Here is a 103,116-nt window from a genome sequence, read left to right as displayed (position 1 = left end):
CAAACTCCGATCAAATCCGCTCAGGTTTATTACACTAATTTATTATTACATTTTCCCGAAAAATTTGTTTTGCTGTAAAAATCTGATTTTCACGATTTTTTTCCTTTTTTTTTATGTTAACCCAAAAACTCTGAAAACTTTGGGGTATTGCACGAAATCCAGCGCACATTAAAATATCATGGGGACGTCTCCCATTGACTTATATGCAACCTCGACAGGTCAGAGATGCCGGATTTTCAGATTCTGACTTTTCCTCTGGGTTTAATAAATTCCGAAAAATTAGTGATTTTTTAAAAGTTTTTTGAAAAAAAATCACAAATTTTTTGTGATTTTTGCATTCGGAGTTTAGTTAATAACCCCCTACATGTTGTATTTCAAAACTAAAGGAAAATCAAATTTTCCAGGCAAAATTAACTTTTTACCAATTAAAATATTTTATTTAAACAACTTTTTCTATTTCAACACATCTCACTTCTCTCCAAAACAACCTTTTTATAAAGCATTAAAAATTAATTCTGTAACCAAACGTTTGGTTAACATGAAAAAAACATGATAAAAATCTACAGCAAACTATGAAAAATACATTTCATTGTAGGTTTTGGCCACAGAAAAAAAGGGATTGCTAGAATGGATTTAGGCCTATTGATAACCTCATAATCTATAGTGACCATGAACAGTTTACCAGTTACAGCACTGTCTGGTTACACTGTTTTGTATTTAAAGAAGACTTATATAAGTGGTCAAATACAATACTAGAAGAGCTTAAAAATAAATTTACAAGCCCACAAGACTTGTAATGCAGAGTGAACCCTTGCTACTTTATTTATTCGGAAGTGCAACAATTCGAGAAAACGCTAGACCACTGGGATATATATATATATATATATATATATATATATATATATATATATATATATATATATATATATATATATATATATATAGTAGACAGACCACCAGCACTCATGATAGCGTTGTGTATTTGCCTGGGTGTCATCCTCATTAATATTAGTAGTAGTTGCGGAAAGCAGTAGCACTCACTGAGCAGTCAGCTGAAATGCTAGTTGCGCCTCTGAGAGTGCTGATAATAAATTATTTTAATTTTTTTCATCCTAAGTGCTGTGAGTGTGACTTCCTTCTGTAACTACTGCTACATTTCTGTGTGCTAAGGAGATGGCTGGATGCTCAGGAACAAGCATTAAAGTAATGTTAACAGACTGTGTCATAAATTGATTTGTTGTTCATCAATGAATGCTGTTTTTATTAAAACTTATAGTGCTTTTGCTGAGGGAGTTTCAATGGACCTGCTTAAAATCTCTCCTGAGAACCTGCAAAACATCTTTACATTTATTCTAAAATGTGATTTTTAAATATCAACCGTGCCATGGCTGCTTTGGCAGAATGCGACTACTTTGTCATAAATTATATATTTACGGATGGAGACTCCCTATAAACTTATGTAATCATTTACAAGAGTTAATGAGAGCAATTTGTTTGCATTGACATATGCCCATTAGAAAATTTGGTGGCACTGACAGTGTAGATTTTCTATCAAGATTCATGAGCATGCTGTTAAATCAGCTGGTAGGAGTCTGAAATCAATTTTTTATGGCTCGTTTACACCAACTGAGCTGTGTGTTGTTTGAGTCAGTGAAATGCATGAAGAAGTGGGCATGGTGTCTGTTCTGTACAGATATTTTGGTTTAAGCATTAGAGAGGGTCATTCGTGGAAGAGCAGTACAACATGAAGAACATGTGAAGGCAAACACGTAAGAGCACCATGTGTGGAACTATATCACCTTTTTCACGGCCTGAGCACATTTCTTGTTATTTTCTCTGCATAATTTGCCATCTCATCTTCTCATTTTTCAAGTTTTCCACCCACCACATCTTTTCCACAGGCTAATACCCTAGTTGCTTTTTTCATCCTTAAAGGGGCTGTAAACTCAACTATACCATTTTTCATAATTAATTCAATTCTAGGCAACTTTTGGAGACTATGGTTCACACAAATTGCACAGGTATTTGATTCTCATCTTAACAGGTCTGTTAATTACAGAACATGGAAGACTTTGTGGATAGTGTAGTCTTGGTTGGGGGGTTGGAGGGGAGATGACTACTGCAACATTGTTATAATGGTACAAGTAGTCAGAAACAGCTATTCTGAGAATCACAAAGGGTAGACAGACACATTTAAAGGAAAACAATAGACGTATAGAACTTTAGATGAAGGCTAGAAATATTTAACTTTATGTTTTGGTATTCTGAAACAACCCAATGCAACCACAGCCCTTGAACAGAGAAGATCTGTGCCTCCAAAGATGTCCTCAGTAGCTCCCCATTTTCATTTCTGCTGATTTACTGCACATGCTCTGTGTTGCTGTCACTTACTGAGTTTAGGGACCAATTGTAGTATCAGCTTATATGACATTTTCTGCTTTATGATTTGCAACAACCCCTAAACTTAGCTTCTCAACAGCTGCTCAAAGGACACTGAGCATGTGCTCCTGTGACAAATTTGAAGGCCTGGATCATTTCTACTATAAAGATGTTGAAACTTTAGGCTAGTTATGTAAATTCATTATATAGAATATGTAATTTCTAGCCATACTCATTTCTAAAGTTTAGACCTCCTTTATCATTAAAACTGTTTAATTCACCCATATTGGTGAGTTACTTGTAATTATGTAAAGCTTTTTTGGGCTATTTTAGACCTAAAGTGTTATTGTACAGCTAAACCAGTAGAGCAAGGGTTACACTTGACTCTAACATACAAGGCAGGGCCTTCACTAGGTGGAGATAAGAATGAAAGGCTTAAAAATAAAATGAGTTTCTTGCAGCAAACTATATAACATGTTTTATAGTCCAAGACAATAGATCCACGGGGTTAATACTCACATCGAATGGCAAACAAGATGTTAAAATCTTCTCATTCCTACAGGTAATTCTGCTTATCCATATACTGCTAAATCCATATACTGCTATATATCTATTGCAACTCCTTATTCTGGAAATTCTGCTTATATCCCTACTTGTATCTGTTAACCCCAATAACTTTTGTCTGTTAGGCCTACTCTGCTTTATTGCTTCTGATAAATATCTCAAACACACATCTGTGTCCACTCCTCAGTGAACACGAGATATTTTTATAGCCCCAAACTTGGTTCTGGTGTCTGTAAAACTCTGCCCTTTGATAGCTGGTTAATTGATTAATTAGTCAACTGGGCTCTGGTTTTTTTTGTTTTTTTTTTCTTTCAATCAGCTACATATAAATTTAGGCCCAGTATAGAGAATGGCACTAGTGTCAGGGGCATGGCACTAGTTCTAATATTTCACAAGTGCTTAGAAATTACAGTTATACAAGGCATTGACAAGGCAAAAGGAACCCGATTCCCCTGCAATCAACAGTGGACCATCTGGGATAAGAAGAAAACAGATTTGTTTGTACCTGCTAGTTTGTTACTTCTTACTCCAAAATGCTTTATCCTGCATTTCTCCTCCTTTCACTCTCATGCTTCATAAAACATTTTCACCACCTCCCCCATCAAGTCACAATGCTATACAAATCTCAGCCTCTCTACTTTCCTCTCCTTCCCTCTCCACACATGAGGTTTATAGAGTACTCTGTTTAGCTATTCCACAAAACTCCTCTTTTTCATACAAACTAAGAATTTACAAATCCCGCTCTCACTTAGTCTATCTTTCCTCTCTATTGCTGGCAGCTGGGGACATTTCCCCAAACCCTGGTCCTTACCCCATCCCAGTTATATCACGGCCACGAGCTCCTTCTCTTCGGTACAAATTCCAACAGTACAGAACTCTTACTCCTATACCCAAAAACCCAGTTAATCTTTCCTGTGCTCTCTGGAATGCCAGATCTGTTTGCAACAAACTCACCGCTATACATGACCATTTAATTGCAAATTCCTTTAAGCTACTCGCACTTACTGAAACCTGGCTTTCTCCTACTGACACTGCCTCACCTGCTGCCCTGTCCTATGGGGGCCTACTTACCGTGACTTGCAAGCTGTAGACGTGTCACATCTCTCTTCTTACACTCTCTTCACTCTAATATCTTGGCCAATTCTTGTCCCAATGTGGCTACCTCTGTCTACTCTAGTACTCTCACCACTGCCCTCAATGAGCTTGCTCCTACAAAACTAAACATTCTAGATCCAAAACCACTTCAACCTTGGCATACTGCTCATACAAAAGCACTCCAAAGACACTCACAAGAACTTGATTGTCGTTGGCGCAAATCCTGCTCAGATTTGGCTCCTATAACACCAGCCTCTTCCAAGCCAAACATAATTTACTTCACTCATTAATTACCTTTCTAAAAAACCAGCACAACATTTCTCCACCTTTAACACTCTCCTTTCCCCTTCTCCACCCCCTCCGTGCACATCTGTCTCTGCTCAAGATATTGCTGAGCACTTCAAAAACAAAATTGACACTATGAGAAGGGACATTACACTACTCAATCCCCCTAGACTTCCATCACCTTCCCTCCACATTCCCCAGTCTCTCCTGGGCTCCTTCACCCCTGTCACTGATGAAGTCTCAAAGCTTCTGGCCTCTTCTCACATTACTACCTGCCCTCTTGATCCAATTCCCTCAAAACTTCTCCGCAATACCAATCCTTGTCTAATCAAAGCCTTAACTCACCTATTTAATCTCTCACTCTCAACTGGGGACCAATGTATGCAGAAATCTGATTGGTTGCCATGGGTAGATTTGCCCAGTGTTGATCAATGACAACCAGTACTATCTTACTCTCTTAGAGAGTACTATGCATGATCTGACCTTTCTCTGGCTGGCCTCATTCACTGGGTCCTTGTTCCCAGACTTATCACTAGAGGTACAGGGTCCCTCTAGGGCAGAACAGCTTTACTGGGCCTTGGCGTACCCAGGCTCCCTGGAACACATCCAGTTGGGTCAGACACCAGAAGCCAAATGAGAAAGATCCACCACTAAACAGGCACTATGTTACAGTGTGGCAGAAAGTGGTCATAGGCCCTATAGGCCAATGATGAAAATACAGATAAAGCCACTGGGATTTGTGTGTTAAATGTGTCATGACTCAGGATTAATTGAATAAGTCATCTTAACTCATTTAATGCATGTAACCTTTTTATTAGCATACCAAAGCACCATTGTTCACAATGGTGAATGCTTTAATTAGATGGGATGCGGTGACGCAATTTTCTGTGATAAATGGGATATCTGGGTTTAGTTATTCTGTGTCAAACACACAAACCAAAGTGGCTTCATCTGTATATAAATGAAGTAACTAGATACATGGGCATCTGCCCACCAACTAGGGAGATAAGGAAGTGTAGGGATTTAAAACCATAGGGACATTAGTAAATCTGTGGGTCCCTACAATTACATTAGCTTTCAAAAAAATGTGTAATCATTAGAAGTTGTTTTCTGTCACTCTTTTGTGAACATTGTGCAAATCTGTCAGCCAAATATAATGTTTTTGGGAGTACCTGCATTATCTCACTGTACTTACTGTTTCTATGCTCAACACAGTTCTTATGATACTGTTCAGTATCAATTTAAGTAAATACGTTTTTAAAAAAATAAGTTTTCAATAGGTATAGTGCATTGATAAGTAATTGGGTTCTTCACATTGCTTGAAGTAAAATTTGAAAACAAACCTAAAATACTTTTCACTTTAACAGGAAATGTAAGAATAAGTTATGTTATTGTAAATTGGTGAAGGAATTGGTACTTTAAACCTATGAGTCTCTGAATGGAATAAGGACTGCTTCGTAATTTGTATCTGTAAGCAAATTATACAACAGTTGACCTACTTGGTGCCATTAGGGCATATTGAATAATGTGCTTTTTCATTCCAGTCAATTGGGTGTGACGTTAGCACAGTACTTTTTTCTGGCATCAGTCAGTGACTAAATACAAGGTCCATAGCTCATACAAGCCATTAAAATAAATTACTGTGCATTTCCTCTTGAGAGGTATAAATACCAGGAATGATGTTAAGTAAATTATCAGATTAATAGATAGAGAGAAATGAGACCATATAGCATTTTGTAGTGCAAAGCATGCAGTGTCACTCCGCCTTCCATACATGTAGTCTGTACGCAAACATGGAGAGACAATTCTCCACAAAACTTCTTGATATATTTTAGAATATAGCTATTTGCTTAGAGATTATACATCAATTAACTTAAGCAAATAATTATTTTGGCACATGCAAAATGTGTATAGCACAGTTATTTCAATCTACTTAAAGGGATCCTGTCATCGGAAAACATGTTTTTTTCAAAATGAATCAGTTAATAGTGCTACTCCAGCAGAATTCTGCACTGAAATCCATTTCTCAAAAGAGCAAATAGATTTTTTTATATTCAATTTTGATATCGGACATGGGGCTAGACATTTTGTCAATTTCCCAGCTGCCCCAGGTCATGTGACTTGTGCTCTGATTAACTTAAATCAGTCTTTACTGCTGTACTGCAAGTTGGAGTGATATCACCCCCTCCCTGCCCCCCCCCACCAGCAGCCTAGCAACAGAACAATAGGAAGGTAACGAGATAGCAGCTCCTTAAAACAAGATAACAGCTACCCTGGAAGATCTAAGAACAGCACTCAATAGTAAAAGCCAAGTCCCACTGGGACTGATACAGTTACATTAAGTAGGAGAAATAACAGCCTGCCAGAAAGTAGTTCCATCCTAAAGTGGAGGCACAAGTCACATAACTGGGGCAGCTGGGAAATTGACAATATGTCTAGCCCCATGTCAGATTTCAAAATTGAATATAAAAAAATCTGTTTCCTCTTTTGAGAAATGGATTTCAGTGCAGAATTCTGCTGCAGCAGCACTATTAACTGTTTTGGAAAAAACATGTTTTCCCATGACAGTATCCCTTTAAAGAATAGCTTTACGAAATGGAATAGGTTTTTATAACTAGCTAAATGCGAACTGAAAGAGAACAACACCATTGTATGGTTTAATCTCCATGGGTGCGAGTCTTCAAAACAAATGGAAACATCAAGTTTACCCTAGTGGCTGGCAATGGTTTCCTTTACTAGCTCATTAATGTTTCCTTGGCTCTTTTAGCTCTGTAAGTCATTTGTCTAAAAAAACTGAAATTCTTTTACATAAATCAGTATAAATGTATTTGTGCATAGTGAGTTTAACCCTTACTTTATAGTAAAAAATTCTAGTATCTGGGTACCTGAAATGAAAGAGATTGTGTTATACACAGGAAGAATATCCTATTTTTTAATCAATAAGCAATAGTTGTTTACATCATTTTAGGTTGAGAAAGGTAGCTAGAAACAAGAATATTTATAGCTACCAAGGGGAAATCCATCTGGACTGCCACTGTGTTACACCTAATTGGAAAAAAAATGAATGAAAAATGCATACCGGTGTACGTCTGGATGACTTTCTCCTCTCCATTTGTATCAATAAAGAAGGCACACAAGAAAATTCGATTTATAAACTAGCAGCAGATAAACCAATGTTTGAACGCAAGGAGAATTTGTATTGAAGAACAATCTTTCCTTCCTGTCTAAGCAGAAGTAAACAAAGCTGTATCCTTACACTTAGGAAATTCTCTGCATGCAGAAACAAAGGGTAAAGCAAATATGTAAGCTGACTTTTGGCATAGCTAGGCTGCTGGCAGTGCTGACTGTCACAAAAAAGAACTGCAACAGAGCATTGTGCAGGGTACATTAACAATATAAGGAAAAGAAAAAAGCCACTTGTTATATAAATAAAGCTTCAGGAGCTATAATAAAGGCCATGGCACACTGTTTGTTTCATTTGACCAAGCCATAGCTACCTACAATGGAACACTTTTCACTGATGTGTGGGTTGCTTTCCATTCATGTTAACAGAAAGCAATATGAAGCTGGTATCAAAACACCATAACTCTTACAGCAAAAAAAACAGCTTATATAAATAACGAAAAAAACATAGCTCAGCTGGAGGATGATAAAATAGCAATAGCAAAGTCTATACTAATGGTGACTAAACATGCAGGGGTGGTTCACCTTCAAGTTAACTTTTAGTATGTTATAAAATGGCTAATTCTAAGCAATTTTTCAATTGGCCTTCATTGTTTCTTTTAAAGTTTTTTAATTGTTTGCCTTTTTTTCTCTCTCTTTCCAGCTTTCAAATGGAGGTCACTGACTACATCTAAAACCAAATGCTCTGTAAAGCTACATATTTAATGTTATTGTTACTTTTTATTACTCATGCTTATAAAGGAGGGATAGTAAAGCTAAAAGCATAGGGTGGGTGGGTACAAGTGCACTCATAACATTCAACAATCCTTGATGGAGATTGAACTGACCCAAACGTTTTGAGCTTTTATACATTAGTCTGCCAATGGCTTCAGTCAGCATAGGAGCACTGATCCTAGCAGGATAGCCCATACACAATCAACCTTTTCCTTTAACATGGCTATTTTAAACCAGAGGTTCTTCATTCTTAATGGTAACTCTGAGAAAGCCATAGTAGGAAAACACATGTAATATTGGAGACCTTGTTTTGCATTTAGATGCTCCCTTGAACAAACAAACCTGTAGGAAAAGTACATCATCAATAGAGGAGCATCACTTTGAATGTACTTATAGCATAATAACTGATAATGTAGTATTGTCAAGGATTAGGTAGGGGGTGCTGTGGAGACTGATTAGGGAAGGGCAAGTCCTTGAGGCAAGAGCTGTATGTGACTAGGGAACACGTAAAGAGAAGGCAAGAACAGATTGAAGAGAGCGATGAATCAGACTGGAACAGGTGCAGAACGGAAAAAGATGGAGAGGTCAAAGTTCGGAACTCGACAGGAAGAAGAGGGCGAAGGTCAGGACAGAATAGCGAGAGTACTGGAGCGGATAGCAGGAGAGGACTGGAAAAGGCAGGACAAGATGCAGAGCAAGACAAGGGAAGATATAGACAGGGTACAGGAAGCAGAAACCAGAAAGGCAAGGTCAGGTCAAGGCAGAATATGGTTAAGGCAAGATCAGGTTTGGAGTGAGGAGCAAGATTCAGAATAGCAAGGAAAGCTGAGCAGGGCAAGGTCAAGGTAAGGTTAAAGTAAGGAAAGATCAAGGTTTAAAGCAGGACCAGAGCAGAACTGGAAGGGGGAGATAAGGCAGATCAAGACAAGACAAGGTTCAGAGCTAGGCAGGACAAGACAGGGAAGGGTTCAGACAAGATTAGATAAGACAAGCCAAGGCAAGTCAAGGCAAGGCAGAATAGGAAGGAGGCTAGAACAGGAACCCGTAGCTAGTGACAATGCCACACTGCTAGGATGGGAACCAATGCTCAGGCAAGGAGTGTTTTGAGGACTGGTCTTCTATAGTGCTGAGTCAGCCCTGATTGGCTGACTGCAACAAATCAGGCTACTGCTGGGCTGGGGCTGCAGAGGCCAGGTAATATTTAGTGAGCAGCCCTACAAGCTGCTCACTTGGCCAAATGGTCAAGGTATTGAGCCAGAAACCCAAAGGTCCCTGGCTCAAATCCCAGCAGATCCTGACAAGTATGTACTGTGAATTTAAATATGCAATAAAAACTGTGATAGCTTTTGCTACTATTAATATTTATACTCGCCATGTCTCACAGTTACATGTCACGCTTTAGCAATAGATAAATATTTCTAACAAATTTAATTGAATTGATTTTGGGCTCATAAACCAATGTGTTTTATGAGACTTCATGAGCTTGCAGCCTGATATTGCTGTGTACTGAGCAGATATTGATTTGGAAATAGTTTGCTGTGCAAAAAATGGTTCAAATCAGAAAATGTAACATGATGTACAGGCAAAGCATGTTGTGACCTTTGTAGCCTTTAACACTAAGGGGACAGTAGTTTCACTTTACAGGACCTAAGGTGGTTTGGGAACAGCCAGGAGATTATAAAATGTTTTAAGTGCTTTAGCTTTCCGCTGCTACCCTTCTCTTACTCTCCTGCAGTGAGATTACACAGCCCCTATTCACTGTATCTTGAGTGCTAGATTCAAGGGGAGGAATATTAACATGACAACATAAATATATATAATACATATAATATAGTATATAAAATATGATTTCCTGAAAGGCACTGAATTTTCTATCTCAAGGATGTTGGAAGGAAAATGTTTGGAAAAAACTGTTCCAAACAAAACAAGTTTGTTTTGTTACAGATTTTTACTGTAACAAGTGACATCTAGAGGCCTATTTATCATACTGTATAAAATGAAATTCGCCGAAAAAATGGTGTAAAAATTTGTGTAACATAAATAGGGAATTCATCAATGTATGTTTTAATTTATGCCATGTGAACACCAGATTTGCCACAATTATCTTTCACTGCTTCAAACCCTTGTATGCAAGTTCTGTCAGAAGAAGAAAAATATGTTAAATAATTAAGACATTTTTACACAGCAAATGTCTGGAGATGTGTGCCAAATTATTCAGCTGTACACCACATAATAAATCTGCCCCCCTAGTGCAACAGACAGAACAGGCCTGGGCCTTCTAAGGCCCATCAGAGAACCTTGACTGAGGGTCCACTCTCACAACAATTTGATATAAACAGGTTAAATGCAAGGGTTGTCCAGTGAACAGCCATATTTGTGTAAGGGCTGTCTGGGTCAAAACTGAACCTGATACTAGCTTTGCAGTCCCCACAATATGTGGGATCAATTGGCCCACCAGACATGCACCCAATAATAGGGAGCAAACACCATCACCTATTGTCTTCTTTTTCAGGTTTGTATTAGATCTTCAATTTTTATATTTATTTTTTCTTTTAATATTTTTTTAAAGGAGAAATAAAAAACAAAATCAAAATACATTTTTTTTAATACATTACATGTATTAAATCCAAGTATTCAATTATAAATATTTAATAATATAAGATATGAGTTTTAGCAGCAATTACCTCTGATTCACTGTATTCAAACAAAATAAATCCGATCAGTGACATCAGTCCTAAACCATTAGTTGCTGTAAAGGAGTTTCATTAACTAGCCCATAAAAAGAAGGATAAGTACTTAAAGGAACAGTAATGCCATAAAGTTGAAATATTTATTAATGTCCTAGCTTATTTGAGAAAGGTGTCTATTCTTTAGCTGAATGGCACTTAACCTGTTGCTAAGAATTACAACTATTGGATTCCACACAGCTATTTTTTTTGGGCCCAATAGCCAAATTTCCACTTGAAAAGCTAACTTGCAGCTTATTTATATAAACTGTAGCAGTGTTTCTGAAGCAAACATGTGGTTTTAACCAGTGCAGGGCAACAGTATAACATATGTATATGCTTACAAAACTCTTCAATGTTTTGGTGTTACTTGGCCAGTTAAGAAGTACTGTATACTCTAATGTTCCATCTCTAAGATGAACAATATTATTTACACTGCCTGATTAATGTTAGAGTTGCTCTGTAAATTGCTTGTGTAATTGTATTTGGCATCCTTGACTAACTGAGGATGTAATAAATCAGCTAGGCGTGCCTATACCACATGCTTTTCAGTAGTGTAGGTGCAGATAACTTTAAGATAAGCCATTACTGTATATAATTGTATCCACAAATAGTTTAAGAACTCAGCATTGTTAAACCTAATATTCAGGTTAGTCAATTATACATCATTTAAATGGTTTCTAGGTCATTGTTTGAAGAATTGTGTTTAAGGCCATGATATGATAATACAATGTCATAGCTTAGGTGTCACCTTAGAATGATTTAACATATGGTTTAGGTATTTTATCTGTAGCCTTAGGAAGACATGGCCATGCAGAAAGATAGCACTAAATAGCCGAATATTTTACTTGATGATAGAGAGAACTGAGTCTGCCATTTGTATTTCCCTCTATTGACTGGTTGCTAAGTCTAAATTCACCAGTGCAATTTATCACTTGTGTTAGTTATTAAGTGTTTGTGGGGAGCATACTGGGGGTCATTTATAAAGTGCGCACATCGCATATTTATTTGAAAATGGTTGTATAGCCAATGCTTTTTTCTAAACACTAAAATATTGCACTGCTGTGCCTGTCTTTCAGTTTTTTGCAAATTTGCATTGTAACTTACAATACAGTAACTTAAATTTGCAATTATCAAAACGGTTTTACGAATATTGTATCCACCACCAAAGTCGTGGCATAATTCAGTCTCAGAGTGCAAGCATAAATATTCGCATCAAACATTTGCAGTGCGAAAAAACATTTGCAATTCTGTTTGCACATTAAATACACCACTCTTATCCAGCTTTATAAATATAACTATGCGCAAGATAAAACATATTCACTATGCGTATCAACCTGCCCTGCACAAAATTTATAAATGAGCTCTATAGTCTTTTGAAATCATTTTGATTTAAAGCTTTCATCTTTGTCTTCAGGTTGAACCCACTGGTATTTTGCAGATTTAAGATTCAGACCCAAGGAAAAGTGAAAGCAATAAGTGCACACTATGGGGCAGATTCATTTCGCCAGACTTTTCGCCAGCTTTGCTACCTGCAGGGACATCGCCAATTCACTAATTTGCTAGTGAACAGGACCAACACTAGCGTTCATTCGCACTCTATCGCCAGGCGACTTTTTGCTCTGTGGATTTTACTGAACTTTACCTCTTTCGCCAGAGTTGACTTTGCCACCTCAGCCCAGGCGAAGTGCTAAAAAGAAGCTAGATCTTCCTCTTCTGTCACTTACATCATATCCTGTGAGCTGAAAATGCATTAAATTTCAAAAAACGCTGGCAACTTTTCATTTTTTTTAAGTGGGATTGGCTGCAAAAGTACTAACAGGCTTTTTTTGGGTAACCAGTTTTCTCCACATATTTTATAACATATGGAACATTAATTTTACAGTGGGCTCATGTGTAGGGCATTATATTAACTCTCTTGTCTTTCCCTGGACATGTGTAATAAAAACTTCAAGCATTTGCACCAACATTTATAATAAAGAACTCCATACAACTTTAAATTAACCACCGTATGCAAATTGACTTAATCGCAAGATCACAATCGAATGCTAGTGCATCTTTGCTATGAAATGCTCGCACTGCCGATGTAACGTTAGCAAAAAGTCGCCAGCATTCAGCGCCCAGTTCGCAACTTCACATATTAGTGAATTAGCTTAGTGGGAGCGAATTTGTGCCTGATGAAGTCGCGTGATGTGTGTGAAGAGGTCGTTGGCGACAATTTGCCCTATAGTTAATCTGCCCCTATGTACCAGTTTCCAAAAGTAGACGTTGGAAGGCCAGTAGGCTGGTTGAAGACAATCAGGCATAGACAAAGCAGAATATGTGGAAAAATCACAGGCCAAAATCAGCACACAGCAGACATCATATTGTTTTCTGATATCCACTATACCAGGTCTTTTTTTTGCTTTTGCACATCTGTATGTGCTTTCAATTTGATAGCTCTCACATTATCTTTGAATATTGTGTGTTTTCATAATAAGATTTAAATCAGGGCTGGGGAAAGGGGCAAACGGACATTTGCATAAGCATTGCAGACTATTTATAGTTACTGCCAATGTCTCTGATGGATGTGCACAGGGTCAGTTCTTGTGCTTCTAGTTAAAACCAATTGAGATTGGCTGCTGAGGTCACTCTTCAAAACATAATAAATGTACTGTAGTATTTTGTCAAATACAATTACAGAATCGGCTAATATCTTTTTGTAAAACTGAAGGGCATCCATGTGGAAATACACACATTCAGAACTGCATTTGCTTTGATTTGTTTGAATGTGTCCATTCATAATTTAGTGTACTGTAACCATATTTAGCAATTTAAGGTTAATTGCAATAAAGGTACACATTATTGCCATTCACATTATTTGTGTCACAGATCATCTGTAGAGCCCATAGATACAGCAGACTTACAACTGAAAACCATAGCATCCCAGATAAAAAAAAAATGCACAAAAACGAAACAGTGGTGTAGCTAGATACTACTGGGCCCCACAGCTAATTATTTTTCAGGGCCCCAAAATGCTTAGAGGTTGACGTGTTTTACCAAAAGTTATTACAATTGTATATGAATTAGGGCCTCATAGGGCCCCTATACCTCCTGTCCCCCCTGCAGGGGCAGGGTCTGCTTCCTCTATCATTACACCCCTGAACTGAAATGAAAGACAAAAGTTCTACTCAACCCTCCAGTGCTTTCAACTCTGGAATCTAGACACACTCTTGAGTGGCAGTTGCAAGCGTAGTAATCTAGGCAAAATTGTGTACCTTATTGCTAGTTCACTAGGTAATAGTAAAACGGGCACAGCTTCTTACTTTGCACTCACTAAGCATTTGTGTTCTGGTCATAGCTAAGCACAGTAATGCTGGTTGCAAGGGAGAACTGTACTTATTGTCTACCTAAGCACAGGACACCTACATGCCAACCCCGCAAAATTTTCTGGGCCCCCTGGTCCCTGCCCACCCAGCCCCACCCTAGATTCTGCCCACACCACAGTAAAAAGGCCACAAAGACAGTGCTAAAAATGGTATCCCCACACCACACACACACACAAGTTATAAAAAGCCTTTGGTGTTCATTCTCTCCATGGTGTTCATTGAAGTTAAAAAAACATTGGCAGCCAGGGTCCCACATAAAAGTTTTTTAAAAAAACATTGGTGTTCAGGGCCCCCATTCAAGTTAAAAAAATAACTGGTGATCAGGGCCCCCTAAGAATTACAAAAAAAAATTGGCACCAGGGCCCCCCATAAAAGTTTTCAAAAAAAAAACAGGGCCCAGGGGCCTATATAGTATTAAAGTATCACATTGGTGGACAGGGGTTTAAATAAAAAAAAAAAAAAAGACATTGGTGTTTAGTGGAACTTACCTTAGGCTCCTTTCATGGCTTTGGGTCTTTTCGCAGCTTCAGGGCTTCAACTTTGGCTTCTTTCATGGCTTCGGGTCTTTTCATGGCTTCAGGTCTTCAACTTTGGGGTCTTTTTGTGGCTTCTTGTCTTTTTGTGGCTTCTGGTCTTTTAGTGGCTTCTGGTCTTTTCATGGCTTCGGGTCTTTTCGTGGCTTTAGGACTTCAACTCAGTGTCTTTTCTTGGCTTTGGCTCTTTTCGCATCTACGGCTTCATTTGGGGCTTCGGCTCTTTGGCACTTCGGGTCTTTTCATGGCTTTGGCTCTTTGGGACTTTGGTTCTTTGGGACTTCAGCTTCGAGACTATTTGGCTCTTCAGGACTTCAGCTGTTTGCCACTGTCAAGGGGGGGCAGTTAATTTGAGTGCAGCACAGCCCCCTTTTTGGCCCAGGCCTGGTACAAATGTACCCCCTGTGCCCCCTTAATGGAGGCCCTGTCCCACCACTCATGTATACAGAACTGCTCAATGTAATCAGGGCAGTCATTCATAAAGCAAAACTCCCTGCACTCCAGAAATTGCATCTGTGGTGCTGGAAGTAGCAGGGTGCAAAATGCAAAAAAAACATGCAACCTTGCACCTGTTTTTTGCACTCTGCCCTGCTGTTAAATTACTCCTTTTGTATCATATAATCCACCAGGATCCTTTTCAATCCCATAATTCAACATTGCTGTGTTCAGTCATATGCAAAAGGCCGTGTGAGAGACATCAGGTATATTCTTTCTATCTATTAACTTTGATAAGTGCCAAAGAAGCCAGTAAAACTAAAATTGAGGGCCTCTGGACATAGCTTTGTATTCTTGAAGTTATTATTGTAACTTTTCTTGCTGTTTCCTCTTCAACTTCTTGTTCTTGTCCTCCGTCTGGAGGACCTCTCTGATGAGTGGCTTATCCCTTTTTCTTTAAAGCAAGGCCTCACCACTAGAAGTGCTAGAGTATGATACTTACAGGTCTATATGGATGACCTTCTTGCAACGAACACCTTTATCGTCTGCTTTAGTGTCAGTCTTAAAGGCTCTTTTTTCTTTTGTACAAGTCTGGGACAGTCTAATTCATATAAGTTCAGTGCATGTTCAATCTCAGACTAGGGTTGCCACCTTTTGCCAGCAACAAGACCGAGAAAATAATGTCAGGGGCGAGTCAGTTGACCATCCAGGGGCATGCTTGTGACATGAGGGGAATGGTTTATGACGTGGTGATCGACAATTCGCTCTTCATTCATTTAAAAGGCCTGTTCTGGGGCCCGCTAAATAAAACTAGAAGTTTTATGAGGGCCACTTATGCCTTGTGTGACATGCAAGAGTTTTTCTCACTACCATTAACTGGCCCTTTGCCAAACAACAACATATACATTTACTTTACTAGTGTATCTTCTAAACTGTTACCAGAATGGCTGATTTAGTAAATTTGAAATTTGTGCTGTCAAAGTTCCTTTAAAAGGTGGGGTTGGATGCCAAACACTTGCTAAACACAATGAGAAAACTATGAAATCACATTTTGCTCATTATGCACCTGCCTCTAAACCTAATTGTCCTCCCTCCTCAGCTACGCCCTCAAATCTGGCAGGCCCATCCACCGGACAAATCTGACAACCCTAGATATAGTGTGCATTTAGCATTAAGGCACAAAACAAATTGCAGTGTTTTGTCACCCCAATGATCTTTTGCTCCAGAGGGGTACAAAACTACAAATATCCCCCTATTCTAAGTGAATGAGCAGTGATGATATCCTAGGGAGTTTTCCCTGATATAGCTTTAATAATGATTTATGAGTTATGATTTGCACTTCTCTTACAGTTCTATGCCTATTTGACAATACTTTATGAAGTTATGTAGTTAATAGGAAACTCAAACACATGTATGGTTAGTTTGTGTGCACCGTGAATTGTAGGATTCCAGGGGGGGCGGCCCTTATTTTTTAAAATGGCAGTTTTCTATTTAGGATTACCCAATGGCACATACTACTAAAAAGTATATTATTATGAAAATTGTTTATTTACATGAAGCAGGGTTTTACATACGAGCTGTTTTATGCAATATATTTTTTATAGAGACCTACATTGTTCGGGGTATAGTTTTCCTGTAATGTTTGGGGCTCTGAGCAAATAGTTTTGCCATGTTTCACCAATGATTTCAACTGGATTGGTTTGACTTGAGGCAAAAGAAAATGCAGTGTGCTAAACGCCACCCTTAATTCATTTGTTCCTTTTCCTCTGCATGCCCTCTAAGGGATATTTCTAAAAATAATTTCTTGAATGTAGAATAGAGACTGCAGTAAAAAAAAAACTACTAAATAAGATTAACTGCTATGCTTTTAGTCCTTGTTATGTCGGAACGCTGCCAGATAGCAATCTCAGAGATTAAATCATTAGCCTGAGAGGTCTGCGCAGATAATGCCCCAGTGAGTCATAGTATTTAATTTCTCTAAAAAGAAGCACAAAGACCTCAATGTTAATTATATTACACTGCCAATACAGGAATGTCAAATTCAAAATGACCACTGTATAAATTTGGTGAGAACTCAAAGTTCTGAATTTTGCTAGTCCAAATCTTTAACGGTTTTTTTTTAGCATGCATAGTAAACTATAATGAAATGTCCTTTTTATATATATATATATATATATATATATATATATATATATATATATATATATATATATATATATATATATATATATATATATGTGTGTGTGTGTGAATGTGTCTGTGTGTGGTGTGTGCAGCTCATAGTACAAGGATACAAGGTTTGCTTACTCTGTAGTTACTCCAATGACCTAAAAGTCATTGAGGTACTTACATTTTATTACAGATATGTTAATATACAGCACTAGCACACCGTGGCAGACATATCACAATATACTCTTTACATACAGTACTTTACTTTGTACTTTAAAATGAATGCCTGCTTTATCATTTCCAATGTGTTTCAGTACCAATATCCAGCTGTTACCCAACAGTCCCATCACTACGAAGGAACTACAGAAGACAATAAGATTTGCCAAATTTGACTTGGATCCAGGCCTTCAAGGCTGGCACAGGAGTTTCTAATAATGAGTGTCAGTGACTCACACATGCTCAGTGCGTTTTGGGCAGCTGTTGAGAAGCTAAATTTAGGGATTGTCGCAAATCATCAAGCAGGAAATGAAGTTTACTTGCCATATAAGCTTAAGACACAGAGTTGATTATTAAATTATGATGCTAATTGTGCTGATTTCTAAGCTGCCATGTACCAATAACCTGTATTATTTACTAATCAGCTTTACTGTATATTGTGACATTTATATTCTATGTTTACTGTATATTGTGAGTGGGTCCCTAAGTTCAGTAAGTGACAGCAGCACAGAGCATGTGCAGTGAATCAAAGAAAAGAAGATGGGGAGATATTGGGGCATCTTTGGAGACACAGATGTTCACAGCTTAAGGACTGTGGTAGCCTTGGGCTGGTATAGAACCCCAAAACTTAATGTACAACATTTCTAGCCAACTTTCTTTAAGAAACAAAGCAGAAGTACTAGATTTCCTGCACAGGTTAGGCAAGAAACTACACAAAGCTGTATAAGAATGGCATAACAGTTCATATTTTAAAGAGAGTTGAAAAACACAGTTCTTATTTGTTTAAAAACTTCCAATGAATATTTACTTGAGAAAAAAAAGATAAAGGTGTAGACTATTCTGTCTCATGCTTCCTGCAAATGAACTGAGTACACTGACGTAACTTAGTAGCTTGTACGTTCCAGACTAGTGAAGCAAGGCTTTTTACAAGAAGACATGCTGTCTTCAAGATGATGTTCTTTTTGGCAAATGCAAGTTGTAGTTTTATCAATGGTTAACAATATCTCTGTAATGTAAATTCATGCAAATCTATAGTGAATGACAGAAGCTGCTTTGGCAATTAAAGACTCAAATAATCAATTCTATTGGATTACAAATCAAGAACGATACAGGAAGACATTGCATGGATATAAAGCTACTTTATACAAGACCCAATCTCGTGTCAAATTCACCAACTGAGAAGGTAATATATGAAATTCAAGCTTGGAAAGAATTACTGCAATCAGACAAGATCTGTCAAAATGGCCCCAATGTTGTTATGCATGCCCTTGCAGTATGGCTGATTAAATATGGTCTATCTTACAGTGCACTTACCATCATAGGCGGAGGGTGATTTTTTTGTTTGGGGAGGATAAGGATGGACCAAACACAGACTGACCTCAAGCTTATCTCAGACATGAATTTTCTGCTGTCTTAAAAATGATTCTCTCCCCAAACAACTTTTAGCAATGCCTACTAATTTTCAGGAAAACTGTGCAGAAGTGGAGGTGGGAGTACTTTCACCCTAAAATGCTCAGAATATAAAAGTACTCACACATGCACTCCCATGAGATTCCAACTGAGGTCACATAAGAGGGGTTATCCATCCATCTACTTTCACAGTAATTCCCCTTAATAAGGGGCATTATTTTGTGGAGTATTAAGTGGGAGCTTTAGACTTCATATTTATAATGTGCTATTTCCTATTACTATTTTTTACTGCTAGGTGACAAAAAGCTTAATGCCATCAAGTGAGTATGCATTTAGAAGGTAAACAGTATAGTGCCTTAGAACCTGTGGAAGTGGGATTAAATTTGGGATGAAACTTTGTCAGCATAAAATTAATTCATCCTATAACCCTGTAAAAAGTAAAAGACACCAGCGTTTTTTGTGACTTTTTTGTGACTTTTTTGAGGAACTCTCTACTCTATTGCACTTCGCCTGGTCTGAGGTGGCGAAGACAAGTCTGGCGCAAGAGGTAACGTTCAGTAAAATACGCATCTTATTGAATTTGCGTAGTTACGCCCATTCGCCAGAGCAAAAATTTGCCTGGGGTTAGAGTGTGAAGTAGCACTAGACTCTATCTCCTTCGCTAGCAAATTTACACCAGCACCCGTTAGTAAATCGGCGAAGTTCTGAAATGACGTCACGCTGAAGAATTTTTGCAAGCGTTAGTCACTTCACCCTTTAGTAAATTTGCCCCCATGTATCTAAGCAGTCTGAAGCTCCACCAAGGACCATTTATGAGATTTAGTTCTCGGTGCACTATGCCCAGCAGTAGGGAAACAATTGCACAGACTCAGGGACTAGGAAAGTATCCCTGGGTTCCACTTAGGCCAGATCCTGAAAGCTGGCGGTGCTTATTTGTAGGCTGCTCTCTTCTCACTGATTACCATGCAGTGATATATGCTGACTGATACTGACCCTGTTCTGCTGTCCAGCACTTCTATAATATTTTATTACTCCTTTGTGGATCTTGTTCATTAAATGTGTTTCAAACTAAAATATATAGTTGCACTACACCCTGGCCTCCAACATGCACAAGGGCTCACACCTGAGAAAATATCATCTCAATAGGTGCAATTATCAGTAAAGCCTGTGGTTTTGGGAGCCCTGGGTAGCCGCATTTTACTATAGTGTTTCATATGAATGTTGCTAAGTGGTTATTTTTTTAAGTGCCAGTTCTCAGCAGTATCTTCGGCAGTGACAAAAATACATAGAGGGGTAGGATGAAAAAAGTAATGCATTCAAAGAGGCAAGAAGAGCTTTGTATATTTGTAGCTGCAAGAGTCTTTGCATCAGCAAACCATGTAAAACTGCTGCTAATGTCATAAATATTATTAATATAACAAGTACTTTAAAACACTCAGTATTCTAAAAACTTTAAGAGAATGTACAACTATTACGATGCAAAAAATATTATGCACACAGGCTGAGAGCTCAAAAGCCAAGACCGTTAAAACTAATTTTATTTTATGAGAATAAATGATATAGTAACTAACCAAACAGAATACACTAAGACATTACATGAAAATGCTTTTTCATGTCCTTTTTTTATTAATTTCATTTTTGGTTGTACTCTTTTCCTTGATCCATCATGCACTGTATAACAACATTTGTTGGTTCTATTATCTGGTTCATGCAAAGTTCAATAAATGCACAATTGCTAATTTCTTCTGAGTGCTTTGAATATGTACATGAATATGCATGTGTTTAACATAGAGTAATAAGTGAAATAAATAAGTATATTTGTGCCTTATCTCCCTAGAGAAGGATATATTGATGAGAATAAAAAAAAAACTCTTACAGGAGGCTAATAGACAAGACACACCTCACTGTAGTTCTGTCTTTTAGCAAATTTATATTTCTGAAATCCTGTCCAGTATAAAAGCTCAAAATAGAAATACCGTGACTGCTTCAGGAGACTGTCACTCACAGGCAAAATAAAATCTGGCCCATCTGCATAACACTGGATATCATTTATTATGTTATCAAAAGCTAAAGGTTGATTTACCCCAGGAAGGGGGAAAAAGAAATTCGTTATACTGTATTTTGATCCTGGAATGAAAGTATATTCAAGTGTGCTGTGTAGTTTGCTTGTCCTGCAGTGCCAAAAACAAATTGTGCAGAAAAGACTCAGAATAAATAAACAAAACAGCTCATTTTAATTATTCAGTGCCTCATCCTCAGATAGGTATCATGCTGGGGAATGTTTTATTTATCAGCTCAGTTCTCCTTTTTCATTTGATGCTTCCTTTGGTAAGAGAACAATACGGTGTGCCAATCATCTGTCTTCTCCGCTTGTCACTTAGCTGCAAAATTCCCTTTGTAACTATTTGTACTGCAAACAGTTTAATACACCTGCGGAATTTCCATCTTTTGAATAGAAACAAAAATGGCAATTCTATATTTCATTTAAATTAACCAAGATGCTGATTAACTGACATTGGAATTTCAGTATCTGAAAACATATTTTTAACATGTTTTTTGCCATTCTTTTTGTGATAAACATACATTGGTGTGTATATATATATATATATATATATATATATATATATATATATATATATATATATATATATATATATATATATATTTAGCAGCCTGGGTGAATCAGAGGACCCCTTAGGTGTTCAAATACAGGGGAAACATACCTAAACCTCAAGGTCGCTACATTTGCAAGTGTATATATTTCCACAGTGGTTTTTAGTTACACTTTTATCACCATTAACTTGCCAAGCCAAAATGGACCTCACACATGTTGCAAAAGCGACAATAAGTATTTTTTTAAAGGAGACATATAACAAGTATCATAATGAATATATAATTATATAGTGCTGGTTTCACTCTGGGCTAAAAATGATCATTAAATGGTCGTTAAATTAATTGGAGCTCCCTCTTGTTTTAAATGAGGGGTGGAAGTGTTTTTATGGTCCCCGACAGAAATACAGTAGGCGGGGGGCGGCCAGTGCAGTCACACAAGCAAGGACAGTCTTTAGTTCCTTATCTGATCATCAGCCTAATTGTTTACTATTTCTTATTCTACAGTTCAGCATTTTGAGTGCCACTGGCTCCCCTGCATAGCCTGGGAAAGGAGGCAGCAGAATGTGGAACATATGGGCACTGACACATTCTTGACTTTTATATAATATGTCTCTTGTAAAGAAATCCAAAAACACTGTCTTGCTCAGACTTCGATCACAACCATAATGAAGAACCCTGAGACGCAAGGCTGCACTGGTAAGACAAGATAGCTATATTATATATGGACTGTGGCAAAGATATGAATTTGCAGTGGATATTTTTATGAAGCTTTGTCCTTTTTTCAGGGATTTATTGGTTTCGTTAAACAACTGTTGAACTGCTATCTTTTTAGTTATAAGACAATATTTTTGTCCCTGGAGCTTGAAATCAACTGTTTGGTCCTGAGACAATGAACTATACATAAATTAGCTTATCATAATATTAGAGCACAATATATAAAAAACAAACAAACAAAAACATCTATAGTTACCTGCTTTGCTTTTAGTTTTATTCTGCTGGCATATAAAACACGTTTGGGGTTTTCCTCTTTTTTAAGTGACAATTGATAAAGGGCATGTAATGTCCATTCCTTTCTCCCTGGTGCTGGTCTCTACTATGGAGCTTGGGACACGCACTTCCAGGTTTTACGCACCGGCGTGATGATGTCATCACACATTAGCGCGAAATTCAAAAGGTATTTAAAGGGATTTTGGATATTTACTGGGTTATTCTTTGTGAATCCCTTGTGTATCCTGGTATTGCCTGCCTGCTTGACTACTCTGAACTACTCTGAACTCTGTTAATCTGACCCTTGCCTACCTTACTATTCCAAACTCTCCAAACCTGATCCTAGCCTGTCTGACCTTGCTTGAACTCTGCCTGTACCGACCCGGCCTGTCTGACACACTGTTCTGTTTGGTTCCTCCTGAGTTGTGGCCTTCCTTCTAAAATGCTTGATAAACAATCGTGCCCCTTTGCTCATCCAGAACTCTTGCTAGGCTCCTCTCTTATTAAGACCTGGCGGCATCCAATTAGTGGAGGGCTCCTCCAGAAGTGAAAGGCAGCTGCTACAGACGGAAGCAGAGTCGAGACCAGGGAGTCTAGCACTTGTTCTGGATTTAGGGTGCCAATTGTGACAGGGCGTAGAAGAACCCCCTTAAAGAACATACATGTTAATACATTTATTACATAATTTTGCTCTTTGGGTCAGTGTTTAAACTGCTACCAAGTCATTATTTTTCCTTTTACAGCACATTTATCTATTTCAGTGTTTAATTTCTTTAGTCTAACCACTGAGTTTTAAAAAGCCTGGTATTTTCCAGGAGACATAAATATTATGCAGCTTAATTAGTTGATTAGCAAATGTATTTTCACACTCTCTGTATAAAAGTTAAATATTATGCTGCATCAGGATTAAGTGCATGTCTGCAAATTACATTAACCCATACTTTATATGAATGTGTAATGATTATTAGAAGGCTTAATTAAGCATAATGAGTCATGGTCTATTACATTCTTACACTGGAGAAAAAAGTAAAAAACCCTAAGGAATTTGCATGTAATCATTAAGAGCTAGGTCCCTTCAGAGCTGCAGATAAATACATATAGTGGGTATGATTTCCCAGGCCTTGGGGCCTATATACTGTAAATAGGTGAAATCAGGGCTGTAACTAGGGGTAGGCACAAGAGATACATGCCTAGAGCACAATAGTGTGGGGACGCTGTGCATGTACCATTTCTGCCTGCTAGTTTAGGATCTGCAGGATCGCAAATGCCACCATTTTAATAGATTCCTATGCCCTCCGAGTGTTCCAAGTGATGCACAGGCTCACGCACGGGAGGAGGCAGGGATATGCACTGACTGCCTGGGGCGTCAAGTTAACTTGACCCTGCACTGAGGGAAACAAATGTTATGTTTAAGGAAATGTATTCCATAAGAATACTATACATCTGTGTAATATGTATATTTTAATAGTCCAAAGCAACACTGTGGATGAAAGTGCTACTTGCAGTGCTTTTTGTCCTACTGGTAGTGACCGCCCTCAATGTGCTTGTTGCTGTATGAATCATTTTCAAGAAGCAGTAGAATGATCCAAAGACTAATCAGCATTCACAGAGTAGCTCTTGCAATAAAGTGCCAATGATTTCATATAATGTATGTGTGCTGATACAAGAGATGACATGACATTAAAATTCTTATTGCTAGCAAGGAAACTGCATACATTTGTTGTACTTGTTTTAAGAAAGTTTGCATTAATATTACGGTAATCAATAATTGAAGGTATATTATTCGTCACATTTTAATTTTCATTGCCCCTAGTTGAAGCATTTTGTACCTTAAGCCACTTCCTTGCTTCCTTGTTTGCATCAGGTAACCAAGCAATATCATGAATTCTGCTGAAATGCCCTTTGTTACTATGGGCATGCTTCAAATAAAACATGGCTGACATAAACCTATAAAATGAGTGACAGAGATACATGTTGGGAGCTGGTGGAAGTGACAGCAGGCAAGCACAAGGAAGGTTAAATGTTTAGTTGGGTCAAGGAGCAAATCAATCCTCCCTAACAATATAAAGTGACAAAAAAGACTTCCTTTTAAATACATTTATTCAACTCAATAGAAACATTTCTCATAGGCTCAGGTTATAATTTTATAGGAACATTACATTTCACTGATTTTCTTTGCCTATTGTAGTTACTTAGCTACAGTATTTGTGGTTGTCCATATATGAATAAGAATGTAATGTCAGCATCCAATAAAGTCACTAAGCAAGTGAAGTAGACCAGAGCTCATCCTGTGCCATTACTTATTTACATAATGATTACAAAGTAAAGATGCTGAATAAAAGATCAGCAACAAAACTGAATAGGAATGAGTAGCCCCAAAGAATTTAGCATTTATTCTTGATGCAGACACCTCCGACATAGGAGTGAAATCTTTTTTTTATTTCAAGGTCCTGTTCATCCTTAAGCCTTATTCACACTAAAGTGTTCCTGTGTTGAGAGGAACTTTGACATTGGAGCTGTGGAACTGTGAGCTGGGAAAATTGTATGCATTTAAGTATACTGTACACATCTTTGTTCTGAGGATTACAGCATGTATACTCCCCCATCCTGGGTTGGTAAGTAGTGATGGGCGAATGTATACGTCAGGCGTGAATTTGCTGCGAATACCCGTGATTCACCGCCGGCGAATAAATTTGCGAAACTGCTGCGAAAATTCACAGACGAGGACACTGGCATTTTCACCAGCATAAAAAAACTGACGCCAGTGCCGTTTCACAAATTTTTCGCCATTTCACTAATTTTTCGTGGGAACCAAAATGCGCCAAATTCGCCCATTACTATTGGTAAGCTTTCATATAGCACTGCTTTATAAAACGATATGATACACATGCATACTGTAAATGAAACCACTCAACATCATGATTCTAAACTGCAGAAAAGTTTGCTCTTATTCAGCCCTGGTTACAGAACTATGTGGCAAAACATCAGGCATAAAGCGTTCTGTTTTCTTTTAACCTTATGACAGGAGAATGCATAAACAGAATACATGTTGAATAATCTGCTATTTAGACAATATGGAGATTTCAGCAAACCCTTAAAAAAGCAATCATGGAAAAAAAACATGATGGAGTTTTGTAGGCAAAAAACTTGCCAACTTGAACTTGACAAGATGCTGTGGAAGTTTTTTTATCTGAGATCAGGTTTTTTGTCCTGACAAAGAAGGAATTCATGTTATTCCTGCCTGCAGTCATAACACTGCATTTGGGGCAACTACAATGATCCTCTTTAGTTGGGGCCGGGGGTCCAATTGGCAGCCTTGTTATTATGACTAATATTATGCACAAGAACACATATAAAAATGAAGTTGGGGAGTTTTAAGTTGGCACCAAATACTGACAAAGTTACTACAGCTAAAAGGCATCCAAAATGCACAATCAGCATGTTTTTATACACCACACATTTTTTTTACCCTTAATTCCAGAAAAAGTAAATTTCTGGCTCTTAGCATCAAAATGATTTTTGTAGGCACACACATTTATTCATGAAGGCTTCTTTGGAGGACCTTCGGAGCTGGTGGTGGTAGCTTCAGGGTGTCAAAGGACACACTTGTGCATAATTCGTAATATGGTGAGATGAAAGCAGTGTGCAGAGCACAAATATATGTAAGTGCAAGAAACAGGCTTCCCTATTCATCCTAATGAATGGGATTGTTTTTCTTCAATGACTGTTGCCATTTTGAGACAGTTCATAATATTGATTTACTTTACGCTATAAAATAAGACCATAAAAACTATAAAACCACTGCGCAACATAGACATAGGTCTCTGCGTCTGCTTACCTACATCTCATGTGTGGGATATGCTATGAGACATAAAGAAATCTTTGAATCTTTCTAGTAAGCTATAGAAAACAATAAGCAAGAATAATTTAATTAATTAATTAATATTTGAATGCAAACAACGAATTGATTACAAGACCGTTGAAAACACTAGTCCTTTTGTTAATGGTTACAAATCTCAATATGCAATGTGACTTTCTTTTTTTGGTATTAAACTTCAGACTATACAAACTATACTAATTAAACTTCAGACTATACAAACTATAGTACTTTTTTGTGTTTAATGCCTTGAAACTTAAAAAAGTCAGTTCTGTAACCAGTTAATTGTACTCGTTATGGAGAATATTGGCAGAGCATGATGGGGAAGGTATAAGATTTGTTCTTCAGCTCTGCAATATTTGAAAATTTTGAATCATCTCCACAGAACAGATGCTTCACGTTTTCCACTTAAGTTGTCTGTTCTGATGTACTACCTACATCACATATTCATTTTCGCATCACTGAGCACTTTGAGAAATCTGACTTTCATAAAAGAAAACCACACAAAGGCACAGAAGGGCCATGAATGCCCATAGGGTATGATTTTTGCAAAGGAAGACGTGCAGCTCAAATTTGTCATGCAAGGAAATAATGTAACCCTTTATCTACTTACCTCACAAATTACAGTAATTCCAGTAAAAAAAAACAACAAACCTTTATAAATCAAGACAATGTTGATTGGGAAGCATGCTCTTTGGCAGGATTTTATCCAGTCTAATTGGTTAGCAGAGTCGGCTTCTCTCCTTGCTTCAAGTTGGACAGTTTTATATGTACACATGCTCAAGAGGAGGTAGCCTTAAAAAATTCTGGTTTATTGCGAAGTTTCTGCTCTTACACTTGAGCCTTCATCAGGCTCGAGTGTAAGAGCCGAAATGTCGAAATAAACCAGTTTTTCGTTTTGCACTAAATAAGTGCTCTGTGTGCGGTTCTTTTACAGATCGGTTTATGTAATTATTTAACCAGCACCATGGCGGTTGTTTTTCTATAAGAGTGCCCCAGTTTTACTAAAGCTATGTATATATAAACAGATCCTTGAAAAAGGTAACAATCACATTTACACTACCAACAGAGTGTGCTGATCCTGCTTCTACATATATTCAACATATTGATCGTGCACCTCTGGCTTCATCTATATTGGAGTGCGAGCAATATGGGACATTTTATGTATATATACGTATATTTATTTATATATATATATATATATATATATATATATATATATATATATATGTATATATATATATATATATATATATATATATATATGCTTAAGGAATAAAATAAAAACAAGGAATGGCCTATATTTTGAATTACAAATGGGCAGAACATAAATCACTTAAGAGAGAAACAATTTTCATGGCTCTCCAGAGCCACATAATTAAGCCATCTGTTTGATTAGTGCATTAAGTAAGCCTCTCAATATTGTAAATGTATGAAAACAGAAGCCACATATTTCTAGCTGGTTAACAAATGCATTGTCAACACACAACTGATTACAAGCTTATAATTACAGCATTCAGTCTGCTTTCATTCATTACATTTCATGGCATGAAGAAGCTACTGGGATATAGATAGAGATGGTGTTTCTAAAATATTCAGAGCAGTACCTCCCAAAATGATATGCTTTCATGATTTCCAAAAAGAAGTAAATGTGTGTGAATTTGTATCTCTTAGAATTGCATGGGTAGGTACAGATGTTTCATTACTCATCTAAAGTGAAAAGGACATTATACCCCCTTTTTCAGGGTATACTGTCAATAAATATATTGGTTCAATAAATGGGGCTTGTGCTGAACATACTTCTATGTCATCTGTCTAATCTTTTAATTGGGAGATATCTGTTTTTGTGTTATTTCTTGTTGTAAACAGGGCAAACTATATTCTATTTTCATAAACGATTTCCTGTTCCCAAAGTATAAAGTTAAACTAATTATAAACTCATTATAAGTTCATGTTGGTTTTTTGGCATCACATGATAAAGTGCAAATCTGTGAAACAGCACTTCACAAGGAAGCTCAGGGAAAGACAAAGGAAGACAATGATAGGAATATAGTGTAGCACATTATATCCAATCTGGTCACCTCTTTATGTGGGTGATTAACTTTTTATGAGACCCACTCCAGCATTCACCATAATTTCTAAGGGGCCACCATCAGTTCAAGGTGGGTACTCACAAACTTTAGAGAATCCTGTTAACCTTGGTATACGAAATCCAATCCGGATATGCTATGAGAGATGTGCTTCATATAGTGTAGAAACCTTTTTTAATAAATAATCATAGGTTAAAAGTTACACTCACATAACTTTTAACCTATGATTATTTATTAAAAAAACGTTTTTGTTCCAAGTGTCTTGGAAAAGTAAAGCAAAAAGTGCAGAGTGTAATTTTAACATTAGACAATTCGATTAAAAAATGAAGGTTCAGTACAGAACCTGCTTTATTGTCTTACTACTGTATATTTGAATAATCTGGTGAATGATACTGTACATTCTACTTGTCTGCTTATCCAGGTAACTTTTTCTTAGCATGCTGGGTGATAAAAGAATGCTTTCTACTATGTGTAATCACTGTTATGGCAAAGCTGTGCAAAGTGAATAGGTTACCAATAATTAACTTGTACACTCTTGTGGACCAGTGGGGTAAACAGGGTACAGTGGTGTGAGGGATTTCCGGGTCAGGCGTTTACCTATGATTGGTCATAATTAGAACTGGCTTTAAGGTGAATTGTAATATATGACTATATGGTGATTTGAATGGTTTATTAAGACAATAGTTTGTCAACAACAAACAACTATATATATTGTCTGAAAGTGACATTAAAAGAGTATGGCTAGATGTGCCTATGGTCCCAGTGGTTCTTTAAACAGAAGCAGAATTAATTCTAATACATAGCACTACTGAGGACGATGCATTCAAAATCCATCATTGTAATTCCAGTAGAAATATTAAATAGTTTTCCTAAGAATCCTCCGGAATGATTGTCAAGAGAGTGCCAGGTATCCACGTGTGGAGTTTGTGGCTTTATATCTTGTGAAAGTGATGTATCTCATGGGATGTATTCATTAAAAGATGGCAAAAGGAAACATAGTTATGGTAAAGGAAGGTACCTGAAGATGCAAAGTGAAATCTGTGGACATATTCAGTATAAAAGGGAAAATTGCATTCAGTAGACATCTGCATTTTGACCACTGTTGAACACACCCAAGATTGTGCCCATAAAGTTCCAGTTAATTAAGAAAACCTAAATAAATATGATAACATATTATACTTACTTATCGCCACTGCTTTCATTTGCTTCTGGTATCACACTGTTGTGGTTGTCAACACAAAAGCAGCTATTTTACTGTAGAATCATGGGGAAGGTAAGTCAAATAATGCAGGCATTCTTGAGCCAGTAGGTGCAGGTGGGAGTTCTGTGCAGGGACACATTTTCCCAGGACAAAAGCCGTGAAATGGGGCATGGACCTGGGAAATAGGGACTAGTACGAACCTTGTAGTGGGTTGTTTGTCCATCAGTGCTTTAAACGTACCCTGCTTTCTTGAGGAATCGCCTTTTGCCTTTCATTATTCCATCTGCTCTTTGTAATACACTGGAGTAGTATGTGGATTCACATATCACTGAGTGTAGACCAGCCTTTAACAGTGCCCCCTAAATGTTTCTGGACTATAATAACCATAATAAGTAAGGAGTATTCCTACACAGTTAAAAAATCTCATAAAACACAACACTTCAAATGTTAATGGTGCAGTGTTGTTCCGTCTTTGAACTTTTCTCAAGCCCCTTAATTGCACTATGCACAAAATACCTTCCAGTAAGTAACAGAGCTGACAATGCACAGGAAGCTAGACTTAGTAATCAGAGACAGCTTTGACATTCCAAGAATCAAATTGACTCTCTGGGACAAAAAATGACAATATAAATAGATAATACAATAAAAAGCTATTTTTTAATACAAAGGTAAAAAGGATGTTGCACTGCCAATTTATGAATGCCAGTTTCTGGTGTGTTCCAGGAAACCTCTTAGGTTAAGAAATGTCAGTGAGAAGAGTCAGACCTTTTGTATAATGTTCTCTGAAATGCAGAGAATCACATCACTGTCTGAGAATAGACAAGTAAACCTGAAATGGACTGACAGAACTAGACTTTAGTATAGCACCTCTCTGGACTATTAGGCAATGTATGTCTAAAACGCTGCTTGTAAAGAGCTAATTCTTACACTCTCCTGCTCTGCAAATTTCTTGAAGACTCTTGAATTTTTCCACCTTCTGATGCCTATTAATCAAATCACCTGAATGAACACCCATGGTGTTAAAAAACATTATGTTTTGTAACACAACAACCATTTTAGAAGAATGGCACCACTTGTAAATGTCACCTGGACAATAGATAAGTTATATAAACTGTATTACAATGTGCCACATTTCTCCAATAACATGTAATAACCTAAAGTATAAATGCTAACAGGAGCAGGTTTCGAAAATATATTTTAAGGAATTTATATTCTTTGTACATGATCACCAAGTGTACAATTTTTAATTGAACAAGTAAAGCCATTATTTTATCACATAATAATAAAGGCAGTGTATTTTAAATGAATGTCGCATCCCTGATCAACAACATCTGGTGCATTTGCTGCCATCTACTGTTGTTAGAGAGCTTTGGTTAAACCTAATTAAAGTTAAAGCATCACTTTTGCTTTAGCGTCATCTGCTTTCCCATTTACCAATAAAACTAAAAGTGAGCGTATACCCCCAATTTTCTCCTAGTTTACTGCGGAATAGTGGACTTACTTTGCACCTATGCTGGACTGCTTTAGGCATTTTCTTGGATTTGTTACATATGTATTGGGATAGCATTGTATGCAAATAAAAAATTATATGACTCTACCAAAAACAGCACCTTCTGTATCAGGACTGCTTGGGACCTGGGGTTTCCCAGTTAAGGGATCTTTCTGTAATTTGGATGTCTATATTTTAAAAAGATTAAAAAATTCATTAAATTTGAAATGAACTCAGTAAGATTGTTTCACCTCTGACATGAATCAATTGTATATTAACTGGGATCAGGTACAAAGTACAGGTATGGTATCTGTCCAGAATGCTAGGGACCTAGGTTTTCTGGATAACGGATTTTTCTGTAATTTGGATCTTCATAAATTAAGTCTACTAGAAAATCAATTAAACATTAAATAAGCCAGCTATACTGGATTTGCTTACAGTAAGGATTAATTATATCTTAGTTTGGATCAAGTACAAGGTACTGTTTTATAATTACAGAGAAAAAGGAAATCATTTTTAAAAATTTGGATAATTTAGATAAAATGGAGTCTATGGGATACGGCTTGCTAGATAATGGGTTTCCAGATAACAGATCCTATACCTGTACTACTGTATTATTACAGAGAAAAGGGGAATCATTTTTTAAAAATGCTAATTAATTAAAATGGAATCTGTAGCAGATAACTCCATAATTTGAAGCTTTCTGGATAATGGATCCCATACCTGTATTTTTTTCTACTTACTGCATTGGAGAACTAGGTATATGTATATTTAACCTGCTAAATGCGCAGAAGGTTGATTTAAAAAATTGTGTTACCTTTTATTTATATAGCACCAACATATTCCACAGACTTTTGCAGATACTATACACCATTCACATAATTTTTTTAATACTATGCATTACTATTGTGACCTCACCAAATATCTTCTGCAGCCTTTCCCCAGAGAGAGAGGAAACCAGAAAAAGAAACATTTTGGAAAAGAGTGTCTGCATGAAAGACTGTCTTGACACTAACTAAGCCTCTGATATTCAGAAAGCAGAAGAGGTACGGTGGTACGGTGGTCTAACACAGCAGTTTAGGCTGTAACCAACCACTAAACATGAGCTTGGGTGTCCTTAAAAAACAAATGTGTCTGTGCAATTGGTGCACATGTTTTGTGTGGTTGCTGCACATTACTCATACATCTGATTTTCCTAGTGCACGTGTGCAAAAAAAGCCATATATTTTCCCACTGTCCCTGCAAAATTAAACTAAGCCAAATGAAAAGTCCAGAAAATCAATGTACCTGCACAGGAAAAGCAGTGAATATGCACTTGCAGAGACAAGAAGACAGGTGATAGGAGTCTTAATAGGCAGTTAGTAAATTGATATCCTGTAAATGATTGTGAAAAATAGAGCAATGAACTCTACAAGAAGCTTCATGTTACCTCTCATATTCAGTACCACAGCCTTAGCCAATAATAGTGGCATACCTCCTTTTAGAAGAGACCTAGGGCGAGAGTAGAAGCAGGACGCAGATGGTATAATGTAACTGTTTCTGTTGGGTTTTATATATAAGTACCTAATATATATTTTTACATTTTGTTTCAGTTTCTCAGATGTCATTTGTTTCTTTTCACTTATGAGTGAAAATAAGTGGAGAATAAAGGCAGAATCTGAGCATTGTATAACTACACAACCACATTTGATAAATGTGTGATGTTACTGTCACCATCTGGACTCACATTGTGGAGTTCCTAACAGATATCCATTTGTTTTCTAACTCCCAAAATAAATTCCCTTATGCAAACTGAAAATTCAGGTTATAATGAAAAAGTAACTTACAACTAAAAAATGATACTTGAGCTGGGGCCTGTTAATAGTTAAATCTACTCTCTCCAAAAAAGGACAAATAGTATGGGGTTTACATTCTGTTGCATATTAACATTTTTACTCATTTACTAATAAAGCACAAAACTGCATGAATATCATTTCCACTTAAATATTATTCCAAAAAGTTACTAGCCTGGTGAGGTGTAATGTTCCGGGATACCAAATGAGTTGTATACTATAAAACATTTTAAACTCACATTGATGCAAGAAAAATGCAATTCAATTGTATCAAGACAGACACATACAAAATTGTGGGTAATAAAACAACCCTACAAACACTATCATTTTTAATTCCTATGATGTTTTGAAAACATAGACAGAGAAGTCTGCAACAATTTTGAATATTTTGGTTGCCTGAAAAATTAGAAAAATTCACATTTTAGAAAGCACTGGATATATAAAGAAAGGTAAAAAAAATATTATTGTCATGCTTTCCACACTATAATGTAGACTGAGGGAAACACTCAATATTAAAGCCTGTAAAGGGGTTAAAATAAAGAATTTATTTTTATAATGTAAATCGTTTAGCTATGCTGTATTGCAGTCAGCAGGTGGCGTCAGGTCCACCTGAGAGCCTATATAAGATAGGGCCTCCTTCCTCTTTTGTCCTGGAAGATCTAGCAGCAGCAGCAGACCGAAGTAGCCAGACCCTTAGGAAGGTTGGCACCCTTAGGGCTAGCTAGTGGATAGCAGTGGCAAGTGAGTTCACTTTAGGAGTGAAACTTAGAGATTTCTAGCGAGCACAGACAGCCTGTTGTCCCAACAAGGAGCAATGGTTTGGGCTAGAGCCTTAAAGTGGACCTGTCACCCACAAACAAAAATCTGTATAATAAAAGTCCTTTTCAAATTAAACATGAAATCCAATTTCTATTTATTATTAAAGCATTCATAGCTGTTGTAAGCTCATTTAAACATCTCAGCTGTCAATCAAATATTGTCTGCCCCTCCTGGGCATAGAGGCGGGGCAGACAATTACTTTTACGTTCCATTCAGCACTTCCTAGAAATCGCGGCTCTCCCCACATTCACGCATTATCTTCACAGTTTAATTGTGTAGCCAGGGCATGGGGATGGACATCATGTCCCCCCATTCTAGTGCACAAACAAGATTTTGAGATGATGCAAGGCTTTTCTTAATAACAGTGTCCACAAAATAGCTCCTGCATGTTTCCTATAATTATGAATTCCCAGACTGGAGGAAACAAATAATTTATATAGTGTAATTAAAGTTCATTTTGCTTGACTGGTGTGATAAAATAGGATTATGAATATTTATTTTGGATGACGTGTCCCCTCTAAGTCATTGTGCACCAGAGTTAGGGATTTGAGCATTCAAGTATAGGCTAGTGGAGAGTCTATGGAAGAAGCTTGGGCATTGAATGTGAGGTACACAGCAGAGAATTGGGGGTGAGATTTCCTTAGCAAAAGGAGGTCCCTATACAGATAATGACACTCCTGCCAGAGCATCCTACAGGACAAGTGCCCTGGAGGCTTCAGAAGGGAGACCACAAATTTTTTTTATAAAATATGGAAAAATTAGGGTATGTTAAATGGAGGCGTAGAACTCTAGAGGGAATAACAGTAAACCGCTGGCTAGTAATTGTGCCAAGAAAGTAGTAAAGACCAAGTTCTGTCCTGGCAAACAAGGGGCGTGGATTACTAACAAAATGGCAATGCTATACACTATACAGTTACTACTTTATACATTTATAGAAAAGCTGTTGTCTTATTGACAGCCACGATTGGTCTTGTTACAAGCCTGTATTAGAGGCCTGCTGCTATAATTGGCAAGTATAGATTAGTATGAGCCTAACATTACCACTTTTTGTTTTTTTAACTGATTATTTATACTGTTTAAAGGTGCTGTTATCAAATTACAAATGTTTACTCATAATCTGAAAATATATTAATCAACATAGCCTGTATTCAACAACTAGATGTTGCATGTCAGTTCAAAAACCTGAGAAGAATCAGCATAACTACTGTTAGTAGAATATACAATGTGTAAATAAAGGAACCAAAGTTCCACAGATTTCAGTTCCTATTCTTAGAACAGGGCAGATCTGCTGTCCCTGAATCTGGAGCCTGCAGCACCACCTCAATTTTGTCCAATATGGAACCCTCCTTACTCTTTTGCTTGTCTGCTAATCTGTACCCAAGTGGTGCATGCACACACACAGAGGCATGGGGCTAAACACACACTCTTTTTCATTTTTGTAGTCTTTTTTAGCACTTTTATTGCATTTTCTGTTCTGCAGTTGTTTTTATTTGACTTTAATTTGCATACTGGTTATCAAACTGTTAAGACCCCAGGCATTCATATCCATGATTTTTTACCATTGTATGTAGATACAATATATATCAAGAGACTTCATGCAGTAAAAGTACAATTCCATTGTAACAGCTTTCATCAATCAAAAATGCATAATAGTGTATCAAGATATAGAGCAAATACACCTTGTGCATCTAAATGAAGCAAGTCCAGCAGAGGCAAGTGTCCCAATAATATTAATATTTTGTGTAATCTGTGAATCTGCATTGGATCTCATCTTGAAGCTGCACTAGAAAAAATGTGAAGAAATGTACAGTATATTCTAGATGAAGTTTGCTTAGGGTTTATATTCCACAATCCTTGGTGGTGATTCTAAATATTGATTTGCAGCTTTAGTACTAAAGAAAACAGAAACTGAAAATGTCAAAACAAATACATTGCTGTAGATCATTACAAAGTCCTTTAAACCCACTGTCAAAATTATCTACTGGGATTCTAAAAGTTTGCTAAACATCATAATGCAACAGGAAAAGAAACACAAACTGTTAACTAGCAACTTCTTATTGATCATATTTCTAACAAGCTTAAAACCTTTGGCACACAGGGCATTTTGATCGCAGCGATTGTCGCATCAAGCAAAGCACCCTCTGCTTACCACTGCTCAGTTCCTATTGACATTATCAGGTTGAATTGCACCTACATTTATTCCATAAAACATGCCAGTATAGTTTTTTGGCTTTGATCAGAGGGGCTAGAAATCAGAACACCCTGGGGGGTAATTTAATGACATTCCAGACACAGGTGCAAGAGCACCAATGGTCCTTAGTGGTCTTTTAAAAAGTACTATCCAGGGTCTGGCTGTGCTCTGCTCCTTACACTAGGTAAAAAAAATCCAGTTAAAATTGCAGATGTAGCTACAGAGGGTGCCAAAAAACCCTATCCTTACCATCTACTATAGGGCAAGCCTGTGCACTAGCGCATGTGAATGACACACTGATTAAATGGGTCGGTGACAAGAGGGGGAATACCTTCATGTCTTCCCTGCCCACGTCTGATCCTTTGCATTATTTTTAAAGCTTTCTCTATTCTCATTCTTTTCTTTCTTATTTCTGTTTTGATTTCTGTTTTGGTTTGTTGGCTCTTGACATGTTACGATATCTTTATAACTGTTATCAATCAATGTAGAGTCCTGCAAGTGTCCGTTTTTTTTAAACCCTTAGCTGACCAGTACCCCCAACCTTCAACTTGAACCCCCAACCAGCAATTTGACATGCATGTTCCTGCTACCCATCATTCCGGCGCTGCATCTTCACAAACAAATTAAAAACTGGAAAAACCACAAGGAAGGGTGGGAGGGATCAAGAGTGCACCTTTGTTGGGTACCCATCCGGGTTACCCATGGACTGCTTGCGTGGCCAAGGAATTGGGGACTTTTTGCCGAAACACTTGAGTATTCCTTGGGTACTCTTTCCAATTTCTAATCTAAAAATACAATAAAACAGTTTGATACAAAACTGACATTTAGGAAATTTAAGCTGATCTATGAACAATACACTTTCTTGTAACTACTATGGATATAATAAATGTGCAGTGATGATTAAAAAAAATCTAGACATGTCAAGGTAAGTTTATAAAGCGTTTCCTGAGCGTTAAATTAGTCTGTAGGTGATTAAAGATGAATGAATGATGTGCCTATCAAACTGCCTCGAGAGTAAGAAAAAAATCAACTTTGTCTACCCCATAGAAGTCATTTTTTAAAGCTGGCTGTGGCAATTTAATTGCTAGAACTGGATGGACATGAAACATATTTCAAGTTACAGTAACAATATGCCTGGATTCACAATAATTTATGGATCTGTCCCTGTATTTAGTCTTAAATCTTATAACGGCTATTTATAACCAGTTTCTATCTGTTTTCACAAAACATTTTAATTTACTCCTAAATATTTAATATTGATATCGACCTTTTTTCTTCTTTCTTAAAGGAAAACTATACCCCCAAAATGACCTTTTTTCTTCTTTCTTAAAGGAAAACTATACCCCCAAAATGAATACTTAAGCAACAGATAGTTTACATCATATTAAGTGGCATATGAAAGAATCTTACCAAACTGGTATATATCTTTAAGTGAATATTACGCTCTTACATCTCTTACCTTGAACCACCATTTTGTGATGGTCTGTGTGTTGCCTCCGAGATCACCTGACCAGAAATACTACAAATCTAACTGTAACAGGAAGAAGTGTGGAAGCAAAAGACTCATGTGGCTCATGTGACCTAACAAGTATGGTTTTTTTAGTATGTTTGTGTGCACCTTGGATCGTACGATCCCAAGGGGCGGTACTTATTTTTTAAAACAGCAATTTTCTATTTATGATACCCAATGGTGCATACTACTAAAAAAGTATATTATCATGAAAATGGTTTATTTACATGATGTAGGGTTTTACATATGAGCTGTTTTATGCAAAATATTTTTGCAGACAGCAACATTGTTTGTGGGGTATAGTTTTCCTTTTAGACACAATGAAACCATGACTCACTACCTGAATTCAATGTAATGATTTGTATTTTAGGTTTTAAAACCAGTTTTTAAAATACAATGTGGTGCACTCTAATGAAATACCATAGATGCATTGGTGCTCAATATATAATAAACAGAAAAGAAAAGGTTTGGAAAAATGTAGGACTTCACAGTCAATATCAATGACAAGGACTTCCCCCCTCTCTCTCTAATTGTCAAGGCTACTTAATAGACAGAGCAATTATGTGGAAATGCAAGGAGTGACTTTGGACACAATTCGTGCAACGACTACGTCCATCTTAGAGGAAACACTATGGTAGTCTTCCACAGATATTGTTCTTTCTGGGGATTTTTTTTAAACAAGGCTTCAGTTGTTAGTCTAATATTTTTTCCCTGCCCAGCTGCAAAAAGGACCACCAAACAGTTTCCCATTATATTAGGAAATATAGCAGAATTACTATGCTGCCTTTGCATTTCTGTACTTGTGCATAAAATATCTTCTAGAACATATTTAACCATCAGATAACATTCATCACTCTCCAAAGAATTTATGATGTTTATTGTTATCCTTAATATAATTATGGGACCAATTACGAATGTGAATTATACATGTTTGTATCATCTACTGTGTCTTAATTTAGGCCCATGTGGTTTATGTCATTGAATTAACTGCTTCTGGAAGTATGTAATGTACTTATTATTTGAAACAGACAGAAAACAGACTTAAGTATAAACAATTTTCTTACAATTCATGAGCAGCTCATTTGAAAACAAGCCCTCTACATCATGCAAAACAGCCGGAGTAGGGTCACTGACAGCTGGAAAGAAAATTCTTTGTGTTTTATAGAATTCATTTTAGCATCTCACTATATGGCATGTTTGGTTTTACTGGTCAAATATCTGACTGATTCTGCAACAGTAATTTCTACATGCTATGGTACTTTGTGAATCATATAACACAAAGAAAAATAATAAAATAATTATTTTAACAATGATAGATAAAATGTGTTTTATAATACCTTATATATACATTAGAAATTCCTGTAATTCTGTACTGTAAAATGCTTAGTGCAAAGACTTAATCTGGATGTAGGAGGTTGAAATGTCAGAGCATAGTACAATAGTACAATGTTATATTTGTTTCGGGAACATGTGTTCAACAGCTAAGGCTGAAAAGGGATAGGATCTGCTGACAAGGAATTTAGTGATGAAAAATGGGTCTGTTTTGACAGTGGGAGGAAAGAGATAAAATAGCTTTACTGGAGAGGATTGTATCAGTACTGAATCCAAGTTTATCTGTGATCTGCATGGGCAATAAAATATAGCAGGAATGACCTTCTAAAAGTCTGCTGTTAATGGTTTGTTTCATAGTGATGTGGTGGCAATATCTTAAGGATGGGGAAAAGAAATCACAGTCTCATAACATAAAATCCAGCAATTAGGAACAGTTACTCATGAAATATTATGAAATACTATATTTAATTGGCAGTGCCATTAGATTAATGATTGCAGCTGTCTGATTCTTTGGCATGGGATACAGCACTGCATGTGTGTAAATGCGCTGGCATGCACCTTTGGATAGCGGGGCCTCAAATAGAAGAAGAAAAAGGTATACTTCCTTGCAAACTTATTAACTAGTGGAAAAAACTAAAATTGTCTTTCTTGGCAAAGATTGTTTCCTGACTGAAAAGGAATAAAAAAAAATCTTCCAAGCAACAATGAAATGTATGAAAAAGTGACAATATTATAGTGGATGATTGGAACGAACCCTAAGCATCATGTGATGTGGTGCCCTTTATCTTCTTGGAATGTTTGGCTGAATAGTATCCACACCACAACATAGGATTTGCAGTGTACACTTTATAAGCAAATAAACTGAAGATTCCTGTGGTGTTTATACAAATGGCCTGTAGATGTCACTGTGCTCATACTTATACTGTGCATACTTCCTGGTAGCTTAAAAGTGAAAGCTTACTGTTGTGTAATGGCTGCTTGAGTGCCTGCTAATAAAGCACTGTTATACTCTCCTCATCCTTGCCTACCCAAAATAAAATCATTCCCATGACAACACTTTAGTACAGTCACCAGTACAGCTGACTCCCCAATAACAAATGTGAAACATGGTGAATTTGGTTTCCCAGGCCTACTTTTGCTGCCTCTTGCTTTATGGCAGGAAAGCTGAACTTTCACAGACTGTCAGTCCAGGGTGAGCCTTGCATACAAGAAGCCAGGCCCTATTTATCCTAGCCCCTCTTCCACTCTGTCCCTATCTGGGTGAGGCATCACCAGGACACTGGTCCTTTCCTCACTCCGTGTTGAAGCTTCAAATACTTAACTAAGTAAACCTACTACTAACTATCACCACTTACAATGATCTCCATGAATCTAACATATCATTATCTAGTCCAGCTAATTACTCTGTGGTGGCAGACCTCATGCACTATTACTTCTCATCAGCCAGAAGTGGTACCCTCTCTCTCTCTCTCTCTCTCTCTCTCTCTCTCTCTCTCTCTCATAACTTCTACTGGACTAGAAATTGCAGTATTTACATGACATGGCATATGCTATTCCTTAATATTCCCCCTGTTAACAAAACATTGTTCTCTCTGTTAACTGACTAGACCACTCTCATACCTAACCCCTTTCACACACATGGGTCTACATAAAGCAGCTAGGGATCAAAGGAGCTAAAAGAGTACAGGCATAACTAGGGGTCCACATGCCCTGTTGCAAGACTAGACTTCTGCCACCAATGAGAAGATGTGCAGTTGGCTTTTGCTTAACTTTGGGTGTCAATGCTTGCAGGTGGTGACTCAAAAGGTGTTAATTTTATAAACATGCTATCCTTACTGGGTTTTTCATATTGTCAGAGCAATATATATATATATATATATATATATATATATATATATATATATATATATATATATATATATATATATATTATAAAGGCAGCATGGTGGCTGAGTGAGCAGCACTTCTGCCTTGCAGCACTGGGGTCCTAAGTTAGTTAGTTAATGTTCTCCCTAGGTCTGCATCGGTTTCCTCACACTTCAAAAACATACAGGCATACATACAGGTTGACTTCTGCTAATAATAAAAACAAAAGAAAACTGATGAAAAAAAATTATGTATATTTTTTAAGTAATTGTATGTACAACCTCTGTTTTGTCTAGATTGGGACCTTTCCCAATATAAATTTAAATATATATATAAAAAATACGAACCTGCAACCAAAATAACTGCACCACAAGCCATATTGTAACATGCATTCTTTATATAATATGGGGATGGCAGTAATATGCTATCACTTTAAAAACATTAGGGTTCATTTAAATCCATGAAAGCAGTGAACATAGAGTTGCATTCTGGTTGCATTCACATTTCAATATAAATCAGATGAAATTGTGGTGGAAGTTTCCCAAGTCTGGCTGCCACGATTTTTGGTGTATGAAGTAAGAGTGAAGCTGCACCCAATTTTTTTAGAAACAAGTGTACTGCACCTATTGTCACAGGGTACTGAGGAAATCCTGGAGCTACTGCCTGGTAGTGGGGGCTGCAAGATTTGGAATGAGAGGCAGGAATGCGCAGCGCAGAGACTCGAGAGCAACTATACAAAACTGTGTAGAGAGACATTTGATGTAAGCATTTTTAATGAATAGAAATTTACACACAACTGACTGCAGATAAATTTTGGCGAATGCAACATATGGGACATAAATAAGACTTATTGTCTCTTTTTCTGGTTGACGTATAAATATAATTAAACTTTTTCCCTTTTATTCCACTTTTTTTTTTTTTATAAATGAATGTCACCTTCATGCATAAATCAAAGTGTTTTCTGGAAAGCTTGGGACATTTTCCAAATATAGAAGGTAATCAGTAAGTAAGGACTATGTGTTCCTGTCTATTTGTTGGATGAGAATGACTACGCATGCACTCAAAAAAGACTGCAATTTTCTTCTGAAGGTTAAAGAACATCTTTATTCCTCTGTGGAATGTTAGATTTTCTAGCTGTCTGTAAGTGATCAAGGATTGTTCTTTAACAGTTTATATTCCATCTATTGTAAAGTAACTGAATACGGGTAGGAATGAGGGATTAAAACTCATTAACATAGAGGGAGACTAGATTAAAGATGTAATAATCCTAAAACTAATCTAACTGGCTAAATTGCTGGTGCCATCATCTCAATATGTGTTTCAATTTAATTCCTATAAGCAGGTCAAGACTTCAAAAAGAAATAGTTTGCTTACTAATATATACACATTTACAAATTATATCAGTCCAGTATGTTATAATGTATAAATATATGTGGATAACTTTTTCTTTTAAATTGTAAACTCTTTTAAGCAGGGCCTTCATTATCTCTCATATAAGTTATCCGGTTGTATTTTTGTATGTACTAATGCAAAGCAACAATATTGTCTGCTTCAAAGTATTGTGTCTGTGTCTGCCAATAATTCACATCAGTGCTGATGAATATGTTGGCACTCCATAAATACATGTTAATAATGATGTGGATATGAAAGATGTGGATATGCATGGCCTGTGGGACAAATAGAGGTACAATATGCAGAGTAGAAAAATAGGGGTTGGCAGCTGACCCTCTCGCCACCACTTAATATAACTTTCCCAATTCTCTGGTGGTCAAGAATCAGCACAAAAGCCTATTTGTGGTAATCCCTGATAAAGTGTTGGAAAAAAGGACAGTGAGAAGGCAGAGATGGTGCTAACAACCCTGCTTCATTAGTCTGCATTTTATTAATAGGTTAGACAAACAAGTCAGCATTTCGGGTTATTGTGTGGTGCAGTTAAGGAGGCAGGTAAAGAGAGGTCTCTCCTGAGGGAGGGGGCCTAAAGTGGTAAGGGTCAAAACACAAGAGACTGCAATCTATGTGGTTGGATGACTCACATACAGTACATGTAGCACTATTATGATAGTATAAGGCCTAAAGGGAGTTAACCCTTGATTTTGCAAAAAGATACAAGGAGGGCATTCTGAGAAATGAAAAGGCACTTTTATTCAGTAAGCCATTATGGTCTCCATACCTTACACGTTTCAGTCATTGGCCCTTAGTCATAAGTACCTGAATGCTAGCTGCAGAAGAGCAGCAAAATGCTCAGTGAGTGTGAAAGTGAGAAATCAAGAGGTACGAGGCCTGAGAGGCTTGTTTTAACCCTTTATATGCCATTCTAGTGTACAGCATGGGCCACAAAAGGGATTGTCACTCAGGACTGGGTCTTATGTTTGTAGTAAAATGATTACCAAAAATATTGTTGTGTTAAAAGATGGAAATTGGAAATAATTATTTAGAAGGTATATTATTTATGCAGCAACTGAAGGGTCAAGTCAACTAGGCTGTCTGAGATACAATAATATGAGCAGTCAGGCAAACATATCATAAAACATTAGGAAATCATTCAATACAGCCTTTAACAAAGGATATGAGCAAAGCGCAATAGTCTCACCCAAACAGGTCTGCTTAAAGAATTTGGATCCTTTCTAAGAGTCAGGGCACACAGGCAGATTGGGGGAGATGAGTTGCCCAGCAACAAATCTCCTCTTCTTTGGGGTGACTAATCTCCCCAAACTGCCTCCCCTGCCTTCCCGTCGGCTAAAATGTAACTCGGAGCAATTCGTTTTCCGAAGTCACCTGAAGTTTCCTTGTGAGGCAACTTCTGGTGACTTTGAAAAAACAAATTGCTCCGAGTGCCATCCCACTGGCGATTTATATTTTAGCTGGCGGGAGGCAGTTCAGGGAGATTAGTCGCCCCGAAGAAGAAATTTGTCGCCAGGCGAATAATCTTCCCGAATCTGCCTGTGTGCCCTGACCCTAAAAAGAAGCACCCTACTTATCATTGAGGCTTCTATGCTGGGTTGCCAGCCGTCTAACTGTGTACAACCAGGTCACTAACCCACTAACATCCTGTTGGAGCTTTGGATTGCTCAGCACCTAGACTGGCACTAAGTGGGTGATCACCCACTCCTATAACACAAGATGGTTAATCCTAGCTAAGAACTAAGGAAGTGTCCCTCTGGGGGGTCTTACCCTATATACAGGGCAATGATTGATTCTTTCTCAATAGCTGCCCTATAGATCACAAGAGGATGTACAACCCTCTTCTTATCCTTGGATACCTTGGAAGACATCATTCTTTCCCCAGATACATGGAATGTCAGTCTTTTAAAGGGGTAGTTCACAACTTGTAGACATGTATGATGTAGACATTGATATTCTGAGACAATTTTCAATTTGCCTTCATTTTTTATTTATTGTGATTTTTCAGTTATTTAGTTTTTTTTTGCTCAGCAGCTCTCCAGCAAAGACTGCAATATGAATATGAAATGTATTAAAATGAAAGTTAAGTAATAAAGAGCAACAATAACATTTTAGCCTCACAGTTTTTTTGGCTGCTGGGGTCACTGGCCCCATTTGAAAAGAGTTGCAAGAAATAGGACATTATATAGCATACTAAAACTTTAAGCTGAACTGCACCTTTAAACTGTCCACAGATGTGTATTTTTTATACATGAACTAGTAATACAGCAATACCTACTGATAAGGGTTCAAATAGCTAATTAAACAATCAAGCATTCCAGTTTAGTTGTTTTCAGATTGTTCATTAGAAATGATGACTTTTTGCAATTTCTTTCCATTTTCTATTTGTGATCATTTTTCTAATATTGAAGTATAAAGTTTCATTTTACACCTTTTAAAGCAGCTCTGGGAAGGGGGTCTCCGACTTTTTCACTGTTCTAAATTGATACATTTAGTTGATGGATTTTTTTATCTTTGTCCCTGCTGAGCTTCATTAATGGCCACGGCTGATAAATGTATCAACTCATGTAGCCACTAAATGTATCCAATTGTAACAGTTCAGAATCTGCTCCTGGATCACTGAGTTGCCAGACCGACACCAGAGACGCGAACAATAACCTTTAAACTTAAATTTTGGAAAAACAATAAAAAATGGAAGCAGTTGAAAAACAAAGGCAAAGGCAGTTCGGGGAGATTGTCGCCCAGAAGAAGAGGCGATTAGTAGCCAGGCGACTAAATCTACCGAATCTGCTCATGTGGACTGACCCTAAATGTCTCTATCCAGGCTCACACAAGGCATATGTTCTTTGATCTCTATAGGTTACCTGAAATAAATTTAATCCAATAAGTCAAAGCAGAGGTCTGACCTAGGTCAGTAAAATAATAATTAGAGAAAACAAGGAGAAAGTACCCCTCTTGACCTATTCTACTGTCGCTTCGCAAGTTATACTCCTCTATTCGTGCCTAATAATTGGGAAATAGAAGCTTTCCATTTGGTTTTAAAACGGCATTATACCTTATTGGTTTTTTAACGTGTAATTTCGGTCCTGTGATGGATGTGTAAGGGTGGAGTTTAGGTGCCGCTTGCTCAGTTCCACTTCATTCCTTCTACAACCTTTTCTATTTGTTCCAAGGGACCATTGATTTTTGAGGTTAAGATAGATCTTGACAGCTTAGGGCTAGTTTAAAACTCGAGACCACAGTCACGGTCACCCTGCCTCCATCTTTGTGGTGTCCCAGATCTATAAATTAGCAGGCAGTAGTTTTTCAGACAAATCCACCATTCTTCATTTTATTTTCTCTTCTTTTAATCCGAGCAAGTGGTTGTTTAATTCATTCCGTCAAATCCAGATTTTTAAAACTCCTTTTTAAAATCAATTATTGGAATTAATTTGGGAATCAAATTCATGCAATATTTATTGCACAGCACTTTAGTTTTTGTAGCATTATTTAATTATTTAAATCATGAACCTGTAATAAATGGGTGCTTTATTGGATCTAAGTTATGAATTTTAAATCCTATCTCTGATTAATCACTCTGAAGGAATGAATTGACATACTTGCACTGCACTTTACTTGTTTAAAATTTTCAATAAGCACTTGCACTTTGTACACCCAGGTGGTTGATCAATTTGTGATATTCTGCAACCAATTATTTCCCAATTATTAGGCACGGATAGAGGAGTATCATTTGCAAAGCGCCTGTAGAATATGACAAATGGGGTACTTTCTCCTTCTTGTTTTCTCTTCTTTGATCTCTTTGCTACTCTATGGCCCAGCTATCCAATAGTTTTCCATTCCTGTTGTGCCTCCCCATTTTAATTCTAAACTATTGGAGCCACAGGGGGCTATTTACCGTGCCCTAGACAACGATTTACTCAAGAGAAACAGTGTCAAACAAAGCAAAGATGTGATAGGAACAATAGATATTCCTAGGGGTTGCCACTTCCCCACCACACCCCATAAATCCAGATATATTCTCAACTACGTCCCCATCCCACCATTTACTACCACAACGATTATTTTGTTTCACTTTTAATGAGCTTCGGGGAGGAGCTTTGGTGATGCGGCCTCTACACGGGTAACGTTTCTCCCAATTCGTGATGTCACCAGTGACGAAGACGGAAGTGAAATTGTTCCTGCTGATGCAGAAATGGAGGTAAGAGCTGGGGGTTCTGTGATCAGAGATAGAACAGAAGTACATTGTTGATGTAGAACTCGCTTGTGCGCTCTCTGTTACATCACTAACGCTTTTAATGTGACAAGCCGCTAGTGAGCAGGGGGTGGGATTAGTGTTCATATCAATACGCTCATTCTTACATATGTGACTTGTAGCAGTGAGGTGTTTTTACAATCCGGTCCCTACAATGGAATGCTCCACAACGCTTCCTGTCTTCCCTTTATGAATATTTTTTTTGAGTCCCCTAATCTGGAGTGTACGATGGTTGAATCGGCTGTCCAGTTGTAGGTGTTGGTGCAAGCAGTGACTGTCTCTCAGCAGGTATATCCTGAACATCCGGAACTACCGCTTTGTTTGCTGTATCTAGCTCAGGGGCGATAACTGCCCTTGTGACTGACACTTTACATACATGCATTAAAGGGCACACAAACCTAAATCATACACATTTACCACAGAGAAAGGAAACTCAATTCTGAACAACTTCCCCAATAACTACATATATATTCATTAAAAATGTGTTAACGTTATTCAAAAATGTAATTGCTTTTGAAAAACTATTTTGCTGTCCCTCTCCGCTGGTTCTGTCTCTTGAAATCGGATCTCTTCCAAGTCTTCCGGCTAATGCTATTTTTTTCAGGAGTCAGCACCACAGTGATAGAGAATAGAAAGCAGTGTTGGACTGGGAAGCTAGGGGCCCACCAGAAAACCTTAGACCGTGGGCCAAACTATTATTCCTCCTCACTTAACCTCTTTATTCTCCTAGTCTTTTATATCTACTATATTCTTTCATTATTAAGCATGTTCCCCATAAAGAAATAGGGAATGACCATGAAATAGACCAAATGTTTTGAAGCAAGAGGCCCACTAACACCTGGTCCCACCCGGAGTTTTTCTACTATCCCTGTGTGCCAGTCCGACACTGATATTTTCAACCACAATTAATTTTACAATTATAGTGGTGTTATATCTCCGTAGCGAAATTGTAACTTGATATATAGAAACCCAGTGAATAGTGAGTGCCGTTTGATCCCATATATATATATATATATATATATATATATATATATATATATATATATATATATATATATATAGTGAAATAAAGAAGCTTGCACTCACAGGACTTATCAAAATCAAAAAAGGTGTTTATTTGGATCAAAAACGACTAACGTTTCGGCTCACACTCAAGCCTTTCTCAAAGTGAACTTACAAACACTCACCAACCATTTAAACCCTAGAATGGCGGGAAACAGTACATAGTGACGTCACAGTGACGTGTGTGGGGGATTTTCCATAAGTGAACAAGGTAAACAAATCAAAAATGCAACAAACAAAGAATAAACAGATCAAAGATAACAAAATAAGTTATAGTAACATCATGTCAAAGTTGCAACCAATATGCAACATTGTAAAGCTGCCTGCACAGGAAGAACATAGAATACATTGTGTGTATATCCGAGGGAGCGCTCCGGTAATATTAAACGTTAGCAGCACTAATAAAGATAAAGTAAAGTCTTTTAACCAGCGGTGCTTAATAAAAAGTCTGATAATTACCCGCCGACTGAAGGAACATCTCAATTCGGCTAAAGGCGATTCTGTATTTCTCTGGGTTCGTAGCCGATGTCAGAGGTTTCCGTGGCCTGCGGCGTCATTGATGGACCAGCGTTCGTTGAAGCACTTCGTGTCACATTGCCGACGACAAAGGTGGCATTGCGCGTGATCACTTGAAGAGAGTCAGCCGTATAAAGGGTAGGAGGGATTGCCGGGGAGCTCCACATCTGTCCCAGTGTCCGTGTCTTACGGTCAGTTGCCTGTGGGTGGCGCTATGTTCAGTAGGGGCGGAGTAGCCATGGGGTCCATGCCTAGCAACCCACTTTGTATAGCAATCCCCTGCTTAGGCATCACTTGACAGCTTGCCGGCGGCTCCATATTTCTCACAGTCTGTGTCACAAGACCAACGGCACCATAAGCGTATCAGCACTATCAGTGGTTCTATGTCTGGCTCTATCACCAACTCCAGTGACTATGCTTGCGGCGGCCCACAGGGCAAGCGGAGTTGCTAAGGAGCCCTCTTCTGGTAACCATTGCACGTATGTCGGCGCTGATGGTCCGCGCTGTGGCAAGGCACCTGCTGTGTCTACTTAGAGATCAAGGGGTACACTCAGGGTCATCACTTCCTCCACAGCACAGCTCTGCCGTAATTCAAGATCGCCGTATATGTTGGCCATATTTGTTCAAGAGCCCTTGTCATGCTGTCAAATAGGAGGACATGGTTACCATGGGATATATACATAGCAACCACCTATCGATCTGCGGGTAAAACACAGAGTTAATGTTATCAATATAGAACATGACAGGCACGGCAACAATATAAGGCCAGGGTCTAGGGATGGAAAAGTTGGAATAGCAGCTGGGAGAGATACACTTAGGTTCAAGTGCCAAGTACACACATAGAGGCTATAGCTCAATATATCACTTTGTCCTCAGTCACATGTAAACTAATCCAGCATGGAGCCCCGCCAGTGTGCACAGGTGTGAAGCGTGCCCTGATGGCTTGGGCAAATACAGTGAATGTTCTTTCAGAGCCACTGAGAGGATCTATCATCCGGCCATTGGTGTTCATGGTGTGCTTGATGTGGCGCCACCACGTAGGATATTGGGGCTGGTTTAGCCAGGGAACAGAAGGATTGGCAAAGGGAAACACGACACAACTCAACAGGTTGAGTTGTGTCGTGTTTCCCTTTGCCAATCCTTCTGTTCCCTGGCTAAACCAGCCCCAATATCCTACGTGGTGGCGCCACATCAAGCACACCATGAACACCAATGGCCGGATGATAGATCCTCTCAGTGGCTCTGAAAGAACATTCACTGTATTTGCCCAAGCCATCAGGGCACGCTTCACACCTGTGCACACTGGCGGGGCTCCATGCTGGATTAGTTTACATGTGACTGAGGACAAAGTGATATATTGAGCTATAGCCTCTATATGTGTACTTGGCACTTGAACCTAAGTGTATCTCTCCCAGCTGCTATTCCAACTTTTCCATCCCTAGACCCTGGCCTTATATTGTTGCCGTGCCTGTCATGTTCTATATTGATAACATTAACTCTGTGTTTTTACCCGCAGATCGATAGGTGGTTGCTATGTATATATCCCATGGTAACCATGTCCTCCTATTTGACAGCATGACAAGGGCTCTTGAACAAATATGGCCAACATATACGGCGATCTTGAATTACGGCAGAGCTGTGCTGTGGAGGAAGTGATGACCCTGAGTGTACCCCTTGATCTCTAAGTAGACACAGCAGGTGCCTTGCCACAGCGCGGACCATCAGCGCCGACATACGTGCAATGGTTACCAGAAGAGGGCTCCTTAGCAACTCCGCTTGCCCTGTGGGCCGCCGCAAGCATAGTCACTGGAGTTGGTGATAGAGCCAGACATAGAACCACTGATAGTGCTGATACGCTTATGGTGCCGTTGGTCTTGTGACACAGACTGTGAGAAATATGGAGCCGCCGGCAAGCTGTCAAGTGATGCCTAAGCAGGGGATTGCTATACAAAGTGGGTTGCTAGGCATGGACCCCATGGCTACTCCGCCCCTACTGAACATAGCGCCACCCACAGGCAACTGACCGTAAGACACGGACACTGGGACAGATGTGGAGCTCCCCGGCAATCCCTCCTACCCTTTATACGGCTGACTCTCTTCAAGTGATCACGCGCAATGCCACCTTTGTCGTCGGCAATGTGACACGAAGTGCTTCAACGAACGCTGGTCCATCAATGACGCCGCAGGCCACGGAAACCTCTGACATCGGCTACGAACCCAGAGAAATACAGAATCGCCTTTAGCCGAATTGAGATGTTCCTTCAGTCGGCGGGTAATTATCAGACTTTTTATTAAGCACCGCTGGTTAAAAGACTTTACTTTATCTTTATTAGTGCTGCTAACGGTTAATATTACCGGAGCGCTCCCTCGGATATACACACAATGTATTCTATGTTCTTCCTGTGCAGGCAGCTTTACAATGTTGCATATTGGTTGCAACTTTGACATGATGTTACTATAACTTATTTTGTTATCTTTGATCTGTTTATTCTTTGTTTGTTGCATTTTTGATTTGTTTACCTTGTTCACTTATGGAAAATCCCCCACACACGTCACTGTGACGTCACTATGTACTGTTTCCCGCCATTCTAGGGTTTAAATGGTTGGTGAGTGTTTGTAAGTTCACTTTGAGAAAGGCTTGAGTGTGAGCCGAAACGTTAGTCGTTTTTGATCCAAATAAACACCTTTTTTGATTTTGATAAGTCCTGTGAGTGCAAGCTTCTTTATTTCACTACTTAATTTTTGGGCTTTTTTGCACCCAGGCAAATACGACCTTCAGACGAGTTGTGCTGGCCTCTACACTACTTTATATATATATATATATATATATATATATATATATATATATATATATATATATATATATATATATATATATATATATATAATACACAAAAGCCTTGAATATCCTGTAAATTATATCCTTATAAACGGTGAGTTCTGATGTCATTTCTGTCACATGACTCACTGAAATTTGTGCATTATAATAAAAAAAGTACCCCCAGTTGCAAAATATGAGGATATTAGAAATTACCGTCGGCCTCGTGTTTTTATATAGTCATGAAACTCCTTGGTAACTTATAATATCCTTATATTTTACAAGAGGGGGTACTTTATTTCCAACTTTATTCCACCCACTCCCTCATTGGTTCGGAAGCATTGAGGATTCACAGGATATACGATAGTTTTTAAAATTTCCTGTGTACAAATCCCCAGTAATGTGGACCTGATGCTGAAAATTTGCGCATGTATCCAAAGGAAGGGGAGGGAATGGGGGCGATGAATGGCAGCGGGCCTAGGGGCGCCTGCTATGTAAATCCAGCCCTGATTATCCAGTTAAAAAGTTCATAAAAAGGTACAAAAGGATAATACAACTTCAAATGTACCTGTTGTAAACAAATGCCATTTTGGAAAATTAACGTTAATCGAAATTCATCAATGGCATTTGTAGACGCAGGGTATTTCTTAAAGGGAAAACAATACCTTCAGAATGAATACTTAAAAATGTATATTATAGTACTAGGTGAAGATTTATTACTACAGATAAAAAGGAAATTTTTAGGAAAAAAAAAAAAAAAATTACTTGCTCTCTAGGATTTGGCCTTCAAGTAATTTGGAGGTTTCTAGATAAGGGATCCCATACCTGTACTTTACAACAAATGCCGTTAAAATGTGTTTATATAATGTTAAGTCAACGTTAAAAATTGTCCCAACATGTTTATGGACTAAGTCTTTGCTTTTTACACAACATGGAATCAACTGGGATTTTTTTAAACTTTATTAGTTGCGCAAAGTTATATATTTTTGGGGTATGCATTGGTATTTTGTTTGCTGGCATTCTTTTGCTGGTGGACATTAAGTCCCCCTATTACGGAAGCCTCCAAGCCTTCTGAATAATGGATCCGATATCTGTACGTGGAATTCCAGGGTAAAAAACATTCTGCATACACATATTTAATATAGGGTCGTCACTTATTTGACTTTTATCTCTTTTGTGGATGTTAGAATTTGTCATAGTGCCAGTCTCACTATGTCCTGTAAAGCATAATTCAGAAATATGTAACCTTTCACAATGAGTTAACATAAACATCGTAAATTACACACCGTAAATTATATATTTTTTTTCTTTAATCTGGGCAAATGTTCTTTTATTATTATAAGGACAGCTGTTAATAACTTAATTATTTAGACGTTTCATGCATATTGCAATTATACATACAATGTTTAATTGTCTTTTTTTTTTAATTTTAATTGTGCATAGCTCTTTATCTTGATATCCCTGAAGGAAAAGCCATTGTTGAAAATGTGCAGGGCTAACTTAGTAGACCGATACATTGCTTTCTGTCTTTACATTCCAGCAGCAAAAAATACAGGTATGAAACCCAATATCCTGAAACCCGTTATCCAGAAAGCTCTGGATTATCGGAACAATATCCCCTTTATAGTCCATAAGCAAATAATTCTAATTTTTAAAAATGACTTCCTTTATCTCTGTAAAATTAAAAATGTACCTTGTACTTGATCCGAACTAAGCTGAATGAACCCGTATTGGAGGCAAAAACAATCTTATTGCGTTTATTTAAACTTAAAATTAGTTTTTAGCAGACCTAAGGTGTAGAGATCCGGCTTTCAGAAAGATCCCGTATCCAGAAAACCTTAGTTCCTGTGCATTCTGGATAGCAGTTCCCATACCTCTACCATAAATATTTGTCTGCTTTACAAATGTAACATTCAGCATGCTTTGAGAAGAGGAAGGAACTTGGTCAGGTCAGGCCATATAAACATAAAAGCTTTTTCATAGCTTTCTTGAAATTTGTGTGCATATTTTTCCTTAGCCGTACTACACAATGAATGTACAAATTCAAAACGTTAATGATATAGCTCTTCAAAAATCCTAACTGTGGCAAAACAAAATTCAAAACTTGCTTCTACCTCATTACTGTGAATAATTTTGGTCTTTAAATACTGTGAGGCAAACATACAGTTGGGCAACTGTACAAATGACACTGCTGCATTTAGGTATATATTTATACTATTTCACCTGAAGCTCTGTCCTAAAGACTGGCTGAGTTATCAGTTCGTGTTTGCAAATTAAGAATTAGTAAATTAGGTTGCTTCGGTTTCAGGCCTACTGCACATTGGATGTTTTGACTGCTGCTACCATCTGGCAGAAAACAGTGGTGATCAAAACATTTTTGTCTGCTGGTCACCGATGTAAATCCAACAGAAACATTGTGTAAAGCACGCAGGGGCGTTCCAGCAACTTTTGCCGCCCTGAGGCAGCCTTTTTTATGCCACCCTACCTCGCATTCAGCGCTTATCTAGAATTTCACTCTTGGCGTTACCTGGGGCATTTTATTTTCCCCTGAACTTGCCTCATGGCACAGCACCCCTGAAAGCATGCAGTGGTGTGGTGGGTGAACTTCCGCTCCAAAAAATGCTTAGTTGACCATTTTTGAGTGAAGGTCTGTTTTTCACTGCTCGGTGTTTTATGCACACTACCCCTCATTCGGTATAATTAGCCGAGGCGAAAGGTGGTCAAGATATTCTCTGCCAGAGGGTCAGCAGCAGTCAAAAAAAACTTTAGTGCAAAGAGACTAGTGCAGTGAAATACGTTTCTTACTTTGTCATCATGTATACAGTTCTGACAGCTGCTGAGCTAGAAATTTTAGGCTGGTAGTAGAGAGAGGCATTTTTAGTTTTTGAAAATGGTAACGGACTTAATGGTTTAAACCATTTAGAGATATATGTATATATGTGTGTTTTGCAAACTTGTGTTACTCTACTCTCTTGCATTGCATCTAGTTCCTTAGATGATAGCCTGGGGTTCTTTGAGATCTTGTGAAGTATTGAATGTCTTGTTCTTGGTGTAATCTTACTGAATCAACTATTACCAGGGAAGGTGTTGAATTGCCTGTACATGATGTGCCTGACCATGAAATGGTGGAGTCTACTTTTTAGACATAGTTTAGTAACCTTTTCCAACCTGGTGAGCATATTGTTTCATAGATCGTCAGAAATGCCCTTTGTTCAAGCCAAGATACACTTCCACAAACGTTCTTTGTTTAGATAAGTCCTGAATAGTGAAGAACTAGATTTGTGTTTTTCAAAAGAACTGAGAATCCTGTTAGTGCACATACTTTTCCACACACAAATATATATAATATACTGTATAATGTTCTCCGTATCCAGTTTTAGGACTTTTCTGAAATATATGCGGAAATATTTAAAATCAAAAAGGGTTTACAAACTATTAAACACCGCTGTATATTTTATTCGATCTATGGATGGATTGCTGAAACAACAATGTTTTCATATACAGCTATGGGATCTATTATTGTGAAACCTATGAAATAGTCATATTTATATAAATAGTTCTTATTTGTATTTCCCTTTTCTATGTAATAATAGAACAATAACATTTACTTGATGGTAGCTAATTTAGCATAAATGCATGTTCTTAGCACACAATGGTTTCTATTTTAAGTTTTTTAGTAGCCATAATTTTGCCACAAATACAGTACCTCTCTGAAAAATGGAGATCACAAGCATAATAGATAAATATATAATAAAGATAATAGATCTCATACCTGTATCTATAACATTAAGAACAGGGCTCATACTAGAGGCTTCAAAAAAGTCAGATAACTACTATCCTAGATATATGTCCAGAGTGTTATGTGCAAAAGGCAACCATTATTTTTGGAACAATCTTACCAATGATCATCTTAGTTAACTATTAAAGATACCACTTTTACATTTTTTTTCTTGAATGTTACACTTTGGTTAATTTGGACCTAAAATGACTTGGTTAACTTGCATAGTACTATTTTAAACTTTACATATATCATTTAAAAAGATTGGCAGATTTAATATGGGACAAGTATTAGCTCTCGATTGGAAAACATCTCTGAATGCCTGAAGATGATGGTGACAGTTCCACGTAAATATTTCCATCAAGCCCAGAGTTTCTTCACTGACAAAGCTTAACCAACATATGTTCCTGTTGAGGGATAAGAGTATTGATTTTTAGTTATTCTTCCTGCTTCCTGTAAATAAAACATACATGACATGGGCAAAAGTTTGTGAACTTTCCACTTCACAATAACAAAAGTAAAGTTTGACAAGAGCTAGTGGAGCAAGACAGAATTTTGACAAACTGAAAGGTTTGAAAAGGTGCCATTCTATGAAAGTGCCACTTTAAACTATTCAGTAAGACCCATTCTAGTGCAAATGTTTGTCTAAGGAGAATGCATGTCTGTATGTTCAATTTAAGCATCTGTAATACATGGTTGTGGCTAAAATAGCCAAATCCAATTCTTAGAAAGCACTCACGTCCTTTTGGTCATGTAATGTATTTCAACAGATGTCATACAGATTAATTCTAAGTTTGAAAAATGTTTAAAACATTGCTATAATTTAAATAATATGGAAATCTAAGCAAAAGTTATGCCATTTTTCAGGACATTTTGCTGAGCAGATCACTTTTTACTGAAGTTTATCAATGAGTTTTAAATAATTCACTATATTAAAGGGATACTTTTATGGGAAAACATGTTTTTTTCAAAATGCATTAGTTACTCGGTTTAAAGGAGACTTAACCCCTAAAAACAAATACAGGTAGAAATGCTATATTTTATATACCAAACTTACTGCACCAACCTAAAGTCTCAGACCCTCAATAACAGTAATTATCCAGGACTGCAGGGTTGTGCACAGAGGGTCACCATCTTATGTTTTCTTAAGTGTGTCAGCGACATAAGCATGCTCATTGTGCTCTTAGATGTTGATGAGAAGCTAAGTTTAGGGACCATCACAAATTATCAAGCAGAAAATGATGTTTGCCTGTCATAGAAGCTGATGTTACAGGGCTGATTATGAAATTTAAGTGTAATATAAACTGTGCTGGTGTCAGCTGCAATCTAATGAGAATCGTAATTCTTTACTAATCAGCATGGTATTGTGACTTTTATATTCAATGTGTTCTGTATATTGCAAGGTCCTAAACTTGGGTAACTGACAGCAGCACAGAGTATGTGATGTGAACAGATGGGGAGCTACTGGTGATACATTCAAAGCTACAGATTTTCATAATTATTTAAAGGGTTGTGGTTACCTTCGACTGGTACAGAACTTTAAAACATAATGTGCAGAATTTCTAGCCTCCTTCTTTGTTAAGATATAGTTCTCCTTCAAGTACTTAGATACCTGATATATTTTATTGTGTTGTAATATGTATCTGTAGATAAACAGATATGTTTTTCCTCAGGACACTGGTCAAGATGGAGTTTCATCCCCAGCCACTCCAGGGCAAGCCAAATCAAAGGTATCATTACACTTCTGCATTACTTCACTTTTCTATTATCCTAGATCTTTAGTCCATTAGCAATCCTTTGCTTGGATAGTTAAGTGAAATAACATCTGAATAACCAAGGCTCAGCTCTGTCCTGCTTTAGGATTACAGTCCTACAAACATTTGTGGGGTTTAATTCCTACCTTTTAATGTTAAAGTATTTTAATTTCAGCTACCCTCAAACATCAAGGACCATACCAATATAAAACAGAATATTTTTGCATTAAACTCCAAATATTGTAGTACATTGTATTAATGTTGTTAATAGTACATTGTAATTAATGTATTGTATTAATATCTGTACCTTGTGTTGCCTTCTAGCTGGATACATTGCCGAAAGAAGAACTCATCAAATTTGCAAAAAAACAGATTATGCTGATTCAGAAACTTAAGACAAAATGCTCAGGTAAAAATAAAGCTTGTATTGTTTGCTTTGTCTTTAGGCATGCTTACCTTAAAATTGTCACATTATTTCTTAAACCTTATCTGGAAAGCTCCAAATTGAGGGAAGGCTATTTACCATTGAGTAAATTTTAAGCAAATTATTAAAGTGTGTTTAGCTTATTTCCTTTCCCTGTGATAATAAAACCGTACCCTGCACTGGATGATTATTAAGCTATCATAAATCCATATGGGTAAATATGGTAAATATAATTATCTTTTATTTATTTTACAATAATTTGTAGAAGTATTTAATAACTCTTAATTAGGAAATTAGAGAAAACTCGTTTACCCTTTTCTGCCTCTTTTCAGATTTAGAGAAGGAAATCGAAGGTCACAAATCAAAACCCACTACAGAAGGTGTAGATGATGTTGTGCAGGTAAAATATATTTGCATTGTTTTGAATGTTAATTTCTAAAACAATTTTGTGAATTCTTCTAATTTGATGATTAAAATTACATCTATGGGATCTCTGAGCTGAGCTACCATCTCAATTTTAAGCAGATAATTCACATTTCTGAAAATTATTTTATTTTCTAATAATAAAATAGGTTTGACAAACACATATTAGCGGCTAAACGTTCCTGTTCCCAGTGTATTTGATGTTTGAACTTTTATTTAGTACACTTAGGAGAAGATTTATCAAACTGTAAAATGAAAGCTCACCACAGAATAACTCACTCGCTTTCTATTCATGCCTGTAGAATTTTCTAAGCATATTTATTAATGGGTGAGAGTTCACCATTTGATAATATCAGGGCCGGAACTAGGGGTAGGCAAAGTAGGCACGTGCCTAGGGCGCAAAGCTCGGGGGGGCGCCCAGCACGTACCTTTAGCTGCTGCCTACCCCAGTCCGGTGTGAAGTCCTGCTCCTTGTGCGCATGCGCGCGCCTACGTGAGAGAAGTGTGTCATGCGCGATGACGTGACTGCGCCTATTTAAGGGGAGTGTGGTGTGTGCTGGACGCGGCTCTTAGCGTGCATAAACGCGCTCATGTGCGCGCGTGCTCTGTGGAGGGGGCGACTCGGCCAGCCGAGTTGCCTGGGGCGCCAGGCCAGTATGACCCAGCCCTGGATAATATGCTTCTAAAATCCCATAGGAATGACTAGACAGTTGGTGAGTTATTCTGTGGTGAGCTCTAATTTCATGTTTTACACAAATCTGCCCCTAAATTGCTTTAGTTTAGTATGGACTATGCTCAGTTCTTATGGATTGGGTTGTTTGTCTATTTAGTAAAATAGGTTGTTTTATATCACAAATTTACAGTAGTTGAACTACTATTGAACTACTATTTCTGAACAAATGCAATCTTACCTTCTCCTTGTAGTGGGCTGATTATTCACTAGAGACTGTGTTTGTTCACCAGCAATGGCAGTATTCCCCCCCACCTCTAGCTTTTGAATAAAGGGTTTTAGCGAGCCACAATGTTAGTTTGGGTGTTTTGGCACCATGTTTCGGCTCTTTAAAAAAAAAAAACACGATAGACACAGTAATCATGTTTTTAATTTCCCTGAATGTGCATTACACCATAAATAACATAATACAACCACAATTGTTGACTTCACAATTTTTATATTCCTTTAGTTTGACCCCAATATCTGAGGTATACTGTAGTATACTTCGATGAATAAAAAATGTAGTTGAACATGCAGATCAGGTGGCAAAGTTCTTGGTATTAATATAATTTTTCTTTCACCAGGCTCTCACTGATCGTCTAGATTCTGTCCTGTTAGAAAAAGCAGAAACTCAACAGCAGCTGGTTATGCTTAAGAAAGAATATGCTAAAATTAAAGTGGAAGCTGAGGTATGTGTTTCTTCTTGAATAGCAAGAATTCTGGTTGTTTTTCTTTTTTTCCCAGCTAATTTTTTAACATCAATGTTGAAAGCTTATTATATTATACAGATGAAGCAACTTTGGTTTGTGTGTTTGACACAGAATAACTAAACCCAGATATCCCACTTATCCCATTTAACACAGAAAATTGCGTCACAGCATCCCATCCAATTAAAGCATTCACCACAATGCATTAAATGAGTTAGGATGACTTGATATAAGTCATGACGCATTTAACACACAAATCCAAGTGGCTTCATCTGTATATATAATAATGTTGCAGTATAAAGTTTATTTAAAGTTAAGGCATTTGAATCATATCTTAATATTATTTTGCAGGATTCTGCTAGGAAAGCTTCAGAATTACAAAGTCATTATGAGCAATCAAATGGTTGTTTGTCAGAAAGGATTGAAAAAATGCAGGATGAAATAAATCAAAACCAGACTAAACACAAGGAAGAGGTAGATGCACTGAAAAGGGAGCTGAAAGAGGCATATGACAAACTGGACCACCGATGTAACCAAGAAGGGGAGATTACAAAATTAAAAGTAGATGTTGAGCAAATACATTCATCATACGAGGAGCAGATTTCTAAATTGCAAAAAACATTGGATGCAGTCATTGGAGAAAGGAACCAGGAAATAAGCAAGTTGAAAGATTCTCAATTATTGGTTTATGAGCAGCACCAGCATGAAATTCAAAACCTTAATGAACAGCTTCTTAAAGTAACAAATGCACACCAGAGTGATGTATTAGACCTTAAAAGTCAGCTTGAATCATCAACAGTAGAGTATGTGAAACAAAAAGAGTTGCTAAACCAGTACAGGGAAAAAGAAAATATGTTGTTGGAAGAAATGGAAAGAAATAATAAGAATCATGCCCTTGAAGTAAAACACCTTAAAGAAAAAATTGAGGGAAAGAGCACAGTTCCTGAAGCCCAGACAGTTGTACCTGAAGTTATGGAAGATAAAGTGTTACTCTTAGAAAATCTTCTGACAGACCTAGAGTCACAACAAAGTATTTTACAAGAAGAACTTGCATATACTAATAATGTGAAAGAAAAGTTAGAAACTGAGCTTAAGAACTTAAAGAGTGAATACTTTCATGAACGAGAAGAATTGGAATTTAAGATAAATGAACTGCAGCTTGCTATAGAAGAATACAATGGCTTGATTGAAAAATTAAAATGTGAGCTTCAGGTTGCAAAGAAAGATTTTGAAAAGTCAGAGAAACAGTACAGTGAAGCTATCCAGGCCATGAAACAGCAGCACTTACAGGAAATAAATGATTTGAAACATTCAATAGCATCACAGTCTGACAATGAGAAATCTTCCTTTGCACATGATATGCAGCTTCTCAGGGAACAAAATGACAATCTGCATCAGGAAAAATCTGAAGCTGTAAGAAGTTATGAAAACTTGAGGGAAACACTTGTAAGCCTTCAAGAGGAACTGGGGGAATCTGCTGGAAAGATCAGCAGGGAGTTTGAAGCAATGAAGCAACAACAAGCAATAGATGTCAATGAGTTGCAGCAGAAATTGAGAGCAGCATACAAAGACAAGAATGACCTACTTGAAACTGTGAACCGGCTGCAGGCTGAAGTAGATCTTTTATTGGGCAAGCAAGCTGAATGTGAAGAACTTCAGCTTCAAATTACGAACTTGCATCAGAAGAATGAAGAAGTGGTTGCCACTCTACACAGACAGGATGAGATGTTAAAAGACATGGAAATACAAATGGGTCAAACTACCATACAAAATGAAGAGGTATTTTCTACCATAAAATCATCAACTGAGCAAATCAGTAAATTGCAGGAGATGTGCAAGACTGAACAATCTAAAGCTCTGAGTTTGCAAAAGGAAACAGATGGACAGGCAAATCTTATTTGTGAATTAACACAAAAAAATGATCAGCTGACAGAAAAACTCAGTGAATCTGAAAGCATTTCAACTGACCTTAAATTGCAACTGGAAAAATTACTGTTGGAGAAAAAGAAGGAGCATGAATCAAATACATCTCATGATGAAATGTTAAATCTTAAGGAAGAAAAAGACATGCTGAGTAAAGACTTTGAAAGGCTTATGACTGAACACAGCAGTTGTCTTAGATTACAAGAGGAGCTTCAGGAGAAGTTGACAGATGCTTATAATGAGAAAAACGACCTTCTTGAAACTGTGAAAAAGCTTGAAGAGGAAGCAAAAGTTTTATTATCCAGGCAGACTGAATGTGAAGAGTTACAGCTTCAAATCGAAAACTTACAACAAAAGAATGAAGAAGCAGTGACATTGCTGCACCAAAAAAGTGAGCTGCTTAAAGACCTGGAAGAAAAATTGGGTCAAGCTAAGGTGCACAGTTCAGAAGTATTCTGTGCTGTCCAATCTTCAGGTGAGGAAATAAATAAACTGCATGATATGTGCAAGTCTGAACAAGCCAAAAATTTGAGCTTACAAAAAGAGATTGAGGATCAGGAACAGCTTAAAGCCAGGCTTAAGCAAACTATCGAGGAACTGACAGAAAAACTTCAAGACTCCATAAAATGTAAGGACAACACTGATAATGAAAGAGAAAATCTACAACAACAAGTTCAAAGTTTACATATGTGCAAAAATGACCTTGAAACAGAGTGTCGAAAGTGTCAAGATGAAGTGCTGAATATCCGTAAAGAAAAGGAAATTTTAAGCAACGACTTTGATAGGCTTATGTCTGAACACAATGAATGTTTTACTTTGAAGCAGGAACTAGAAGAATTAAAAATGAAGTTCCAGCTGGTCGCGGAAGACAAAGAACAGGTAACAAAATTTCTTGAAAGTGAACAGCATCAAATCGAAGCAGTAAAATCCCAGCTTATTGTTCTTAGAGAGACATTATCAATTGATGATGCGGAGCAAGATATTATTCATATGCTGCAATCTATTAATGAGGCAATGTCTCTGATAAATGAAGAGAAGCAGAATATGATTTTACAGAGGGATGAGAAATCTGTTGAATTTGAGAGACTTCAGGAAGAAGCGGAGTCTCAGAGTGCAGAGTTAAGAGCAATATTAAATGACTACTCTAAAGAGAAGGTGCTTCTGAAAGAAGAGTTAGATGAAACGCTAAGAGACAAGGAGGCTCTGCTAAATGATTTAGTAGAGATGAAAAATGCACTGGAGAAGTCAAACCTTGAAAACAAGGACCTTATTACAGGTCTTGAAAATTTAACAGCAGACCTGGAGACTTTAAAAAAGGAAAAAGTTGAAATGCTTTTGCAGTTCAACCAGGAAGGTCAAATGAATTTACAATCTTTGATGGAAAGCAAGGAGTCTGATATGAAAGTACTCACACTGGAACTGAACTCTGTAAAGGTAAGCATATATTTCTTTGTATGCATTATAAACTAAGAAAATGCATGCATGTACTGTATGAAGAGATTCTTCTCTTTTGTACATTGTTATGTAAGTGGACCGGGTGTATCCATGCATAATCCAGTGAACTTTTAATTTTATTTTTAAAAAAGATGGATCATAGATTTTTAAAAATTGTTTAGGGAACATAGGCAATTTATCCAAGAAAATTGGATCAATATTAAATAAAATATTTACATCAGGCATGTCCAAAGTATGGCCCGCGGGCCAAATGCGGCCCGTTTTCAAATATACACTGGCCCGATCACTTGTTTCTGGTAGACCACGATTGATGTTTTCCCCTCAACATACCGGAGCTTTTGAGTGTGGCTGCTCCTGCAATAAATCCGTGTAGATTCAGCTTGGAATAGAAAGTTGTCCCACCTGGCCTCCATACATTGGTCCCCATAGCAACTGAATTGCAGCAGAGACCGCGCGCGAAAATAAGAAGTGGCACACTCTCCTAATAAGATAAGCAGCAGCCTGTACACACTGTTTGCTGCTCTCCCACACAGTCAGTGCATCTGGTTTTGTTCTGTTTTATTTCTCATGGAGGCAGTAATTAGCAATAGATCAGTGGGGGCTGTCAGGCGGACTATCTCTGCTCTAAGGCCACTAAATTCCAGTGAACTAAAAACTACTTCCTTAATTACATACATGAGATTGCCTCTTTTAACCCTGATCAGTGGTTAAAATCATCATCTTCTGCAAGGATCTCGTGGGAAATCCTGAGGTGGTAATGTGGAAAGTAGAGTCCTGTGTCCTTATCCATGCTCCCCTGAATTGGGGGTTATGAACACTATGAAAATGTTGTGATCCAACTTGTACAGGACAAATCAATGCAACAAGTTGTACAGAAATCACATCCTTTTAGTCATACTCATGCCCATGCCTAATTGGCAACCAGATCTCAGATTTTTTTGAGCAAATTGGCAAGCTATTGGTCTGTGTACGCCGTCTATAAAATAAAGTTTGCGGTTAACGAAAAAAAGAACTTACTTGTGACAAATGCAATAGCTTAAATATGCGCCTTCAGTCAGTTCCCACTTCTGCCCTCACTTGTCTGATCTGGTCCAGTGCAGTCTGAATGGTCGGCCCCCACACATTTTCACCTCACCAAATCTGGCCCTCGTTGCAAAATGTTTGGACACCCCTGATTTACATAGTTAAATAAGACATACTGCATGTAGAAACTTGAGTGCAAGTTAATCACAAACCAAATAATTTTCGGACCTCAGGCATGCTCACTTGGGGTGCCCTTCGTTATTATAATTGATTACCTAAGACCCTAGGCCAGTGCTCAAATTCACAGAAAACGTCATTGGTTCCTATGATTTGGCACCCCTATTGATTATACATATGTTACCTTTTTGTAGCAGTGATCTCCTATTGTTTTTATATAACAGGGCAAGACATAGCTTTTTATAAAATCGTATGTTCATCAAAAAAGTAGTCTAACTTTAATGTTTTCAGATTTATTGGTGTTAAGTAATGTATCACATTAATATTTTAATGTTCCATGGAACACTAAATATACATCAGTTGCATATTTCTTACTTCTGAGACACAATTCATTTAGTGATACCACTGATGATAATCCAATAGCTCTTGGGCAGAAAAGTCAAAATCAGTTTATTTTTACGATAAAATACAATTCTTTTGTGTTTTTATTTTGCTGTGTTTTCTTATAGGATTCACTTTCAAAATCAAAGGCACTGGAACTTGAGCAACAATCTCATATATCAGAACTTGAAATTAAAATAGGTATTGTATAGAAATTCTCTATGACCTCACCACATTTGCTGCTTTTGGAAAATACTAGGCTTTGATACTTTCTCAGTAAATTAAATGTTTTGTGATCTGTGTGTAGACATTAGACATTGACTCAGGTCTCAACTGTCTAATCTAGGAAGACCCTTGGCTCAATATGAGCATGATAACGAAGGACTTGTGTTGAAAAGTCTGTATTATAACTGATTATAAATGCCTTATCCTCAGGATGCTGGAAAATGAAAGTGGCTTAAATTTCAGTCTTTACTCTGTTTAGTAAAAGAGATAACAAAAAATAGATATTTTTAATTAAACCAACAGGCAAAATATTCAAAATATTTTTTTGATTTGTTTGAAGTTTTTTTTTCCTTGGTGGGAGGGCCATTAGGCTACTAAAGGGCTGTAATTAATGACTGCCACATCACCTGACAAAGGGGCCAGCCCCAAAAACGTTGTGAATTTTTGCTTGACACAATAAACACGTAGTGGTTAACCCTCTGTAGCAAGTGCTACTGCGTGCCAGTAGTTCGTTTGTTCACTCCATTGTATTCTGGGGATGGCCGTCTCCTTTAAGGACTGAGCACCTAGCTACTGCAACAAAGGAGGGCCAGGGTGTGAATGCGAGTTTCACTTTATTCACCAAAAGTGTGCTTGTAAGTGTTGCTGATAGGAGTGGGCCATGTATCAGACAATGGGACAGGGTGCAAAAAAAAAAAAATTAAATGGGGAAAAAAAAATAAGCCCCATGTTTTTCACAGTTTCTGGCAGTCACAAAAGGGACACGCTTTCTAGTTGATGATACACCATAGGCAATGCCTGTATCTGGACAGCTTACGGGCATATATCAATGTCTCGGGTAGTCCACAGCCATCCATTCAATGTCTTTATGCTTGTTGGTAAGCCTGCTGGATGAAAAATTGTCTCACAGTCTTTGCTGTGGCAGTAGGGAACCCTGGAATAGATTCATGATGTCCTTGGCTCAGATCAGTTTGTAGATTGTTTTAAGTTATTAATTTGTCTTGATATATGAGCCGGATTTTTAACATCCAGTGTTCCAGTTGTAATTGTAGGAGTTGTCCCACTACATTCATCCAGCAGAGAGGCAGAAGAAAAAAGTGAGACATGGCACTGCCTTCAAACTCCCAAAACTGTGAAGTTTGATTTGATGGAAAAGGGGACAGCAGCGATAAACACAATATCACTTCTACAATTTCAATGGGGTAGTTCAGGATTTTCTAATCACCATAGGTAGAGACAGCGACATAGATCCAAATAAAAAACATTTCAACAGTGCATATACTTTCATCATTTGTATGCAGTGAGGAAGGATTTGTGGCAAGGATTCTTTCTACGAAGCCAGATAAAGTAGACTTATGCAAATTGCACACAAATATTTTTATTCTTTACTGTGTATTGTATAAAAATATTTACATATTTTATGTAAAACCACCCTTCCATGGAATTTTAACTAATGAGCACATACCTGTACTGCTTAAGAACTTTTTTATTTGTCTAGTTTAATTGTTTTGTTTGTCATTGTATTGTTTAATATTTATACTGTTTCATTAATGTATATTTTTTATTCTGATTTCTGTGTTTTCATGTTCACTTCATCTTTAAGCAAATCTGGAAAAACGTTCTAAAGAAACAGAAGAAAAATGTAATAAAATTAAAGCAGTTGCAGTTAAAGCCAGGAAGGAACTGGACAGCTGTAAAAAAGAGGTAATATTCTGGATCCTGAAATTCATAAAGTGTATTATCTTTGCAGGATATTGCAATAAATCTGCCTTTCTTCTTATCGGAGTGCCGTCTCCTTTTTGGTTTGGTGAAGTATTCTGGATTATATATGCATTTGTCTTTCTAAGGATGTATTTGCTTTATAGTAATGGCGATACTTTGTGTGTGCTTGCAGGCATGATGTTAGATTGTGGTAACACTCTCTCTCTTATGGAAAGATTTTAATTTAGTTACAGGCAGGCAGGTCTGGTCAAATTTGCAGGTAAATTGTCCACTCTGACATTCTGTAATATGGTTTACAAAACCTGTCTGCTCCAATTTGAAATCCTTAAACAGCTGGCCTGCATTACATGGAGGCCCCATAGTTCAATCGTTGAGCCTGACTAGCCAGTAGTGTGGCCCAGGTTTACAGCCATGTATTTTCTATTGCCAGGCAGTTTATCAGGCAGTCTCATATCAGTGTCACAGTTCCAAGCTGAAAATATTGTAATAATTACATTGTGGCATTACAAGGTGTAACTAAGGTTGCTAATTTGATATGTATATGTATCTTGATAACTTAGCACTGTCTGGCCATGTAACATATAGCAGAAAGGCAATGAGATTTGTGCAATATATTTGTAAATATATCAGTCATTTTATTTTCAACTTTATTTCAACTTTATTCTCTTAAGAATCACTCAATAAAAGAAGAACTGCAGAAGACTAGATCAGAAAGAAACCAATTTACATCTTCCATGAAGGATCTTGTTCAAAGTGCTGAAGGATACCAGGTATAGCAAGAAATTACCTTTATAATAGAAATACACAAATGTCATCTTTCATCCCTGGGCAATCACTTACATTCATATCTATGATTATTACAATGTGAGTTTTCAAAGCATCCATGTCCCATTATACTAAAGGCAGGCTGGAGGTATTAACTGCAGTTATCATTAGTGGAAGAACAGCAGTGATTACAACTCCGCTCTCTGCTTTGTGAGTGCTCACCATAGCAATGCTGTGCCGCACTTCCTGTCACCACTTCATGTCCTCAGGTTGAGCATTTCCCATATGTTTAAAACGAAAAGAGACCGCTGCTGTTTTCCACCCAGCCAAAACCCCAGTCTGATGTTGGCCTTTAAGTGGTTGTTTACCTTCCAAACACAATAAACAGGGTGCAGACTTTGTTACAAATTACTGCATTAGTTGATCTTGGCAGCATGAGTGGGATGTTTGCAAGAATTGTGTGAATTATTACAACTGCCTTTAATGAAACTCAGGGATTCTGTTTAGCAGAACCAGAGATAAGAATTGTTTCAACTAATGTATCAAATTTTATATATATTATAGCTACTCCAGGGAGACATTTGAAGGTGAAAACTGAAACTTAAATATTAGAAAAATGGTCAAAAATAGAAAGCCATTTTAAAAAGTTTTTATTTATCTGGTATTATATGAAAGCAACTGAACTGAGAAAAAAAGTGATTGGAAGGTGAACAACTACTTTAAGGTACATTGTATTCCCAAAAATTCCTTAGTGAGCGCTGAAACTCTGGAAGTTTTTCAGAAACCTACTTCTCCTCAGAAGTGATTTTGCAGGGTTCACTAAAGCCTCTTGTAGGTTAGACCTTTTCAATTCTACTTTGTGAGCCCAGTGTAATTCCACAAACATCTTTTTTTTTTTTCCCGTGACAAAAGCCAGAGACAATAGGCAAAACAACCGAAAAGAAAATATTGTCCACTATGCTGTTTGAATGATCTGTGTTAACGATTTGCTTCAGGTACTTATGGGTTGGCATACACAGAATGTAATCCTTATATACAGTACAGCAATATGAAGAAGTATTCTAAAATGATCACTTTAGTTGTGATAACTAAACTGTGGTAAAAACAGTACTACATCAATCAAGAACACTACTTAGCTATCAGCTTTTGCTACAAGCGGAATCAAGGCCTAACAACCTACTCTTTCAAAAGCTTTACGATTTTTATTCAAATACTTTTATACAAAACTTCTGTGGGTTGGGACTTCAAGGGAAAAAACGTAAAGTTTGATGGGGGACTTCATATTGGTATTTTGAATCATTAATGTATTTCTAGAACCTCGTGCGAGAATACGATAGGCAAGTAGAGCTGCTGGAAGTAGAAAAGGAGAGATCGAGAAATTTTGAGAATGAATTGGCAGAGCTTGTAAAACGAGTCCAAGCATCTACGCTGGAGGTGAGTTGTGTCCAGTAAGATTTTTTTTTTATTTTTATTTTTTTTTTTGCATAGTTTTTTTTATTATGGCTAGGTGCAGCAGGAATAGTATTGTAGTTAGTATAAAACTGATGCAGTTCTTTTTATGCCAGATTAAGCATAGTGCCCCAGAACATGCCCATAAAGCTTGAAAAATGGGTAACACTGTAGTTCATTGGTTAGTATTGACTGCTTGCAGAGTCCAAGGTTTTATCCCAGTCAGGACACTATCTTCAAGGTGTAAGTTCTCCCCGTGTCTGCATGGGTTTTCACTTGATAGGACTGGTTTTCTCCAACAATACAAAAGCTTTACCTGATCCTGATAAAATTGACCATAGTATGTGACTGTGAAAGGCACTTGGATAGTGAACACCACTGCAGCAGGGATTAATGTGAATGATGCTTGATATCTCTAAAGGTTTGCAGAATATGTCTGCTCTATATAATTGAATATTAATAATTATTTAGTAATGTATAGACAGAAATGTGCAGTTAGCATTTACTTTTGCAGTAAAACAAAAAGCCTTAACAATAATGCTGCTGATTTTTATTCCAGAAAGAAAAGCTAAGCCTTGCAAATGAAGATTTGGTAGCCCATATGGAGACCATGCAGACCAACAATAAATTGTACGAATCACAGATACTAGAAATGCAGAGAGCTAAGTTTGCGGTGGATAAAGAGCTTGAAGCTGAAAAATTGATAAAGGAGCAAAAGATTAAGGTAAACCTTATGAAAGGTATATTTTACAAATATATATACAGTGGTGTGAAAAACTATTTGCCCCCTTCCTGATTTCTTATTCTTTTGCATGTTTGTCACACTTAAATGTTTCTGCTCATCAAAAAACGTTAACTATTAGTCAAAGATAACATAATTGAACACAAAATGCAGTTTTTAAATGAAGGTTTACGTTATTAAGGGAGAAAAAAAACTCCAAATCTACATGGGCCTGTGTGAAAAAGTGATTGCCCCCCTTGTTAAAAAATAACTTAACTGTGGTTTATCACACCTGAGTTCAATTTCAAAGGTTATAAAGCCATTTCTAAAGCTTTGGGACTCCAGCGAACCACAGTGAGAGCCATTATCCACAAATGGCAAAAACATGGAACAGTGGTGAACCTTCCCAGGAGTGGCCGACCGACCAAAATTACCCCAAGAGCGCAGAGACAACTCATCCGAGGGGCCACAAAAGACCCCAGGACAACATCTAAAGAACTGCAGGCCTCACTTGCCTCAATTAAGGTCAGTGTTCATGACTCCACCATAAGAAAGAGACTGGGCAAAAACGGCCTGCATGGCAGATTTCCAAGGCGCAAACCACTTTTAAGCAAAAAGAACATTAAGACTCGTCTCAATTTTGCTAAAAAACATCTCAATGATTGCCAAGACTTTTGGGAAAATACCTTGTGGACCGACGAGACAAAAGTTGAACTTTTTGGAAGGCGCGCGTCCCGTTACATCTGGCGTAAAAGTAACACAGCATTTCAGAAAAAGAACATCATACCAACAGTAAAATATGGTGGTGGTAGTGTGATGGTCTGGGGTTGTTTTGCTGCTTCAGGACCTGGAAGACTTGCTGTGATAGATGGAACCATGAATTCTACGGTCTAACAAAAAATCCTGAAGGAGAATGTCCGGCCATCTGTTCGTCAACTCAAGCTGAAGCGATCTTGGGTGCTGCAGCAGGACAATGACCCAAAACACACCAGCAAATCCACCTCTGAATGGCTGAAGAAAAACAAAATGAAGACTTTGGAGTGGCCTAGTCAAAGTCCTGACCTGAATCCTATTGAGATGTTGTGGCATGACCTTAAAAAGGCGGTTCATGCTAGAAAACCCTCAAATAAAGCTGAATTACAACAATTCTGCAAAGATGAGTGGGCCAAAATTCCTCCAGAGTGCTGTAAAAGACTCGTTGCAAGTTATCGCAAACGCTTGATTGCAGTTATTGCTGCTAAGGGTGGCCCAACCAGTTACTAGGTTCAGGGGGCAATTACTTTTTCACACAGGTTTGGATTTCTTTTCTCCCTAAATAATAAAAACCCTCATTTAAAAACTGCATTTTGTGTTTACTTGTGTTATCTTTGACTAATAGTTAAATGTGTTTGATGATCAGAAACATTTTGTGTGACAAACATGCAAAAGAATAAGAAATCAGGAAGGGGGCAAATAGTTTTTCACACCACTGTATGAATTTTAAAACATCAGAGAATCTGTGCAAATACATATAATAAAGTTCTTACAACAGCTGGAATATGAAATTAAGTAAAGGGCTATTCATGCCAAACCAAAGTCCTAGTGCTATACATGTACATAACCAAATACCTGTGCTCAGACATAAGGGGTCTACATGGTAGAGGAGGCAAGCTGTGGAAGAAGACCACGCTTCACAAGAGACAAGTAATAGCTGACTTTCCTGGGGGTGCTTTCAGCAGAGTCATTGGGCTGCTTTTCCTTTGAAAATATACGATACATAATTTACAGAAGCTCTAGAATGTTAAGTGTGACTTGGCAGAAACAAGTTTTCGATTATCAATATATTTAATTGCTTGAACAGTGAATGGAAGTAGGTTACAGATCCATATGTACTGGACTCTTAGAGAATGGACACTGATTGTTTAGATACCAAAATACATAAATGGTACTCATGATCAACTATCAATATACAATGCTAACTGTGTTTACACATATTCTTGTTTAGTAAGTACTCAAATCTCCTTGTCTGTATAGGATCACTCTTTGGCAGTGAGCCAAGTTCAGGAGCTTCAGAATCAACTTCAAAAGGAAAAGAAACAGCTTCAAAAGACTGTGCAAGAGCTTGAGCTTGTCAAGAGGGTAATGTATTTTAGAAATTTTTTTTTGATGTGTATGCAAAATATTTCTTTTCCACACATATATTAAGCTGGCCATACATAGAGAGATCCACTCATTTGGTGATGTCATCAAACGAGCTGATCTCTCCCTGATATGCCCACATTAAAGGAGAAGGAAAGTCAAAACATAGATAGCCTTTTAAGTAAAGGCTTTGGCACATAGAACTTACAGAGAGTTCACAATCTGTTCTCCCCGGTCTGGTGTTTAAGCAGTGACGCTCTCCCAAGACGGCAGCGTGTGATCTTGGGTGACGTCACCTTTATCTCAGGCATCTTCTGCTCTGCTGCCAGAGGCAGCCGTGATGCGCTTTAGGCAGAAGTTACTCGTAGTCCGCATGTACTCTGGGCGCACTCCTAATGATGATGGCTATGAGCACGTCATCATTGGCCCTTGTGCCCATGCCCCCACCCAATCAGAACAGGAGCTTTTTTGTGTAGGAGATGCAAGGGAATCACTTTTAGCAGTCTGCATGAAGAGTTTGTGGTGCGCAGTGATGGGCCAGTAACTCCACACAGAGCAGGTTAAGGTGAGGCTTATCGATGATTATTTCACTACTGACACGCTCCGGGTCAACTTTTTTGGCGCATGCGCAATAAGAAAAAAGAGGTGAAGGAAGCCGCCGCTACATAACTAACATGGCGCCTGCCTGAATTTAAAAACGATGCGAACAAGGACATGGATTTTAGGAGATCTGAATGACGTAAGCGCTTTTTAACCTAGTGTTTCAGAAGGTCTTAAGTAGTACAACACAAGGAGATAGGTATTGTTTTGTTCCTTTCCTTCTCCTTTAAGGTGTGCGATATCTGGCTGATCCGATCGTGGGCCCTAGGGCCCAACAATCGGATCATGATGAGCAGAATACGGCGGTCGGACGGGATTTTTAAACTAACTAAATCTTCTCCTAAGTTTGTAAATATGCCTTAACAGCATTTGAGAACATAAGGATAAATCACTGAACCAAGCAAAGGAAGCATTTACAGTACATTATGGAGGTTATAGGAAAAAACATAGGATAAATCTTTAAAGGTGGCTTCCAGGAGACCACATTATGTGGTACCATATATATTGCTATAGAACACTATTTACCTTATAATTTTTGGACATATTCACGTTTCGTATTTTTAACTATGAATGGATTTTAATAAATTAGGCTTTAAAGAAACCGTTCAGTGTAAAAATAAAAACTGGGTAAATAGGTTATCAAAAATAAAAAAATGTTTCTTAAATAGTTAGGCATAAATCTATAAAGGCTGGAGTGAACAGATGTCTAATATAGTATCCAGAACCCAACTTCCTGCTTTGCAACTCTCTAACTCGGAGTTAGTCAGCGACTTGAAGGGGGCCCACATGGAACGTAACTGCTCAGTGAGCTTGCTTTTGATCCTTAGCATATAGGCCAGATTCAGAAGCAAACAGTTATGAAACATAAACACCTCCCTTTAAAGTCACTTATTGGATACTGACTGGTACTGGTAACCAGTGGAAACCAAGAGAGCTGCAAAGCAGGAAGTAGTGTTCTGGCTATTATGGAGACATCCAGTCACTCCAGCCTTTATACATTACATTTTTGGCAAACTAACTATATTGATTTTTATTTTTTTTTCATTTTGCGCATCCTATCTATTTACTCAGTTTATATTTTTACTCTGCACAATTCCTTTAAGTGACAATGTAGTTTTCTAAATCCTTAGACTTTGTCTCTTTCTGCATTAAGAAGGCAGCAACAATTTATAAATAATGAAAATAATCAAATAAGTAACCAATAAAATATCCTTTTTTTTGTATGTAAATCGAATTATATTTAACAGCTTTGTTTATGCATGTCATTAACTGCCATAAAGCTACAGGTAATTATTCTATACTGAAGTTTACGTTGTACGTGTACCACATGTAATCCAATAAAGCAAGCAGTTAAAACATTGACATCATTATCCTGATAAGATAAGCAGCTGGCCTAACAATATTTATATATGTATATTTTTGGAAGCAAATATATCCTTCTCCTTATTTATATTGGGCTAGGTTGTATTAGACCATTACCCATTCTAACACTGCACACTGCTCGGGTAGTAGATTTATTTCACAGTAATCTTGCTTCATTCAGTACATTTCAGTAAAAGATAAATAGCAAAATTTGGGGCATGCAGAAAGCCACCAGAAAGGATGGTTTAAAGAGATACTGACACCAGAAATTTTTACATCTATCCTATCATAACATTGTGTTTGAATGCTATCTCTAATTTTGCCATTAAAGTTATTTGCAGATGCTTTTACATTACCCATCTGATCCCCAGTGATCCTTTATGAGGAGGCTGCCATATTTGAACTTCAGTAGTTTGTTAGCATTAGAAATTCTACCGGACATGTTGAGAAGGGACAGTCAAGTTGGCAAAAGTCAGGTTTAGGAACTTGAAGTAACAATTACTTACAAAAACAGACCTATCGATCAACATGACCTATAGGTAACTTTTAATGTACGTTAATATTTTGAAGAATTATTTTTTAGTGTCGTATCACTTTAAATGTTAGCATTACATCTGTATGTATTCTAAAGTAGGGGGTGACTACCTGCTTTCAAGTAAAAACAAGCATTTTTTTCATCTATCAGGATGTACAAAAGAGCACACTTATGGATATGGAAATGGCTGACTATGAGCGATTGGTGAAAGATCTCAACCAAAAAATTTCAATTAAGAGCAGCCAGCTGGAGGATCTGGAACAAGAGCTTCAGACTCAAAAGCAGAAACAAGAAATGCTAAGAGAAGAAATATGTAAGCAAACATACTTTTTAAAAATTATACAAAACTGTAGAAATGTAGTGGCGATTTAACTCATTCATTGCTTATCTTTTATAAGAATATGTAACCATAGTGCAACCAGCAACCGTGTTTATAATCTTGTATTCTAAAGTTTTATTTTTATGATAGGAATAGAACATTTTTTAAATGTATTTTATGTAACAATAGATTTTATCCTTAAATACCATTTGCATGATTGATTTTATGTTCTTTAATCTATGTAATATTAATCAATTGAGATTACTCTCTCACATGTTTGCACACACACACACACACACACACTGGCATTTGCTGACACTTTCAAATGCAGTTGTGGGAAATGCAATCTTGGCTGGAGAAGAGCAGGCTACTGTTTCATGATACATGTAGTCAGAAACACCAATTCAGAGAATATCAAAGGAGAGACAGATCTGTAGCAATTACATTTTACAAGTACATTAATTTGATTTGTTTGAAAGCCGAGGACCACATGGTTTGTTTTGCTTCTGCAAGAGGTTACATGTGACATGTAGTGGGCTCCTGGTTACTTATCACACAACTGGTATGCTTGGTTGGTGGGTACTAGAACTGAAAGTGTGCCAGGCAGGGTTAACATTACAATTTCTTGGCAGTCTAATTCAAGCTCATTGTTCTCTTTGCCCAGCATCATTGCAGGCAACTGTGCAGCAACAGGAGGAGAGAAGCACAAAAATGAAACAACTGTTAGTGAAAACCAAAAAAGAACTTGCTGATGCAAAGCATGCTGTAAGTACTTGGGTTATTTTGGTTATGTGTCTGTGAATGCTTTTATACATATATTGTATTTTTCTAACTAACAAATGTGTTGAACCCAAATCTAGGAATCTGATTACTTGATTCTCCAGGCCTCTTTGAAGGGTGAGTTAGAAGCAAGTCTGCAGCAAGTGGAGGCATTAAAGGTAAGAGACTTTACAAGAAGGCCAATGGCTTTATAACATTATTGGTTGCTGTCTGATGGTGGGCTATCAGTGCTTTGTGTGCATCAGACAAGGTGCTTTTTGTAACATTACAAGCCCCAGTACCATTATGATGTCTGCTTCTTTATACAAGACGGCAGTGGCCATCAAAATGCTCAATGTACCATTGGCCTTATACTTTACATTGACAAAATAAAAAGTTTGACAACATCTCTTGATGTGCTATGGAGAATTATTTCCTTGCTCCTGTCTGTTGCCTTATCTGTACAGTCTTTGCTGCTTTTTGTTTTTTTAGATTCAAGTGGCTGAACTGACATCAGAGAAACATAGAGTACAAGAGCAGTTAAGGGCACTAGCAGAGCAGCAACAACGTGCAGCCAGCACATACCAGCAGAAGCTTGCTTCTCTGCAAGAAGAATGTGCTGCCGCTAAGGTTGGTCTTCAAACTTTTAAAGGAATGCTTTAGTATTTTTTTCAAGTGTAAAATGTGTGCCATTCCAAACAGCATCAATGTGCTAGGGTTTGGAATGCCCCTTTTCATTCTCTCTATTTTGTGGGTATGTTTGCTATTTTTAGCTTTTAAATAGACCAAAGGTAGAATGTGGTCATTATTTAGTTGTTTAGGAGGCCCAAAGTTTTGCTTTAATAGACGCTACAAATTATATTCCAGGCTGAGCAAGCTTCCGTGACCTCTGAATTTGAAAGTTACAAAGTACGTGTCCATAATGTTTTAAAGCAACAGAAGAATAAATCTACATCCCAAGCGGAACATGAAGTCTACAAGCAGGAAAGGTAATTTTAAGAAAATACATGTGCCACTAAGCTGTAGATGACTTGTATAATGAAGATTTCCCAAGTCACCCATGGCAGACAATTCACCAACATGGGTTAATCCCGCCTATCAGGTCACTGGACAGGAAAGAGTTAACGATTGGTATAAATACCTTGCTCCTCCCAGCAATCCTCGTCTTTTTTCCTGTCCAGGTCACGACAGGCTGCTACAGACTGCTACAGGCTGCTACAGATGGCTAAAAGGCTGCTAAGCTTACCATACCAGAGTGGGTCTCTCTCTCTCTCTCTCTCTCCCCTCTGATGCCTCCAAGTGCACCCTATACGGGTTGTGGTGAGAAGAACCCGTTGGGCAGGGTTGTGTGCTGGAGCTGCTGTAAGAATTCCCTCCTAAAGGTAGAGAGGAGGATGAAGCAGTCCAGAGGATCAGCCGTTTCAGATGGATTCGAGGCTGGGTAAAGTGTTTTGTTCCATGGAAGAGCACACGCGCCAATACTGACGCGGACGCGCGTCGAGTACGGACGCGGAAGCGCGTGTAAGACGCGCGCCTGAGTTGACGCGAACGGAGTGACGCGTGCCGGAAGTGACGCACGCGGAAGACGCGCGCTCAAAGAAGACGCGCGCCCGGAAATGGACGCGCGCGCCCGGAAGTGACGCGCGTCCGGACTGACGCGCGGGAAAACGGCGTCAGGAAGTGACGCAATAAGAAGACGCTGGCAGTGTGTGCAAGGCTGGCGTTTTGGCTGGATGTGATTGTACACTTCGCCGGAAGTTGGAGAGCGTTGGTTCACTCGGCTACAGACTGTGAGTGCCTTTCCAGTGGAATCTTGCTTTTGTAATTGAATTTATGCTTATGGAATAATGTGTTACAGGTTACTATGGATCAGCCTGGCTCTGGAAAAGGATCTCAGCCCAAAGGTCCTAGGTAAGCTGGCTGTGGATATATGGATGTAATGAGAGAGAACGATAATTAGTGGCTGATGGTTGTCTTTTCCATTTTCAGCCTACATATGTCAACTGAATTGCAGAAAGGGGAGCCTACTCTCTCAAAGAAAGCGGCTTCAGCTACGGACCCAGTAGCGTCTGCAGACCCTCAGCCTTCAGGAGCCCCACAATTGGATGCTCTGGTCTCCATCATCAAGCAAGCTGTAGTACAAGGCATGCAAGAGGCTACTGCTTCTACCTCTGGGGTACAGAGGAAAGCTAAGAGGGTCAGAGATTTGCCATATGAGTCTCTATCAGATGTGTCAGATGAAGAATTGTATTCTCCAGGGGACGCACATTCAGAACTCTCAGAGGAGGGAGAAGTGTTTTCTGAGGAAGAGATTGCATTTGATCCTACAGCGATAGAGAATCTGGTAAAGGCAGTAAGGAAGACGCTATGTCTTTCGGAAGAGCTACCTAAGTCTAGTTCAGCAGATAAATTCTTCCCATCGGTCAGGAAAAGACAGGTGACTTTCCCGGTGCATGATTCAATTAAGGAAATCATCAGCTCTGAGTGGAAGAGAACAGAGAAAAAGTTTGTTATCCAGGGGAAGTTTGCAAAAAAGTATCCGGTGGAGGAGTCTTTCTCTAAATTGTGGGACAATCCGCCTAAAGTCGACGCTGCGGTGGTAAGGTTGGCAAGAAAGACGACGCTGCCAGTGGATGATGCAGCAGCTTTCCGTGATCCAATGGAGAAACGGATCGAAACCAACCTCAAGAAGACGTTTATAGCGGCAGGAGCAACTTGTAGACCGGCAGTAGCTATGACCTCCACATCAAGAGCTATGAAGGTGTGGTTGAATAACCTGGAAGATGCCATTTCTTCTAATGTCAAAAGGTCTGGGTTACGTGAAATGTTGTCTGAATTGAAACTAGCGGTGGATTTCATGACCGATACCTCTCTAGATCTGGTACATCTAGCTTCAAGAACTATGGCACTTTCGGTGTCCTCAAGAAGGGCTTTGTGGTTGAAGCCATGGCTGGCGGATTCAGCCTCTAAGGGGAATTTATGTCAGTTGCCGTTTGAGGGAGAGATGCTCTTCGGTGAGAAACTCGATTCCATCATTAAGAAAGCTTCCGGGGGCAAGAGTGTATTTTTGCCGCAGGAGAAGAGATTCAGGCGTCAAGGGGGGAGGCCTAGTTCCCCCATTAACAGGTCCTTTCGGGGTTCAAGACAGCCTAGATATGGAAGGACTGCCGGAAGACAGACTAATTGGAAGCCCACAAGGGGGGAAAGTAGGCCTCCCAATAGGAGAAGTTCTACTTTCAGCTCAAGCCATACGGAGAAGAAGCAATGAGATCAGGCCGGCTCAGACCAGCAGAGTGGGGGCACGTCTAACATCCTTTTATGCGGTCTGGGCCTCAAAAATCAGAGACCAATGGGTCCTGAGGGTGATTCAGGAAGGATATCAGTTGGAGTTCCACAGGGTGCCGTCTCGCAATGTGTTCAAGGTGTCTTCAGTCCCGCAGGTACCAGGTTCGGACCAAGTGTTACAGGAGTATGTAGATCAACTCCTGAACTCGGGGGCAGTGGAATGGGTTCCGAAGTCCCAACAGGGCTTAGGTTTCTATTCGAAGCTCTTTCTAGTCCGGAAGGCCTCGGGGGCATTCAGACCGGTACTGGATTTACGCCCTCTAAATCAGTTTGTCAACTGCAGGCGCTTCAAAATGGAATCACTGACGTCCATCCTACAAGCAGTTCCTCCACAATCATGGCTAATAAATCTGGACTTGAAGGACGCATATTTCCATGTACCAGTGCACAAGACACACCGGAAGTATCTTCGATTTGTTTTCAGAGGTCAACATGTCCAGTTTACCTGTCTTCCCTTTGGCCTCTCAACGTCCCCAAGAACGTTTACAAAAGTCCTGGTCACGGTCGTGGCTTTTCTAAGAGTAGAAGGTGTGCCTATATTTCATTACCTGGACGACATTCTGTTGGTGGCTTCATCAAGAGAGGAAGCTCTGAAATTCAGGGACAGAACAATCCTGGTACTCCAACAGTTCGGTTGGGTAATAAACTGGGAGAAGAGCAGCTTACTTCCGTCACAAAGGATGGTCTTCTTGGGTGCACACCTGGATACGCAGGAAGGAATAGTTTCACTTCCTCAAGAAAAGATACAGCATATATTGAGACAAATAAGACAGTTCAAAGAACAACAAAGAGTCTCAGTAAGATCATGCATGTCGGTCCTAGGTCTCATGGCATCTACGATCCAGATGGTGAAGTGGGCCAGGTGGCACATGAGGCCTCTCCAACAATTCTTCCTGAGGGAGAATGCTTCAAGACAGTTGAAACTAAATTCACGAATTGTAGTTTCAGAGGACGCCAAAGACAGTTTAAGTTGGTGGCTGGTTGTAGGAAATTTGACTCAGGGGATGGTCCTTGCAAACCCCCCGTATGTGGTGATCACGACAGACGCTTCAGAGAGAGGCTGGGGTGCAGTACTGGAAGGCCGCAGTGTTCAAGGTCATTGGAACCTGCAGGGTGTCTCCTCAAACATTCTGGAACTACGGGCCGTGAAAGAGGCATTGCTGGCCTTTTCAGAAAAGATTCTACATGCCTGGGTAAAGATTCAGTCAGACAATGTTACAACTGTGTCTTATGTGCAGAAGCAAGGTGGCACCAGAAGCGCCCGACTGCTAAAAGAACTGGCCCCAATAATGACGTGGGCAGAGGAAAATCTAGAAGGGCTGACAGCCTGACATATTCCAGGCAGTCAGAATACGGAGGCAGACTTTCTCAGTCGCAACACCTTGCAACCAGGAGAATGGAGTTTATGTCTGCTAACCTTTCAAGGCGTAGTACAGAGGTTCGGAAGGCCAGAAATCGATCTTATGGCCACGGACAAAAACCACAAGTGCAGCAGGTTCTTCTCCAGGGCACCATGTCCTCTGGCAGAAGCAGTGGATGCACTCCTCCAGGATTGGAGCAGGATATTTGGTTATGTTTTTCCGCCCTTTCCAATGATTTGGAGGGTGTTGAAAAAGGTGGATATCGAAAAAGCCTTGGTCATAGCCATAATTCCGTATTGGCCGAGACGCCCTTGGTTTCCGCTCCTGCAGAGTTTGGCAGTGGAGCCACCTCTGAGACTGCCTCTTCAGCCGGATTTGTTATCCCAGGGCCCAGTGGTCTACGAGGGAGTGGATTCCCTGTCACTGACGGCATGGAAATTGAAAGGCAGAGGCTAGCAGAATATGGTTTCCAGGAAGATCTGGTGAATTTCTTATTGAAGGCTCGGAGGGCTTCTACCTCGGCTCAATATTACAGGGTCTGGAAGTGTTTCGCAGAATTTGCAGTACAACACAAGTTTGACCCAAAAGATCCTACTGTCCAACAGGTGATTCAGTTCCTGTTTGTGGGTTTCCAGAGAAAACTTAGCACAAGCACCCTGCGAGGTCAAGTCTCCGCATTATCTGCATTGTGTGGTCATTCCTGGGCGGAGGAGCCTCTGGTTAACCGGTTCTTCAACGCAATGAGAAGGGTGTGTCCTTTCAAGAAATCCAGAGTTCCACCTTGGGACCTTACGATTGTCTTACGAGCCTTAATGTCTTCACCTTTTTAGCCTTTGCGGAAAGCCTCGGACTGGCATGCGACATTGAAAGTCCTGTTTCTGGTCGCTATTACCTCAGCTTGCAGGGTTGGTGAGATTTCTGCTTTGTCAGCAAAAGAGCCAGACACAGTTGTCTATCCGGACAAAGTGATTATGAGACCATCTTTTGAGTTTCTTCCAAAAGTAATCTCCCAATTTCATGCCGATTTGGAATTTACACTACCTTCTTTCTGCCCGTCTCCAAAGTCTAACAAGGAGCGAGAATGGCATACTTTGGACTTGGTGAGGGCCGTTTCGCATTATCTGACGCGAACGAAGGATTGGCGAAAATCTGACAAGTTATTCCTGATTCCGAGGGGCCCTAGAAAGGGTATGGCACCAGCTAAATCTACGATTGGCCGCTGGATTGTCTCCTGCATTGCTCTAGCTTATCGGTTGACAGGCAATGAGATTCCTAAGGACCTGAGGGCTCACTCTACAAGAGCCATGGCTACTTCCTGGGCGGCGGAAGCCAAGGCCCCGCCAGACCTCATCTGCAAGGCTGCGAGGTGGACATCTTCTTGTACCTTCATTCGTCATTACAGACTGAATGTGATGCTGTCTCAAGATGCAAAGTTTGGAAGAAAGATTTTGCAATCTGTTGTTCATGCTAAATAAAGTTTTTTGGTTGATCGATAATGGTCCCTCCCTTCTTTAAGCTTGGGGAAATCCCATGTTGGTGAATTGTCTGCCATGGGTGACTTGGGAAATATAGAAATTTTTTCATACTCACCGTAATTTCTATTTCCAAGTCACTTCCATGGCAGCATTCACCAACTTCCCTCCCTTCTTCTGGAGCTTGTTACTAGACGAGGATTGCTGGGAGGAGCAAGGTATTTATACCAATCGTTAACTCTTTCCTGTCCAGTGACCTGATAGGCGGGATTAACCCATGTTGGTGAATGCTGCCATGGAAGTGACTTGGAAATAGAAATTACGGTGAGTATGAAAAAATTTCTATATTTCTTATCAGTATGATGGTGCATATACTGTTGGATTAAACTGGATCCAAGTGCCTGGCCAAATGTTCTCAATGGCTAAAATCACATGACTTTAGTGTGCGTAAGACAGAAGGTGTCAAATTTTTTATTTAGTTTGCTGCATTTATTTGCATATGCAAATTAGGGATTGATTTAATTCAATATTTGCCTGAAGCTTTTGTGATGGATTTGGTATTTAATTATTAAACAAACTTAATATGCTTTAAAAAAATTAAAAACACCAGCGCTCAGTCTAACCCACTCTGGCAAACCGTGCGCTACCAATTTTTGCTTCTTTTTGTATCAATATGCTTGAAGCTGCTAATGATAAGCCTCTTAAATTAATTCACATTAAAAGAAGGGGACATTTGTTAAAAAACGTTCATCGATATGCACGCTTGGTTAGGGTGGGTGCCTTGTCCCGAACAGTTTGCTTAAATAGGTCCCTTATATTCAAATCACATTCAGTAGAGAGTACTGGTTTTTCTCTTGCATACCTGGCCTTTCCTTTGCAATTAACCCTGGTGCTGCAGGAGTTTAGGAAGACGGCACCTCCACCATACATAGAAAGTTCTAATAACTCCAGCCCACTGGTAGAATGCTTAACAGGGATTTTCCTTGTGTTTAAATATGCCAAGCCAAATTACAACAACATTTGGGGGCTTGCACCTTCGTCAGGCCCGTTTGCTAGAGTTTTTAATACTTTCTGGTTTTTACAACCATCAGGTTGGCATTTTTGCTCTAGAATTATGTTATGTACACCATTTGCACAGTTTTTATTTTTATCTCTTTTTATAGGGAACATCTGCAAAACATGTTGGACCAACTGAAAGCTAAACTTCAAGAGACACAACACAACCTGCAGATTAATACTATAGAGCTACAGTCTTTGCAGTCTGAACATGACACACTTTTGGAGAGGCACAATAAATTGCTTCAAGAAACAGTCACAAAAGAAGCAGAGCTTCGTGAAAAGTGAGTTACACAGACTTTGCAAGTATATGGTATATACATAATGCCTTCAAACTTCCGTTTTAATTACAAGTCCTTTCTTTCTTCACGATATACTAGTGAATCCAAGGAATAAAATAAATAATTCGGTGCTCAAACTTGTGTATTAACAGCCTTGTGGCACAGCAGCAAAGTAAATGGGATATATACGGTACTATTATATGTAAATGAGACTGCTTATTTTTCTTTTCAGAAATTTTAATAACATTTAACATTTGTGTTGCACAGGCTATGTTCTGTACAGTCAGAGTACACGGTTCTTAAGACTGACCATGCACAAATCACTAGCCAGCTGAGTGCTCAAAATGAAGTTCTGCGAAACAGTTTCAGTGACCAATTGAGACATTTACAAGATGATCACAGGAAGACAGTGGAAACCCTGCAGCAGCAGCTTTCCAAGGTGGAAACCCAACTCTTCCAAACGAAAAGTGAAAATAATGTGGCAAGTAAGTTTACAAAAAAACCCTATGGTTAATTTTGTATTTAATCTCTGGTAAGAAGCTGGGTATTTCTTCAAAAACCCAAAGGTTAATTTATAGTTCCATTATGTCTGGAACTATCTGAATATATCTTTCTGTCTGAATATATCTTTTAAAATAACTTCATAGAAGTTTTCACAAGCATTAAGGTGATTTGTCTGAAATCTTAACATGTGAAAAGTTTTATATTATTCAGTAGTATTTTGTAATCCAGGAAATATAAGACTTATTCTGCAGGTGTCATCTTACAGTCCTCCTGATTTGATTTGTTCTTAGCTGCATTATTAGTAACATGCTACCATTACAACTATTTGGGCCTTGTGCCTAATGATGTACCAGTGGAGCCATCTTGCACTTTCGATACCAGATTGCACATGAAGTATTAATACAACCATTTTGCTTTGATAACTTCATTCCATTTATTTTACACTATTGATTTATATACTGTTGAAGTCCTTTTCATTTTTTTTTTTTTTTGCAATGTTACAACAATAGATGTATAGCTTAAACAGTTTACTAGACGGCAGCGAGCTAACTCCGGTCATGCTTAAAAGTTTGTGAACCCTTTAAAATATTTTGTATTTTTCTACAAATATGACCTAAAGCATCATCTGATTTTAACAAGTCCTAAAAGTAGATGAATAAACCCCAGTTAAACAAATGAAACAAAAATTATTATATTTGGCCATGTATTTATTGGAAAAAAAAAAAGATCCAATGAGATACTGTATCTGCATGTGGCAAAAGTAAGTAAATCTGTATTCGTTGAGGTATTTTAGCCCATTCCTCTATACAGAACAGCTTCAGCTCTTGGATGTTGGTGGGTTTCCTCACACAAACCTCTCGATTTTGATCTTTCCGCAACATTTGGATTAAGGTCAGGATTTTGACTTGACCATTCCAAAACATTGACTTTATTCTTCTTTAACAATTCTTTGGTAGAACAACTTGTGTTTAGGACGGTTGTCTTGCTTCATGACCCACTGTCTCTTGAGATTCAGTTTACACTTACACTTGACATTTTCCCATAGAATTCTCTGGTATACCGTATATACTCGCGTATAAGCCGAGTTTTTCAGCACCCAAAATGTGCTGAAAAACTCGACCTCGGCTTATACGCGGGTCATACGCCAATCCCTCACCGGATCCCTCACCTCCCTCTCCCATAGCGCATCAGGACTCTGTGACTGACGATCGCCGCCCGGAGCAGGTCCAGGAGCTCCGGGCGGCGCGTCCTTCCCTGCCGGCGTCCTTCCAAAATGGCGGCGCCCATGGCCGCCACGTGGGTAGAGGCGCCGGCGCCGCTACCCACGTGGCGGCCATGGGCGCCGCCATTTTGGGAGCGACGCCGGCAGGGAAGGACGCGCCGCCCGGAGCTCCTGGACCTGCTCCGGGCGGCGATCGTCAGTCACAGAGTCCTGATGCGCTATGGGAGAGGGAGGTGAGGGATCCGATATTACGGGATTTGAATTTCTACGCTGGACCTTCCTTACGCCCGGATTTGCTTGCGGCCAGGTAGGCTTTACATTCGGTGCTTTCCTTCTATCTTGGCGCAGTCGCTCTTTATTCTCCCTCGCAGTGCAGGGGAGCCGACATCGATCGCGTGTAAAAAAAACTTTCAGGAGAGATGGTTGGGAAGTAAAAATGGCTCCCCCGCCTCCCTCTAAGCCGCCTTGGGCCCGGTGGTGGAATGTTGTGTGTGCAGTTGAGTTGGTTGGGGGCTAGAAGTAAAGCCGGCACCCCCTGTCGCTACACATGACGGGGCCTGACACCTCCTGACGACGCCTTCTACTTACGGTAACTGGGGGAAGCAGCCACTCTGTATGGTTAGGGGTAGAGTCGCTGGGGAACATGCCTTCTACTGTTTCCCTGTGGCCCCTAACTTTTTGTCTTCCTACTGTCTACTACATACTGTACTATCCTGGCTAGCCCCATATCTATCATCTATCTATCTATCACTGCTGCTCTTAGCACCTGTATTTTATTTATATATGTGGCTATTGAGTGGATCTGTTGGGATGTTTGTTCCCTTTGTTATGAGATGGGTACGACTAGCTGCTGCCTGGCCAATCAATTACATTTTTTTTTAAACTTGTGCTTGTTTTTATGAATTAATGTTTTAAGCATCATGGCTTGATTTTTAACATTAAACCGACTGTTTGATATTTCTGAGACTTTTCTGAGTTGTGTCTAGGCTTATACGCGAGTCAATACGTTTTTCTGGGTTTCATAGGTAAAATTAGGTACCTCGGCTTATACGCGGGTCGGCTTATACACGAGTATATACGGTAGTTAAGAATTCATTGGTCCATCAATGATGGCATGCCATCCAGGCCCAGAGACAGCAAAACAAACCCAAACCAAAACACTCCCATCACCATGTTTCACAAATGGGATAAGGTTCTTATGCTGGAATGCAATGTTTTTCTTTCTCCATATGTATATTTAAGCCAAAAAGTTCTATTTTGGATTCATCCATCCACAAAATTTCTTCCAGTATCCTTCTGGTTGGTTCACATGAACTCCAGCAAACTGTAGACCAGGGATCCCCAACTTTTTTTTTTTTACCAGTGAGCCACATTCAAATGTAAAATGCGTTGGAGAGCAACACAAGCACAGAAAAGCTCATAGGAAGTGCATTGATTGGCTCTTTGGTAGCACCATGTGTACTGGCAGCCTGCATAAGGTATTGTTTGGGAGTGCACTTGGTTTTTGTGCCTTAAAAACTTACAAGCTTTCTGTACACGGTCAGCAATATTTTAGGGAGAGAGCCCTGGCTGTATCCTTGCTGAAAGATGCACTAAAAAATTCAAAATTCCTAGCATTTCCTTCAGAAATAATGCTATAATTTATATACAGTTCTGTGCAGCCATGGGACAGGCCATTCAAGGATCAGGTTGCATAGCAGATAACAGATCCATTCTGCAGAATACCATTGTATTCTGTTACAGAACTTATCTGTTATCTGCTAAGTAACTTGTGCCTTTTCTCCTTTTTCAGCCTAAATGGCTGCTCCCATGGCAGCCTATTTATATAAACTATAGTATATATATAGATATAGATAACGGATCTTTCCGTAATTTGGGTCTTCATGCCTTAAGTCTACTAGAAATTCATTTAAACATTAAATAAACCCAATAGGCTGGTTTTGCTTCCAATAAGTATTAATTATATCTTAGTTGGGATCAAGTACAAGCTACTGTTTTATTATTACAGAGAAAAAGGAAATAATTTTAAAAATTATTATTTGGATAAAATGGAGTCCATGGGAGACAGCCATTCTGTAATTCAGAGCTTTCTGGATATATCGGGCTTCCGGATAAGGGATCCTATACCTGTAGTGTATATATGTGTGCATAATGAGAACAGGGCTTTCAAGCTAAAGCCCAAAGCTTTTCTCTCCTAAGGCTAGGGCTCCATAGATCTATTTGTATGATATCAGTAGCATTACCCTTAAAGGAAAACTATACCCCCAAAATGAATACTTGAGCACCAGATAGTTTATATCAAATTAAGTGGCATATTAAAGAATCTTGTCACACCGATATATATATATATTTAAGTAAATGTTGACCTTTTACATCTCTTGCCTTGAACCACCATTTCGTCATGATCTGTGTTCTGCCTCAGAGATCAGCTGACCAGAAATGCTACAACTGTAACTATAACAGGAAGAAATGAAGAAGCAAAAGACAGAACTGTCTGTTAATTGGCTCATGTGACCTAACATGTATGGTTTGTTTGGTTTGTCTGTGTGCACAGTGAATAGTATTATTTAGGATTACCCAATGGCACATACTACTAAAAAGTATATTATTATGAAAATGGTTTATTTACATGAAGCAGGGTTTTACTTATGAGCTGTTTTAAGCAATATATCTTTATAGAGACCTACTTTGTTTGAGGGGTATAGTTTGCCTTTAATATTATGCAAACCACACTCATGGAGTTTATGAGGTAATGGTCTCACTTCATGAACATAAATTGAAAAGCACTGCTAGTCTGCCAGATAATTGCTGCACTTTATTTAAACATTGTATTGACTTTCTGCCACTATTATTTAGATATTTCAGGTTCTCAGCAAGCTTTGAAGGGTTTGCGGGAAAGGAGACCAGTTGATCTTCCTCTCCTGGATGTGTACTCTTTGGCTAGAGAAGAAGGAGAAGGAATGGAAACTACAGATACAGAATCAGTGTCTTCAGCCAGCACACACATAGCATCATTTGAGCAACTTCTCAATTCAGCTGAACTAAGAAATGGTAATTGTCATTCTGTACATTTGTATATATCGAGTGTGTATACTTGTTAGGAAAAAAAGGTAATAAGCAGTTTTTCATAGGCTGAAAGATTTTTCATGTTCATGTCAAAACCAAAATCGAAATATTCAGCTCTCTATAAAAATATTACTTTTACTTAATACACAAACGGGTGTCTTAACTTATTTCTATAAAAATATATTTCCAAAGGTTCTTGACTTAAAAAATGTAAATCTTTCATGTGATCATGTTGCTTAAGCTTAATTCTTAATGCTTCTCTAGAAACCGATCATTTCAATACTTAGACCAGTTGTTCTAATCATACAGACAGAAAGTGGATTCAGTTCCCCTTGTATATGTACATGTATCATATAATCTCTAGGGGCTTATTTACCATTGTCCCTTAAGCACATTCCCCCAAATTTTTTAATCATACATTGTTTTAAATTTCAGACCCTCCCCAATGGCAACCAGAACTTTCAAAAGAAGAACTAACCCAGAAACTGAACACTGCCTCAAAAAGTGTTGATCATATGAGTGGACTTCTTCGTGAGACAGAGGCAACCAATGCCATGCTGATGGAACAAATCACAGTAAGATTTCCAACTACAGAGCTTTACACAGCAGAGATCTATTAACATTAGACTGTAGTCAATGAAATTATCACATATCACAATATGAGAATTTAGTAACCCTGTGTTAGCAACACTTCATTTATAGATATCAATATCACTGTTATATGTCTTTATATGTCTTAAAGAGGAATCACAGGACCCTAAGGGTATAGATTACTGCACTAGGAAACTTAGCAATATGAACATTGACTCCACCCCAGAGCCCACGCTACTGCCCACAACCTGCTTTTAACTCCATTTACGAAATATCTCTTCTATGTAGATATTGACTGACCTCTTGCTGTCCTTGCCACAGATACAGTCATTTGAAAACGTTTGGGAACCCCCCTTAATTCTTTGGAGTTTTGTTTATCATTGTATAAAGAAAAAAGGGCAGGCACTAGCAGGGACCAGTCTTCCAGACAGGCTTGTCAAAACATATAGTAGTTTATTGTAGAACTCAAGGATACAACCTCACTGCCTTACGCGTTTCATATCTCTCAGATACTTAATCACAAACTCCTTTTTTTTTCTTTTTTTTTTTGTCATTGGCTGAGCTTTCAAAGAAGCAACTTTGTTTTAATATATAACATGCCTTATGAAAACAGTAGTATTTCAGCAGTGACATAAAGTTAATTAGATTAACAGAAAATATGCAATATGCATCATAACAAAATTAGACCGGTGCATAAATTTGGGCACCCCAAAAGAGATATTAAATCAATACTTAGTTGAGCCTCTTTTTGCAAATGTAACAGCCTCTAGACGCTTCCTACAGCCTTTGATGAGATTCTGGATGGCGGTCTGGATTCTGTGTCTGGATTCTGGATGGCGGTATTTTTGACCATTCGTCCATACAAAATCTCTCCAGTTCAGTTAAAACTGATGGCTGCCGAGCATGTACAGCCTGTTTCAAATCATCCCATAGATTTTGGATGATGTTCAAGTCGGGAGACTGTGACGGCCATTCCAGAATATTGTACTTCTCCCTCTGCATAAATGCCTTTGTAGATTCCGTAGTGTGTTTAGGGTCATTGTCTTGTTGGACTATCCAACCCCTGCGTAACTTTGTGACTGATGATTGAATATCCTGAAGAATTTGTTCATATTGGGTTGAATTCATCCAACCCTCAACTTTAATAAGGGCCCCAGTCCCTGAACAAGCCACACAGCCCCACAGCATGATGGAATCTCCACCAAATTTGACAGTCGGTAGCAGGTGTTTTTCTTGGAATGTGGTGTTCTTCTTCCACCATGCAAAGCGATTTTTGTTATGACCAAATAACTCAATTTTGTCTCATCAGTCCAAAGCACTTTGTTAAAAAATTACTGTGGCTTGTCTAAATGAGCTTTTACATACAAGCGACTCTGTTTGTGGCGTAAGTGCAGAAAGGGCTTCTTTCTCATCACCCTGCCATACAGATGTTCTTTGTGCAAATTGTGCTGAATTGTAGAACGATGTGCAGGTCTTTGGAGGTGATCTTTGGGTTGTCTGTAACCATTCTCACAATCCTCCGCATATGCCGCTCCTGTATTTTTCTTGGCCTGCCAGACCTGGGTTTTACAGCAACTGTGCCTGTGGCCTTCCATTTCCTGATTACATTTCTTACAGGTGAAACAGGCAGCTTAAACCTCTGAGATAGCTTTTTGTAGCCTTCCCCTAAACCATGATACTGAACAATCTTTGTTTTCAGATCTTTTTGAGTTGCTTTGGGGATCCAGTGCTGTCACTCTTCATAGGAGAGTCAAACAGAAGCACAACTTGCAATTGGCCACCTTAAATACTTTTCTCATGATTGGACACACCTGCCTATGAAGTTCAAGGCTTAATGAGCTAATCCAGCCACTAACCAGTAATAACCTGTATTGAGCAGTTACATGCATTCAAATTATCAAATTTACAAGGGTACCCACATTTTTGCACAGCCAGTTTTGCACAATTCTCATGAATATACCCTTTTGCTCAGGATTTGGTGGACAACTGGGCATACCCCCTAATGTGACTCTCAAGTTGCAAGACCATTAAAAATATATAGCCATGTTATTTTCATATGCTTTTGAATAAGAGAGAGACTGTTTTGGGCTGCTTAAACCACCACTTAAGGACAGACCTTATTGCTGAACCTTCATCTGCATACACTACATGTTTCAGGGATGTGACACTTGATAAAGGGGAATTATTAGTGTATTATGGTATTTGCAGATGTAGTACGGTCGATTCTTTCAAATTTTGGTTTAAGCAGTTGCCCCAGAATTTGAAACGGTAACGCTGAATAGAAAACAGACCAGTAGAGGTACCCAAGAAGACCAAATTACTGTATTCACTTCTGGTATAGCCCTTTCTCTGATCTAGGCCAGTTGAATAGTACTCTGGACAGGTTAGCTACTGGATAGCCTATCTCAGGTTTTATTAAAGGGATACTGTCATGGGAAAAAAAAAAATTTTCAAAATGAATCAGTTAATAGTGCTGCTCCAGCAGAATTCTGCATTGAAATCCATTTCTCAAAAGAGCAAACAGATTTTTCTATATTCAATTTTGAAATCTGACATGGGGCTAGACATTTTGTCCATTTCCCAGCTGCCCCATGTCATGTGACTTGTGCCTGCACTTCAGGAGAGAAATGCTTTCTGGCAGGCTGTTGTTTTTCCTTCTCAATGTAACTGAATGTGTCCCAGTGGGACATGGGTTTTTACTATTGAGTGTTGTTCTTAGATCTACCAGGCAGCTGTTATCTTGTGTTAGTGAGCTGTTATCTGGTTACCTTCCCATTGTTCTTTTGTTTGGCTGCTGGGGGGGGGAAAGGGAGGGGGTGATATTACTCCAACTTGCAGTACAGCAGTAAAGAGTGATTGAAGTTTATCAGAGCACAAGTTACATGACATGGGGCAGCTGGGAAATTGACAAAATGTCTAGCCCCATGTCAGATTTCAAAATTGAATATAAAAAAATCTGTTTGCTCTTTTGAGAAATGGATTTCAGTGCAGAATTCTGCTGGAGCAGCACTATTAACTGATTCATTTTGGAAAAAAAATTTTTTCCCATGACAGTATCCCTTTAAGAAGATCTTGTTTATAGGTCTTTAGTTCTTTTTATGTGGTGGATATGGAGAGGGACTTTAGAAAGTTGCAAGTCTGACTAAGGTCTGTTGGTGTGACCGATTTTGGAAGGAGAACACGTTAGGTGAAGGAAGCTGAACATTTTGGCTTCATAAGGTAATTTACTTGTGGTGATTCAGATGTTAGGGAAGGTGATGGCATTTTAGAGAGATCTGTGGCCCATGGTAGCGCAGAAGTAACAGCTGGTGACATTTTACTGTGTGCTATCAGCCTAAACCTATGGTGTAATAGCGGCTGTGGATAAATATAATCTACCATCTGAATACAGATGATAAAGTCAAATGAGGTAATGATTTCTAAAGCAAAAAAAAAAAAAGGCATGTTCACACTTAAATAACACTTGACTTTTTATTTGCCCGATAGCTCCTCAAGAATGAAATTAGACGCCTGGAAAGGAATCAAGAACGAGAGAAGTCTGTGGCAAATCTGGAATATTTGAAGAATGTTCTGCTACAGTTTATATTCCTTAAAGCAGGCAGTGAAAGGCAGCGTCTTCTTCCTGTCATAGATACCATGTTGCAGTTAAGCCCAGAGGAGAAAGGAAAACTTCATTCCATTGCTCATGGTAGGCTTTATGAATGAATGTGTTCACCAGCAGATGGCACTGTCCTTGAACTTGTTATAATGCATGGTAATAAAAAGAAAGGAAATCATTTATATAGTGCTTTTCACCTGTAGGACTCAAAGTGAAGGTATAGATGCAGTGTACATGCTGGGACACCAGGAGATTAAGTGACTTGTCCAGGGTCACAAGGAGTTGCCACACAGAATCGAGCCAGGGTCTTTAGCATGAGATACCATGTCAAAGGCTGATAATCTTACATCTAGGCCAACGCCTCTTCCCTGTAATATGTTTTAAAAGTGGATTTTCTTCTGATATTTATGTTTGAATGTTTAGCACTTTGTGAAATCTTTATTTAGCGATATGATGTAGCTTCTACTTTAAAGAAGTAGGTTTACCAAAAATGAATTGTATATTTAAAGGAAATCTGCACCCAAAGACTGTGTAATGCTAAGCAACTTTCCAATATGGATTTATTTTTTTTAAAAAGTCAGTGTTTTTAGTTATATAAATGTAATTGCTATTGAAAGCCACATCCATCTGGCTGTTCCTGTTCTCAGCCTGCAGTTGGTTCTGACTCCTGATACAATGTAGCAGAAGTCAGCTGAATAAAAGACCGGGGGGGGGGAGAACATTATTCTACTACATTGTTTCATAGTCAGATGCAGAAACGGATTAACAAATATTACTTTCGAAAGCAGTTATATTTAAACATAAATGTAAATAAACATTTAATTAATGTTTGTCGGAAAGTTGTTTTTTTTTTTTTAAATTATTTTATTTAATTAAGTTTAACAAAAATGTTTTTGGGTAGAGATATGTATTCAGCTGGGATTCGGTGACATCTTAGTAGGATTTGAAAAGTCTTTAAAATTAAATGCCTTAAAGGGCTTGTTCACCTTTAAGTCAACTTTTAGTATGATGTAGAGAGTGATATTCTGAGACAATTTGCAATTGGTCTTCATGTTCTATTATTTGTGGTTTTTGAGTTGTTTAGTTTTTGTATTCGCCAGCTCTCCAGTTTGCAATTGCAACAATCTGGTTGCTAGGGTTCAAATTACCTTAGCAACCATGATTTGATTTGAATAAGAGACTGAATATAAATAGGAGAGGACCTGAATAGAAAGATGAGCAATAACTATAAATGAGTAGCCTTACAGAGCATTAGTTATCTTAGATGGGGTCAGTGACCCCAATTTGAAAGCTGGAAAGAGTCGGCAGAAGAAGGCAAACAATTAAAAAAAAAACTATAAAAATTAAGACCAATTGAAAAGTTGATTACAATTAGCCATTCTATTACATACTAAAAGTTAACTTAAAGGTGAGCCACCCCTTTAATGCAAAATCATAAACAACCCAAGACATTTTGGTGCTCTGAAGTGAATTCTGTGATGTCCAGTCCCCAGACAGTAATAATGCTGTTTTAAAATGTTTATTGCTATAGAAGGGACACTGTATCATATGTGTTATCTTTCTATTTTCTTTCATCAAGGTGAAGAAGATGCAGGTTCTCGCCCTGCTGGGTGGTCATCATATCTGCACAGCTGGTCTGGGCTACGGTAGTATCAGGATATATATACACACACACATGAACCGTGTACATTCCTGAGTTGCACTAATCACAGGAGCAGAGCAGATACCGTCTTGTAATTTAGTTTGTACAATGAAAGCTTAAGTCATTATTTAATTACTTTATGTATAATTGTATTGAATCCAAAGCTGGATTACCACAGATTCCTTTTCAAACTGTGCATATTTCTGTTTCAAGTGCCTTGCAATGATTGGCAAAATGCAAATGTGTATACTGTTTGTTCCTTTTCCATTTCATTTTAGCTTGCCTTTTTTTTTTTTTCTTAAAGGGAAAATATACTCCCTTTTTTGACATGAGCTCATTCAGGTAGGCTTATGGGGAAAAAAGGCACATAAACATGAAAAATGCATACCAGATTCTGCAAATGGAAAGCAAACCATGTTAGTCATAAGAACCATTTCCCCCACACCTTTACAAGGGAACTATAATGATAATAAAAATTAAAAAATTTGCTTCTGAACACTGAAATAAGAAACTTTCTAAATACAATCAATTAAAAATTCTGTACCGTTTCTGAAATAATCAAGTTTATCTTCACTATCCCTCTTTCGGCATCGGTTTCTCTTCATTCTCTCTTCATGCAGGAGTTGGGTGTCAGATATTCATAGACAGTTAGATCGAATATATCTTATAGGGGGCTCCTTTTGCCTAGAAGAGGTATTAGAGCTCACTATATTAAAATCACCAGAAATCGTGTCTCTCTATATGCAGAATTTGTGCAAAATGCAGTTATTTTGTTTGTATTGGAATCAGTTATTTGAGTGAGCTCTAATACATCTGCTAGGGGCCCCATAAGATATATTGAATCATTCATCTGACACCCAACTGCTGTAAGAATACAGAATGAAGAGAAACAGATGCTGATTGATTATTTTAGAAACAATGCAGAATATTTGATTGATTGTGTTTACAAAGTTTCTTGTTTTAGTATGATGAAGCTTATATTACATTTTCATTTTTGCGATAGTTCCCCTTTAAGCTCACTGTGTAATGCAAGTCCTTCCTCAGCTTGTTCCATTGAGAAGTGATGGATTCTTGGTCTTGAAGTCCCTCTGCTTTAGTTGAAAGCATTTACATGCACCAGTGATCATTATACGGGGAGGGTCAGCACAAATCACTTCCCTTTTAAAGCAATAGGAGGTGACTTTTTTTTACAGTTACATCATTTATTTTCCCTAAGAGAGCGATGGGCCCAGAATAACCCTGATAATTGCTGAGAGTTGTAACAGCAGGAGGAAGGTATGGCTTGCATGAAGGACAGTTGTTTCTTAGGCCATGTCAATGCATTTATGAATGTATATGAGGGTAAATAAGGTACAACCACCATCTTAGGCTAATGAAGGATACACTGTTAGGACTTTTTGTACCTCTTCCACTCTCTTCACTATTTTTAGTCTAATATGGGGCAAATCGGGGAACAACGGCATGTTTTGCTAACTTTTATTGTTGGGACCATTTAATACACTTAAATTTTACACACAATTCTTTTAGTGCACCCAGTCGGTGGCTGTTCCCAAAATCTTTCAGTTGTAACAAATCCTTTCTCTTTATGGATTATAAAACAGTATAACAATTATGTGCAATATGTAGGAAACAGAACTTTGTTATGTTTATAAAAAAAATCATTGTATTAGGAAAAATCTTATAGCTTCAAAGCATTGGGGAAAAAATGCTTAGAAGGATTCACACGATCATTATCTTATTTATCTTGAACTTTGTGTTGATTTTTGTTGTATATGGATGACATATTTTATCAAACAATATTGCTATTACATTTGTATTCTTATTATTAGATTGCTAAAGTTTACTGTGCTTTTCTCTCCCTTCTTAAAGTTGTACTCTGATTTAGGCCCAGAGTTACATTTTTGTGGCAGGGTCGAAAAAGTCCTCTGACATTGCTATTTAATTAGAAGATTTGGTCAAAGGGGTAACATTCTATTAATAAATGTTTCTTTGGTTTATTTTCCCATAGATGGAATATAAATTATTGAGACTAAAAAAAAAACACATCTTTGGTTCTCACATATTTACCATTAAATTGTTAAACAGCTGGCCATATTAGGGTAAACTGGCATCCAAAAGCATGGCCCACTTGTATTAATGTCCAGATGGTCATCTGACTGGATAGTGGGTTAGATAACTCTCTACTCGGTATGTCATCAATATATGTATATGTAACAATTTAAGTATATGAAGTATAAATTGTGTGTGTGTATACAGTTTATTATAGTAACATTTTCCCTTTACACTGCTGGTAAAAAAAAAACTCCGTGGACACAACGCAATGTCACAACGCTCATGCTACAGCACAATGACACCGCCACTGGTGTGTGAGTGTCCAGACTGCGTGAGGAGGGCGTAGAAAGAGGAAGAGGCGGAAGTGGGGCAGAGCTAGGGGACATCCTATTATTGCTAGGGAATTGCAGGCCACATGTGGCATAAAATACCTCCCAACATTCCACATTGGAAAACAGGGACAGTTTAAGCCATGGTTGCAGCCCTCTAGACCACCCAGACAACAAAAATATCGGTGAATTGTCAGAAACCGGAACCTGAAATAGAAACATAAGCCAGGTGGGGACAGATGGCTCTTGAGCAGAGGTTTTCAGAGATGAGGTCTGGACCCCAAGTAAATAGAGCCATTGCTTCAAGAATTTCTAGATCAGGGAATATGAGTTTACGTCAGATCACAGTTTAGTCAACCTTTAGGCCAGGCTTCCAGATGTTGTACAAATCTTTCCCAACATGGCTTCAACTTTGGCCCTTGAGTCACTACTTTGGGCTTCATAGTTTTTGAACCACTGCTCTAGGATCTGGAGGGATTTGGAACTCGAATCCATTATCACCATTGCCACCATTATAATGACTCAGAGGGTTAGTTATGCTGCATGTTGTATTCCTAATTTGCTTCTTTTCAGTTTAATGGATTCAGATTTCTTTGTAACTTTTACATGGTACAATATGAGGGTTATTTACAGTGGTGGATTAATGAGATATGAGGCCCCTAGGCTACACTTTCCACAGCCCCCCCTACTAGGCTACTCACACTCCCAAAAGTTTAGTAATATACAACAATTAATCTGGGTCACAGGTGCACCTATAGAAACAAGGGGCTCATGATCTAGCTTTTTCCAATTATATGTATTTTGTTTTCTTTTATATTTATTTTTATCTGCACTGCTAAGCCTGCATCTTAGAAAGATTGCCTTGTCTAGCTGTCTAGTCTTCTCCCAGTAGGTACCGCGCACTCATTCCAGGCCCAACAGTGCAGATAAAAATAATTTTGTAAATAAAATTGATATAAATAATATAAAAAAATGTGTGATGGTGACATCCAACCGGGAACTCTGCAGACCATTTCTGCAGTCCTACCACCAACTTTTTGAACATCCACAACATATTTGCTGTGTTTCCCATTTACATTTAAATCTCTTATATTCCTGTTGCCTTGTATGAATATGACCCCCACATTTCATTATCTGCTTTATTTGCAAGCTCAAATATAATACTTGAAATGTGTAAATGAAGCACAGTTGACACATAAAATGTATTTTGCATTAACTGAGCATGGGGCGATTTTATTTCCAATAGGAAAGGGCTGGGTTTCAAAATTTGCTCAGAATATAAAAGAGCTTTATTTTGTAATGTATTCTATCCTGTTTTACTCCTTTTAAACTCCTCTTCAAACTGAGAGATAACATTTCCCTACATGTTTTGATTTATGGAATAACCTGACATGAATGTACTGAATAAAGCATTGGAATTGTCTGTAAACTGTGAATAAATGATATGCACTCCAATAAAGGCAATTTTAACTTTAATGCTTTTCTTCTTGGTAATGATTTCTCCTATTGTCCTGCATGTACCTGTCCGGTACAGCTTGGGTCAAAACTGCCAAGCTGGGTTTTTCTAAATAAGGAAATCTGGACAGGACTGTGCTTCTCTCATCTTAGACCCACCCCCTGATGTTATGACTTGTTTGAAAAAGAGAACAAGTGGATTTTGCGATTCTTAGGAATGATGAGATGGAGCTGCATTTGCAGTACAGCTGCTATGAGCGACATTTTTCAAATAAGTCAATCTACAGTTAAAAGCCACATTGAAGCTTGAATGAACATGAACAAAGTCAGTGTCGTACTAGCCCTTCGGGGTAACCGTAAAACAGCCAGCTTCTAACCATTTGGCCTATTTCATGGTCATACCCTATTACTATAGGGGAACAAAAAGGCTAAATACATGGAAGAGTAGTGTATAGCATGTAAAGAAAAAAAAAAAAGACTAGCAGAATAAAGAGGTTGAGTGAGAAAAGGAGGAAAAATTGTTTGGAGATTGTGCCCAATGGGTATATGGTCTTCTGGTGGAACCCTGGCATTCTAGTGTTGCACTGAACAAAGTGTTGCATGATTATTGATGTGTGTGCGGTTGCCTGCCGACTTGGAAATCAGTAGGTCTGAAAATTTCATCTGCGCCAACAAAAAGTAATGCAGTAGTATAACAAACTTTGTGAGCATCGAGAGAGACTTCCTTCCTGTGGCGCATGAATCAAGATTTGTTAAAAAGAGGCAAAGGAAAGTGATCCAAGAGACTCTAGTCTCTTTCTGTATTTTTGCCGAAAAGTACAAAAAGTCCAGTCCGATTATTGACTATATAGATGTATTTTCGGGCTAAATCCAGAGCAGACCACAGAAACTTCCAAATAGGATAGGGACCCCTTCCATTGACTTATATACAACCTCAGCAGGTCTGAGATTGAGGATTTTCAGATCCCATTCTCGGGGTATAATAAATCTAAAAGAATTTGTGGTTTTTTTTGTTCCACTAAAAATAAGGATCTTATAGTAAAGAAAACTTTAATAAATAACCCCTTGAATGTTCCTACAAAACCATATTTTTTTTCTTTCATCCTTGAATGTCTGACTATGACTACAAATACATTAAATATAAGTCCCAAGTTCAGTGATGTGCTCCTTGACCCAATCTTAAATACTATAAAAGATGAGTTGCTGGAACTCTCCCTTATTAGTTTTGCAGAGGATAAATGTGGCAGCTTTTATTCCCTTTACATATGACTACGGTAGGCCATTTAGTTCTTATGAGATGTCTAAATACAGTCCCACATAGAATCTTACACACAAATGGAGCTAGTTGAGCCAGAAACACTTACTTTTTACTTTTGGAAGGAAAGTCAAAGGATACTGTAGGACACATAATATTAGTAATCATACTAAAAGTATATCTCTATACTGGACCTCCTGGGGCTACAAGGAGCTTGCACACTTTATGTTCCCTAGAGAAGCACTACCTCCAGACAGAAGATTGCACAACTTTCACTCTGGGGCACTAAATACAGAGAGCAAACATGTTGTAGACATTCCATTTTGAATTTCTACACTAGAAGGTGTATAGGGATACAGATACCCACAGGCAGCTGGTACTCACAGGCACCATCTTTGGCGCATATTGGCTTATGCGCAGTTGAAGCAATCTCCCGTTCTAGACAACTGCGCATGCGCCAAAAATGATGGAAATAGCCAAAGGGAAAAAAGATTACCGAAGCACCAGAAGATGGTGCCTGTGAGCTCCTCTGTGCTGACTCTGCAATGAGGAGTAATTACAGGATTAGGGGCAATTACTGGTATTATCACCTGTGCGGGTGGGAGCTGGGGGGACTATGTAGGGTAGTGGGTTTTATCATATGGGGGGTTGAATTCTCCTTGAATCAGAAAAGCTAAGCTGTAGTAGTATGGAGAATAGTTCTATAGATGTACTACTGCTGTCGCAGGTTCTGTAACCCCCTAGTTGCCCATTCATGGATGCCTGCCTGAATGCTACTCAGACTTAATGTCTTTTAAAGGAAAAATATTCAGGATAGACATTAATCAGTTATACAAAGCAAAAAAAAAATTGCTGTCACACAGGACACGATTCAATTGGGGAAACCCCTGCTTGAATCGTGTACTGTATGCCGGTATTTTTTTGCCTTGTAGTACATTGGAGGGTACCATTCCCTCTTACTTTTGCCTCTAAATGTTGCAAAATTGTAACAGTTCAGATTCTGTATCTGAATTACTGAGTTGCCGGACTAAAACACCAGGGACACGAACATTCAACTTTAAACTTAGATTTTGGAAAAACAGCATAAAATAAATAATGGAAAGTAATTGAAAAAAAGTCTTTATTTCTGGGGAATAATCTAAAAACAACTGAATTGAAAAAAGTGTTTGGAAGGTGAACAACCCCTTTAAAGGAACGGTAATGGGAATAACGGTGTTATCTGTTATCCACTATTTAACCGGCGCCATATAGTTTCCGCCATTGCTACACAGCAGCTTGTTTATATGAACTATAGTAGTGTTTCTGAAGCAGAAACAGATCAGTTTTACCTGTGCAGGAAAGCAGTATGATATTTTTATTCATTTAAACACTTTAATCATTTTTGGTGTTCCGTTAAAGGGATGCTGTCATGATTTTTATGATGTCGTTTTTTATTTCGAAATTGCACTGTTTACACTGGAAATAATTCACTCTACAATATAACATTTAAATCCTAATCCAACAAGTGAATTTTTTTGTTTTGTTGTAATATTGGTGTGTAGGCAGCTATCTCAGGTCATTTTGCCTGGTTATGTGCTTTCAGAAAGAGCCAGCACTTTAGGATGGAACTGCTTTCAGGCAGGCTATTGTTTATCCTACTCAACTGGAGGTGTCGCAGTGGAACCTGGATTTTACTATTGAGTGCTGTTCTTAGATCTACCAGGCAGCTGTTATCTTGTGTTAGGGAGCTGTTATCTGGTTACCTTTCCATTGTTCTGTTGTTAGGCTGCTGGGGAGGAAAGGGAGGCGGATGATATCACTCCAACTTGCAGTAAAGAGTGGCTGAAGTTTATCATGACTGGGGGCAGCTGGGATGTCAGATTTCAAAATTACATATATAAAAAAATCTATTTGCTCTTTTTGTGCAGAATTCTGCTGGAGCAGCACCATTAACTGATGTGTTTTGAAAAAAACATTTTTCCCATGACAGTATCATTTTAAGTTTAACCCTGTCACACATCTCTGCCTGTTGTTGCTTGATACGTAAGTTACTTATGTTTCTTTGAAAATAACACACGTTTTTGATAAGTTACTGTACATAAATTGTGTATGCATGGGGGGGGGATAATGATGTTGTGGAGGAACCCAGTACCCAGTCATTCCTCTGCTGAAAAGGTACTCATTCAGTTAATACAGTGATCCCCAACCAGTAGCTCGTGAGCAACATGTTGCTCTCCAACCCCTTGGATGTTGCTCCTAGTGGCCTCAAAGCAGGAGCTTATTTTTGAATTCCAGGCTTGGAGGCAAGCTTTGGTTGTATAAAAACCAGGTGCACTGCCACACAAAGCCTCAATGTAGGTTGACAAATCACATAGAGGCTAAAAATGGCCAATCATAGCACTTATTTGGCACCCCAAGAACATTTTTCATGCTAGTGTTGCTCCCCAGCTCCTTTTACTTCTGAATGTTGCTCACAGGTTCAAAAGGTTGGGGTTCCCTGAGTTAATAGATCCCAATATAAACAGTTGATGTTACACTATAATACGTGATTCATTTAAATAATTAAAAGGAATATGCTAATAAGTCAGTCCATTCATTGGGGGCAGTGGAATTTAGTTTAAGTTTTTTAATTATTGGTGGTCAATACAGTTTGGCCCTGTCAAGCTTCTCTGAATTATCTTTTGCTTGATGGAAGTTTCTAGATAAGTTATGGAAGTTTCTAGGCAGTTTATGTAGAAGTTACATAAATTTCTCAAGTTTTGCAGTAACGTAATACATAACTTGTGAAATTTGCGTAACTTTTGCAACGCGGCCAAGCTTCAATTCCGACAAAGATTTCACCAGGCCAGTAACAACACTTAGGGGCACATTTACTTAGCTCGAGTGAAGGAATAGAATAAAAAATACTTTGAATTTTGAAGTATTTTTTTGGCTACTTCGACCATCGAATTGGCTACTTCGACCTTCGACTACGACTTTGACATCGATTCGAACAATTCAAACTAAAAATCGTTCGACTATCCGACCATTCGATAGTCGAAGTACTGTCTCTTTAAAAAAAACTTCGACCACCTACTTCTCCACCTAAAACCTACCGAGCATCAATGTTAGCCTATGGGGAAGGTCCCCATAGGCTTTCTAGCCAATTTCTGATCGAAGGAAAATCATTTGATCGATGGATTAAAATCCTTCGAATCGTTCGATTCGAAGGATTTAAACGATTATTCCTTCCATCGTTTGTTCGTTTGAACGAATATCGCTAAATCCTTCGACTTCGATATTCGAAGTCGAAGGATTTAACTTCGAGGGTCGATTATCGAGGGTTAATTAACTCTCGATATTCGACCATTAGTAAATGTGCTCCTAAGGGGCAGATTTATCAAGGGTCGAATTTTGAAGTTAAAAATACTTCAAATTCGAACTTTTTTTCATCAAATTTGGCTATTCTACGGTCAAAGTAAAATCGAACGATCAAACGATTAAATCCTTCGAACGGTTTTATCGTACAATTGAACGCTTTTTACTTCGACTTCAAAAACGTAGAAAAAATGCTGTAGAAGGTCCCCATAGGCTAACATAGCACTTCGGCAGGTTTAATTTGGCGAAGTATTGAAGTCTACGTTTTTGTAAAGAGACAGTACTTCTATTATCGAATGGTCGAATATTCGACCTATAATTGAAGTCGAAGTAAATTTGAAGTCGTAGTATCCTATTCGATGGTCGAAGTATCCAAAAATTACTTAGAATTTAGAATTTTTTTACCTCGGAAATTCCCTCGAATTCACTTCGACCCTTGATAAATCTGCCCCTAATTGTTTTAAGAACAGAAAGGGATGGATAAACTGCAATTACATTTACAAATAATTTTACAACCACTGAAAATGTCTAATTAAAGGGGAACTATCGCAAAAATAAAATGTAACTGTCAATGCATATCTAACACCCAACTGCTGCAAGAAGGCAGAATAAAGAGGAACAGAAGCTGAGAGAGTCAAAGTGAAGATAAACTTGACTATTTCTGAAATGATGCAGAATTTTTAATTGATTGTATTCAGAAAGTTTCTTATTTCAGAATGCTGAAGCTTATATCAAATTTTTATTTTTGCAATAGTTCCCCTTTAAAGTATACTGCAAAATTAGTATGACATTTTGAGGAAAAACAGTTTTTGGGTGGCAGCCCCTTTTAAGACAAAACAAAGGAACAGAAAACAAAGGAAAATCAATGCTTACAAGTAAAACATGACTCATATATTCCAAGCATATTCCCTTGGGAACTGTATCCTATTATCAAAAAAAATCACTTTTCCAGATGTCATCAAATTCAATGAGAATTTAAGTACGGTATGTAAGTCTAGACAGCTAGAATGGAGGAGAATGTAGAGGAGTAACAACAAAAAACCATGACCGACAGATGATATACTGTAACTATAAAAGAAGCAAAGTCCATGGCCATGGTAAGGCTCAGAAAGAAAACAAACCTGGTAAAAACATATATATATATATAACAGGCTTCCCTGTGAGAGCTTTAGAAAAGAGGTGAGTTGACACTTTCTCTTCATACCCAATACACAAGTGCTAATACAATGTATACTAGACAAGGGCTAAAGTGCAGAGACAAAGTTGGTGAATTGATAAAACTGATCTGTCAATTACTGTATTTTGAGTAGTTCAACTGGTACAACTGCACTGTGTGCACAATATGTCCCTGGCTGCTGAATTCACTGGCACTGCCATCTGACTGAATGGTCACAAATTATACAGTTGAGAAGTACCTCTGCAAAACCAATCACCTCCAACCAACAGAAGGGTCACTTTTGGTAATCTAGTCTAATAAGCATATGTGCCTGCTTCGCTTTACTATGGTTTTCAGCGTTTCCTCCTTTTTTCCTTTATAATAACATACCCTCAGAGGCTCTTTCCTGTATATTCAAACAAATAATTTAACTTTTTTTTTTATGAGGATACGGTCTCATACCTATATTTTCCATGGGAAAATCCTACTATAGTTTATATAAACAAGCTGCTGTGTAGCCATGGGGGCAGCCATTCAAAAGGCACTGGTTAGTAGTTCATTTTTTTTTTTAAATGCCCCCCCCCCCGCCAGCTCTAGGACACTCGCACCGGGAGGGAGCTCCTGGTACGACCGGCCATGTCATGCATAGTGCATGCGCATGTCACGAATATTATTAGCAAAATTAGCAAGTCGTGGCATTCGCTAATTATGTGCATGCGTGTGCCCCATCATGGCCGCTCATACCGGGAGCTCCCTCCCGGTGCATGTTGTCTAGCGCTGGCAATGGGCAATTTAAAAAAAAAACTACTGTTGACCCCTCTATTAGCCCGCACCTTTGATTGGGGTAAATATTTTTTGCCAACAGGTGTCCTTTAAGTTCTTTAAAAAGTGTTACTGTTATTTTAAGACAAGAGCATCCTTCCTTCCACTGTGGAAGAATTCCACTCTCCAGCATATCCATGGCCTCCAAGATTTTAATTATTTGGCTAGCAAAGGGCTGAAATACCTGGGTGACCTCCTGGTGGAAGTTAAACTTCCTAACTCTGAACAGCTAAAAGCCAGGTTAGGAGGGCAACGGCTCCAAAGATTTGACTATTTCCAATTGCGCCATGCATTGCAAGTCAAATGTC

At 38.2% G+C, this 103,116-nt stretch overlaps 1 protein-coding gene across 1 annotated transcript; it reads left to right on the top strand.

Moving 5' to 3' along the window:
- Positions 1-46,328: 46,328 nt before the first annotated feature.
- On the top strand, positions 46,329-92,989 carry gcc2.S (GRIP and coiled-coil domain containing 2 S homeolog). The gene is made up of 23 exons (XM_018249750.2): positions 46,329-46,483; positions 56,385-56,441; positions 56,790-56,874; positions 57,222-57,289; positions 58,609-58,713; positions 59,083-62,088; positions 63,819-63,891; positions 65,519-65,619; positions 66,309-66,407; positions 67,717-67,836; positions 68,411-68,575; positions 70,586-70,690; positions 73,338-73,500; positions 74,171-74,271; positions 74,367-74,444; positions 74,758-74,895; positions 75,133-75,254; positions 81,607-81,783; positions 82,048-82,265; positions 86,363-86,557; positions 87,008-87,147; positions 90,650-90,851; positions 92,341-92,989. Exons 1-23 carry the CDS (start codon positions 46,478-46,480, stop codon positions 92,409-92,411), a joined length of 5,595 nt encoding a protein of 1,864 aa, XP_018105239.1. The 5' UTR covers positions 46,329-46,477; the 3' UTR covers positions 92,412-92,989.
- The last annotated feature ends 10,127 nt before the right edge of the window (positions 92,990-103,116 follow it).

Source organism: Xenopus laevis, chromosome 2S (assembly GCF_017654675.1).
Source record: "Xenopus laevis strain J_2021 chromosome 2S, Xenopus_laevis_v10.1, whole genome shotgun sequence".
NCBI lineage: Eukaryota > Metazoa > Chordata > Amphibia > Anura > Pipidae > Xenopus > Xenopus laevis.
This window is presented reverse-complemented; position numbering and strand designations above follow the sequence as displayed.

Excerpts from the sequence above, each read along its gene's own strand:
- gcc2.S (XM_018249750.2), top strand. Across the intron at positions 57,290-58,608 it reads GTGTAGATGATGTTGTGCAG|GCTCTCACTGATCGTCTAGA; the intron begins GTAAAATATATT and ends TTCTTTCACCAG. Across the intron at positions 81,784-82,047 it reads GAAGCAGAGCTTCGTGAAAA|GCTATGTTCTGTACAGTCAG; the intron begins GTGAGTTACACA and ends TGTGTTGCACAG.